The following is a 115,527-nucleotide window of genomic DNA, read 5'->3' as shown; positions in this document are numbered from 1 at the left end:
CCAAAATTAACACCCTTATCCACATTTCTGCCACCTCTAGACTCAATTTCTCCAATGTCCACCTCACTGGTCTCCCATCCTTTACTCTCCGTAGTCCAGTTGGTCCAAAATGTAGCTGCCAGTGTCTTGTCCCACACTAAATCGTGCTCACCCACCACCCGTCCTCTCTGACCTACACTGGTTCCTGCTCCCTCAATGTATTAACACACCTTCAGATCCCTCCATGGTTCTGCTCTGGCCCTATCTCTGCAACCTCCTCCACCCTTACATCCTCTTCCACACCTTTGGGTTTCTGGTCTTTTAAGCTCCTTTCACCCCACAATTGGCGGCAGAACCTTTAGCTGCCTTGGAACTCGCTTCCTAAACCCCTTCTGCATCGCCACTTCTCTCTCCACCTTTAAAGAAGCATCTTTTAGATGAAGCTTTTGCTCAACCCGCCTAATCGCTCCCTCTGTGGCTTGGTAGTTCATTTCTTTACCAATTGCTAAACGTATTGACACACTGCTGGGGAAACCCCTGTAAAAAACTGTAGCAGTCCTGGTGACACTTGAACTATTTTCCAAAAGATGGCATCAGGGATAACAGCATTATCAACGTAGAAAATATTTTATCTGTTTATAGGATGAGAAATAAAGTGTTAGTAAGCTAACAAATACAAAAAAAATGCAGAAATCCATCACGGACAGATAGACAACATTTGATGATCTTCCAGCCCCATCCCTAGGATCCCAGTTTCAAAACCTACGCTTTAGAAAAATCATTGCCTGCAGCAGAAAAAGCGGAGTTGAGGACGAAGGGTTGTTACACAACAGATTTGTAACCATAGCAGCAGCACGTTTCGACTGCAGTTATTTGCATATTGTATCCAGCAGCATTATTCTGTCCTGGCCTTTCTTCACCTGAAGGAGCAGGTCGCCGAGATTCAGAGAGCTGCCCTGCTTTCACTTATTGTGGTCTGATTGATATTTTGTTGGCGAGTTGGCTGGTCTCAGCTGGGGCAGTGCTAAGGACCTTTCAGTTGGCCTCAGCACCCTTAGGTCAGAGGTGGGAAAATCGAGCAGAGTTCCCGCTCCTGACAGCTTATCCGTCGATCCCCATTGGTAACGCTTATTTGTGGACTGAAGCCAAGAAATCACTATCAGTGACCTTATTATACTGGGATACAGTATATGAGTAATTTGAGACATGAGGTAAGTGTAGCATGCTTGGGAGGAATAGGTGACTGTGGTTCCCAAAGTCCTCCACTGTGGCTCATCAGGGCCAAGGCATATTGAGCAGAGTGGAGGGTGCTTTACTCTGCCTCTGCTATGCCTGAACCTGGGAGTGCTTGATGCTGATACTGGGTTCTTGCAAAGGGAAGAGTTCCATTCTCTAGTGTTAACATCCCTCACCTCAATAAGCATTAAAAAAAGGTAAAATTTAGGTACCAGGAGCCTTATGTAACGTATACCAGTGTCCAACTAAACATATGTCACCAACTAAGTCAAAATCTTGATTAGTGCCATGACAAACATTTACCAACACATCACTGCACCTTGTGTATGCCTGCCCCTTGCCCAGCGCTACGCAAAATGACATGGCCTCAGTACATGGCTTTGTACACCAGGACTGTTGGTGATCCCCTTACCCGGTACACCCAGCCTCTACCCATGAACTTTAGCAGGGACCAGAGCAAACAACAGCCCTACCTTGACCTCTCCATTATCCATGGTGTCAAAGTTGGCCATCTCTGGCTTTCCTCTGCTGCATTGCCTGGTCTGGTAGTCAACCCCAAATGGTTAAGAATTGAATCCCTTTGATTGCATCTTAGGTGGTAACTAACCAGTCTGAAATTGCAGCAAACACTTGAGCGTTCTAGAGTCTGTTTCTTTTTTCTAACCAGGTGGCCCTACTGCTTAGATCTTTACTATGGCTGCTCAGGGGAAGGCAGTGAAAAACTCTGATGCATGTGGTCTACCCACTTTGTCATAATTTGAGTTCAATTAGCTTGGCTGGTAGCTGCCTATGCCAATTTATTTGTTTGATGGCCTGAGTGTAAGTTCCCAAGTTTTAATTTTACCGGGCAACTCCCTGCCACCAGGTCATAACCTGAAAAGCAAGTTTAAAGGTTGTCTACACCTTAAAGCAATCACCCAATAGCACTCAAGCTGTTAGGCCTACCTACAGCTCTAGTTCCAGTGGCATTCTTGTGCTTACCCAGGTTTGACTGCCACAGTGCAGTGCCCCACTTTCATTTGCAGGTGGCAAAGTGTAATAGTGTGTAAAACTGAGCAGCATTATCTTGTCCCACAATCATTTGTCATCTCAGTGGTCTGGATTTCAGAAGTCCACCACCACCTCTCAAAGCACTGAACTGACTCTGGTATGTTATGGTGTCACCAGTCTGGCACCTACTTACAAATCAAGTTATGAAATCTACACCTGTAGAATTTGTATATTCAATATAAAATGAACTCACAGGGATGCATCCTATTTACCCAAGACCAGAGAGGTTAGCAGAGCTATGCATACTGCTCAAGTTTAAGAGTACTATTAAGCTTTCAGTTAGAACAACCTACTCAATAGGGACTTGGCTTGCAGGGTTATCTGCAGCAAAGAGTAATCTCAGTCTCTAATTAGGTACATCCTTCCAGGTTCCATTAGGGAGCCAGGCTGACTGGTCCATGGGTTTGCCTGGAGTATTAGGGAACCAGAGTTAGTTAAGAGCCACCTTGGTTCTGAACTTCACAGAACATAAGAAATAGGAGGAGTAGTAGGCCACATGGTCCCTCGAACCTGCTCCGCCATTCAACCAGATCATGGCTGATCTTCGACCTCAACTCCACTTTCCTTCCCGATCCCCATATCCCTTGATTGCCCTAGAATCCAAAAATCTGTCTATCAGCCTTGAAAAGATTCAACAACTCAGCGCCCAAAGCCCTCTGAAGTAGAGTGTTCCAAAGAGTCACAACCCTTTGAGTGAAGAAATTCCTCTTCATCTCAATCTTATATGGCTGACCCCTTATCCTGCAACTATGCCCTTTAGTTCTGGACTGTCCAGCCATGGGAAACAACCTCTCAGCATCTACCCTGTCAAGCCCTCTCAATCTTATGTTTCAATTGGATCAATTTAGATTCTTCTAAACTCGAGAGTATAGGCCCATTCTACTCAACTTTTCCTCAGGACAACCCTCATCCCAGGAATTAATCTAGTGAACCTTTGCTGCACCGCCTCTAAGGCAAGTTTATCCTTCCTTAGGAAAGGAGACCAAAACTGTACTCAGTACTCCAGGTGAGGTCTCACCAAAGCCCTGTACAATTGTAAGACTTCCTTACTTTTGTACTCCAACCCCCTTGCAATAAAGCCTACATTCCATTTGCTTTCCTAATTGCTTGCTAACTTTGTTTCTTGTACGAGGACACCCAAGTCTCTCTAAACACCAACATTTAATAGTGTCTCACCATTTAAAAATATTCTGTTTTTCTATTTTTCGTATCAAAGTGAATAACCTCACATTTCCCCACATTATACTCCATCTGCCACCTTCTTGCCCCACCCATAACCTGTCTATATCCCTTTGCAGACTGTCCTCCTCACAGCTTACTTTCCCACCTAGCTTTGTATCGTCAGCAAACTTGGATACATTACACTTGGTCCCTTCATCTAAGTCATTAATGTAGATTGTAAATAACTGAGGCCCAAGCACTGATCCTTGCAGCACTCTAGTTACAGCCTGCTAGCCTGAAAATGACCCATTTATCCCTTCTGTTTTCTGACATTAACCAATCCTCTATGCTAATATGTTACCCCCAACCCCATATCTTGTGTAACAACCTTATGTGGCACTTTATCAAATGCCTTTTGAAATCCAAATAACTACATCCACTGGTTCCCTTTTATCTACCCTGCTAGTTACATTCTCAATAAAACTAATAGGGAAATCATGTTTGACAAACCTTTCATAAAACCATGTTAACTCTGCCTAATCATATGATTTAAGTGCCCTGTTACCACTTAATGGATTCCAGCATTTTCCTGACAACTGATGTCAGGCTAACTGACCTGTAGTTCCCTGTGTTCTCTCCCTCTTTTCTTGAATAGCAGGGTCATATTTGTTACCTTCCAATCTGCTGGGACTGTTCTAGAATCAAGGGAATTTTGGAAGATCACAACCAATGCATCCACTATTTCTGCAGCCACCTCTTTTAGAACCTTAGGATGTAGGCCATCAGGTCCAGGGGATATCAGCTTTTAGTCCCATTAGTTTTGCCAGTACTTTTTCCCCTCACTGAGGAACTTAAGTAATTAGTATCAGTACTCATTAGACCCTTGGTTCCCTATTATTTCTGGTATGTTTTGTGTCTTCTGTGAAGACAGATACAAAATATTTGTTTAACACATCTGCCATTTCCTGATTCCCATTATAGAAACAGAAGATAGGAGCAGGGGTAGGCCACTCGGCCCTTTGTGCCTGCTCTGCCATTCTATGATCATGGCTGATCCTCTATTTCAATACTATATTCCTGCTTTCTCCTTATGCCCCTTGATGCCTTGTGTCTAGAAATCTATCTATCTCCTTCTTAAATATGTTCAGTGACTTGGCATCCACAGCCTTCTGTGGTAGAGAATTCCACAGGTTCACTGCCCTCAGTGAAGACATTTCTCATCTCAGTCCTAAATATCCTACCCCATATCCTGAGACTGTGACCTTGTTCTAGGACGCCCCCCCGCCCCCCCCCAAGCCAGGGGAAACATCCTCCCTGCATCCAGTCTGTCTAGCCCGGTCAGAATTTTATACATTTCAATGAGATCCCTCACATTCTTCTAAACTCTAGTGGATACAGGCCTATTTGACCCAACCTCTCCATACAACAGTCCTGCCATCCCAGGAATCAGTCTGGTGAACCTTTGCTGCACTCTATGGCAAGTATATTCTTAGATAAGGAGACCAAAACTGCACACAATACTCCAGGTGTGGTCTCAAGGCCCTGTATAACTGCAGTAAGACATCCTTGCTCCTGTATCAAATCCTCTTGCAATGAAAGCCAACATACCGTTTGCCTTCCTAACTGCACCTGCATGGTTGCTTTCAGTGACTGGTGTACAAGGACCCCAGGTCCCTTTGTACATCAACATTTCCCACTAGCACCATTTAAATACTCTGCCTCTGTTTTTCCTTCCAAAGTGGATAACTTGACATTTATCCTCATTATACTGCATCTGTGTATTTGCCCACTCACTCAACTTGTCTAAATCACCTTGAAGCCTCTTCACAATCCCACCTAGTTTTGGGTAATCAGAAAACTTGAAAATATTACATTTGGTTCCCTCATCCAAATCATTGATATATATTGTGAATAGCTGGGGCCCCCAAGCACTGATGCCTGCAATACCCCACTAGTCACTGCCTGCCACCCTGAAAAAGACCCATTTATTCCTACTGTTTCCTGTCTTAACCAATTTTCAAACTATACCAGCATATTATCCCAATGCTTTAATTTTGCACACTAACCTCTTGTGGGACTTTATCAAAGGCCTTCTGAAAATCCAAATACACAGCCACTGGTTCTCCCAGATCTATTCTACCAGTTACATCCTCAAAAGAAAAACTCCAGTAGGTTTGTCAGATACAATTTCATAATCCCATGTTGACTTTGTCTAATCCCATTGATATTTTCCCTAAGTGTTCTGTTCTCACATCCTTTATAATAGACTCTAGCATTTTCCCTACTACTGATGTTAGGGAACTACAAACTGGTTAGTTTTTTTTTTTAAAGTTACATTTGCCACCCTCCAATCTGCAGGAACTGTTCCATAAATCTATAGAATTTTATGGCTACCTTTGTAGCCTGGGGTGCAGATTATCAGGCCCTGGGGATTTATCAGCTTTCAGTCCTATTAATTTCTCCAGCACTTTTAAAACTAATATCCTTCTCACTCGACCCTTGGTTCCCTAGCATTTCTGGAAAGTTATTATGTCCTCTTCCATGAGGACAGAACCAAAGTATTTGTTTAATTGCTCTGCCATTTCCTTGTTTGCAATTATAAATTCTCCTGCTTTTGACTGTAAGGGACCTATGTTTGTCTTTACTACTTTACATTGTTGTAGCTTTTACAGTCTGCTTTATGTTTCTTGCAAGTTTACTCACTATTCCACCCCCCCCCCCCACTCCATCTCAGTCCATTTTTGCTGAATTCTTAACTACTCCCAATCAGGCTTGCTACTTTATGACTCTTTGGATTGAGTATCTTTAATTTCTCCTGTCTCAGCTCTAAGTGACCCAAGTTCACTTTTGTTACTCTTACACTTGCAGAAGCTCTTACAATCTGTTTCTATTTCTTGCTAGTTCACTCATTCTATTTTCTCTATCAATTTTTTAAAATCATTATCCTTTGCTGATTTTCAAAACTCTCCCATGCCTCAGGCTTACTACTCTTGGCAACATTATAAGCCTCAATCTAATACTATCCTTAACTTCTAGCAGGCATGTCCTTCCAGATAGACTATGTCCACTACTGGTGACATTGCATACCCAAGAACAGGAGCAAGACAGCCTCAAATCTGCTGATATTCAGTTTATTAGCACTTGGTGGAGGAATAAGATACCAATATTTGTACTGACTCAATGGACAGGAGTGATTGAATAATGGCAGGGCAATTAGTGAATCCATTCACTTACCCACAGAAGGAGATTGGTGTGCTGCCTATAGACTAGACCCCAATCAGAGCAGAGTAATTAGGTGCAAAGATAGTTCAGCTCTTTCAACCCAAGTTTTATTCTGGCACAGTAAAAAACATTTTACAGGAGTATGACTGGACCTGGTTACTTGGAGCACAGATGCTTGAACAAATACTGACAATTCAACCTCCTACTGTGCAGCAATCTCTACATAGGTGCCTTCATAACAAAAATACAACATTTAGTCTTAATTCAGTGCTCAGTACTACTGTTGGACCAAGAGCCTACGACTGTTTTTCAAAGAACTTTTTGCTGTTGTGCACATCAGGCTTGATGGTGTCATGGCCAGGCTTCCAGCCAGCAGGGCAAACTAGAGATGACAAAAAAAAGGAAATGTTAATTTTGTACTATACTTTGCAAAATGACCCCTTTCATATAAAAGCCTGTTAATGCTGAAGTAAAATAGACTGGACATTCCACTGGCCCACCAGCCATGGTCCCTTTAACCCCAACAGCTGGCCTAATGTCCACTTTTGTCAATCCTCCTGTGCTCCCCACCCCTAAAGAATGTTCTTGCTGATTTTACTTCAAGGAAGTAAGCCAAAATATCATGACCACAAGGACAAGATGCTCTAGGGAAGAGACTTCCACATTTTGACTTAAACACAAGAATCCAGCCTCTGAGCAATCAGAAAGGTGTGCCATTGTAGAGGAAGGACTAAACTAGCTGGCCAGTGACTATACTCCTGCAAGTAGAATGTATTTAAAGTCAACTATTGGAGCAGCTAGCACAAGCATTTAGAAAATGCAAGAATGGTCATTTCATTCAGCCACTGGAGATGGAGCTTCTTTAAGTCAATTGGTTAATAAACTGCACAAGATACATCACCTTCTCCATGTTTGTCAGTGAACTGGAAGGCCTGCACCAGCCTTAGAGTCTCATCCACAGAACGGCCAACTGGAAGGTCATTGATTGTAATCTGACGCAGGATTCCTTTATCATCAATAATAAAGAGCCCTCTGAATAAGAGAAAGAAATCAGTTTATAGAAAGGTTATTTACCCCAAACCTCAACCTGAAAAACTCAGCCTAAAATCCAGTTCCATTTTGTCCAAGTCATAACTTGAAGTGCAGAATCCAGCCACTGGTCACTGATATAATCTCTAATCTGTAGACTCATTGACATGCAACAGATCCCAATAGCTAGGAGGTTCTTCCCTTTAAGTCTGCAGCAAGTTGGAATATTTCAGGCTGAACACAAGACCAACTCCACACTGTTCCTTTGATATTTAGAAAGTTTCTACCAGTACCTCACTGGAATCAAGTGCTGTCTAGACAACCCAATTATGGAAAGATATGGTTTTTCTGCTAGATAGTCTGCATATCAAGGGGACATAAAATTTAGTGCACCCATTACACTTCACTAAAATCCTAATACCATTAGGCTTAAGTCAGCAACCTTCAGCTCAAGACCAGGAATGATCAAGTAGCCCTGACTGCATGCCAGCTTGCTCAGAGCACCAATTGAGGAAAGTCAAAAAGGACTGTCAAACACTTCAGACCCCACCTTATGTTAGGTGGTAACTTCCATTTTTACTGACCTGTAAGCAATCCCTTCATCCTCCTTTAGAATACCATAGTCTTTGGAGATAGACTGAGTCAGGTCAGCAACCAGTGGGACTTTCATATGGCCAAGACCACCCTGTTTACGAGGGGTGTTGATCCTGAAAACACAGGAACATTAGTTGAAGTCTATATAGCTTTTAAAAAATGCAATAGAAAAAAGCTTGTAAATTTAAAGGGAATTTGAATATATCCTCCTTATTCCCTAAACAAGCAAACTCACTGATGCATTGGTATGAAAAGCCATTGTCCACAAGTCAACACCCAACTTCTACTTCAAATTTTAGAAGTCAATGATTTATGCTCATCTAGAAGCTAATATACCATTAACTATTTTGGAACCTACAGGACTGGTTTATAGGTGTGTAAGTAATTGGACAAAGCATTATTACAGCTAGATGGAAGTTTGGTGACAGTAGCTTTTAATGTACACATGTCATTTTTCACTATTTATTGGAATGGAGCAATTAATCTCACTTCCCTGCTCAAATCAAAATAGGTCACACTAACCAAATCATTAACAGGTTAACAAAATCATTCCTTCATGAATAGTTGCATTTAACCTGCCCCAGGGAACTAGCTTAGTGTGAATAAAGGCTCCACTGCTGAATCATTCTGGGTTAATAATTCAGTTCCATAAAATTGGAGCTCCCCAATGTCTCAGTGCAAAGATTTGGAGAAAGGAACTTAATAAAACTGTTGTGAACAGCCAATCAATTTTATTATACTAGATAACTAGCCCAGAAGTTTGAGCTGCAAGAGTACAGAATTTGAAAACTATGGGGCAGGAAAGAAGATTTGAGTTAATAATTATGTAGTATAATCTTAACACCTTGAAACACCAAGGAGCAGCATTTCTAAATAGGTCATGATGCCAATAGCTAAAATCAAAGGGAAGTTTGGTCTAAAAGATTCCTAAGCTCTTGCTTCCACTTTACAAATATAGGAATTTTTACCAGGCCAAGTGGCTGAAGTGAGAATCTGTGGAGGCACCAATTACTTCACAGTTGATCTTGTGAAACTCATCAGCTCGGTCACTGAATGCAATGATCTCAGTTGGGCAGACGAAGGTGAAATCCAGGGGGTAGAAGAAGAACACAATATATTTTCCTAGCATTGAAAACAGAAAACAGCTGGTATCAAGACATTATGAAATGCACATTTACCCAATCCACTTAAGCTGACTGGAGCTTTGGTTGTCATCTAATGACAAAGAAAACAAGATAAATGGGTGCTACTTTCATTCTATGTATATAGAGATAATTTGGAACACAGCATCAAACTTAAAGGTGATTATTTGGCAAGCAATGAAAAGAACTGTAGAAAATTTAGACACAGTTTGGATGAACATGAATAGAGATACCAAAGGCCTCAAATACATTGTTCTGAAAGCAGAAGTGCAGTTAGATAAAGCTATAAAAAGGCCAATAGCAATTTGGGTTTTATAAATAGGGACAGAGTACAAAGAGCAAAGATAACTTGTTAGGCTGCAGATAGAAGTTTTGGACACTTGACAAGGGACATTAAAGCAATACAGAGCATGCAATGTAGATTACCAGGGATCAAGTTACATCAAAACTAGAGCACAGAAACAGGTTATTTGGCCCAAGCTGTCATTTATACTCTACACAAGCCTCCTCTGTCTAACTATATCAGCATATCCTTCCTCCTGTGCTTATCTAGCTTCCCCTTAATACATTTGCCTCAACTACTCCTTGTGGAAGCAAGTGCCACATTCTTACCACTCTCTGCATAGAGAGGTTTCTCCTGGATTTATTAGTGACTATCTTGTATTTATGACCCCCCCCCCCCCTCAGGCCAACATTCTCTACATCTACCCTATTATCTTAAAAGACCTCCATCAGGTCACCCCTCAGCCTTCTCTTTTCTAGGAGAGCCCCACCCTGTTCAGCCTTTCCTGATAAGTATATCCTCAGGTCTGATAAATGGTCCTACTTGGAACATTGATGCCATAGTTTTCTTTCAAGGTGGCAACTGACCATTCTGCATTGTATTCTCTTCACTATCCCCACCCTTTACTTTTAAAGGGAGAAGCAAGCTTTGCAAGTTATGCAAACCATGTTATTGCAACAGATATTAACAGGTACTGTTGCCAAATTTAAAATCAGAAGCTGCTGAGACTAAAGCAGACTTTTTGCTTTAACTATTGAGTTTTTTTGCTTGGATTCCAACACTAGGACAAAGTCCTGTTCAGGTTCACTGAGATTGCTGCAATTCAGCACACTATGAATGTAGCAAAAACCTCCTTGAAATCAACAGAAGCAAATAGTGGAATTTTTTGAAAAGTGCTCTAGGAAGTTCAGCATCTCAACTGCCCCTTTACCTTTGTAACTGGACAGAGTCAGGTCCTTGAAATCTCCATTGGGCATCACAGCCTTTGCTGTGAAATCAGGTGCAGGGTGACCAATTTTAGCATTTCCAGCTGCCATCTTGAACAGTTACTGTATGGGAAGAGACACAAGAGACTCAAGGCAAATTCAAGACAACATTTGAGCCAAGAAAATGGACTGTAGTTAGAAGGTCTGAGGCATCACTTGAAAACTGCCTGTGCACCACTTTACATTCCTACCTACAATAGCAGGACACAATGCATTCCAAATTTTTAGATAAACTGTTCACAGTAATCCAGGCCCTTCTGCCAAGGCTCACATCCTGTTATACTGCAAGAGCTAAGCTCTGAAATACCATAATCCATCTTAGAAAGAAAAACCATGTGTCACATGGAAGATATTGAAAATAAATTTTACACTTGCTCTACAAAAGTTTTCCCCTCTCAAGGCATTCCCATCACCTGGTGTATCAAAGCACAAAAAGAAAGTCCCCAGTTGAATTTCCAGTCTGTGGAGAATCAAGTGATCTCAGGAATTGGAACAGCATTGGCTTCATCTATTGAAGAGTCAGGGAAATACTGCCAGGATTTCCAATCTATTACTATGCAGTGACCCTCACTGAAAGGGCATTCATTGACCCAGTTGTAACACCTGCAATCTGGGATCATACTTGCACAAGGCACCAGGCACCACAGGGCTGCCAGCATCTGAATTTACCCAGGAAGAGGCAGAAGTTGGGATACATAAATCAAGCCTCAAATTGGGTGGGTTTATGTAGAACATTTGGACACAGTCAGCTGAACTAATCTGTTTTGTACATCAGTTTGGCCCTTGTGAATGTCAGATTGACAGCACAGAACTGTCCTGTTAACCATGGAGGATACACATAATAGTTGAAGTGAAAATAAAACATGGAGGACTAAAGCTTCCTCACCACTGGTCCAGTTTATTTTTATTGGGTAGAAAAAAAGCTACCAAGAACAGAAGTAGATTTTTTTTAAAAACCCTTGGTATTGGAATCATTTTGGGCAACAATGATAACCTGACTAATGTAAAATCAGCAACTTCCACATTATTGCAACAAAGTGATTAATTTCCACTGAAGGCCTAATTTTTCCCAGAGGACCTACAGGTAAAGTCTTTCAAGTGGCCAAGTTGGTATCAAGCCCAACCCTTACTGGATGCAAGCATCCAACAAGTTCTGGCTAAGTGCAGCTGGGATGCCCATCCTCAGATCATAGGCATTTGCCATCTAGCTCAGACAAAAAAAAGGAAATCAGTATTACTAAACCTAGCAGCAGAAAATAGATCAGCCAGCCATTTAATCTGATTTGGGGGGTGGGGGAAAGAAAGTGACTCTTCCAAAGTTTCCTATTAACTACACAAGAAACACTCAATTTTCCTTCAGCTGTCTAACTAGAATTATTGGTATGCAAAGTGGCTTCTGCAAGTCAGTTCTATTCATTCAACAGATTAGAGCCAGATTCAAAATCCCAGACAATGGACACCAAGCTCATTTATTCATATAGGCTAGATATTGATTTTAGATACACAAGATCCCTGAAGAGAGTTTACTTTTGTTATATTTTAAAGCAATCCATTTTTTAAAAAAAGACATCCACTGTTCATTAGGATGCAAAGGAGTCTTGCTCCTAAAGTGAACAGTTTAAAGTAGATTCATCTCACTTCAATTAATGGCACCAATCTGGCAATTCATAGCAAGCAAAATTATTGTACAGCTTCAATTTTTCTAAAAAATTGTACAGCAAGTAATGCTCATAATTATAGATAGCAGTTCAATGGCACAAGTAGATACATTCTGAAAAGTTTAGAGATAGTGCAAAAGTCATGTTGAGTAAATAGAGTATGCATGGTCCCTCAACTCAGACTATTGCAATGGCGTTTAAACAAATATAGAGGCCAACATAATCAAGCGCCAAGATACCATTTGGGTGATGGAACTAACTCAGTAAGTTAGGGAAACATTCTTGGACCTGCTCTTCAGTTTATGAGATCTTCCATCACCACCCCGCCCAAGCAGCAGAAATGCCTCTTCCCCCACCCCCAAATTAGAAACTCAATTATTCGGTAATAATTAAAGCTAAATGTTGCAGTAGGGCTGCTTTTAGATCCATCTAGTCCCGCGAGTGATACTTTGATTTGATACTGATTAAATCGATTGATACATTTCGCAACACAGCATTGCGTTAGTTACTTGTAATGAAATGAGGATGTAATCAGCAAGGTTGCAAAACCTACTGTCTCTTGTAGCTATTCCCGTATCATTAAGACCCCAATCGCTCACACATTTAGTAAGTTTCTTTTTTTTAAAAAAATAAAAATAACCATCATCAAGTTCGCCAAGCATAGTTGCAAAAAAATAAAACAGTTTTATTGTGTCTTTAACAAAGAGGATTTGCGTCACGCGCGGCGCCCTTTGTACTACACGGAGCTGCAGCAAAGGAAGAGGCCATTCAGCCCATCCTCAATCAGATAGCGAGCCCAGCCCAACCACAAGAGTTACCAGGATTCCTTCCTTACTTTGCAAATACATGTCTACAAAAAAAAACTACAGACTTTTTTTCAAAAAAAGTAATTTTAAAGATAAACAATCGCGCAAATGCAACTACACACAATCAGAAAACACCAAACGTTTACTGCAACTTTTCAAATAAAGATGTGGTCCTTTGCACCACTTACATCGATCCGCACTGCGAGTCCACTAAGTTGCCCTGAACCTGCTCCTGGTGCCAGTGGCCTCTTCCACCTCACGTTCTCTTTTTTGTAATGAACGAAACCTCGCGATGTTTAGGTATCCAGGACGGCTGGGCTCCAATGTGACTCAGCAAAAAATTCAGCCCCCAGCACTTAAAGGGACAGGCACCGTGAAGCGTCAGCATGACTATAGAGCTTCAAGATCAATTAATCATGGTACAAGCATAACTAGTAACGTCCTCCTTGCGAGAGGGACAGGGTTCTCTTTGGGTCAGGATGACTCCAAGATGATGGGGAGTTTGGAATTGAGACCATCCTCGAGTAGACTAGGCAGCTTCACAATACTCCACGGTACTGCAGACAGCTGAACAGCCAAACTGGTTCATTAATGGGACCTGAAGAGGTTGGAGACCTGTTATGAGGTTGGGATTCTGCCCACTCCGGATAACCCTGTAAACCTACCCCCTAATAGCTAGTGTGATCTTAGCTGAATGAACAATAGGGAGCTTACTGGTGAATAGAGTGATTTTAAATGATTAAAACTTCAATAGTACTCTTATGCATACTTGGGGGGGGTCCTCAGCCTTGGCCTTTGCAAACCTGGGGCAAGCAAACCAGCACTGAGAAATGAACACTTTCCTGGGTTTAGATAAGTGGGCTGTGCCCCTATCAGAAGTGAGTGTGGATTTCACCGTAGTCTGGCTTGCAGATTCTCAAACATGACAAGTTTCACATCAGGCATTAGAAAAAAAATAGAACAGCTGAAGTCTTTTTTTAATATGGAGTTGAATTATGCAACAAGAGGCTCAATTCTTGGTCTATGCTGAACTAGCAGATCTTAGCTAGAGCAGTGGCCTCCCTTAGGTAGGGAAAATAATCTGCCAGGATTTCTGTTCATGATTATCACACCATTGCAGTGTGTGTGTGGGGGTGGGTGGTGTGTGTTGTGTGTATGCTGGATAAGGATATATTCATATTTGGCCAAGAGTCATACCTCGCCCACCATGGTCGAATAGCATGCTAACACTCTGTCTAGATAAAACATGAATAACATCAAGAAGGCCTTGAGCAAGGTACCAGAGTGATACTGTTATCTGTGGAACTGGGCCCTTGCATAACTCACTGCTAGAAGTGTATAAGTAGTGTGCCCCCTACTCTCCTCCTTTAAGACCCTTCTCAAACCCAACTCTTTGACTGAGGTTTTGGTGACCCCCCTCCTAATTTTTGGTTCAGCGTCTGCTCTTTTCCTTATGGCTCTGTGAAGTGCCTTGGGGCGTTTTGTTAAAGGTGCTATATAAATGCAAGTTGCTGTTCTATATAGGAAACTTGCCAGCGTCTGATTATCTGGAATCAACTAAACAGAGGAACGTTACAGACTCTACTGCCAATAATTTAGGCATTTTGACTAAAATATTGATATTGTTTGCTGGTACAGTGTTTTTTCTGCAAATAAAAATGGTCTCATTAGCATGGTGCTAAGAAATGTGGGAATATGTTTGTAACAATCAAAGGAGGGGTGCCCAAATTGATGCTTGTAAACAATTGTACTGCAGTGCTGTGGGTCTGTACTCACCAGGAACTGGATTGAGACAGTTTCACACTCAGTTCACCTTGGGGCCCTTACAGCCACCAGGCCAGTGTCTGGGCTGGATCTGAACCCAGATCTCATAGGTGGAAGGCCAGCATCTAATCCACTTCATCACTCAATCTCATTCCTCCCACCCCCCACCCTCTCCCATAGTCCCTTAGGCAAGTTTTGGTGGTTTTTGTCAGCAGTTTGGGTGATGACGATAATTTTGTGATTGTATCATCTGATTTGTAACATCTGAGCTATTGTAACACGCCATGTGAGCAGCTTTGATATTAACCATTAGTTATCTGCATTTCAGAGGTGAGTAGGATGCCTTGAATATATTACAGGACCAGAAAAGTACCTGCAAAAATCTCCTGTAGCTGCTCTAAAACCACATTACAGACCAGATGTACTATATTATAGAGACATCGAGTTACATCAAAACTACAGAAACAGGCCATTCAACCCAACTGGTCCATGCCGGCGTTTATGCTCCACACGAGCCTCCTCCCTCCCTACTTCATCTAACCCTATCAGCATATCCATCTAATCCTTTCTCCCTCATGTGTTTATCTAGCTTCCTCTTAAATGTATCTATGCTATTTTCCTCAACTACTCCTAGTGGTGGCCCGTTCCGCTATCTCACCACTCTTTGGGTAAAGAAGTTTCTCCTGAATTCCCTATTGGATTTATTAGTGACTATCTTATAATTATGACCTCTAGTTTTGGTCTCCCCCACAAGTGGAAATATTTTCTCTACATCTACCCTATTAAACCCTTTCATTATCTTAAGGACCTCGATCAGGCCACCCCTCAGCCTTCTCTTTTCTAGAGAAAAGAGCTCCAGCCTGTTCACCCTTTCCTGATAAGGCTATCCTCTCAGTTCTGGTATCATCCTTGGGAATCTTTTTTGCACCCTCTCCAATGCCTCTATATCTTTTCTTTAGTGTGGAGAGCAGAACTGTGCACAGTACTCCCAGTGTGGTCTAACTAAGGTTCTGTATAAGTTTAACATAACTTCTCTGTTTTTCAATTCTATCTCTCGCAGAAATGAATGCCAGTGATTGATTTGCCTTTTTTATGGCCATATTAATCTGCGTCATTACTTTTAGTGATTTCTGTATCTGTATCCGTAGATCTCTTTTCTCCTCTATCCCATTCAGACTCTTATTATTCAAGCAGTATGTGACCTCCTTATTCTTCCCACCAAAATGCACCACCTCACACTTATCTATATTGAAATTCATTTGCCAATTACACGCCCATTCTGCAAGTTTATTAATGTCTTCTTGCATTTTGACGCATTCCTCCTTTGTATTAACTACACCCCACAATTTGGTGTCGTCCGCAAATTTTGAAATTGTACTTCCAATTCCCAAATCCAAATTGTTAATATAATTTTGTAAATGTTTAAACACATCTTGTTTGAAGGTGCTGTTTCAGTTAAACCTAACCTATGAAACCTCATGCAGTGTCCCATAGATAAGAGCAACGCTACACACTTGGCATGTTATGATAAGGAACTACAGTTATAGGAGTTCACCCTAGGGTGTGCTTGTGCAAGCCTCTATCTTCAGCCTTTAATATTTCACCATCAATGCTTCTTGTGAAAGTAAAGAGCCGGAAAATAACTGTTCTTTTGTGTGCACATTAGTTTCTCTTTCTATTGATTTGTTTTTCGTTTAAAAGGGCACTGTCTTCACGAAAAAAAATCTATTTGGCAAACTGCTTTTTGTTTGGGGGGAGGGAGAAAGTCACCGTGTGTGCAATTTCTGTTCCACGTAGGTGATGGGACTAGGTGCTTTAACTGTGACTTGTCACGGCTTTTTACGCAAGTCAAAGAGTTTAAATAAGGGGTTTGCCAAGTTCTGTTTCCATAAAGACGATGGGGTAAGTGCCTTGGGATGTTTCACTATGTTAAAGACGTTATATAAATGTTGTTGTAGAATTTTGTCTAGGACGGTAGTGTAAAAACGGGCGGTATTGCATCAGCCGCCTATTATACGCCTGGCCCGATATTCAATTCCATTTGACTTCAGTGGAATTGAATATTGTGAAGGGAGGATAACTGGTGGCCATTGTGATACCACTCATTATGCACTACCACCCCAGACAAATTTCTACCCCAACATCCTTTAAAAAGTGTGGGGGGGTGCAGGGAAGATACTAAGGTAAATTCATTGATGTCATTCTCCCAGTGAATAAACATCCGACCATGGCTTCGGTCTATTTTGAGTTGAGCCAATTAAGTGGCACTGAGGTTTGCCCAATGCCTCCAGTGCAAAATATCACGACAAGTTTTGACTAATACTAAAAGCCCAATCAAACTAAAATGTTTGCAATTGCAATGTTTGATCTGGTTTTGTTCATGGATGATACAGATGTGTCCAGCTGTGCCCACTGATCGTGAAAGGCTTCATGTGTACCAGTGTCTATCATATGATCTCTTTCCAGGGTCACCGAGCACGCACAAGGCCTTGGAAGACTGGCAGGCAGCGGCATAAAAATGGCATTAATGGCGTCTGCACCAGATGTCTTGTTGGAGTTTAGAGAGCCAACAACCTGCCAGAAATAAAACCATACATTGGTTATACTGGCAAAACAGAATGATATAAAGGGAAGGAGGTTTGTTTTGCTGAGATCATCATAATTAGAGTTGGCAGAAACAAAAAGGTCGGCTTTCATTTTAGGAGAGCCAGTAGATAAACCATCAGGATGGAAAGGGGGGGGGGAAACAGTTTCACCAAAGTGTTGAGCAATGACTTTGGTAAAAGGCCAGAAGGTGTGGCTGCTGGAATGATTGAAAGCCAGCGCTAAAAGCAGGCTTACAAGGGCGGATAAAGTTGACAAGGATGCTTCAGAGTGTTAGGCAGGAATTTAGTGAGACAGCAGAATGAAATGCATGGTTGAAACAATAGGCAGATTGAGTGGAAGGGGAAGAGTGAGGTCTGGAAACTTTCATTGCCAGCTGTAATATCAGTTACTCCATTGGCTCAGAGGAGTAACAGCAGCAGGTGGACCAGGAGATAGCAGCAAAGAATTTTGGAAGACCATCCCAGTTGCTGATTTAAAATGTTCAACAAAACAGGTCTCAAAAGGTGAACAGATTCTGCCTTGTCACCTTCCCAAAACAGGACTGTCAAGGATCTTGATGTCTGTTTATTCTTAGGGAATGCAGATAAACAAGGGTGGGTGTATATAATAAATTGAGCAAGACTTTAAAGCACCATCACCTTAACGCCTCAGGCTTCTCACATTAAGGGAACTCGGGACATGAATCAGATTAGAGTGCGCAACATTGTACTAAAAAACCCAGAGGCATAATTCTTGAAGAGAGAGGGTGCCTGGAACCAGACCATGATTTGAAAGCATAATGGAACCCACCCTGCAATCCCAGATAAGGATATTGGTATCAGCCCTAGCTCAGTGGTCCTACTCTTGACTCTGTTTCAGATGGTTGTAGGTTGGAGCCCCAATCAAGAGACTTGAGCACGTAATCTAGGCTAACACTTCAGTGCAGTTCTCAGGGACTGCTGCACTGTCGGTGGTGCTTTCTTTCGGTTGAGACATTAAACTAAGGCACCACCTGCCCTCTCAGGTGGACATTAAAGATCCCATGGCCCTATCTTTACCCATCAACCAATACCACTAAAACAGACTATCTGGTCATTTATCTCATTGCTGTTTTTGGATCTTGCTGAGTGCAAATTGGCTGCAGTGTTTCCCTACAACAGTACACAACAGTGACTACACTTCAAAATTACCCCGTTGGCTGCGAAGCACTTTGGGATGCCCTGGGGTCCATGAAGGTTCTATATGAATGCAAATTCTTTCTTTCTTCTTTCGTGTTCACCAATGCCTTCTAGAATAGGGCTGAGTGGTGAACAGATAAAAACCCGCCCAGCCTCTGCAGAGTTCGTCATTATACAGATAGGCCCCCTGAAGAAAATACCAGTTTTCTACTTGTGGAAGTAGGGTAAAATCTTTTGCCATTTAATTAGAGTTGAGGCTTCTCACATTAAGGGAACTCGGGACATGAATCAGATTAGAGTGCGCAACATTGTACCAAAAAACCCAGAGGCATAATTCTTAAACACCCCAGCCCTTTGTAATCAACTCAGTTGGATATTGTCAGCAGGCCATTTTACCCGTGAAGGGTGTGAGTGAACAGAAAAGTCGAGGCTGATCCTGCCCTGACCCAATGTATAGATTGCATTTTCCAGCAGAACAAAGGGACAGGAGTAGGCCATTCAGCCCCTCAAGCCTGTTCTGCCATGGCTAGTCAGAGGTTATGGATATGGATCGGGAGCAGGAACCTTGGCTGATATTTTTCCCCCTTCCCTGGCAAAGGGGCATGGAGACTGACTACAATGTCCCAGCTAACTCAGCATAGACTGGACATCAAATCTATGCTCTTTCTCACCTGTATGGCTCAGTTTCACACAAAATGGTGCATATAGCTGCTGAATGTTCAAGGTGTTCATTGTATCCATATGATTTATATAAATTAGTGTTAATTGTATTCAGGTGGTGCGTATCAATTGGGGATTCTCTTGTATCCATTTATATGAGAGCTTATCCAGGGTGTGGGTGGGTGTAATGTGGATCTCAGTGAATAGAGGCTTGGAAGCAACTGAAGACCAGGCTCTTGTATTCTATCCTTCACCACCGGGCTATCAGCTTATAACACAAGGAGCCAAATCATCTTCATCTTGCCAAACTAATTATATATTGATCATGATTTCTTCCAAATAAATATTGTTATTGTCTTTGGTCCCTGCCAAAAACTCTATTCCCTAGCCACCAACTCCATCCCTCTCCCTAGCCACTGTCTGAGGTTGAACCAGACTGTTTGCAACCTCGGCATGTTATTTCACCCAGACCTGAGCCTCTGACCCATATCCTTTCCATCACCTAGACCACCTACGTCCACCTCCATAACATCACCCGTCTTCTGCCCCTGCCTCAGCCAATCTACCACTGAAACCATCATCCAAACCTTTATTACCTCCAGACTCGACTATTACAATGCTCTCCTGGCCGGCTTCCCACTTTCCACACTCCATAAACTTGAGATTATCCAAAACTTTGCTGCCCGTATCCTAACTCACACCAGGTCCCATTCACCCATCACCCCTATGCTCGCTGACCTACATTGGCTCCCGGTCCGGGAACGCCGTGATTTTAAAATTCTCATCCTTGTGTTCAAATCCCTCCATGGCCTCACCCCTCCCTATCTCTGTGACCTCTTCCGGCCCGACAACCCTTCGAGATCTGTGCGCTCCTCCAATTCTGGCCTCTTGCGCTTCCCTGATTTCCATCGCTCCACCATTGGCGGCCGTGCCTTCAGCTGCCTAGGCCCTAAGCTCTGGAATTCCCTTCCTAAACCTCTCCACCTCTCCCTCCTCCTTTAAGATGCTCCTTAAAACCTACCTCTTTGAGCAAACTTTTGTTCACCTATCCTAATATTTCCTTCTTTGGCTCGGTGTCAATTTTTGACTGAATACGCTCCTTGGGACATTTTACTATGGTAAAGGTGCTATACAAATGCAAATTGTTGTTATTAATTGCCAATAAATTGGTAATTAAATAGGTCTCAAGATGGCTGAAGCGCAAAATGAAAATGTCACACTGCTGCAATAATGGGGTGGCTTTTCTGAGGTTAGGGCTGATACACATTGTTGGGACAGAATAAAAGCTTTACTCTGCATCGAACAGTGCTGTACTTGACCTGAGAACCCTTGATGCTGTCACTTGGTGCCTAAAAAGCGAAAGTGTTTCATTCCCCAGCACATTCCTCACTTGAGCATAAAAATTAACCAACATTTTTCAGAATTGCACAAGTACAAGAGTACAAGTTCTCTCCTTTAGCTTGGCTCAGTTTGTAGCATTCCCGCCTCTGACTCAGAAGGCTGTAGGCAGGTTGCACTTATAGTCTTGAAGACATAATCTAGGCTGACACTTCAGTGCAGTACTGATGTTAAAATGAGGCCCCATCTGTTTGTTCCAATGGTTCAGGTGGATGTTAAAGATCCCATAGCATGATTCAAAGAAGAGCAGGGAGTTCCCCAGTGTCCTGGCTAACATTTCTCTGTGTGCAAAGTGATGCCAACATAATGGTAACTGCACTTCAAAGCAATTCGTTGTAGGTGAAGTGCTGTGAGATATTTTTGAGAGATGCAATACGGCATTATAGAAAAATGCAATAACTTTCTATGGAGGACATTAAAACAGACCTGAAGATGCAACGTATACACCAGATTTTACAGCACTCTGAAAGCTGCAAAAGGCACTCAGTCCTCTGAAGGTCAACAAGGACAGACAGCTGATTCTGACAGTCCCAGACTTTTGAGAGCCATTACATGTTCGTAGAGGCAGGTGTGGGTGATGGGGCAGAATATTCTAGCTAGCTGTGCGGGCGCGCTGAGCAAGTTTCTCAATGCTGTAACCTTGACAACCCTGCTGAGGACTGCAGCTCACCATCCAGGCAGCAACCCAAATGATGGAGGGCATTTTGTCGGTGGTGTTGTTGAAGGAGGTAGTGCCAGCAGTGGCTGTACAGGAGCTACGGGCAGAATCCTCACTGGAGAACATCAGTTGTGGCAAACTTTTAAGAGACATCAGGTACTAAAAATCAAGGAGAAAATGGACAAATAGCATAAAGCTACTTATTACAGAGGCCTGCTGACAGTGCGAACGACTAATTTAAAGAGAAAGTAAAGTTTAGGCGTTTGTTCGAAGCACTGCCTAAATATCATTGTAAAGTGCCAGTCGATCCCCAGTGACATTGCTCACGGTTATGATGTTTAGCTGCTTACCTGGCCTGCCCTTTAAAGCTACTGCTCAAGTATTCCCTACGGGGAATAAATCGGAAGGTAATTGTAAATGCTTGTAAATTCCACAGCAGATTTACGTGGCAGCATAAAAGAGGTGTTTAAAATTAGGAAATGGATGGAATATGGTAGATAGAATCAGACTGTTTTCACAGTTGAGGGGTCTAGAATGAGGGGCCATGGATACAAGATTAAATGAAAGGGATTTAGAACAAAGGGCAGGAAAAACCTCTTTAGAGAGTTCAGGCTCCAGATTAAAACATTTTTAAAAATAAAAAAAGATTGTTTTGCATCTGCAACAAAATACAACACTTTGAAATACATTGGATGCATGCCAGATGCAAGTCACATTTTACATAGTCCCAATTATGCATTTATCCCCCCCAGGGATCAGACTGCTGCAGAATGACTCCCAAGCCAGCCCAAAGTTAAAATGAATGGAGTTGCTTTGGGACAAAGGCAACTTCTCTCCGTCAGAGACATTAGCGGAGTCAGCCTGCAGGGAAGGAGACCAAAACTGCAGTGCTCCATTGAGCTAGAAATTTGCTATGTCATAGCGAGCTCCACCCGAGCCTTTTCCCACGAGAATCGGGTGGGAGAAGGCTAACGTGGATGGTTTTGACAGAGTAAATAAGGAGGAACTGTTTCCAGTGGCAGAGGGCTCGGTAACCAGAGGACACAGGTTTAAGGCGATCAGAAAAAGAGCCAGAGGTGACACAAGGAAATATTTTTTTACACAGTGAGTTGTAATGATCTGGAATGCGCTGCCTGAAAGGGTGGTGGAAGCAGATTCAATTGTAACTTTCAAAAGGGAATTGGATAAATACGTAAAAGGAAAAAATATTATGGGGCTACGGGGAAAGAGAAGGGGAATGGGTAGCTCGTTCAAAGAGCCAGCACAGGCATGATAGGCCGAATGGCGTCCTGCTATGCTGTACCTACTATGATACTATGATAAACTCCAGTATGGACCAGGTGGGCCGAATGGCCTATTTCTGTGCTGTAAATTCTATATATTTTTTTTAGTAAATTGGAGATTTAAGCCAATCTGCAAAACTATTTTTCCACTGGCTTTATTTATTTCTGTTTCACAATTGAACCATAGAAGTTTACAGCACAGAAACAATTCTCTAAATTGTCTAAAAAGTGACAGATGTAATTTGATGTTAATAAGTGTGAGGTGTTGCATTTTGGTGAAACAAAATAAGAGTAGTATTTAAACTCTGAATGGAAGTAGACTCAGTGCTGTAGAAGAGAAGAGGGTTTTGGGGATACAGGTTTGTAGGACATTCAAGGCAGCACCTCAGGTTGATAAGGTTGTAAAAAAGGTAATGGAATTCTTGGTTGTATCACAAGAGATGTAATATAAAAGCCAAGAGGTAACAATGAGCCTATATACATCCTTAATAAGATCTCAGTTAGAGTCCGGCACGAACTCGACGGGCCGAATGGCCTCCTTTTGTGCTGTAACCATTCTACGATTCTAGAGTACAGGGTGCAGTACTGAGCACCGTACTGAGTATTATTGAGAGCCTGTTATGTATTTGACAGGGCCTCAGTTTAACATCTCATCCAAAAGACTGCACCTCCAACAGTGCAGCACTCCCTCAGTACTGCACTGAAGTATCAGCCTAGATTATGTCCTCAAGACTCAAGATCTTCTGACATCAGAGGCAAGAGTGCAACCCACTGAGCCAAGGCTGAAACTTTCATTATAACTATTTCTTAAAATGGCAGGTAACACCGGAGGACCAGATATGCTGGAATTGGTGTTGGAATTGCAATTGTGCTCAACATCACATTGTTGAATTCTTCTGGTTTATCTTTCAGGCAGCTTATCTTGATGAGCAGTTTATTTGATGCAATTCTCAGATAATGGCCCTTTTCACAGTTGAGATCAGCGGTGCCACATGCAAGCAATGCAATGCACTTTCTCTAATCTATCACCGTGTCACATGTTGATAAACACAGTTGAAAGGCTGCGTTAAAGATTCCCCAAAACCAGTGTTGCCCCGTTAAATGTGCAGTCTTTGGTCAAATTAAAGAGCAGTTTGACGATGAATCCCCAGTTGATGGCGCTCTACGATCTCAAATTTAAAAAATAATATAGGCCCTGAATTTCCTCGGACCGATTGCCGCTGTAACTTCATTGGAATTGCAGTGAAAACCCCATTTACCCTGTTTACTCACATAAACGGGGTTTCCGCCGCAATTCCGATGAAGTTACAGTGGCGCAGTTGCGGAAAGTCCGGGGAAATTGAAGGCCATAAGTGTCTTACCACATTGAAAAGTCTCAAAGCACTTTGCATGATGAATTAATTTTGGAGCGCAGTGACATTATTGTAAGAATATTGGAAATAGGGAAAAATTGACATCTTCTTCTTAAAGCCACTAACCATCATGCTCTGCAGGCTGTGCTGCATATTTTCCTGAGTCCGCGGCTTATTTTGCTGAATTGTAAACTGTTAACCTTTCACTAGTGACTGACCCGTGTCACCCTCCTTGCTAGAAATGGCAGCTATGTAATAAAAGAGGAACAAGGACCCAAAAAAAAGCGGAACATTAATCCAAAGAAAGCAATAAGACCAGGACCATGGCTAGATAGTTAGACAAGGCTACCTTGAAAAGGGTCTTGTGGTTAAGTAAGTAATGTTGAAACAAGCTGACCGTCTGGAATTCTTCCAGAAACAACTTCATCGATCTATAAGGGTCTTGTGAGTGTTGTTCCACATATGGTGAAAATTTCCTGCTAGGGTGGACAAAAAAAACCCAATGTCTTTTGGGCTCAGGGCAGAGGAATCAGCGAAGACCACCAGCAGTCTGAAGACGACACCGCAGTCAGAGGAACGCCTGACTGTCAGAAGACTATCCCACAGTCGAAAAACTCGGAACAACCATGTCGCCAACTTAATTATGACCTCTGCCCAGAGATCAAATGGGGTAATATTATTTCGGCCTTTGTTGTCTAAATATTTGATAACTTTACATGTTTGTTTTGACTATTAATAAATGAGACATTGATTACCAATTGGTGTCACCTCTGAATCTGTTACATTATGTAGGCAAATGTGGCAGCCATTTTGTGCTAGCAACGTCCTACAGCAACAACAACTTGCATTTATATAGCGCCTTTAACATAGTAAAACATCCCAGGAGCGTAATCCGACAAAACATTGACAGAGAGCCAAAGAAGGACAGGTGACCAGAAGCTTGGTCAAAGAGGTAGGTTTTAAGGAGCAACTTAAAAGAGGAGAGATTTAGGGAGGGAACTCCAGAGCTCAGGGCCAAGACAGCTGAAGGCACAGCCACCAATGGTGAGCCGAAGGAAATCGGGGATGCACGAGGCCAGAATTGGAGGAGCGCAGAGATCTCGGAGGGTTGTAGGGCTGGAGGAGGTTACAGAGGTTGGGAGAGGCGAGGCCATTGAACGCAAGCATGAGAATTTTAAATCTGAGGCATTCAGGGACCGGGAGGGAAAGTAGATCAGTGAACACAGGGGTGATGGATGAGCGGGACTTGATGTGGGTTAGAACAGTTAATCAGTTCTCTGGTGGTACTGGTTAAGGAAAATTGTTGGCCAGGTCACTCGGAGAACTTCCTGCTCTTCTTTGAACAGTGTGGAGGCTTTAACATCCACCTGAACAAGCAGACGTGTTGTTTCCATGGTAACTTGTGAGGTAAATGATCTTATTGTAGAGATAAAAATAAATCAAATGCTGGAAATCTGATGTAGAAACGGAAATGCAGAGCAGGTCAATCAGCATTTGAAAGAGAAATCTGGGCTAATATTTCAGGTGGAATAATTCATTAGTACTCTGACGCTCAGTGAGCTCAGTACTATGCTAATACTGGTGAGCTAATTCCTTATAGAATCATAGAATCATAGAACGGTTACAGCACGGAAGAAGGCCATTCGGCCCATCGAGTCCGCGCCAGCTCTATGCAAGAACAATCCAGCTAGTCCCACTCCCCGACCTATCCCTGTAGCCCTGCAAATTTTTTCCCTTCAAGTACTTATCCAATTCCCTTTTGAAGGCCACGATTGAATCTGCCTCCACCACCCCCTCAGGCAGTGCATTCCAAATCACAGCCTCTCGCTGTGTAAAAAAGCTTTTTCTCGTGTCGCCTTTGCTTCTTTTGCCAATCACCTTAAATCTCTGTCCTCTGGTTCTTGACCCCTCCGCCAATGGGAACAGTTTCTCTCTATCTACTCTGTCCAGACTCTTCGTGATTTTAAATCTTGATTAGAACAATGTAAGAGGCCAAGGACAGAGAGGTCAGAGTAGAAGTGGGACGGGGAATTAAAATAGTAAGCGACCGACAGGTCAGGGTCGTGCTTGTGGACTGAGTGGAGGTGTTCAGTGTTTACCCAATCTGCGTTTGGTCCCCCCAATGTAGAGGAGACCGCACTGTCAGCAGCGACTACAGTATATTAAATTGAAAGAAGTACAAGTTATCGCTGTTTCACCTGGAAGGAGTGTTTGGGGCCCTGGACGGCGAGAGGGGAGGAGGTGAACGGGCAGGTGTTGCATCTCCTGCGTTCGCACGGGGAAGTGCCGTGCGGAGGAGAGCGAGTGTTGGGGGTGATGGAAGAGTGGACCAGGGTGTGGCGGAGGGAGCGGTCCCTTCGGAATGCTGAAAGGGGAGGGGAGGAGAAGATTTGTTTGGTGGTGGGATCGCGCTGGAGGTGGCGGAAATGGCGGAGGATGTTACGTTGTATGTGCATGTAGAAATGTACATAAGTAGAAACCCACAGCCATCATCCTGCTCAAAATGTGGAAAACTGGCCATGTGGTCTGAAAACTACAACGCCCAGAAGGCATTGCGTAACTAGCACATGCGCAGCAACGCACACTGGATCCCAGTTGATCACAAACATCAACCTTTAATTTAAAATAAATAAAACCTGTTGTAAAATTTCAGTATGGAACTTATTCTGATCCATGAACTAAAAAAATATATTGTGTTGTCTGGCCTTCAGGGTATGGTCAAAGGTCAGAGGGCAGGTCACGGTTGAGCGCGGGAGAGATTGTCTGGCCGTTGGGCTTCGGTGATTTAAATATTTAAATCCCAGTATTTGTTGAAGGATCGTTTATTTTTTACGTGAATTATATTTTATTTACTTTAAAACACAGTAAATTTATACAGTGAAGCGATGGATCTGAGTGAGTTTGAGAAGGACAATAGCGGCAGCTGCCGGCTGGTGTCGGCCATTCCCGCCGCCTGTCGGAGCGAGGAGTGCAGCCTGGGCATCGACGAGGCGGGCAGGGGGCCTGTGTTGGGTGAGTAACGGCAGGGCCCGGGGAAGCATGCTTAGGGACAGGAGGTATTGGGCCCGAATAAGGCCGTGCTTACAGGGTAATCATTCCAACCCACCCCCCCTGTCCCACCCCTCCCCCTGTCCAAACCCTGCACCCTCTGCCCCCCCCCCCCCCTTCCGGCCCTGCACCCTCTGCCCCCCCCCCCCCCTTTCTGGCCCTGCACCCTCTGCCTCTCCCCCCCCCCCCCCCCTTTTCGGTCCTGCACCCTTCGCCCCCCCCCCTTTTCGGCCCTGCACCCTTCGCCCCCCCCCCTTTTCGGCCCTGCACCCTTCGCCTCCCCCTCCCCCTTTTCGGCCCTGCACCCTTCGCCCCCCCCCCCTTTTCGGCCCTGCACCCTTCGCCCCCCCCCCCCCTTTTCGGCCCTGCACCCTTCGCCCCCCCCCCCCCTTTTCGGCTCTGCACCCTTCGCCCCCCCCCCCCCCCCTTTTTCGGCTCTGCACCCTTCGCCCCCCCCCCCTTTTCGGCTCTGCACCCTTCGCCCCCCCCCCCCCCTTTTCGGCTCTGCACCCTTCGCCCCCCCCCCCCCTTTTCGGCCCTGCACCCTTCGCCCCCCCCCCCTTTTCGGCCCTGCACCCTTCGCCCCCCCCCCCCCCCCCCCCCCCCCTTTTTCGGCTCTGCACCCTTCGCCCCCCCCCCCCCCCCTTTTCGGCCCTGCACCCTTCGCCCCCCCCCCCCCCCCCCCCCCCCCCTTTTCGGCCCTGCACCCTTCGCCCCCCCCCCCTTTTCGGCCCTGCACCCTTCGCCCCCCCCCCCCCTTTTCGGCCCTGCACCCTTCGCCCCCCCCCCTTTTCGGCCCTGCACCCTTCGCCCCCCCCCCCTTTTCGGCCCTGCACCCTTCGCCCCCCCCCCCTTTTCGGCCCTGCACCCTTCGCCCCCCCCCCCCTTTTCGGCCCTGCAACCTTCGCCCCCCCCCCTCCCCCCCTCCCCCCCTCCCCCCCCTCCCCCCCTCCCCCCTCCCCCCCTCCCCCCCTCCCCCCTCCCCCTTTTCGGCCCTGCACCCTTCGCCCCAAACTCTCCACCCATACTGTCCTCACTTTGCTGAATGGACTGTCAGATGTTCCAAAGAGGCTGCAGCCTCCGACTGCCCAGTTCAGCTGTGCCGAGCTCCTTCCTTGTTTATTGAACCTTCTTCCTCTGACATCCTCCTCGCCTCTCCAAAGCCCACTTGTACCATGGAAAAGATCCTGCCCTTCTTAACCATGAATATGAAGTGCCAGCCAAAGGTACTGAACTGTGCACGGTGCTCTATGTGCAACTACAAGTACTATGCAATATAAAGCAAGAAAGAAGTTGCATTTATATAGTGCTTTATTGCATCATCAGAATATTCCAAAGAGCTTCATGTCCAATTAATTACTGTTGTGCAGGCATTTATGCACAGTACAGTAAATGAGATGAATGACCAGTTAATTTGATTTAGCTGGTTTTGATTGAGGGAAAAATTGGCCAGGACATCAGGAGAACTGCTTTTCTTCGAAGGTTACCCCGGGATCTATTACATCTGCCTAAGTAATCTTGATTTAACCTCATCTGAAAGACAATGTAGCACTCACTCAGTGCTGCCCCGAAGTGTTAGTTTAGATTATGTGCCCAAATTGTGGACTGAGGCTTGGACCCTCAGTGTTCTTACTTAGAGATGGGGACACTGAGCCAAACTAACCTGTAATATACCGTAACCCAAAAAAATGTGTGAACTCTCCTGATTCAATAAAACCCTTTTTGTAAATATAAAAGTAACCTGTTGTGATGTTGGTCCCTCCAAAAAAATAAAAATTTAGTCTTGAGTATTCTCAAATAAAATTTGATCAAACCTTATTTCTTTATTTGAAGGAATATTCACTGTTTTGTTCTGGCAGTCAGGATTGAAGACATGTTGTGAAATTATTAGTTGCAGGCTACATCCCTGTGTCATTTGTTTTGCACTAGAAACATAAACATGGTTAAAAGTAGCAAGCTGTGCCTATGAGCTTAAAGGGATAGCTAAGTGGCATTTACTGTATTCTTCTCTGCTCTGATGCTTTTCCTGCATTTATTTTTTTCACAGTCTGGCTGGCTGTGGGAATTCCAGGGATTTCTCATGGAGATGAAGCTATCCCAGCATCCATAGCAACAGTGAAGACCCTCCTTTAAAACTCTACATCCTCTTTGTTTTAATAGAGGGCTTTTGTAATTGCTAGGAATGCTGGGATAGCCCTGCTTCCATTGCATCCTTTTACTTTCTCTTTCTCTCCTACTAGAGAAATTCCAGGATTTACTGGCACAGTGTGTACACTGGATAGATTACAATCTCTTGAATGAGACTCCTGCTGAATGTGGAAAGTTGATAGGCCAGTGTTATGCGATTCATTCACCTAATGGTATCCTGTGTCTATACTTTCCAATTTATCTTAGTTTCTGAACCAACCACAATCCTCCACATATTACTGAATGGCACCCTTTTTTGTTAGACGTACACTTACACATTGTTTACCGTAATGCTGTATTTTGTATGAAACCGACTAAATTAAATGTTAATGGTAACCGTCAGTGGCAGTACGACTAAGAGTACCGGACGCTTGCTGCTCGTGTTTACTAATGTATAATTCACAGTAAGCCTCTAAAGCATAGTTTTAGAATCATTCTCAATCCAGTTTCTAGTGGCACAAAACTTCATGTAATGCAACATGGATTGACACTAAATTAGCAATCTCAGAGAGACTATAGATTAATTAGCTGGGAAATAGAGATGTCTGGTGTTGTAGGGTTGAGGGGTAAGATGTATTGATGGGCAGAGTTTTTTAAAATTCATTTGTGGGATGTGGGTGTCGCTGGCAAGGCCAGCATTTATTGCTCATCCCTAATAGTAGAGGGAGTTTTGCTGTGTAGCTGGATATACATGTCCTGGGAGTGCTTGATGCTGACAATATGTTTCTTTCCCTAGTGCTGATGTGTCTTGCCTTGATTAGGACAAAAAACTCCTTCCCTGCTCCCACCCCTTAAAATAAATAGCATTTTCCAAGAACCGAATGAGGTTTGTCAGCCATACCTTCATCCACTGGGTAAGAGTACAATGTCACTGGAATTTCTTTTTGCAAAGAGGTTTCTGACTTCTAAATAGACATTTGATGCTTTTTGCTTGATGATTTGATTGTTTAAACCTCTTAGCTTTTGTAGAAAATAACTTCAGTTGTACTCAAAATATATTTTACAAAGTCAGCATTTAAGCATGTGAAAAGTCACATGTTTGTTTGATGGAATCCTAATAAGATCCACTCCCATTTTGTTGAATAAGGTTTGGATTAGTGGATAAACTGCATCAAAGTAGATTGGGATGTCTTAAAAAGTGGATTGTACCAAATTTGCTCACAAGAAGATTCTTACCAGGGTTTTACAGTGACTTTTTTCTGTTTATGTACTTGGCACAAAAAATTGTTTTAGTAGAAATTACACTATGCAAGTTGCTACTTCTCATTTCATGATCTTCATGTACTGGCAGGCTGCACAATGAGTTTTATTTTGATGTTAAAGGTTTGTTGGGTCTAATCTCTGTTGTACACGAAAATGGAAGAGACCTTTTAATGGAAGCGTGTGGCATTCAGTAAAAGCACTTTATTATTTAGGACCAATGCCTGATGAATACAATATTTAAAAATACATTGGAAAGTTGCCAAACTAGTTTTTGACCTGTTCAAAATTCATCGAGTAAGTATAGGATTCAGAATGTAGCAGAGAGGAGGAAGCTCTCCAAATTTACCAACTACTGGCAAAAATAGACAGCTAAATTGGCAGCATTACTCAGACCATAAGGACAGCTGACTTTTGGAGTGAATCATTGTGGTAGGAAGCTGATGGTTGCTAACAACATTGAAAAGATTGTTACCGATTTGCGCTCTGCTGATGCAGTGAGAATATTTGTCTTTTTTTGCAGCTAGTAGTTTCTGTACTGCCAAATGAAAATACACAGACAAGAGGCTAGTGATAATTAACACTAGCAATAAAAACATTGGGCCCTTTTTGAAAGTTTCCACTGATTTTTAAACAGAAAGTTCTAATGCCACTGTTGACTGGTGCGTTCACTGAGTTAGGCAGTGCAAGAGAGGGATAAAATGATGAATGCTCTCTGAAGTTGATTGTTTTACTGCAGATGTTCAGGTCCCCCATCATCCAGGCACATTAACTGCTCCAGGTCAATGCTGCAAATGATGTCCTGTATAAGCAAAAAATCAACAAGAAAGATTGTTGAAGAGGGAGGGAAGGTCTAAGGACAGTGCTATTTGTGCTCATCCTTTTTATAGAAGAAAAAGATAGTCTCACTGTAAATTTTTAAAAACTCACTGCATTGCATCAGGATGGTTAGAAATGCCACTGAGCTCTTGATCTCAGTCATGGTATTGTCGGGAGCACCTAACACCAACTATAGCATAGAGTCATTCGTTGGTGTTATTTTAATGTCCGGGCTAACCCATTCATTTTAAACAATTTTACAACACCAAGTTATAGTCCAGCAATTTTATTTTAAATTCACAAGCTTTCGGAGGCTTCCTCCTTCCTCAAGTGAACGTTGTTAGGTGAACGTTCCTTCCTCAGGTGAACGTTGTTAGGTGAACGTTCCTTCCTCAGGTGAACGTTCTAACAACATTCACCTGAGGAAGCCTCCGAAAGCTTGTGAATTTAAAATAAAATTGCTGGACTATAACTTGGTGTTGTAAAATTGTTTACAATTGTCAACCCCAGTCCATCACCGGCATCTCCACACCATTCATTTTAAACAGAATAAAGCTGATTGGAAAATCTAGATTCATGTCTTATGAAGGATTTTCATGGAGTAAATAAGGAGAAACTGTTTCCACTGGCAGGAGGGTGTAGGGGGTGGTGGTGTGTGTCAGCTTCGCCTCTGACTTCTGAGCGGTCCGAATCGCTCCCACTCCCTGGGTTCTAGACCTTGGACTTATTTGGGGGTTGTGACAAAGTGCAGCAGACAACTGGTTTTGGTGCAAGAAATTTTGACCTTTATTCAAGAGAGAAAATACAACACAACAATCTTAACACTCTAATAAAATGGGGAACACTTCGGTACACACGAGGGAAATTACAGTAGAAAGATACCTCACCCCTCCCAATCCCACTGTACTAGCTAAATTGGACTCTAAAGGGCCAGAGATAATGCTCACCAAACAAATCCTTGACAGTAATTCACCCAGAGGTAAGTCAGAAATAGATTGTAGAGTGGAAATTTTGCGGATCTTCGGTTTTCTCCCGAGTTGGTTTTCTTTGGTCGCGGTGGCCCAATATTACCCGGTTGGTTGGTGGTAATATTCGGTTGGTTGTTTCGTAAGGCCCTTGTTGCCACGAGGTGTCCGATGGTCACTGGGGCTGTTGCTCTGGTTCCTTCCTGTGTGTCGGCCTGCTTCTAGAGCTGCTGACCTTCTCTGTAGAATTCCTTTCTGTCGTCCCCTCGCCTTGTTGAATTGTTGTCTCCCGAGCTGTCGAGCTCCTGTTTGAAACTGAACTCTTGAGAAAATGAGCCTTCAATTATACTAATTGAAGCCTCCTTATCTGCGCGCCAAATCTGACCCGGTTTATTGTAAGATTTTGGCTGGCTCGTTAAGATTAACTTGTTTATCAAATGTGTGAAGTGGTTTCAGGATGGTTTCAAGAGTTGTTAAGCTCTTGCTTGATTGAAGTCATTGTGCTCAGGTTTCGAGTTTCCTGACTGGGCCTGAGATTTCTATGGAGTGGGGTGATTTGATTTGTTTTATGCATGTTTTGGATGGGTCCTATAATTTGGGTGGGGACTGCTCTTCCGTGGGTCTATTGTCTGAATGTAAATGTCTGGCAGGGGCTGAGTGAGGTCACACAGTTCCCCAGACAGTTTGATTAACTCCAATACTCAAACCGTCTATTACATGATGTGGAGATGCCGGTGATGGACTGGGGTTGACAATTGTAAACAATTTTACAACACCAAGTTATAGTCCAACAAATTTATTTTAAATTCCACAAGCTTTCGGAGGCTTCCTCCTTCCTCAGGTGAATGGTGTGGAAATGAAATTTTCGAATCCTTCGCATTTGAAAATCACAGAACAACAATTGGGATCAACCTCTGTCTATTACAGAGGTTGATCCCAATTCCTGTTGCAGCCTTTTTTTTTACAAGCCCAAACATGCATTTTTAAAAAAATACCAAATCTTGGTTTTTGACCTTGAATCACCCTCTGTTAGGCCCAATTTTTCATCACCCTGAAATGGTTAGAAAAGAGTCCAAAGGCCTTTTCCTTAGGGTTTTTCTCCGAATTTTGGGGGATCTGTGAATTTTGAGAATCTTACAAGGGTCAGTAACCAGAGGACACAGATTTAAGATAATTGGCAAAAGAACCAGAGGGGAGATGAGATGTTTTTATACAGTGAGTTGTTATGATCTGGAATGCACTGCCTGAAAGGGTGGTGGAAGCAGATTCAATAGTAATTTTTGAAAGGGAATTGGATATATACTTGAAAAGGAAACATTTTCAGGGCTTTGGGGAAAGAGCAGGGGTGTGGGACCAATTGGGTAGCTCTTTCAAAGAGCGGGCATGGGCACAATGGGTCAAATGGCCTCCTGTGCTCTATGATTCGTACCGGGAGGGAGGAAAGTCATTCCCAGTGTGCTGCTGCACATCCAGCCATCGCTTTCAGAGCAATACAGCAAAGGCCTGGCAGTGGGTGGCACACCACACTCTGTGATGTTACATAATGTGGGGGGGGGGGGCTAATTATAGAAACGGTAGGAAATGATTTTAAAAGAGGGAGCTTTACCATTGCCCCACTCAAAAATATTATTTGTTATTAGTAGAAACTCAATGTTTGCAATTCTGTGACGGTTCCGTATGAGAAATATAGTTCCTTTAAAACTTGATGTGGCAATTCGAAGGGTTTAGAATAATTTAACTGCATGTGGTTTGTAGTACAAATGTACCCGAGACAGAGATGAGTACAAGGAAATCTCTGGGTTGAACTGGAGTCAAAATAAACACTGGTCTTCCAGACCAACTACCTTTTAAAACTGGCCGATGCATTCCAGCAACAGCGGGCGCTTACTTTGCTATGCTTCTATAGACGGGTAGCTTCTTAGTAAAGGCTTATTACAAACTGCCTTCCCCAGTGACTGCATACAAGATGGAGTAAGAAATTTAAATATCTTTACTAAAAATTTCTATTGTGTGTGATTCTTAAAACAACAGATCAGTAATAACGTTAAGCTTCCAGTTCTGTCTCGTGTTTCTAGAACCTTGGTTCATTCATGTGCAGAAGTCACTCGAGCTTTACTCTCCCAGATGACAATTGTCATTTGAATTCCTCAGTGCCATGTCATGCACCCCAGTGTAGTCATTCATATGTCCCCTGTCTGTCTTGAACCACACGCACTGACTTCTTCACCTGTGTGCAGTGTCAAGACTGTTGTGCCTAACTCTTGTTGTTTTCCTGTGTTTTCAGGGCCAATGGTGTATGGAACCTGTTTTTGCCCACTTTCTAAGCAACAGCAGCTTGAGGAGCTCAAGGTCGCAGGTATGGAAGTCAAAACATTTTTTTAAAAAGTCAAAATGCTACTGATAATACAGTCAAACTGCCGAATGGTGCCAAAACCCAAATGTGGAAATGACAAACAAGCAATTATTCAGCGATATGAACAGTTAGATCTCTGCTTTATGTCATGGTGCCTTGGTACCAATAATCGAGACTCCACTGCTCACCCCTGGCTCCAGGATGCTGCAGCTCTTTGTAATGGTGCTCCTGATTATTCAAAGAAGTTCTGAAGATGCCTGCAACTAATCTACAGTCTCTATTGTGAACTTTATATCAAATGTATGTGTTCGGTATCAGTGATAAATCGCTGTTTACAGAAATTATTTAGCAACAGCACTGTTCCCTACTATCTTGTCTGCAAAATGTTAAACATGTGCCAGGGATGGAAAAAAAAAGTTTTAAGAGTCACTCACTATTTTGTTTTTAATTTTGCCCCTCTTAAGTTATCCATATCTTCAGGTCCATGTGACCTTCAAGCTTTTCTTACCAAAAAGTGGCGTGAGGGCTGTTTCCAAATGGCTCCTTTAGCGAACTGGCAGGAGGTGCTGGGTACTCCCAGGTGTAACTCTCCATTCTGATCATCTTTCCCTCCCACAGAACAATGTCATAATCTTGCTTGCTCCTTGCTCGTTGTGGTTTAGATTGGGAATGGAGTAGGAATCAAACTCATGGGACCTTTTAACTTTCCCAAATTAATTTTTCGGTCCTAAACTAGAGGAATAAACCGGACCTTTTGAGATAAGGTGAAGTGTCTGTTGGGGTTGTTGTACCTGCTAGGATGCATATATCTGCCTTTGTGTGCTCTTGCTGTGTTAAAATCAAGCTTTGTCACACCATCTCCTACTCTATAATTTATTCTTTCCCAGCACCTCATTTTTCCCTTTCTTATACAATCTTTCAGGCTTTTAAAACCCAGGCTAGATGCCACCTGATCGCAACTTTCTGATTAATCTCATCTTGTCTTTTCAACCTTTGTGGTGTCCTCCACTTTAAGCCTTCATCTTGGTTTCACAGATCTTAAAAAAAAATGAAAGTGGTCACTCCAGTTCCCCTTACCCTCTTGGGAAATGCCTCCCGCAAGTGACCCAGCCAATAGCACAACATTGTGTGGGAATTGCAAGCATGCCCTGTGTTTTCCCAGCGTTTAGCATGCTGATGGTCTATGTGCCACCAAGCTATGTTGTAGTTGGTTTCAATTTTCTTTTGGCCCATACCCCATGACCAGTATATTCTAGCTGTCAGACTTAATGCAGATGTCAGTGGGTTAATTTAATTTAATTTAATTTCCCTTTCTGTTCTCTCTTACAGACTCCAAGACACTAACGGAGAAAGAGAGAGAGAAACTGTTTGCTAAACTAGATGAAGCAAAAGATTTTATTGGCTGGGCCCTGCAGGTCCTTTCACCCAATGTAATCTCAACTAGTATGCAACAAAGGTACTTCTCAGCATAGTAGGCTAATGGAAGAGATACATTCTATTAATTCTATTAATGCTAAAGGGATCAAGGGATATGGGGAAAAAGCGGGAACAGGGTACTGAGTCAGACAATCAGCCATGATTTTGAATGGCGGAGCAGGGCCGAATGGCCTACTCTTGCTCCTATTTTCTATGTTTCTATGTTTTCCATTCATAAGATGAAGGCAGTTGACTTTGTGCAATGGGCTGATGGTGCCAGTTGCCCCTGTAGACTGGTACTGAGGCTATTTTATGAAAGTTCTCCCAAAGCAAAACTTGCCACTGAAGGTACCTTCCACCCCCTCCAGAGTGTGACATTAAATATGTCATGACAGGTTCTCTTGCCAACAGCCTAGAATTATAAATGATTAATTGGGATTCTGCCATAATTCATCTTTTTCAACCATGTGGCAGTTTTGCTACAAGGGTTTGCCTCGCATCTTAAGAGTTGTTGTCCTTCAGCTGGGTTTCAATGGAGCCAGATTCAGATGGCCATTTAATAATCTCCACTTTCCCTTGGTGTGCCTGTATGATCAAGTGTCAATTGATTAGGTGTCAATTACTGATGCATAATCTTAAATCCTAGCTTTCATACCAAGTGGGAGACTAATAAATAATCATCTGAATCTGGCAGCCTCTCTGCAACTCATCAGGAACTTTATGGTACATTAATACTACTGCAGCTGCAATGATGCCAACCACGTTTTTATGGAGCAATGCAAGTGGACAGCATGCCGTGGTATTGTCCACTTGTACTGATCATTAATCAAGGAGAGCAGAGCTCTGTTTACTGGCCTCCAACTACTGGTGACATCTTTAATATTAGAAAAGAGCTGATGGGATTGTTGGTTCTTTTCTGTCATTAGAAGCCTAGCTCAGCAGAAAGCGTGAGCTTTTATAGCTTAAAATGTTGGTTTTGCACTAGTTGCAGTTACACTGCAGCTGGTGCCCAGCAGCAAGTGTGAAAGCACCTCTTTCAAATGGTTTCAGCCCAGATGGAACTGATCTAAGCTGGGCAGAGCCACGCTGTAGGTATGTGTCAACTTGCATAGGTATTATGCAAAAATCACTTCATCTTGGAGTGTATGTGCCCTCTGATTTTCTTATTCTCCTTTTCTCTCTTTGGTGTTTAACAGCTTCCCATAGTTGAGTCTGCGCACTGTTGCTGCATAGGCATCTGTGGGTGCGATTTCATGTCCTAGGTGGCGCAGTGCATTGGAGCTACACATTCTTTTCCTATGCCTAGTTATAATTGAGGCAGTGGAAATCTGTGCAACATTCCCGTGAATTAAAAATCAACACCAGATCAATATCAGCAGTAAATGTGAAAAAAAGGAAATGGAAGTTTATTCACTTTGCAATCTAAAAGGAAAGCAGAGTGCACTTTCAGTATGCAGTACTAACAGCCTGTGTCATTTGAAACTGCCCACTACCTTTTTGAAAGAATCGTTCACCTCTAATTGGGTCCTCTAAAGAGTCCATCAATATGAAAAGTTTCCACAGGTTTCCAATAGGGGTAATCCCATAGAGCACAGTAGCTTAGAGCCATTCAGTTTTTAAAGTTTTGATGGTCATATTGTTTATTTGAAAAAAAAAATTGAAAACTTGCTTTATTTGCTGTGGCAAGATTAATGCAATGGGCATCGTTTGGAAGTTTTCTCTTTCTGCAATTACAAAAGAAGGCAAAATTCTGCCACATGTTGAGCCTGCTCTGAGGTTGAAACTACCAGTTGCTGACCATGTTTACTCTTTCCTTGCTCCCAAAACAGAACCAAATACAACCTGAATGCATTGTCTCACGATGCTGCCATCGGACTCATCCAATACACATTGGACAGTGGTGTCCGAGTGAAAGAGGTGAGTAGCAGAAATGTTTGGCACGTACTCAGCTGAAGGAGTGTTTCTGTTTGTGAGTGCCTGTACAGAACTCTCTTTTCCACCACTAATAATGATCCTACTGGTCCTCTTCTACAATTTTCTCTCCATAAAATGTTAACTCTTGCTGCTCAAATCTCCTATAAATGCTGCCTTCTCTTCAATGAGCTTCAGGTGTAGCCATTCCTCGCGATGCCGTGGTCTTTCTCTGACCTGTTGCTGCTCTTGGGATCGCGATGCTGGATTTACTCATTGGGGAGGTCATTTGTTTAAATACCTGTAAAGTCCAATAAAAAAAAAAGTTACCAGCAGAAAATGAAATTAATTGTCTTGTAAATGACCTGATTTTTGTCTAGTCACTTAGATTTTTTTTCTAAAACTCTAACTGGCAACTGTTGATAAGCCATTGTGATTTACAAGCATTGTACAAGTAGGTTTATTGTTCAGTTTAGTGACTGGCCAATTGAGCTATTGTTTATCCTTGTACATTACTTTAGATAATGCACATATAGTTCTGATGCATCTTGCAGAGTTATTATAACACTCAATGCAAAAACGAAGGCAGATAGAGTACATTCTGCAAATTAATTTAATACTACATACATCGTGAATTTATACAATTATTTTATTCTTCATGTTCGGTATGAGAAAGGCAATACTTTGAGTCCAGGATGCTCAGAAGCCTGGAAGGGTGTGATGTGTTGCATATAAAGAGGAGGGAAAACTTCTTTGAGCCAAGTTTATGGTTAAGTTTGTGAATTTTATGTGATGACATTCATTTTAGGGCTGTATAGTGGGGTGGGAGAATTTTTTTCCTGGAATGAGATTGGGTAGATTTTTTGCTATTTACGTGATTGGGTTGTTTTCTGTAGTGGTTATTTTCTATTTTTGCTCACCAATCAGAAACACACATTTAAACACTTGCATTTACCATTCTAAAGCAACCCAAAGCACTTCAGAGTAAAAATTGGATGCGAAGTAGTAATAAAAGAGTTAGGTGAGGTCACTAAAGACACGGGGATTGAGAAGGTAGTACATTGAGTACAACTTAGATGGCGGACACAAGAAATCTTTAGCAAAGAAAATCCTATTTGCTCACAAGAATGATTAACTATAGTAGATGTCAAAGATAGCGATGACTTGATAACCTGATCATCATTATTACTGTCAAGATAGGTCAGAAGCTATCTGCAGAGTGCTGATGCATCAATGAGGAGTTTTGGGCAGACGCTGTTGACTCATTTCTTGCAATATCCTGTTCTGAAATTGGCTGCTGTGAGCATGTATTTCTGGTGTTGAGGCAATATCTAAGGTTTAAGCTCAATCAGTGTGGCTTTAGTGTTTTTTTTATCTTGGGTTATTACAAAACTGCATTTCGACAAGATTGAGTATGCAGTGATGCTTCAAGTCTCTAAATGGATAAATGCTCACCTCTGTATAAATTTGGCAAAATATCTTGGTGTTTTACCTTGGCAACATTGCTCTTATTTTATTTCAACTGCGAGATTTTTTTTTTAACGTTTGTTTTTTAAAAAAACTTCTTTACCATGTGCACGGTATCTTACGCAAGCCTGACTCAATACAACATTGATTATGGTGGCTGCTCTGAGAACAGTTTGACCAATGTCCATGAGCCGATCAAGTTATTAACCCTCTGGCTTTTTATATTAGAGCCTGGGCTAGTTTCCACTGTCCACTTCTTGCACACACCTGGGTCAGCGTATGTCCCTTGGGCTGTAGTGTGAAGAATTTATCCATCTGTGAACCAATGTGGATGATTAGCCTGGAGAGTTTTCATTAATGGCTGGAATTGGATCATTGTTTTGCCGTGTATGCCAATAATAAATTAACCCCGTTGTTCTTACTTGAAATCCATTAATGTAGCACTCATTTCTGGCTGCTGTGAAATTGTTGTTTAAGTCACTTTCATTCGCTGTAAAGCAATTTAGCTATCCACACAGAGTTTCACATCTGTATTTCCTTACACAATGCATTCCCAATCTTGACTGAGTTGCGTGTTTTCAAAATGTATTTTTTAAGCAACTACTTCTGGAGTTTCAAAGCACAATCACAGTCCCACTAGTAGTTGAATCTTTCTGCCTCGCTGAACTCACACACTAATTCCAAAGTTAGCATTCCTATTAAGTATGTAGACAATAACTAATCTTGATATTTATATTATTGCATTGATAGACAAACCTCTGCTTATCCTTAGGTTTACGTAGACACTGTTGGACCTGCTGAGAAGTACGAGGCAAAGCTGAAGGAGCGTTTCCCGGGGCTGGAGGTCACCGTTAGACCCAAGGCTGATTCCTTGTTCCCAATAGTCAGTGCAGCCAGTATCTGTGCCAAAGTGAGTGCTGGGTGTTAGGAGTGTGTTATATTTTCTCTTCCAGTTGCACACAGACATTCCATACCATTCTACTAACCGTGCAACTCACCATTGGCCTGAGGAGGAGGTGTGCAGTGCGACTCATTCATGTTTCCTGATTGAGGTCAGGGCCTCTGATATGCCTGCTCTCGAGCTGACCACTAGGATCCACTTGACAGCGGCGTGCGTTTGCCTTGCCTACTTAACTGAAATTCCTTTGGTAGCACCTCCTAAACCTGCGACCACCACCACCACCACCTAGAAGGACAGGGGTAGCAGGGGCATGGGACCACCAACACCTCCAAGTTTCCCTTCAAGTCAGGTACTATCCTGGAACTTCCAATCTAACAGCATTGTAGGAAGACCTTCACCATACAGACTGCAGTGGTTCAAGAAGAAGGCCCACCACCTTCTCAAGGGCAACTAGGGATGGGCAGTAAATGCCACGACGCCCATATCCTGAGAATGAATAAAAAAATTTGAAGCCCTGACATCCCAGCTGAAATCAAGAAATCTCCTTGTGGGGCATTTGGGGGGCAACTTGTGCTGTGCATTCAGCATGTTGGTACAACACTATGCTAAGTCTCTGGGCAACCCCATCTTCACACCATCTTAAATTGGTCATTTTTTCCCCCCTCCAAGTAAATTGATTTTTGTATTTCAGCATACTTTTATGTATGAACTCCAGAAAAGTTTTTCTTTTAAGTTTAAAAAAAACCTGTATATATTGTGCACTTATTCCCATGTAGGGCAACTTGGGGAAAAAATATTTTTGGATAATTACAGTAATGCACCCTAATCCAGCTGCTCCCACCTCCCTGTTAGCTGGAGTGGTAAATGCCAGTCAGCCCATTGTGACTCACTTCTTTAAGCAGCCCGGCCAGATTGTGGGCAGCTGTGCTGAACTGGACTTGCCCACGTGCAAAATGGTGCGTGGAATAGGCAGAGTGTTACTTAACTTGAAATTAATATGAAGCTTTTGAAAGAAAAACTAGGTTGTTAATGACAGATCCACTTTTGTTGAACAGTACCTCTTTAAATGAATTGCTTGACTAACAAATTTATAGATATAACAAGTGGAGCTTTCTGCTTTTCATCAGACTGATTAGCAGGTCTGGGTCTGTGCTTGGGAGTTGCAATGATTGACTATTCCAACAAATGGCATTATTCAGGTACTTGAAATGCAACAATCAGTAATAACTGGTCAAACATATCAGTTATATGAACTACTGCAAAATGTGTTCTGATAACCAAACTACACTATATACAAAAGTGCTAATGGTGAGTTAGTTTTAATTTTAAAAATACCCTCTCTCCCTGAAAGCTGATCCCCATAATTAGCTTGGCTTAGGTTTGTAGTGTAACATATTGCACCTTCCTGTTGCATGGAAAAGGCTTGGCTTGAAAACTGTGACCATATGGTGGCAGTAATGAGTCCAACTCTAGGTCCAAATTTAAAAAAAATGTTTAAATTTAATGCTTGATCTTTGCAGTTTATGACACCTAATAAAACTTCTTTTGGGCATTCAATATTTTTCACTCAAACAAATTTGGAAGAGTGAAGTTTAGAGTACTATAATTTCACAAAAGAATTCAATCTGAGTGAGTTTAAAAATATTCATAGAATCATAGAAGTTTACAACATGGAAACAGGCCCTTCGGCCCAACATGTCCATGTCGCCCAGTTTATACCACTAAGCTAGTCCCAATTGCCTGCACTTGGCCCATATCCCTCTATACCCATCTTACCCATGTAACTGTCCAAATGCTTTTTAAAAGACAAAATTGTACCCGCCTCTACTACTGCCTCTGGCAGCTCGTTCCAGACACTCACCACCCTTTGAGTGAAAAAATTGCCCCTCTGGACCCTTTTGTATCTCTTCCCCTCTCACCTTAAATCTATGTCCCCTCGTTATAGACTCCCCTACCTTTGGGAAAAGATTTTGACTATCTACCTTATCTATGCCCCTCATTATTTTATAGACTTGTATAAGATCACCCCTTAACCTCCTACTCTCCAGGGAAAAAAGTCCCAGTCTGTCTAACCTCTCCCTGTAAGTCAAACCATCAAGTCCCGGTAGCATCCTAGTAAATCTTTTCTGCACTCTTTCTAGTTTAATAATATCCTTTCTATAATAGGGTGACCAGAACTGTACACAATATTGAAATATTCAGGAGAGAAATGGAATTTAGACATAATTCATTCACATGACTGAAAAAATGCTGTGGTTTGCTGTTAATTGTCCTTATTAAATGGTGCAAACATTCTTGTTATATTTTTGATTGTAATAAACTGCAGTCATGAAGGAGTTGATGAGTCAAGATCATCCTGCCCTCTAAATTGTGTCTCCACTTCAGGTTGCAAGAGACCATGCAGTTCAATCATGGAAGTTTGTAGAAGATCTAGGAGACGTAAACCTGGATTATGGTTCAGGATACCCCAATGGTAAGAATAAGCGGAAGGTGGAGGGCCGCTTGGGTTGGTACTGTACAGGGGTAGTGGGAGGTGATTGGTGTCTTGCTAGCAGGAAGATTTAGAAAGTTTGCTCTGGATCTTGCTGGGAGAGAATTTCTTAATTGCTGCCTCTCTGCCAACTTCTTTTCAACATGTTAGAGAGTATACACATTGCTGTCTGCTATGCAAAATGCCATAGACTGCTTGCTTTGTTCTGAAATCAATCTGTTTATGGAGAAGTATTGATAACATGTACAAACGGGTTGAGATCTAGTATCAGAAATTCAGGAAACTATCACTTTAGTTTAATGATTTATTCACCAATGGGAACTTCTTGATTTCCTGTATCTCAGGTTTGAGTCTTGATGGGTTCCAGGCAGCACGCTCCCAGCTCATTAGAAGTAAGAGATTGCATTTATATGGCACTGTATCATGTCCGCAGGCTGCCCAAAGCACCTTGCAAATAATGATTTACTTTTAAAGTGCAGTCATTGTTGTCATGTAGGCAAACATGGCAATGCACAGCAAGTTCCCGCAAACACCAAATGAATCGATGACCAGAAAATTTGTTTTTGGTGGTGTTGGTGAAGGGAGAAATGTTGGCCCAAACACTGGTAGAGTCCCAACTCTTGTATGAATAGCACCATGGGATCTTTTGCATCCATTTGAACAGGCAAATGGGTCCTTGGTTTAATGGCTCATCTGAAAGACGGCACCTCCAACGATGCAACATTCCTTCAGTATTGCACTGAAGTGTCAGCCGAGATTGTGTTCACACCCATAGTGGGACATGAGCCCACAACCTTCTGACTCAGAGATGAGTGTTGCCAGTTGAGCCAAGCTGACACTTCTTGTACCAGTGTACTGCAGCTTCTGTGCAGCTGGCTCATAGAGACCTTATGGTGGGTAGATAAAACCTCGGGTACAAGTTTATGTTAGTGGTCCAAGTTTAGTATTAAGGCAGTTAGCCTAGTGTGTGTTAGATTTTTGCCTGAGGTGGTGTAGATAAAATATTCTAAATTAAGCTATATTGGCTTGTTACTGTTGTCTACTTTTCATTTTTCATGTAAACTTAATTTGTAGTCTATATCCTGAGTCTCACAGGAGACTAGGAGAGCACAAGAGGGCTTTTTTCAGTTCCAGAACGCAAGGGTCTTGTTCACCGCTGGATAGTATACATTGTCAGATATCGTGTTTATAAAGTCATACTCCAGTTCTTCATGAACGTTGACTAGCTTATAGGTGTTGTCTTTGGTGCTGAGCATGAGAGAAATTTTGAGTAGAGTGCACATTGAATTAAAAGTATTGCTCTGTTAATGAGGGAGGCATACATCACTTTTTGCTTTATTGCTCTTTTTCCCTGTGTCTACAACTATGTGTGTCTATTGCTCAACCTTGAGTCATATTGAAAAGCTGTACAGCATATTGCAGTGGCGCCACAGAGTAATGGGATTTGGGCTTGTGTCCGGAATTCTCCAACACATCAGAATTGATGATCTTAGCCTTAAGCTATGGGAAGAAATTGAATAAAGTGGAAAATGGGATCTTTTGCTTTTAAAAATCCCTTGAATTTCAAATATTGATGCAAAGAGAAGTTCCACCTAGGATTTACTACCCCCTATTCAAAGTTTACAGGATTTTCAGAAAGCTTAAATGATCGTCTTTAAACTGCAGTTTAAGAACAAAGGATTAATTTATTCAAATCCAACATGCAGCAACTGTCGTGAGTTTAATTGCTGGGTTTTCTTGATGTAAACTATCTGGAAATTTGATCTTGTGGTTTACAAAATTAGTTCTGTTGATGGTTACCTTATAAAATGTTCCTCTCCACCCCCCCACCTCCCAGGGTATGCAACTGTCCAAATAACGTGATGGGCCATCTGACAAATTTAAACATTAAACTTGGGGCAAATGGAGTAAGGCCAGCGTCAGAAACAGATGCTGCATCGATCAATAATGGGGATTTACATCGGAGAGCTCTAGTGAGGACTTGCTGTGTTTTTGAGAGTGGTATTGAGGAATTAATTGTTTTTTTATATTTTTTTTTCTTACAGACCCTAAAACAAAGGACTGGCTGGAGAACAATGTAGACCCTGTTTTTGGGTATCCACAGTTTGTACGCTTCAGTTGGAGCACAGCCCAGACTATTCTCGATAGCAGGGCGGTACCTGTGCACTGGTATGTAATTAATGACATGATTAGCTAGCCCACAGGTTACAGAGCTCCATTTAAGAAGGGAGTCTTGCCATTAGTAATCCCTTCTTAACGTAGTAAATCTTATCGTTGGTGACATTTTTTAAAATAAGTCTTGCTGTTGGTAACCCTTATTAGAAGTTTACTTTTGCCAGTTTTCTCCCCTTTTCCTGTCACCTCAATGTGCTACCTGTTGTTGGAGCATACGTCCATAGGTGGCCATTCTTAATGTGCGAGCCTAGACAATGTTGGAAGATTTTTCACCTGTCAGGCATTATCCCCACCGTATCCAATTCTGTTCTCACCTGGTGTACACGGGTATGTACTTTCCAGCAGGGGATCGCTGGATAGCCTTTCTGAGGGGGATTCTTAGCTTTCCTCTTTAGCCCAGGACCACTGAGGCCAAATGTAGCACATTAGAGTTGTGTACTGATTGTCGGTGTGCTAGAAGCAAAGATAATGAATATTACTAATTTTTGGTCAATTTTCTTCAATTTGCCTTTCCTTTCTTCGTGTCTTGTAAATGCTGACTTCTGCTGGAGAATAGTTCTACAGGCACTGTCCATTCTTCAGCACCTCATCCAAGTGACCATTTGTAATGTTAGACATTAAGTTTCAGCATTTCAGTTTGAAAAGCATCACAGCCGAGCCCAATCCTGTTCTCACCTGATGTCCACACCCATACCTTCTAGTAAGGGTCACTCAGTGGAAATCAGGAGAGTGAACCCTGGCTGATTTCCCTCCTTCCTCTCTAGCCCAGAAGTGACCAGGCAATTGTGGTATGCCAGATATTGCTCTGGCTGGTATCGAACAGACCAGGGATCAAATGTGGGACCTTCTTGTCTTTGTTTCAGTTCCACAGGATTGCATTTGCCTATTCTTGCTCTGTGCTATGCTGTGCAGTGATTCCAGAATTTCAGCAGATGGCTCTGTTGCTCTGGGTGATCAGGAACTGTGCAGTTGAGCAGTGTGGTACATAACGATCAATATGATAGCAAATACAGCCAATAAAATGGTATAGATAAATCTTCATAGGAGAGATAGTGTGGAATTTATAAGTTGTAGAACTGCTATTTTTTTCATGAATTTTAGAAAGTAAAAGAAATACTTGCCTTTGTATAGCAGCTTATCGCATCATTGAAACACCCCATAAGTGTTTCATACAAAGAATTGCTTTTGGAGTAGTGATTCATGTGTAGGTAAGAATGCTATCTGCATCAGCAACGTCCCACAAACTGCAATGAGATGCATGAGCACTATTTTATGGTTGTATATATTTAAGGGAGTAATGTTGGCTACACTGATGTAAACTCCCTGCTGTCCTTAAAGTACTGCCATGGGATCTTTAATGTCCATCTGACCAGGCAGTTGGAACCTCGATTGAGCTCACTTGACGGAAGGCAATTCAGATAATACAGCGCTGTGCTGCACTGCACTGCACTGGAATGATGGCCTAGATTATGTGCTCAAGTCCTGGTGTTGAAGTGATTTGACAACCAAATTAAAGAAGCTATTTCTGTAGCTCAGTCATACATTTCCAGTTGTTATGAACCACATGCAGCTGAATGCTGGAGTTCCAAATACACCATTTTATTCACCGTTAAAGGAGCACGGTTGTCATTGTTGCTGCTTTTGTGTAATGCATTCTGGGGAGGATGACATCACTGCCATTGCCTTCTGTCGGTGCAGCTGTGCAAAAACAAACAGCTGGAATTTTCTGGAATTATATTGTTTGAATTGTAATGCATTTGACTAATGATGTCACACAATAAAGGGAGAAGAAAGGGTAGGAGAGGAAGGAATGTATCAAGTTGAGTTTCTCAACAAAACGTGATGGGAAAAAACACTAGAGAGGGGATTTCATTTGTGGGTAATATGTTGAAATCTATACATTGAAGCTATTTTTTTTTAAATGGGCTTGAGCTCCCTCGAACTGTCCAGAAACAGGAGTTAGTGTGAGAAATCTGTGATGACCAGTGTCTTCCTGCTGCTCACAATTTCCACCTTGCCCTGCATTAAATGAAACCCTCCAGCTGATGGGATTACTAAGTAATTCGCATTGATTTTATTTATTTTTTGTGTCCCCTTTCCCAGCTCCTAACAGGTGGTTTGTTTTGCCTGGCGGGAGTGAAGAATCAGAAGAGAAAGCTGCTGTCACTGTCCATATTTTTAACATTCACTGCGGTTCTTCTCATTGCTCGTTTGTGGTGTGAAAAGAAATTGAAGCCTTGTTTAGTTTGACCCATTTGAGAAATGCAGTAACTTTTCTGTATCAAAATGAAACCCGGTAATCCTCCCCCAACTGTAGCAGGCAGCTGTTTCTTAAATGATTGTAGAGTTTATCCTCCCTTGCCCTGCCCGAAGTTTATTACAAATGTTGATCATTCTGTGTAAGGAACCAGGTCAACCCTAACCACCTCGGCTCTAGTGGGGGGGTTTATCCTCATAACTGTAACTGCTGAGAAATAGTCTATTTGGCCAATCAAGTCTCTGCCACTACTTTTCTCGACATGACCTATTAGTTTAATCCCACTCTCCTTGCTCTCCATATACTCTTTCTTTTTTTCAACAATAATCTAATACCCTTTTAAAATTATTTATGGACTCTGCTTCAGTAATGGTTTGTGGCAGAAAAGTGTAAAGGAATTTTTCTAACCTCCCATTTATTTCTTATCTTCTCTATGTACACTCTTGTTACTGTCTTGCTGACAGTGGGAATCATTGATTATTTACCACATCATAACCCATCATCATCTTGAAGACCTTGCAGGTCACCTCTAACCTTCTCGCCTCTAGTGGTGGGGATGGGGCGGGGGGGAAAGCCCCATCTTCTCAACTTTATCTTCATAACTGTAACTACTGATTCCTGGTAACAGTCTGGTGAATCTATGTTGCAACTTTTCCATTGCTTTTATATCTTATAAATGGGGTGCCCAAAAGTGTGCACAGTACTCCCAACTGCAGCCTAAGACTTGCATATTAACTGCTTGTATTCTAAAGACCTATGTGCATGCGTAGCAAGTTTCCCCCTATTCCTGTACACCCTTAGAATCTTGCCATTTAAGATGCATTTCCTTTCCCTGCATTCAAAATGTGTCGTTACACTTTTCTGCACTAAATTGCATCTTATCAGCACGTGCTGCTAGCTTGTATATGTACTTGTATATGAAACACTCATGTCATCAGCATATTTCACCATTGTTCCTTCAATTCCTAGGTAGAGATTGTTTATGTATCTTTGCATATTTGGAATGTTTTCCAATGTGAGGTCCCCCAGCAAATATTGACGCACTCCTGTGGATCCCTGTTCTAAATTTTAAAAAACAATGTCAAATGCTCAAAAGAAAAGAGTTATTATTGTAGAAAGCATTTTAATTAGTATACAACAGCAGTAATAACATGCGAGTAAGTCAACATATACAGAAGTCTGATGACCTTGGTTATCGGTTTGAAAATCTACATTGTATATAAATTTAATAATGCAGATTCTGAGTTGTGCAATATTGGGCTTTTTAAAAATGACTAACTACCTACCTACAATGTTGATGATTACATTTAAAATTCTACATCTACTTGTTACCATCAAACAGTGGAAAAAAATCTTAAGATGGAATAGGGTTGAATTTTTGAATTGAATGTGAGGATGGTGGAACATAAGGGCAGAGGAACCAGCTCCAGTACTTAGGGCTGACTGCAGCAGGATTAAAATTCATCAACTACTTCACAGAACATGTACCCACCTAAATTATGCATTTGTTTTTTGAATCTTAATCCAAATTTGGTATCAGCCGTGGCTATGGTAGCACTCTCATATCTGAGTTAGAAGGTCATGGGTTCAAGCACCACTCATGAGAATTGAACATGTAATCATGCTGACACTTAAGTGCACTGCTGAGGGAGTACTTTCAGATGAGGTGCTAAACCAAGTCCTCTTTTTGCCCTCTGAGGCATGGACGTAAAAGACCCTGTGGCACTATTCGAAGTGGAATTCTCTCACTGTCCTGACCAATATTTATCTGTCATCCAAAATCACTGAAACAGATTATCTAGTCATTAATCTCATTGCTGTTTGTGGGATCTTGCTGTGCGCAAATTGGTTACCACATTTCACAACATTACAACAGTGACAGCACTTCAAAAGTACTTCATTGGCAATGAAGCTCTTTGGGATTTCTTGAGGTCATGAAAGGTGCTATTATGAATGCAAATATTGACAGCCCCAATAAAGTATTAGGACATGAGTTTGTGGATGGAAAATGCGAAAGATTGCAGACAGTGACTTAAAATCTATGTCCTGTTTCTTGAAAACTAGGGCTCCGCAACTGTCCCTCCGTGTTATGCTCATATCTATTTTGGAGTTCCTTTAAACACAATATAGTACATACTCCAACAATGGAGATGCATTGTTAGGGCAATTCGGAAAAGGGTGAAATTCAAAGGTGGTTCAGACGCAATTCAAAACTTTGGATCTGCAAACAAAAATACTGAAGCAAATAACCTGGACACAAGTGCACAATGTACTGCGACTTCTCTAAATTCTCCCTCGTTTGCCAAATAGAGCAGTGATACCGGCCAGATGGTGATGCAGGAATGAACATTATTATTTGCCCTCTTCCTGTTTCAATTATGAAAAGACCCCAGGTACACACTATTTCCACTTATGAAATACAAGGTGTCCTTCCTTTGCTAGCCATGCATTACCCTCTATATTGTTATTGATTTCGCTACACTCCATCTCTCATTTTTCTGTTTGATTGGTGCTGGGTGTTGCATCGTCCTTTTCAACTCTGCAGTCCAGCAGATTTTTTCCCCCTTTGGTTTAGAAGATTATGCTGGATGCTTTGTTGTGAGTGATTGTGAAAGACAGGTTGCTGTTGGCCCAGTACTGAGCGGCATCAATTGTTAAGATATGGACAAATCCAAAATATAATCAACAAGAGATTGTTTTCATTTCTAAAAAGTCTACGTGGCATAATTCTATTAACAGACACCTGAAAATATTCTCAGAAATTATTCCCTCTCCCCAATTTCTCCCTTTTGTATCTGTAGGTGCAAATACCTGCTGGCCTATCATTCCACTGGCAGGCCTTCAGCATCCTGCACATAAGGTCAAGATGAGGGGTGTTAGTGCTGAGGAATGGAGCTCTTCCTGTTTCAGGCATCTGTTGTCAGCCTCAAGCAGCCCCAGGTCAGAATTAGCACAGCCAGACGCAGAGTAAATCTGCCTCAACAATATGCCTCCGCCCCAGTGTCTGATGAGCACCCCCTTACTTTTCTAGCGTGACATGTTTTCCATTTCACACACTATCCTGTGGCCGCTGTGTCAGATTGCAAGTTAATGCTGGATTAGGGACAGTTTTGTGCTATAGGCCCATGCCATCTGGGAACTGGATTAAGATTGCCCAAACTCATTTCACACAGGGCACTTGCAGACAGAGGAAATTTTTATCCCGTTATCATCCTGTGCCTGATTTGAAAGGCCAGCGTTTAACTTACCGTGCCACGTGAGTGTCGGTTGGGCCTGATCCTGCCCGCATCTAACATTGAAACTTTCCAATATCACGATCAGAAGCGAGAACTCCGAATTCTTCTTTCAATTCTCTAGCCTGGGATGCTGATGCCATTTGTAGTCGCAACTACTGTGCTTTCTGAAATACATCTTTTTAACTTGCTTTATTTTCATAGGGATGATGATGAGGATGAGGATGGCAACAAAAAGGACATGCCTTCAGTGTTGTCCTACTTTCAAAGGAAGACTGAAGACCCAAAAGTTCAGCCACACCGTTTCTTCACCGAGCGGAAGCTTGTCTCTCTCGTGAACCTATGAGTATTAAATATTTTTTTCCCCTGTACAGAGAAAATGCAAAAAAGTGTATGAAATACAATTGCTGTACAGAAGGGGAGAAAATAAAATGCCTTAAAATTGGTGGAGAGAGATATTTCAGCTTTTCCAAAATGCAGTGCGTTGGGTGAGGTGGATCAGGCAATGAGCAGCGGTACGCTCAATGCATGTAGGATGTCATATTAACCCTGCATTAGATGTTTAATGCAGATGTTGCACCCTAAACCATTCGCCAAGGATCTACTCCTTGCCAATAGTAGTTTAGGCTGAGCTGCTCACCATGTAGTGCGTTGCAACTTATTTGACTAGATTACTGGGTGTGTGGTTTCGCATTATCACAGAACCTGTTGTTGAACTTTATTTGTTTTTTAAAAAAAGATTCAGCCTCTCTCGAAGCCGCCCTATGTGATCCCCAAGGAGACTGACTGAAAACTTGCTCCTTGGTCTTGGCCAATGCTCCAGTACCTGGGAGGCAGGGTTTGGCTGGGAATAAACTCTCTTTTGTTCAACCCACACCCCCTCCTCTTCCCTCTGGGGAGGTGGCTGGCCACCTTCATTTAATAAAACGACTGAGATCGGGAAATCCCTGTGTAGGGTATCTTGAACTTGTCCCTAATCCCTGTTACTCCATGTTGCACTGCTTCAGAGCTGGGAGCTCATCATTTGTATACAGAGCCCAGGGCTTGTGAAAAGAATTTACTGCTGAACTTCTGTGAGAATTTGGAAATTATACCAATAAAATATTATCTTTTGGAACCTACAGGCTGCCTTTGGGAAATATCTTTGCCCTAAACTCCCATTATCTCGGGCGTTGGTAAATTGAGTAGGACAGTGAGCAGACGCCACAAGATTTTAGTTTATTAGTTGCTGTCCTGTCACAGTGCTGACAGTTTTATCCTGGAGAAATTAGAATTTGTAAGTGACAATTTATAACACAACCTGAGATGTGTTGGTTGAGTGAAATTTGAGCCCTGAAGAAGGGTCTTTTATAGCAACCTCTTGACATGGAATAAATCACTCAGAATAACAGGTCATCCCAGTCAAACTAACAAAATCAGATTTCTCCCCCTGTTAATACAGTATTGTTAACCATGTATGTAAATAGAGAAAGCATCTTTACCGTCAACCAGTGCATGATTAATGATTTATGGTCCTCTGTGTACATGTATAATATTTCAGTGTTGGTTAACTGTATAGTGCAGCAGCAGCATCTATATTTTAGGCCTGGCAGGAAGGACACTGTCAAGGTTGAAAAGTAGCTGAGAATATGTGATAAATCAAATAGCAGTGATCATTCTCTCAGTACTGTTCTGAAGTGTCAGCCTAAATTAAGTTCTGGAGTGGAGTTTGAACCCACAGCCTTCTGCCTCAGAGACTGGTACAAACTGCGGCAAGCTGACACTGAGGTTGCAGATCCTGCGGCTGAAATGGTGAATGGGTGATCTGCTCGCAGACTGCCGTCACTGCCCTTCTGAGCCATGTGACAGTGGCCTGGGGTCAGTCTTTCCTGCTGATTACGATCGATTTTTTTTTTTCTTCCCATTGCCCTGTGGGGAGGTGCTCGGGCCACATTCAACAGTTGATCACAGGGTATACAGGATCTTGTGGCTGCAGTACACCTCAACTCCGTGCTGTTCAATGGTATGTTTAAACACACTGGGGGTAAATTTAACTTTGGGCGACAGTGTAAAATGGACGACATTGAATTGGCCGCCCATTGCGCACCTCTTCTGATTTTCGTCTCCATTGACTTCAATATAGTGGAAAATCGGGCGGAGTGTAGAATGGGTGCCTCGTTCAATATTGCCCATCGTCCAAAGTTAAAATTACCTCAACTGTGTTTAAACAAAAATTTGGAGACTTGAGGGTAAAAATTATGAAACTCACCTCCATTGTTGTAGCAAGTAAGCAGAGGACACACCAGGCCCAGTAAAGAGCTTTGTAAATATAATTAATGTAATGAATTTATAAAAAGTTCCTGGAACACTGTTTTTACCCCAGAGTTTCCATCTCTTTTTAAAAAAAAATCCAGTCAAATGCAAATGAATCTCTAATCAGTCACTGCATCCTTATTCCATGCATTCTCCATTTAATTATTAAATGTTCCGTGAGTGCATTCCTTTTGTTTGACTACTTCAGTAATCGCAAGGCCCCATGGGTCGCTGGGGCATTTCTTTTCCCTGTTAACAATTACAGTTAATGGATGTCACTGTCGGCTAGCAGATGGTTCTTCGATCAGCTTCTGAAACTTCAGACAGGTACGTTGAACCTAATAAAAACGGTCCAGCTGTGGGTGACTGCGCTCTCGCAGCGTTGCGCACTGATGTGTTAATGTTACACTGAGTGCTCCTCCATTTGTTCGGGTGACATTTTCCAGCCAATGCACAGGTCAGTTCCTCTGCTGCTGACTAAAGAATACTGGCCTTTATGTTTTGTCACTTCAGCAGCATCCCTGTTTCCCTGCAGAACTGGATCAGATTTGGCCCAGATGAAATCTCTTCACAGTCCAGAACTTCACTGTGCTCCCTAAACTATCTACCTCAGTGGCTGATTTTAAAGAGAGGCTAAAAGGGTTAAATTATGAGGACAGGTTGCATAGACTAGGCTTGTATGGCCTTGAGGAGTATAGAAGATTAAGGGGTGATCTAATTGAGGTGTTTAAGAAGATTAAAGGATTTGATAGGGTAGATAGAGAGAAACTATTTCCTCTGGTGGGGGGAGTCCAGAACAAGGGGGCATAGCCCTAAAATTAGAGCTAGGCCGTTCAGGGGTGATGTCAGGAAGCATTTCTTCACACAAAGGGTAGTGGAAATCTGGAACTCTCTCCCCAAAATGCTGTTGAGGCTGGGGATTCAACTGAAAATGTTGCAGGGGCATTCTGTAAACACCATGTATTGTTCTATATGTATAAATGCGTAGGCTTCAAGGAGATCCTGAACATTTACCTGAGGAAGGAGGAAGTCTCCGAAAGCTTGTGAATTTAAAATAAAATTGCTGGACTATAACTTGGTGTTGTAAAATTGTTTACAATTGAAAATTTAAAAACTGAGATTGATAGATTTTTGTTAGGCAGAGGTATTAAGGGATACTGAACCAAGGCAGGAACATGGAGTTAAGATGCAGATCAGCCATGATCTAATTGAATGGCGGAACAGGCTCGAGGGGCTGAATGGCCTACTGTTCCTATGAGAGTGTCTCATCTCACCTCAAAAGTCAGGTTTGTATTTTCTTTTTCTTTTGTGAATTTTGTGTTCATTGAGTTGAGGGGCCATTAGTGATAGGGAATGGAGCATTTTCCATTTCAAACCCCTCCAAGCCAGGTACAGCATGGTTAGATGCAGATTAAATCTCCCACTGCAGCTCAATAATCTGCTTAAACCCCAGGTTTAGAAGAGCACCTCCTTACTGCATCAGTTTGCCATTTCCCACCCTGAGGCATCTGCCTCTAATTCAGTGCTACGTTGGCTGTCACTCAGTTTCGTGCTGTGGGTCCATGCGTGCTAGGAATGGATTAAGATGGCCCAAACTCATTTAATTGGATTAGGATTGTTCAATCCAATAACATGAGGGAGTTCAATTAACATGCGCAGTTAATACTGAATCATCCCCGTGTCTGTGCCCGTTATTGATTAATTCAGCTCCCTCAGTAACTGCTTAAAGACCGTTCCCATCAGATTTCAGCAACGCTTACTGTTTAAAGGAAATATTTTAAAAATGGAATGAAAGAAAAAGATGTCCATAATTTTTTTGTAGCTAATTTTTTTTTAAGGGGGTCTTCTTGATGGTAAGGCACCCCTTTTTAACAATTCAACTATGCTTGATAATTCTGGATTTTCACTGTGTATCCAATGCATTTTCAATAAACTGAAGGTCACAAGTCTTGGGGAGAAACGTGGATTGAGTCAGTGGGCATGATTACAAGTAATAGCGTCAAGAGCTTCAGAAGAGCACCACAAATGGGGAGAGTGGAATTTGTGACTTAGGAATATAGGAACAGGAGTAGGCCATTCAGCCCCACGAGCCTGCTCTGCCATTTGATAAGATCATGACTGATCTGTGATCTAACTCCATGTACCTGCCTTTGGCCCATATCCCTTAGTACCTTTGGTTGCCAAAAAGCTATCTATCTCAGATTTAAATTTAGCAATTGAGCTAGCATCAATTGCCGTTTGCGGAAGAGAGTTCCAAACTTCTACCACCCTTTGTGTGTAGAAATGTTTTCTAATCTCACTCCTGAAAGGTCTGGCTCTAATTTTTAGACTGTGCCCCCTACTCCTAAAATCCCCAACCAGCGGAAATAGTTTCTCTCTATCCAAGAAGGCCAACGGAATGTTGGCTTTTATTGCTAGGGGGATAGAATATAAAAACAGGGAGGTATTGCTGCAGTTATATAAGGTATTGGTGAGACCGCACCTGGAATACTGCATACAGTTTTGGTGCCCATACTTAAGAAAAGACGTACTTGCTCTCGAGGCAGTACAAAGAAGGTTCACTCAGTTAATCCCGGGGATGAGGGGGCGGACATATGAGAAGAGGTTGAGTAGATTGGGACTCTACTCATTGGAGTTCAGAAGAATGAGAGGCGATCTTATTGAAACATAAGATTGTGAAGGGGCTTGATCGGGTGGATGCGGTAAGAATGTTCCCAAGGATGGGTGAAACTAGAACTAGGGGGCATAATCTTAGAATAAGGGGCTGCTCTTTCAAAACTGAGATGAAGAGAAACTTCTTCACTCAGTTGGTAGTAGGTCTGTGGAATTTGCTGCCCCAGGAAGCTGTGGAAGCTACATCATTAAATAAATTTAAAACAGAAATAGACAGTTTCCTAGAAGTAAAGGGAATTAGGGGTTACGGGGAGCGGGCAGGAAATTGGACATGAATTTAGATTTGAGGTTAGGATCAGATCAGCCATGATCTTATTGAATGGCGGAGCAGGCTCGAGGGGCCAATTGGCCTACTCCTGCTCCTATTTCTTATGTTCTTATGTTCACCCTATCTGTTCCCCTTAATATCTTATAACTTAAGTGTGATCCCAGTAAATTTATCAGCATTTGAATAATGGAAAGAGATATAGCCAGTATAAGTGTATAAAACAGTCACCATATATAATGGGTTAACTGGCACAGCCCTAAAGGTAACCCTTTTAACTGAAGTTTTTCTTGTTTGCCATTTTTAACTTCCATTGCCACCAATTTGACTTTTATTTAGCTTAAATGCTTCGGGTTCTGTGAAGTGAAGGTGAAGTGTTCTTCGATTTATTAACAACAATAGGTCATGTTGGAACACCTCTGTTTAGACTTTAATGTAAATACTTTTTATTACCTTTCTAAGGTATGAATGTAGCTCTGACAAAGTTTGTTACTTGGCTTCTAGAGTTCGTACAAGAAGTGGACAATTGCAAGAGCCTAAATTGGAATAGGAACTATTTTCTGTTGTAGCAGTGCACTTTAAATACAACACTTTTGAAGATTTGAAGTTTTTTTTAAAATTGCACTTTTTTGATGTGTTAAATGTGAAATATATATTACAACAGTGACTTTGCTGTTGGAGTGGTGCAATGAGACCTCTTGTGACAATGGGCTGTTGAGAGCTGACTTTCACTAGCCCAGGTGGGTTGTTGAGATTTAGACAGGAAATGCCACAGTTTAAGTCACACTGTAAGCAGGAGGCACAAGGACTTTACATCCTCAGAGGTTTGTGGGAGACGGCATGCCCTCTTATTACACCTATACATTTGGATAAGAGCTGATTCCCTTAGTTTCCAAAGTATATATAAGATGACAGTCTGCCGTTTGTACAAGAGACTACCATGTCCAAGGGTTTAAAGGAGAGAAAAATAATTTGAAAAAGTGCGCAGCAAATATCTTCTGGGGTATGATTTGTGTTTTCCCTCCTTGCATTCCCAATGGCTGCATATAGCCTATTGTGTTAAATCTGTTGTGCAGTTTTAACACTGGCATAGTGTATTAGGCAAACCTTAACAGTAAAATGTACAATTTTTGTGACAGTTGTGAGGAACATTAAGATATTTGCGTTGGAATCCTAGAACATAAATAAAACTTAATGTCATTAAGGTTTTATCACCGTGTTTCCCATTTTATTAGTAAATCTCACAGTTCTGTAGAATTGCACAGTATCAGTAGTACAGGGACAGATAACCTGGTTAATAAAAATATAGAAAGAGCAGAGACAAGAAAGCGCACTATCCATTTATACAAGGACATTATTTCTTACTGTTCCTGTTTACAGCACACTCTGCACAGGCAACAAACCCACAGCAGATGTTTACAACCTGGCGCAGAAAGGTAAGTAGACTTTATAACAAACATATACGAGACATTACAGCAGGAACTGTGCCTAAAATACAAAAGAGGCTGCAATAAAATCTATTTCATTTTTAATTTTAAATGCACTTGACCGGGGGTGGGGGAAGCAGTGACTTGTCACGAATGTACTGCTGATTGTGCGAGAGGAGTATGCCAATAAGAATCTAGTCCGAAGCAAGCAGTATCAACGTAAGAACATTTTCCGCCTGTTGGCATGAGACACAAGTTGCTGTAGTTTTCAGTTGGAGGGCAAAATGTTTACGGAAAATTGAAATGTCATATGTTTATTGCATGGAAAAGGGGTGATCATAGTGCCAGGTTAAGAATAGGACCATTCTTTCTCCCACCCATCGGAGCTGCAATTGACTTTAGCCAAAAATCCCACCTCTCCTTGGGACTTAGCGGTTTAGACTGTTCTGTAAAACTAGAGTTGGCACCATACCAACACCATCACAGAGCAGGAGATGGGGGAGTAATGCTTTTTATTGTGTCTAGCCAGGCTTGGATAAGTTATCTGTAGGTATATGGTAAGCAATCTTCAGAAAATGAATAAAGGTTAATCCTCTGCAAGATCAATTCAACTCTTTGATAGGACAACATTCTATTGATTAGCAGCCTATTTCTGTTCAGTGTTAAATGTCTTGGTGTCAATTCAGTATTGTTGCATTTTAAATGGAATTTTTTTTTAAGAGTCGAAGTTTCTGAGCACTCTCGTTCTGCAGCAAGTTGCTAATTAAATTACTGCATCAGTAGGGTCTCTGGCTGGGAGTCGAGCAGTAGCAAAGCGAACACATCTGTTTCACTAATAGGCTAGTAGAGGCGTTGAAGAAGTCTGCAAGCTGACTTTATGTCATTGTAGCACAAATCAAGGGAGATCCCTAGCCAATATTTCCCCTCCAGTAAATGAGAATTTATTGTAGGATTACCAAATAAATTGAAGTGTAATAGCACAACAAAATTAAGTACAAAGCTGAAGTTTACAATTAAATAGTGAAGGAAAAATAGTTTAAGTGGACTACTTTTTTTAACATAATTTTAGAAGCTTTTAATACCCATTTCATTCTGTGCTTTTAAACGAACATGGGGAAACAGTCATTTTTTTCTTTTACTTGGAGGGACCAAAAAGTGAACCAGCACATAAATATTGGTCTGGCCATCAAAGGTTGCATTTGCACACATTCTACCAGCTCAATCTATCAATGCCATTTGGAGGACATGTGCCCTTATTAAATATTTAATGCTTAATTCACCAGTCACCCAACTGCAGTTATTACATCCTCAGATATCAATGGAGACACCTTGTGATATCAAGTCATACGAACTGGTATGCCAGCAATAATGCGCCATTTGTCATTGGCCCCTCCGCTATAAAATTGTATTGATTGTTACAATTAAAGCGTACTTTCATTGCAATGGGCTTGGGTCAGGGATGGGCAATAGCCACATACAAGGTGCATCGAGAGTATTTTAGTTTTAAAATGGGCCTGTACTAATTTGATTGGTTTGGCAGTTGAGGTGATATAATTGGCCACAGCAGCCCTGGGCTAAAGAGAGGGTGGAAAATCAGCTAGGATTTCCATTCCTGACCTCTAGACTGTTTTCGACCTCCTGCTCCCCCCAATCAAATAGACTGCCAACACTCATGGTCAAAGTTTGTGTATGAACAATGGTCACTTGAGAGAGAGTTTTAGAGAGTGACTGGTATCCACTGAACTGTACTCTGGCACGAGTTGGTGCCTTCAGGAGAGGAGGGGATCAAAGGTGGTGATGTCATTTATTAATAAAAATATTACCAATGACTGCCACACTCACCCATTATTTGAAATCTCTGTTTATATTACATAACTGTATTCAGCTCAGGCCAATTGATACCTGTGCCTTTGTGAATTTGTTGTACAATGTGTAGCATTATACACCAGTCCTGTATCGATTATATGCTCAGCTTTGCTGTTCATCCCCATGAGCACTGCAGTGATATTTGGACACCCATGTAAATTCTGAAAATTACCACCAGATTACATTTTTAAGAATATAGTGTCTAATGTAGTTATTGCATCCTTTTAATTCTATTATGCAATGACCATTTGAAGTTTACAGAAAAATCAATTTGATCATTTTGTATATTTTGGAAGCAATAAAGGTCACTAACTGTAAAATCTAGCGTGTAAATCACATCTTCATGTATGTGTTTATGTTCTTTAAATATAGGGTGCAACTTATTCTTTCCCCAACAGAAATAGGCTCTGTGACCTATACAAAGTGTGATTTGCAATCCAAGTTTTATGGCAATAGTTAAAAATGCCTAATATGAATTCTCCTGCTTCCTTATGGCAGGAGCTAGAATCAGAGTAAGTAAATTCCACAGGGTTTACACTGGAACTTTCAATGGAAACCATTGCAGAATTGTACCATCTGAAATTTTTGCAGCTGCAGGTGGGTTTTGAGAATTGTCCCAAAGCATCCAGTGTTTAATAGAGGTCCTGATCGAAGTTAAGCAGCTTTGCTGGGAAACTCTGTGAGTTGCTTGCATGTTGCCAGATGAATTTTCTGTTTTAATTTTATCTATTTTATATTTTATTCTGAGTCTGCTATTTTCATCAGAGGAATGATTTCAGAGGAGATGTGATTCAGGCTTTTAAAATGAGGTGAGGCATGGACGTGAGCAGGTTATTTAACTTAGACTTAATGGACAACAGAGATCAGAGGAATTCTCCCCAACACCCAAAAAAGAATGGTAGCTATTTGGAATAGAACCTGCTTTACTAAGTCCCTTAGACAGCTGCTGATTTGGTTCTTGCAGGATTGAAAGTTAAGATTCGGGATAGATGTTAAAAAATACTCCACCAAAAATAATGGTCCCAGAAACACACAAGTCATGAATGTAGAAGGTTGTTGTACGATTGGGTAAATATCCTGGAGGGGCTTTTACTTCAGGGGCTAGGGAGAATTTTCAGAATGTTTATCTGCTTGCCAGTTTTACCTGTACCAAGTCACCTCTCTCAGATTAAATCGTATGCCTGTTGAGGAAAATTGCACACAGTCTGTGGAGGGAACTGACTCAAAGGGGGAAAATCAGAACCTGAGAATTGTTTTAGGAATGGGGAAATGCCCATTAGGCCTGTCCTTTTTTAATGGGATAACCTCGCTATTTGTCTCTTACAATTGCTTTCTTTAAAGGGTCCATTATCACTTCTGTATTTTTGTGTTAGTTACATTTTAGTTGATGATCAATATGCATTAGGAGGTAGGTGGAGATAACTCAAAACTACTGGGTTAAAAAATATCTAACTTGGTATTGGAGGAGTCTAATGGCAACCAAGGTACAACATTTGACCACCAGATATTTCAGTTTAGTGACCCAAATATAATGGTATTGCATCACCTTTCTCCCCCCTTAAATCAGCAACTCGGTTATTATGTTATAACTTTTGACTCCGGTTGGAATCCTTATTCTAAACTGGCTGGATTGTGAGAGGGAAAGCTGACCAAGAAAAGGTGGGGTAGGGAGGGTGGGGGGGGGGGGGGGAAGAGAGAGAGGAACAGGAGATATTTTTCCTTCCCTGAACTCTCATCTATGGCTCCTTGGTAAATGGTGGGCTTGTATCAGGAGGAGGTTTGATGGTGCTTGTGGCGATGTGGATGGGTTGCATGTCAGAATGGAGAATAGTTGAGGTGGGGTGGGGGTGAGCGTTAACTCTGTAGCTTTTATCAGCGTGATCGTAGCGAGGGGGTTTTGTTAACGAGAGCAGCAACTATGCAAAAAAAAAAGACAGTGCCTGTGGATTAACTATTCGGTTGATTGGAACCCACTTCCACTGCCATCAATGTCTTCCACAAAGAGTGAGCGCTTGCGGATGGAGAGCCTAAGCTTGTTCACAGTGCTGCGTTTCTCTCTGCATGGGAGTTCGCCGTTACTGCCGGCCTTGGTGCTGTCCTCCTGCATCAGGTTTTTAATCACCTGCTCGTCGTTCTGGTCCATGTTCAGGCAGTTGCAGGATCTGACCTTGAAAGTATCTCCCCACAAACTCTCGCACATGTCCTTTCCATCCTTGTACATCTTGGGGAAGACAGGAGAGAAAAAGAGAGAGCTGTTAACCCACCAGCGTCAGCCCACTTAAAGGACAATTCACCTGAGGCTGTGTTCTTTTCTAATTTCTGTTCTTTAGTGTGCATTGTCGTATATCATTATCAGTAGTGGCATCTAAACGTTTTCTTTGTGGGACACTCGGTTGCGTATCATGGGAATCCGCAGGCCGCATATAAAAGAACAGCAGTGGGTTGGAACCAGGTCTTTGATGTATATCTAGTGCTCTGAAGGATCAGGGCACACCAAGGGGTGGTAGTACCCTAACACTATCACTCCACCTGCCACCCTTAGGATTTCTTACCCCTCTCGCATCCTTTTGATGCTTTGGGACTCTCCTCCTGCGCTCCCCCAGCTCAAAGCGGCACTCTTTCTCTGTCCCAAATCCAGTTTCACGCTGCACACCGTGGCTGGGAATTCATATTACGAGTATTCCCACCCGCAGTGCTGTTCTGTCACTTGAAGCGGCAGAGAAGTGGAACCAGCGACAGTGCTGAGTGGGAGAGCAGCATGAAGCTTAATCCAGGGGAATGGGAGGAGGCAGCGTTAGGGGGGATGGATCTGGACTGTGGGCTGGAGTTTGGACACCCCAGTATACAGTATCCAAAGTCTAATGTGAAAGCAATTCAGCCTTACAATGTGGATTGGCTTGTGGACGACCTTGATGATTGACTAAGGGAGTGGTGGCAGTATTAGGGTACACTGACTTTTGGGCAAGCAAAGCAGCCAGGGTTTCAATTCCTGACCACTATCATGATCCCTGTTGGACAATGCGCATGTGGACAACTGTGTGAGGACCAGATGTGGTGTGGCTCAGTTGTGATGGGTTCCGTTGGTCAAATAGCCTGCTGCTACTCCCGATCTAGGATGAAGGATGGCCTCTTGAGTAAGGTACTAAGGGGCAGCTGGTACCTGCAGAAGCTGTACCCCAACACGAGTCAATGCCTTTGGGGGAAGGAGAAAACGGGAGGGGGGGAAAAGGAGAAACGATATTGGAACAGCAAGGCCTTTATGGCTGGCAGTTTATAGCTGAGACATCCTGTCCAACACATCACAACAGAGAGTTCATCTTTCTGACAACTCCTCAGCACTAGCAGCAACGTTCCAGTAAATTTCCAGCTGGCTGCAGAATTCTCCCCGAGGCCCAGCATCCTTCAAAAGACAAAGCTTATCAATGCGACATAACTCACAGACATCTGCGACTCTTTGTCATGCATACAATAATCTTTCAGCAAAATGGTCACACAATTATCAGTCAGCTGGAACCAGGGCTGAGATGAATCTCTAGTGCTATGAAGGAACAGAGCACTTAGGAAGTGGGATTGGCCCAGCCACACAACAAAGAGCGCTGAAGTAATGAAGCTCCATACCCCATTGTGAATGCTATGCTGATAACCCACATCCAGTTATCTCCAATCTCATATTTCAAGGAGACATTAACGAGCATATAACTCACTCAGCGACTTTAATCAGGTGTCAGCTGTGGCTCCGTGTTAGCACCCTTGCTAGGTCATCAGAGTCAGAAGGTTGTGGGTTCAAGTCCCACTCCAGAGACTTGAGCATAAAACCTAGGCTGACACTCCCAGTGCAGTACTGAGGGAGTGCTGCACTATCCGAGGTGCAGTCTTTCGGAAGAGACGTTAAACCAAGGCCCCATTCAGGTGCGTGTAAAAGATCCCATGGTACTATTTCAAAGAAGAGCAGGGGAGTTCTCCCTGGTGTCCTGGCCAATATTTATCCCTCAACCAACATCACTAAAACAGATTACCTGGTCATTGCTGTTTGTGGGACCTTGCTGTGCGCAAATTGGCTGCTATGTTTCCCTACACTACAACAGTGACTACATTTCAACAGTACTTAATTGGCTGTAAAGCACTTTGGGACAACCTGAGGTCGTGAAAGGCGCTATATAAATGCAAGTTTTTTTTCTTTCTTTTCTAAACAAATGAGTAGTTGAGTTGTGACGACCGGGACTGTTTCGGGATCCATCCTTGATGCGGGTCATGTTAGCTGATCTAAGTTGGGGCAGCATTACCGGTGTCACAACTGGCCTCGGTGGTCCTAAGTTGGAGAGGAAAATCAGCCAGGGTTCCCACTCCTGGGGCAGAATTTTAACAGTGAAAAATGGGTGGGTTGGGGAGCGGGGGTGGCATTGAAAATCGCAAAAATTTCAGACCCGCCTCCAACCCGCTCATTTCTGGTTTTCACGGGGGTGGTCACATACTTTTCAAGGAGGCTGCAGGCTTCCATTTTTTCAGGTTTTGCAATTTCAACCCGGGATTTCTGGGCCTTCTCCTTCACACCATGTGAGAGGAGGTGAGAAGGCCTGAAACTGCAGGTAATGATGCCTTTCTGGCACAGCTTGTGGGCCCGAAGGAGCAGGAGTGCTTCCCCCAGGCCCAACAAGCCTAACTGCAGCGAGCCCCCAACGATCGCAGCCCCCCTGCTCCAATCTCACTCCCAACGATCGCGGCTCCTCTGATCTCCGACCTCCCACCCAACGATTGCGGATCCCCGTGATGACCCCTGACCCTCCCTAACGATCACGAACTGCCGCGATGACCCCCGACCGCTCCCCAGTGATCGCAGACCCCCCCCCCCTCAATGACCCCCTATCCCGACCCCCGATGCTGACACCACCCCCCCCCCCCCACCACCGGTCACTGACCCCCGATCCCTCCCTCCATGACTGACGACCCCCGTGACCCCATGCCCATTGGCGCGCCCATGACCTGTGCCCACCCATGCCCCCCTGTTTCCCCTCCTCCCCCATACCATCAACGACTTAACTGAAGACTTACCTTTTCATGTCCTCTCCTGCCTGACTGAGGCCAGCCTGTCAATCAGGCCGGCCAGTCAGACAGCAAACCGACAAGAGAAAATAAAAGACGTCCTTACGCCAAAATCGTAAGGACGTCTGGGGAAACCCCCATCCGGGCTCCAGGTCAAAATCATGTCCCGATCACTATCCAGAGAGTCCTACTGGAAATGCAGGTTGAATGGATGGCAGGGTGAGTCAGGATGATCCTTGTGGTCACTGTCAAGGGTCACAGGTGCACAATGAACATTTGAGTGAGTTACTGGGGGTGCCAGTGTCCACGGAACCATACTGCAGTGAGATGTCAATGTGGATAGAGAGAAACTATTTCCGCTGGTTGGAGATTCTAGGAGTAGGGGGACAGTCTTAAAAAGTAGAGCCAGACCTTTCAGGAGTGAGATTAGAAAACATTTCTACACACAAAGGGTGGTAGAAGTTTGGAACTCTCTTCCGCAAACGGCAATTGATGCTAGCTCAATTGCTAAATTTAAATGTGAGATAGATAGCTTTTTGGCAACCAAAGGTATTAAGGGATATGGGCCAAAGGCAGGTATATGGAGTTAGATCACAGATCAGCCATGATCTTATCAAATGGCGGAGCAGACACGAGGGGCTGAATGGCCTACTCCTGTTCCTATGTGCCTGTGTTCAGGAGAGGAAGGATTGAGAAACAAGTAGCAAGGAGGGAAAATATAGGTTCATAAGGTTTTAACTTGTAATGCACTAACTATATGGTCATGTGTTTTTTTTACAATGAGCTTTTATATATAATAAGCTTATTACTGAAGACATATACAGTATACCCCTTCAGTAAATAGTGTCATATGAATGTTTGCTACTTTATTAATACTAACACATCGTTACTTCTCTGTGCCTCCTTCTAAGCCCCATTACACTGTCCAAAACTGCACTGAAATCAAGATTCGTTGCTTTGTCTCCCATTGTAACTCATTCTTTCCCAGGACCTCAAAACTGTCAAACTACTTTTAGTCTTCCTTTCTTCTTACAAACCTCAGGGTTTAAAACTCAAGCTTAATGTCACCCAGTCACTAATCTTGTTTATTCTCCTGCGCTGCAAATCCTGATCCCTACTTTTCTCAATTTAAAAAAAAAATAATTTGAAAGCTCTGTCTGACTCCTTTATTCGATTTGACCTTCATCCGGAACCCTACATTTTAAGGTTTTTGATGGTTTAGTTCTCAACCATTCCTTCCCTTTCCTCTTCTTGGATAATAAAATAATTAATATTTGTCATAGGAACATAGCGGGCTGGAAGGGACCCTTGCAATCTGGCAGAGCGGGCCCAAAGTTTGAAAAATACCTCACACTATTTTCTCTGATATGCTGAATCACTTTTGGATTTTCCCTTCAGTGTTATCTAAATCAGCTGATTTGTGATGCATTCATTCAAATGCAGCTAACTCACGACCCAAAAGTTAAAATTACACCAACCCTGTATGTTCTTGCTTCAATATAAGTGGTTACAGGTACCAGAAACCTGCTATTATGGTATTGCCGTTTTCGCATCTTTGTTCCCATTCCCAAAACCCAGACAGCAGCGTGTGGCCTATTTTTTTTGAATGTTGATCTTTCCAGCTCAATTGTATCAATGCTCACAGTTACTCAGTGTTGATAATATGGAGGAAACCTATTATTCCAACCTTGTAGGTTTGCTTTTTTTCCCTGAGTATCCATTACATCAAGCTCTTTTCTTTCCTCCAGTCTCAGCCTTTTGGCAGCAAACCAACTATTAAAAGGAAGAAAGAACTTGCATCTTTCATGTCCTCTGCATGCCCCAAACAATTTTATAACCAATGAATTATTTTTGAGGTATATATCGTCGTGTAAGCTGATTTGTGCACAAACACTAATTGACCAGTTAATCTGATCTTGGTGGTGGTGCTTGAGGGAGAAATGTTTGCCAGGACACCGGGAGAACTTCCCCGCTCTTCTGTGAATCGTTCCAGGAGGATCTTTTGTGCCCCCCCCCTGAACAGGTAGACAGGGCCACGGTTTAACGCCTCATCTAACAGGCAGCACCTCCAACAAGGCAGCACTCCCCGCAGTACCGCGGTTAATTTTCACCCGAGATCATGCGCTCAAGTCCAGGAATGGGGCTTGAACCCAAGACCTTCCAACTCAGAGGTGAGAGTGCTACCAAATGGGCCAAGCAGACGGGAGAGGAAAGGAAAGTATTCCACAATGTGGCACTTGTATCATGGAATAACGGATGAACTTAAGCCCATTTCCTAAAGGATTTGTCTACAATCGGGACAGTAGCTGCCACGTGGGCTTGTGCGTTTGCTGAATTATCAAGAAGTCTGAGCCTATTAAGTGATTCAGATGACTCTGTCGCCCTCGTTCTGTCTCTTATGTCGGGTATACTTACTGTATTTAAAAGCCAGCTCCACCAATATCAAATAATAACAGCAGACAGGCGAATAGGTGCTGCCTCGCAACCACAGAAATGCTTTGGCAGTCTACTAATCGTTCAAAAATCATTTTATGCTTAAAAAAAAAAGTGAATTATCCAATAATTTGAATTAAGCAGTGTAAATAACAGCAAAATGGGAATTTAATGCTAAAAATAATTAGAACGGTCAGATAATTTGAATTAACAGCAGATTATAATTACCTCCTAATCTAAGGTAAACCTCCTGCTTCAACAGTCTCCCTCCCCGCTTCAACAACTCTGAGGTTTTTGTAGTGATTGTAATCCCGAGAAGATTGAACTTCTCAACCGATGTTTGAGACTCGTCGCCATTTTCACTCTTCAAAAACTGCTGTGGGGCTTTCTACCTGTGAAACTCCCCAGCAAAACTGATTAAAATAATATCTTGCCCAGATTATTTTGGTGATGTGCGACGCATCCCCATACATATTCATGAACTATTTGCCTGCGCCAGCAGGGGGCTTCATGTGTCTGTTCCCTCAGTGGAAAATGTGATCTGATGAGCTTTGCAGACACATTTTAAAATCGCATTTTAAGGCTCAAGGGCAGGTGGATGAACAATGCAGACATTATTTTTTTTAAATGCATTTCATTTTCTGCCTGTTAGGTTATTCTGTGCCATGCATTCCTCTCCACCCCTCAAGTCGAGAGTATACTTGTGGGCCACTGGTCATCCAGCTCTTGAATTAACTGATAAAACGCATGAGCGCAGGTGTTTGGGAGCTGACCTTCCGTTCCGATTTTACCAGCGTGCCTCCTTCTTTGGAAACGCCTGGTGCCTCTGCTTAAACACTGGGAACTGGCTGTGTAGGGAATTGTGCTCACTCACTCGTGTCCAATTACTGCCAGGTTCCCGTGCAGCACCAAAATACTCACTGGGCAAGTGTCTTTCAGCTCAGAAAGAAATACTTCTGCCTTATCATGTCTTTTAGAAAGTTTCATACGCAGTGAATTACTTTGAAGTGCATTTACCGTTGTGCAGGCAACTGGGGTGTTTTTGTATACAGCAAGATCCCACAAACAGCAATGAGATGACTGACTTGTTATGTCTGTTTTTTTGGTTGAGGGAGCAATATTGGATAGTACATCAGGTGAACTGCCTGCTCTTGACAATGCAATCTTATATTATACTGGATTGCTAGATGATGTGGTGAAGTCCTGGAGTGGGGCTCGAACCCACAACCTTCATGATTCAGACCCAGTAGTGCCACCAGCTACACCAAGCTCACACGGTGGGATCGGTATTGTATTAATTTGATAATTATTGCAATATCGTAGCTGCTCTCTTGTTGAAGCTGTTGTAGCAGCTCTAGGCATTTCACCGTTCCTACCTTATTGTAAGGAGTACATTCCGAGATGCAGGTGGCACGAATTTGATTTGACCATTTTAAATCCGAATTCCAGTTCCTGGCACAGGTCCGATCATTCTCACATGCTTTGTACCTGTAGAGGGAGAATAGAATCGTCTCAGAAAAGCCATGCCATCAGCAGCTCTCCTATTAAGCTTGTTTAAAAATGAATGAGTTCAACAGTATCACTGTCATACGAGCCATTGACATGGCCTGTGATCTAATGAACCAGCTTTTACAATGACATTTTCATCCGGCAAGTAGCCGTAAAGCCACTTCGCCGGTGGAGGCCCTCTCAGCTCAAGATGCCTCCTTCCCCATCTCTTCTGCAGGCACTGACCCACGTGCCGGTGCAGTTCCACGTGTGCCTGGTATCCTCCCTGCTACTTGCTCAAATGGCTGTTCATCTTGTGTGAAATTGTGTTGGCAAACTATTCGACTGCGGGAAGCATCGCGGGCAAGACTGACTCTATCCTCACCCATTGTGCGAGCACGGGCACAAGCACACGCACACCAGCAGGTGTCTCTAGATAGCAACCGGGAGTAAACCCTGGCTGATTTTGTTTTCCCACCTCCCGGTCATAATACCCCACAACTCCTCCAGCGGAGATCAGCTACCAAAGCAAAATGGGATTGAATCTGGAACTCTTCTGGTCTGTAAGGCTCAGCTCCACATCAGACAGTGCATTTACTAACCCACATGTAATGAGAGTGGCAGTAAGTGGGAGGTAGAGGGGCAGCTCCCTCTGGGAACTGGCTCTCATCCGACTTTTATAGCTGGCACTTCTTGATAAAATAACACTATCACAGGAACAGGTTTTCTGTCAGATTATTTTTTTTTGTTAATGAGGATATCTGAGGAAACAAGAAATTTAGTAGATTCCACCTCACAAAGTTACCTGTTGAAAAATGAGGTCAGTATGGCTAGTACTGATATTCAGTCCGCTGCACTACCAGAGTTAGGGACTACAGTCAGGAAATTAGATCCGTCTCGTCACTCTTCAGAGGCCTCACCAAGTTTATCCAGGGAGTAGCAGAGCCACACAGATCAAGAAAACACCAAGTTAAGACCCTGGTCTGTGTTGACTTAATTGACCTCAATTGGGGGAGCATCGGGACAGTAAGTTTACCTAGGTGTCCCTGGCTTAAGGATGGGAATAACAGAAATTCTTCCCCTTTGCGATCACGATCCAGTGGCCTTGGTAGAAGTGTGCTCATATGGATGTTGGGTGAGCACAGGTTCGGGCTGAAGCAGGAGGCTCCCCTCTATGAAGCAACCTGCTGGCACTCGATGCTTAGCTGGAGGGTGACCAGCACCATGTAGAGGAGGGGATCATTTTTAAAGATCTGCCTGGCCAAATTTAACTTTGTGATATGGGTTGGTAACTGGTTGGGAGGTGGAAGGCAGAAAAATAAGGATAAAGAGATTGTTCTCTGATAGGCGCAACCCCACTTCCTTCGCCCCACCATTGGCGGCCATGCTTTGAGCTGCCTAGGCCCTAAGCTCTGGAATTCCCTCCCTAAACCTCTCCGCCTCTACCTCTCCTCCTTTTAAGATGCTCCTTAAAACCTACATCTTTGACCAAGATTTTGGTCACCTGTCCTCATGTATCTTTATATGGTTTGGTGTCAAATTTTGTCTGATAACAGTCTTGTGAAGCGCCTTGGGATGTTTTACTATGTTAAAGGCGCTATAAAAATGCAAGTTGTTGATTCTTACAGGTGACAGAGATGAAAAGAGTTTATCCCCATCAGTTTGTATTTAATCTGAAAGTGAAAGGACCATATTGTGAGTCGCTGCCCAGTATACTCACTTCTTAACTTTTGAGATGTTCAGTCCCTAAATACCTGCAAGAGTATCAATGTACTTACCACTGGTCACAGAAGCCATGGCAGATGGGTACGTTCAGAAGGTGATTAGGAAGGTTCGGGTTAGCCCAAATTGCAGCATCTGGAGAGCAGCGATAGAAACAGGATAGCTGTCTGAAGAACTGCTCACACCTAGAGAAAAAGGAAATTCATTAATGGATTACAGCAGTGCCTTTCTTCTATCAATAAGACCATGGGTCCTATAATATCCCGTAATTTTTCTTTCTGCCCTTTCACTCTTTGGATCCATGGGCACCAGCAACTCTCTGGTACTTTACCAAAATGGCAATCTTCCACGTGCGCCTAGACAGTTAGTGTCGATGGCCTATTCAGCCATAGAATGCATTTACAGCAGGAGCCACTGGACAACGATGAAGTGTAAAAATTCCTGGCTGATTTCTCTCTTCCACAGCTCAGGCCCTGTGGTTATTTGTAGTTTCTGCCCTGACTAAGGTTAGCCAGCTTAACACAGACAGAGGTTAGTGCATCAGCACTTCATTACATTGTACTCCACTCTACCCTGTGTCAGGACAGTACAGGGACGGAAGTCACTGAGCAGGCAAAAACAGATATAAGAAAGTAAGAACTTATACAGTGCCTTTCACAACCTCAGGACATCACAAAACACTTTACATCCAATGAAGTACTTTTGAAGTGTAGTCACTGCTGTAATTATAGGAAACAAGGCAGCCAATTTGCACACAGCAAGCTCCCACGAACAGCATTGACTTAAATGACCAGATCATCTGTTTTTAGGTGAGGGATAAATGTTGACCAGGAGACCAGGAGAACTCCCCTGCTCTTTTTCATATAGTGCCGTGGGACCTTTTACATCCACCTGGGAGGGCAGACAGGGCCTCAGTTTAACATCTCATCTGAAAGACAACACCTCCAACAGTGCAGCACTCCCTCAGTACTGCACTGGGAGTGTCAGACTAGATTATGTGCTCAAGTCTCTGGAGTCGGGCCTGAACCCACAACCTTCTGACTCAGAGGCGAGAGTGCTGATACTGAGCTATGGCTGACATTTAATAATATAATTGGTTGAATCCACACAGACAGTTTGATATTTCTTGGAGCTCTCTTCCAGTTTAATTTGCATTTCATTTAAACTTCTGTGATGTACCTTAATTCCAATTTCTGTAAAACCATTAAGTATATTAAAAATTGATTAACCTCTAGCTGTTCCCATGTGATGGAGATAGGCCCTAGGAACTCAGTGAGACTGTTTTATAGCTTATCATCCACTGTTGGAGCTGAATTACTGACTCCTGGTCAATGACGCTCGTTCTGAGCATACTAATGGAGGCAATACAGAATCAAAAAGTCTGAGATGTGTGATAAGTTTTTTCCCATTTGTGAGCTTGTCCATAACTTTTTTTTAAAAAAAAAGTAAAAATCCTTTTAAATATTCTCAAACTCATTATGACAAAGTGTGAAAGCTTCCCCAAGGGCTCAGTTGTTAAAAAAAACAACAACTTGCATTTATATAGCGCCTTTAACGTCCCAAGGCACTTCACAGGAGCGATTATCAAAGAAAATTTGACTCCGAGCCACATAAGGACAGGTGATCTAAAGTTTGGTCAAAGAGGTAGGTTTTAAGGAGCATCTTGAAGGATGAGAGGGAGGTAGAGAGGTGGAGAGGTTTAGGGAGGGCCCAGGCAGCTGAAGGCACGGCCGCCAGTGGTGGAGTGATTAAACTCAGGGATGCGCAAGAGGCCAGAATTGGAGGAGCGCAGAGATCTCAGAGGGTTGTAGGGCTGGAAGAGGTAACAGAGATAGAGAGGGGTGAAGCCATGGAGGGATTTGAAAACAAGGATGAATACAAGCATTGTCCAGTGCGGTACAGACTCGGATAGAGCCAGGTTCAATCCCCTCTGTGCTGAATTGGCTGAATCCAGGCAAGTTACCATTGGCCCCTACACTACTCAGGATTCTTGTTTCTGATCACTGCCAGAAAATGCACATGTGAATGTTAGGTGTAGACAGACTGGCTTGGCTCTGAGTTTCCCCTTCACAGTTGAATACTCTCCCAAATCTTTATACCAGCTTGCATGTGAAGAATGGCCATTTGGGTGAGGTACCAGAGGCTACAGGCACCTGTGAACATGCACCGTAACAAGAATGTGTTTTCAGGAGCAGAACGGGGAAAGAGACATTATAGCTTTAAGAGTAAGCTACTGCAAGAATCACTCTTTCCCCCATCATGAACAGGAGGAGGCCATTCAGCCCCTCGAGTCTGTTCCGCCATTCAATTAGATCATGGCTGATCTGAATCTTAACTCCATCTACCCGCCTTGGTTCTGTAACCCATAATACCCTTGCCTAACAAAGATCTACCAATCTCAGTTTGGAATTTTTCAATTGACCCCCAGCCTCAACAGCTTTCTGGGGGAGAGAGTTCCAGATTTCCACTACCCTTTGTGTGAAGAAGTGCTTCCTGACATCACCCCTGAATGGCCTAGCTCTAATTTTAAGGTTATGCCCCCTTGTTCTGGACTCCCCCCACCAGAGGAAATGGATCCTCTCTAACAACCCTATCAAATCCTTTAATCATCTTAATCACCTCAGTTAGATCACCCCTTAATCTATACTCAGGGGAATACAAGCCTAGTCTGTGCAACCTGTCCTCATAATTTAACCCTTTTAGCCCCGGTGTCAACTGGTGAATCTGCGCTGCACCCTCTCCAAGGTTGAATTGAAATACAAAATTCTTGGATGGTGTCACTTCACCTCTGGGATCAGGAGTCAAATCCAATCCAAACTGATGGGACAGAAGTCTTCTCTGCCATGCTGGCTGTAAGGGTCCTACATGAAATGAGTTGGGGTATTTTCAGTTCAGTTGTTACTGGTCATATGCCCATAGCACCAAAATATGGCCCTTTATTCGGCATGGTTCACTAATTGGCAAGCTCAAGCATAGAGACCAGAGGATGGCTGAGAAAATGTCACACTGGTGCAATATGTGGCATCTTGGTGCATTGTCAGGACAGAGCAGAGGGAGCTTTACTCTGTGCCTAATCATACCATACTTGACCTGGTGCTGATGCTGACAGGGAGTGCCTGAAATGGAAAAGAACAAACTTGGATTTATATAGCACTTTCACAATCTCAGGACGTCCCAAAGCACTTTACAGCCAATTGAATACTTTTTGAAGTGTAGTCACTGCTGTAATGTAGAAAACACAGCAGCCAATATGCGCACAGCAAGATCCCACAAACAGCAGCGTGATAATGACCAGATAATTTGTTTTATTGATGTTGGTTGCAGCGCTCCCTCAGTACTGCACTGGGAGTGTCAGCCTAGATTATGGGCTCAAGTCCCTGGAGTGAGACTTAAACCCACAACCTTCTGACTCAGAGACGAGAGTGCTACCCACTGAGCTAGAGCTCAGGTTTCCATTCCCCAGTAGAAATCCTCGCCTTGATTAACGCAAAGAAAAACCCACTGAATTCACCTCAGGCAATTTACTGAAAAATAATTTCAAGTGAATTTTTTTTATGTTGTACTAACTTTGTACTTAAGAGTCCACATTGGTTCCAGTACTTAGTCTCTGGTGAGATATTAATCTTCTTTGCGTCCGCTTTGCAGCAAGCATCTGTAATTCAAACAAAAAGACCATGTCATTTCCAGGAGCTTAAAATTCCCAAAGAATCATTCAGACTTAAATAACTAAAATTACCCAGGATTGATTCATTGGTCACAATGGCAATTAGTAATACAGGCACTGCAATTGATTTTAGCCCCTTCCTAATTTAGTACATACTATATTTTCTTTATCCTCTTCTACCTCTAGTGCCTGTAGAACAAGCAACCTTAAACTTGGAACACATTTAAACATTTGGGACCGCTGCTCTGATGTAGCAACAGCGGAGCAGGACTGAAATTAGCCCACAAAGTCAGGCCATCCTGATTAAATTGGGACAGTTGAGAGGTATGCTACCAGGGTATAGGTGAGACGTAAAACTCACACCCTGTCCAACCTAATAAGACCACTCACTTTTGCACCAGCGTGACATTTTTCCATTTCCCACACCAGCTATCATTTCTTTCAACTAGCGCCAACCGAAGGGTGGTTTTTTGCACTATGGCGCCATGCCAACTAAGAGCTGGGTCGAGACTGCCCAAGCTTAGTGCGCATCCTGGCAACGGAGAAGGGGGACTTTCAACCCACCCCTCTGGGCTGGATTCAAACATAGTTTCCAGGGATGATGGTCGGGTGACATCCTCATTTCTGAACACTGACTCACATTTGGTAACATGTCTCACTCTCTTGAAACTTCCCTCAGGTTGGAAGTTCTGCATCTCGTTCCCTTATATCTAAGATTTTAAGCGGTGGATATTACACCCTCTAGAGCTGAGGTTTGACATTTTGCTCAATGCTCTCACCACTGCAGGTCTTCTCTGACATCAGCGTATGATACCTAAGACATCGCTAATGATCCCTGGAAGTTTTTTCCAGTAATAATCCACTCAGATCTCACAACACTGCTCTTCAAGCACACACTTAATTTGCCTTGAATTTTACTCATGTAACACTGCTCCAGCTGTCTTCTCATTTTCAGTACAGTGTCTTCTCTCACATTATTTTTAATTACAGTATTGTCTGGTTTCAAATAATAAAATGTCAGCACCTTCCTCTTCAGATTTTTTTTTTTGCTGCTGTCTCCCACCAGTTGCACAATTGTGCAAAAACAAAAACCTTCGGAATGTTTGATAACCAAGCTTTGCAGAGAATATTTCAGAATGCCTCTTCCTCCTCCACATTGCTTTAAGTTTTATGGAGGGTTTAGATCCTTAATTATCCTTATTGAAGTGATAGAGTGGAGAACAGAACACTCTGCTTCCACCTTTTGCACCCAGTGTTAGGATTAAGCTCTCCCAATCAAAGAACAGCACGGTTAGATTCAGAGTCAAGCTTGCTGTACTCTGCTCTAACAGTGGACCTCACCCTGGTATCAGAGTGACCTTCGTGTGGACCAGTGTGACATTAATGCTCTATTTAAGGCACTTGGCATCAAGATCCCTTCTAAAAATTCAGTTGCAAAGAATTCTGATGGATTTTAATATTATTTTGCCAACTCGTGTTGATATATTTTCCTCACACACGGCTGACTCCCTGATCTGTACTGAGGTAGCTGCTCTTAGCTGGGGTTGGAGGGTGTGAGTGGGGAGGGGGAGATGGAAATCAGCCACTACTGTCCTTTTAACTTTCCTGGTAAAGCACTCATTGGGTAAGGAGAGCAGTGAGCTTGACAGCGATGCCCTTCATAGTTGAATAGCTTGCCGACGCGCTCTGTTAGCTTCACATATGAGAAATGGCCACTTGGACGGGGACGAGCGGGGGGGTGGGAGGGAGGGGGGGGGGGCAAAAAAAAGACGTGAGACACCCTGGAGGAAAGGACAGGCAAACAACTGAGCAATAAAGTGACTGAAGCACGGAACCATTCGAAGATTGGGTTATCCTAATATGCCTTGCTAACGGAGGAAGGCTGCCATGTTATCTACTTATTACGGAAGTGGCCTTTTAGACACTCCATCTATGTACTTTTCAAAGACCTAAATACGTGAGGTCTTGACTTTATCATTCCTCTTGTATAACGGCATAGGTACCATCATTTGCTCTCCTTTATCTTTACACGCGGTAACTTGGTACCAAAGCGAGTTCATGTCCGCAGGGAGCTGGCTGAGTCAAAATTAACTTCACCACCTTTGGGCACAAGGAGACTTTCATCACGTATACAGGACGCACACAAGCCCAGGTCCCAGAGGTGCAACACCGCCGTTCAAATACATTGTCCTTGCTCGAGTCCTATTTTTGTATTGTCTTTCCTTTAACTTTTTTGGGGAGGGGGGGTGCAGTAAAAATAAATGCTCCTTCCCTTTTCTGTTATTGCATGCAGGAGGGAGATGGAGATCAGCCAGTCAAAGATGCGACAGGTCAGTTTTTGCAGAGGCTTCAGAAAAATAGCCGAGCGACCTACATAGAGAGCCTGTCATGTGCACCGCTTTGATTAACCCAGAGGGGCTTTCACTGGGCTTTAGCGAAATTGTAAATTAAATCTGTTTTGACAGGCCGTGCAAGGCAGAGAGGTGCCCTGGGTGGTAAACAGGAATCTCGGTTGTTCTGCCCAGTGACAACACAAGTCGCCCAGATCTCAGAATATTTTTTTATTGTCTGATCCACATAATGAAGTGTCTCATCTTATGTTGCTGGGGATCAGGTTAACTCTTTGGAGCGGTGAGTCGCTTGCGAGCGCACCCAGAGAAAAGGTTTCTAGACTTCCACAGTTTTTAAATGAAATGCTGCCAAGGAAGATCCCAACACTTTTCTCGGGTTAGTGAGGCTTCCAAGGTCTGGTCAAGTCCCTGTGTGTAACCCAATATGATTTTTAAAGAACGTTTTTTCTGAGAGGATTTGCTAGTTAATTAAATTGATAGACTGAGGCTCTCCTCTTTCGCTTCCCAGCCGGTGATTTCCGTTCATTGTAATGGGCCGAAACTCGTTGAGGTGTTTAAGATGATTAAGGGATTTGATAGGGTAGACAGAGCGAAACTATTTCCTCTGTTGGGGGAGTCCAGGGTAAGGGGGCAGAACCTTAAAATTTGAGCCAGGCCGTTCATGGGGTGATGTCAGAAAACACCTCTTCACACAAAGGGGAGTGGAAATCTGGACCTCTTCCCAAAAAGCTATTGAGGCTGGGGGTCAATTGAAAATTTCTAAACTGAGATTGATAGATTTTTGTTTTGATTTTAGGCAAGAGTATTAAGGATTATGGAGTTAAGATACAAATCAGCCATGATCTAATTGAATGGCGGAACAAGCTCGAGGGGCTGAATGGCCTACTCCTGTTCCTACGTAACTCGAAAGGCGGAAAATCTGGGCCCCACTGCTTTTCAGTACAGCAATGGGGGCAATTAATACAGCAATTACTAAACAACATAAAATCCGATGTGAACAGTCATTTAATTTTTCTTCCGGGTTTATTGATGTTTACAATTAAACTAGGCTTCTCAATTAAAAAAAATACACCCACGGCTGAGTGGTTGTGTAAGGCCCCTGGTGTGTAATTGGTCTCCGGGAGGTGCCCGACAGCACCCAGGGATGAGACTTTTTCAAGTACTTTGCCTCCCTCCCTAACAAGGAGCATGCAGCTTCTGCTCAACTTCACCCCTACCTGGCACCAATTCAATATTGGAGCATCCCAGGCTACCCAGTTACTATCCTCTTCCATCGCCCACAGACATGCACTTTATAGAATCATAGAACGGTTACAGCACGGAAGGAGGCCATTCAGTCCATCGAGTCTGCGCCGGCTCTATGCAAGAGCAATCCAGCTGGTCCCACTCCCCCGTCCTATCCCCGTAGCGCTGCACATTTTTTCATTTCAAGTACTTATCCAATTTCCTTTTGAAGGCCATGATTGAATCTGCCTCCATCACCCTCCTCGGGCAGTGCATTCCAGATCATAACCATTCGCTGTGTAAAAAAGTTTTTCCTCACGTCACCTTTGGTTCTTTTGCCAATCACCTTAAATCTATGCCCGCTGGTTCTTTACCCTTCCGCCAATGGGATCAGTTTCTCCCTATCTACTCTGTCTAGACCCTTCATGATTTGGAATACCTCTATCAAATCTCCTCTCAACCTTCTCTGTTCCAAGGATAACAATCCCAATTTCTCCAGTCTATCCATGTAATTTAAGTCCCTCATCCCTGGAATCATTCTAGTAAATCTCCTCTACACCCTCTCAAAAGCCTTCACATCCTTCCTAAAGTGCGGTGCCCACAGCTGGACACAATACTCCAGTTGTGGCCGAACCGGTGTTTTATAAAGGTTCATCGTGACTTCCTTGCTTTTGTACTCTATGCCTTTATTTATAAAGCCCAGGATCCCATATGCTTTTTTAACCGCTTTCTCTACCTGCCCTGCCACCTTCAACGATTTGTGCACATATACCCCCAGATCCCTCTGTTCCTCTACCCCTTTTAGAATTGTGCCCTTTCCAGCGAGAAGGGAGGGGGGGGTCACTGGAGGGTGATTATGAGGCTGAATCCCTCCCTAACGCAGTGACTCTGAGGTCAATTGTAGCCATTCCTAAACGCTGCCCCACTGAGAGCAGCGATTGTAAACTCATTGAGATTGATAAGAGTTACAACTATTGGACGGAACTGAGTAACTCCCAACCCCCAAACATCTCAGTGAAACTCAACAGTTCTCCCAATCTAAATGTGTTTCGTCTGACAGATGCCAAAATCTCCTGCTCTGACCTTAAAAATGTGGCAATGGCACAAAAAGTTTAGCACTGCTCCTTTGCCAGCTTACACTGGCTGCATATTAAGCAGCACAAACTATCCAGCTATGCTTTTCAAAGCTATCTTGAACTGGATTCCTTGTAAAGTTCTTTTCTTTATTTGTAATTTTTCTCAGCACGTGTCCATACATTGTTTTCATGGTGACACTGCCCTGTGCAATTTCTGACCACCAGCTGTGGTAAGTAGTAACAAGTGCATTTTTTCCTCCTTCCAACTTTTTCCCCTTCTCTCCTGAAGGAACTGGCAATCCTCTGCGGTATTATTCTGCTGGGACTGGCAATCCTCTGCCACTGTACGCCTGTGGCCACTTCATGTGTGAGCCTAGACGGTGAGTGTTAGCAGGCCATTCAAGCTTGGAGGGCATCGCAACCGAACCGGACCCCGTCACACACATGCAAATGGGGGTTTATCACTGGATAACAATCAGGTGCATGGCTGATATTTCTCCCCCTCCTTAGCCCAGACCAACTGTCACCCAGCTGAGATCAACAAACAAGTATAAATTGGAGATCCAAGCTTCCTTCGCCCCACCATTGGCGGCCGATCCTTCAGCTGCCTAGGCACTAAGCTCTGGAATTCCCTCCCCAAACCTCTCAGCTTCTCTACCTCTCCCTCCTCGCTCCTTAAAACTTACCTCTTTACCTGTCCTAAAATGCCTTTATGTTGGCTCGGTGTCACATTTTGTCTGGTAACGCTCCTGTGAAGCGCCTTGAGACATTTTAGTATGTTAAAAGGCGCTATAGAAATGCAAGTTGTTGTTTTGTTGTATGGATCAGTCCACTCACTAATGAGTCAGTTCCGCCAGGAATTATCAGGGTAGATGTGGCAATTGGATGTCCTATTGTGATTGGCACTGTCTCCATATCTGGTGAAGTTCTGGTCAGATTATCATAACATTAAGTTTTTTTGTTACAGTGGAGTGGGCTGTCGTGGGTCTCTCACTATTACAGGGAGTGCAGTCAGTGTGTCAGTCTGTTGCTGGCAGTAGCCAATAATGGGTGCCAGGTATTTGGACGATTTCTCTCAGTTCAGCCTCGGTGAGTTTTATTTTCCCAGATTGGGCTGTAAAATCCTCTCTACATTCAGTTCTCAAGCATTTCATTGGGTAGGCTTCCCCTCCAGACAAGGTCAGCCTGCACACAGCTTACGCTACAAACTGATATGATTTGGGTTCATGCCTACGATTCTCAGCAGAGTAAGCTCACAGCTTAAGCTGCGCCGTTGCACAGAGATACCGCAGGAAGGGCACTGGCTGCCTTCATATGTACCATAACAGCTGGACATAGCGTAGTCCTGCCAAAGCCTGGGACCAAGTGTATCCTGCTGTCAGTGGAGCATGCAGTGTTTGTGGGGACCAAGGAAAGGGGAAAAGAAGCAACAAAATACAATTTTTTATCAAAGAAAGACTTGCATTTATATACATTTCATGACCTCAGGATGTCCCAAAGCTGTTTACATCCAATGTAGTCCTTTAGAAGTGTAGAACTGTTGTAATGTAGGAAACGCGGCAGCCAATTTGCGCACAGCAAGGTCCCACAAACAACAATGAGATAAATGACCAGATCGTCTGTTTTTTTAGGTGTTGGTTGAGGGATAAATATAGGCCAATATACTGGGAGAGCTCCCCTGATCATCGAATATTACCATGGGATCTTTTACGCCACTTGAGAGAGCAGACGGAGCCTCGGTTTAATGTCTCATGTGTAAGACGGTACCTCCGACAGTGCAGCACTCCCTCAGTACTGCACTGGGAGTGTCAGCCTGGATTTTGTCTTCAAGTCACTGGAGTGGGACTTGAACCCACAACCTTCTTGACTATAGAGGTGAGAGTGGGTAGAGAGCGTCTTAATAGTGAAGCATAAGGCATCACAAATGTATGGGACAGGCTAGGTGGACCAGCTGGACATTTCCTGTCCGGTGTTTTCATATTTATATGACCCATGCACCTATTGGCCTTGGTGTCCAACAATGACATCGATTACAATCACTGACACAGGAAGATGGACAACCCTACAAAATATTGCGGTGAAATTTTACCAGTGGCTTCAATATTTGTCACCAAAAACTGTTTAACCTTGCAAGCAGCAGGTAGAAATTTTTCTTTTGTTGCGTTTGTTTCTCAGATCGGCCCCTGAATCTCTACACCACTAATCGCTCGGCTTAAACCTTTCGCCTGCTAATCCCCGTTTAAAGGGATTCAAGCACATAACCTCAGAACAGCATTTCCTTGTTTGCATGAATTACATGACAGTAAATCCCATTCTCCTGAGACTGGAGGATTTAATACTCGCTGTTATTCTGCATCATTCCTGTTTTACCAGGCTTCTCTCCTTCTCTCCTCTAGATTGATTGTTAGCAGACTACTTGACCGTTGGAGTCAGGGCATCACAGCCGAAGCAAACCCTATCCTTGCCCAGCATACTCGCGCTCTCCAGGAGGGATCGCTGGATAACAACCAGAAGCAGGAAGCCTGACTGGTTTCCCCCTTGCTCCAAGCCCTCAGCCCCAGTCTAGGGACCTTGAGCCAACTGGTATGCCCCAGCTTAGACCTGCTAACTCAGCATGGACTGAGAATCAAATCTGGCGCTCTCTGGTCTGTGCAGTTTAGTGCTGCACGAAGCAATGCCTTTAAACACCAGAATGCCTGCATTCCTCTCCATACCCACCTTGTCTCAGATGCTCAAATTATGTCAACTAAAAGAAATCCAGAAACATAATGACTCGCGGGACATGCTAGAGAAATTTGCGCTGCAAATCGGCAACACTTTTCTCAAGTAGTTTCACAGTAAAATCAACTACTGACTTTTAAAAACTTTTTTTTTTCACGTCTTTGCTTGATCAGTCCCGTGTGGAATCAAATATTTAAAAAATTAATTCTTGGGATGTGGTCATCACTGGCACGGCCGCCATTTCTTGACCATCCCTAGTGTTAGCTGAGTGGCTGGCAAGGCCGCTTTAGAGGGCAGATAAAACCAACCACATTGGTGTGGGACTGGAGCCACGTATAGGGCAGACCGGGTAAGAATCTCCTTCCCCAAAAGACATTAGTGAACCGTTTGGGTTTTTACGCCAATCCGCCAACTTCATGGCCACTTTTTTAAAAAAAAACTGGTGCCGGTTTTTTTATTTTTAACTGAATTAAAATTGTCAAACTGCCATGGTGGGATTAGAACTCAGAACTCTCGGGATTATTAGTCCAGGCTTCTACATTATAAACCTAGTAACATAACCACCACACTATCATACATGCTATATGCAATCTAGGAAGGACTCAGGTCCAACCCCTGGTCTAGAGTGAGTTAGCTGAGCACAGATAAGGCAGTGAGGGTTTACAATTGGTCTCAACACCTCTAGGTTGGGAAATCAGCCAAGGTTTTTTTTTTATTTGTTCATGGGATGTGGGCGTCGCTGGCGAGGCCGGCATTTATTGCCCATCCCTAATTGCCCTCGAGAAGGTGGTGGTGAGCCGCCTTCTTGAATCGCTGCAGTCCGTGTGGTGAAGGTTCTCCCACGGTGCTGTTAGGAAGGGAGTTCCAGGATTTTGACCCAACGACGATGAAGGAACAGCGATATATTTCCAAGTCGGGATGGTGTGTGACTTGAAGGGGAACGTGCAGGTGTTGTTGTTCCCATGTGCCTGCTGCTCTTGTCCTTCTAGGTGGTAGAGGTCGCGGGTTTGGGAAGAGCTGTCGAAGAAGCCTTGGCGAGTTGCTGCGGTTGGTACACACTGCAGCCACAGTGCGCCGGTGGTGAACGGAGTGAATGTTTAGGGTGGTGGATGGGTGCCAATCAAGCGGGCTGCTCTGTCCTGGATGGTGTCGACCTTCTTCAGTGTTGTTGGAGCTGCACACATCCAGGCAAGTGGAGAGTATTCCATCACACTCCTGACTTGTGCCTTGTAGATGGTAGAAAGGCTTTGGGGAGTCAGGAGATGAGTCACTTGCCGCAGAATACCCAGCCTCTGACCTGCTCTCGTAGCCACAGTATTTATATGGCTGGTCCAGTTAAGTTTCTGGTCAATGGTGACCTCCAGGATGTTGATGGTGGGGGATTCGGCGATGGTAATGCCGTTGAATGTCAAGGGGAGGTGGTTAGACATTCTCTTGTTGGAGATGGTCATTGCCTGGCACTTGTCTGGCGCGAATGTTGCTTGCCACTTATGAGCCCAAGCCTGGATGTTGTCCAGGTCTTGCTGCATGCGGGCTTCGACTGCTTCATTATTTGAGGGGTTGTGAATGGAACTGAACACTGTGCAATCATCAGCGAACATCCCCATTTCTGACCTTATGATGGAGGGAAGGTCATTGATGAAGCAGCTGAAGATGGTTGGGCCTAGGACACTGCCCTGAGGAACTCCTGCAGCAATGTCCTGGGGCTGAGATGATTGGCCTCCAACAACCACTACCATCTTCCTTTGTGCTAGGTATGACTCCAGCCACTGGAAAGTTTTCCCCCTGATTCCCATTGACTTCAATTTTACTAGGGCTCCTTGGTGCCACACTCGGTCAAATGCTGCCTTGATGTCAAGGGCAGTCACTCTCACCTCACCTCTGGTTCCTGCTCCTCAATACTATCCATTGACTCCTGATGAAAATGCTTTTGTGTAGCTATTGGGTGAGGAGAAGATTGGTTGTGACTGAGATAACCCCCTTGGTCTAATATTCTAGCAGGAGTCATGACTTTTCATTTTACCTCAACATGTTCTGTTTCTTTCTTTCTAATCTGTGTGTCAGCTGTAGCTCAGTAGGTAGCATTCTTACCTCTTAGTTGAAGGCGTATGGGTTCAAGACTTGAGCACAAAAATCTAAGCTAACAGTGTAGTACTGAGGGAGGTGCTTACTTTTGGATGAGATGTTAAACTGAGGCCTTGTCTGCCCTCTCAGGTGGACATAAAAGATCCCATAGCACTAGTTGGAATAACAGCAGGGGTGTTCTAGCCAATATTTATCCCTCAACCAATATCATTGAAAATCAGATTATCTGGTCATTATCACATTGCTGTTTGTGGGACCTTGCTGTGAGCAAATTGGCTGCTGCGTTTCCTACATTAAGACAGTGACTACACTTCAAAAGTACTTTATTGGCTGTAAAGCAGTTTGGGACATCCTGAGGTCGTGCTAGGCGCAATATAAAAGCAGGAAGAGGACCACACAGAGTGGATCAGAAATAGATTAGACGTATAGCTCTGATGACAAGTATTCACTGGAAACATTAAGCTGACTTTTCTCTAGAGACTCAGGCAGGCTGGCTGAGTATTTCCAGCATGCTCAGCTTTTATTTTATTTATTAGGCATTATTGCAACTCAAATCCTCTACCCCCAGCTCTAAAAAAAAGAGTTCACTTGTCTTGCAAGTGAGATAAATACGTGAAAAGGACGAAAGCAAGAATATCCTTAAACACAGGTCGTCTGTAAATAATCCATATCTATCAAAGAATTTCAGATTTCCAACTCAATCAATCAAACTGTCCTGATGAGGTCATAAATTAAGCACGTTAAGCTTGAATGGTTCCTCTACATCAGCATGATATGGCCATTGATTTTGCTGCTTTAAATGCACTGTCAGCGGTTTGTTATTCTTTCTATCATATAGTGCATAGCTTAACAACAAAATAGTTTTTTTAAACCATTAAGTAATCAGCGCATGAAATATGGTGGAGGGTAGGTGAGAGTTTAAAGGGGATAGGTGAGATTTGGAGGTACGTCGAAAGGTAAAGAGAGGGTAAAGTTGATGTAAAACTTGCAGGTATGTGGAGGGGTAGGTGAGAGAATCAAGGTGATCCATGTAAGACTTGGGGAGTTGGTAACGGGAGCTCATCAATTTAATAGAGGTGTTCAAAATCATGAAGGGTTTTGATAGAGATAGGGAGAAACTGTTTCCACTGGCAGGGGGGTCGATGACTACACTTCAAAAAGTACTTCATTGGCTGCAAAGCGCTTTGGGACGTCCTGAGGTCGTGAAAGGCACTATATAAATGCAAGTTCTTTTCTTTCTAACTGTGATTTCATCAGGTGGCTCCCAAACGAGAAAGAAAGCAGCTTACGCAAGTTAATGGGCTCAGCCTGTTTGACCTTTTGCAACACTTCAGCGACCGGCCGCACTCCCCAACATTCGATTCTTCCAGGAGAAGACAAGGTCATCGGAAAGCAAAAGATTTATATAAATAGTCACTTAATTCCAGTTATTTAACACCATGTCTGCCAAGTAATTCTCTGATTATACCCTTCTGTAATTCATGTGATGCGATTATTCTGTGGTAATGACGTCAACGTAGCTTCCTAAATATCAAACCTGCACGATGCAGTCCTTGCACGCAAATATAGATTCCCTTTCCAACCAAGAGCGTGAGTGCACACCTCCGGACTTGCTCTGTCTCAATAATGCTCTCCGTATTTCCTTTGCAGGTGTTTGCCGTCCAGTTTTTCACTCATCCCCACTGCCTCCACCATAGATAGTGTGGGTAGGATTGGGATTCACAGGCAAAACGTGTCAGTGCAAACACTTTAGCACATAATCTAGACTGACACTCCCAGGGCAGCACCGAGGGTGGTTTTTTTTCATTCGTTCATGGGATGTGGGCGTCGCTGGCGAGGCCGGCATTTATGGCCCATCCCTAATTGCCCTCGAGAAGGTGGTGGTGAGCCGCCTTCTTGAACCGCTGCAGTCCGTGTGGTGAAGGTTCTCCCACAGTGCTGTTAGGAAGGGAGTTCCAGGATTTTGACCCAGCGACGATGAAGGAACGGCGATATATTTCCAAGTCGGGATGGTGTGTGACTTGGAGGGGAACGTGCAGGTGGTGTTGTTCCCATGCGCCTGCTGCTCTTGTCCTTCTAGGTGGTAGAGGTCGCGGATTTGGGAGGAGCTGTCGAAGAAGCCTTGGCGAGTTGCTGCAGTGCACCCTGTGGATGGTACACACTGCAGCCACAGTGCGCCGGTGGTGAAGGGAGTGAATGTTTAGGGTGGTGGATGGGGTGCCAATCAAGCGGGCTGCTTTGTCCTGGATGGTGTCGACCTTGAGTGTTGTTGGAGCTGCACTCATCCAAGCAAGTGGAGAGTATTCCATCACACTCCTGACTTGTACCTTGTTGATGGTGGAAAGGCTTTGGGGAGTCAGGAGGTGAGACACTCGCCGCAGAATACCCAGCCTCTGACCTGCTCTCGTAGCCGCAGTATTTATATGGCTGGTCCAGTTAAGTTTCTGGTCAATGGTGACCCCCAGGATGTTGATGGTGGGAGATTTGGCGATAGTAATGCCGTTGAATGTCAAGGGGAGGTGGTTAGACTCTCTCTTGTTGGAGATGGTCATTGCCTGGCACTTATCTGGCGCGAATGTTACTTGCCGCTTATGAGCCCAAGCCTGGATGTTGTCCAGGTCTTGCTGCATGTGCGCTCGGACTGCTTCATTATTTGAGGGGTTGCGAATGGAACTGAACACTGTGCAATCATCAGCGAACATCCCCATTTCTGACCTTATGATGGAGGGAAGGTCATTGATGAAGCAGCTGAAGATGGTTGGGCCTAGGACACTGCCCTGAAGAACTCCTGCAGCAATGCCCTGGGGCTGAGATGATTGGCCTCCAACAACCACTACCATCTTCTTTTGTGCTAGGTATGACTCCAGCCACTGGAGAGTTTTCCCCCTGATTCCCATTGACTTCAATTTTACTAGGGCTCCTTGGTGCCACACTCGGTCAAATGCTGCCTTAATGTCAAGGGCAGTCATTCTCACCTCATCTCCGGAATTCAGCTCTTTTGTCCATTTTTGGACCAAGGCTGTAATGAGGTCTGGAGCCGAATGGTCCTGGCGGAACCCAAACTGAGCATCAGTGAGCAGGTTATTGGTGAGTCAGTGCCGCTTGATAGCACTGTCGACGACACCTTCCATCACTTTGCTGATGATTGAGAGTAGACTGATGGGGCGGTAATTGGCCGGATTGGATTTGTCCTGCTTTTTGTGGACAGGACATACCTGGGCAATTTTCCACATTGTCGGGTAGATGCCAGTGTTGTAGCAGTACTGGAACAGCTTGGCTAGAGGCGCAGCTAGTTCTGGAGCACAATCCTTCAGCACTACAGCTGGGATGTTGTCGGGGCCCATAGCACTACAGCTGGGATGTTGTCGGGGCCCATAGCCTTTGCTGTATCCAGTGCACTCAGCCGTTTCTTGATATCACGAGGAGTGAATCAAATTGGCTGAAGACTGGCTTCTGTGATGGTGGGGATATTGGGAGGAGGCCGAGATGGATCATCCACTCGGCACTTCTGGCTGAAGATGGTTGCAAACGCTTCAGCCTTGTCTTTTGCACTCATGTGCTGGACTCCGCCATTATTGAGGATGGGGATGTTTGCAGAGCCTGCTCCTCCCGTTAATTGTTTAATTGTCCACCACCATTCACGACTGGATGTGACAGGACTGCAGAGCTTTGATCTGATCCATTGGTTGTGGAATCGCTTAGCTCTGTCTATAGCATGTTGCTTCCACTGTTTAGCATGCATGTAGTCCTGAGTTGTAGCTTCACCAGGTTGGCACCTCATTTTTAGGTACGCCTGGTGCTGCTCCTGGCATGCTCTTCTACACTCCTCGTTGAACCAGGGTTGATCCCCTGGCTTGTTGGTTATGGTAGAGTGAGGAATATGCCGGGCCATGAGGTTACAGATTGTGCTGGAATACAATTCTGCTGCTGCTGATGGCCCACAGTGCCTCATGGATGCCCAGTTTTGTGCTGCTAGATCTGTTCTGAATCTATCCCATTTAGCACGGTGGTAGTGCCACACAACACGTTGGATGGTGTCCTCAGTGCGAAGACGGGACTTCATCTCCACGAGGACTGTGCAGTGGTCACTTCCACCAATACTGTCATGGACAGATGCATTTGCGACAGGTGGATTGGTGAAGACGAGGTCAAATAAGTTTTTCCCTCGTGTTGATTTGCTCACCAGCTGCCGCAGGCCCAGTCTAGCAGCTATGTCCTTCAGGACTCGGCCAGCTCGGTCAGTAGTGGTGCTACCGAGCCACTCTTGGTGATGGACATTGAAGTCCCCCACCCAGAGTACATTTTGTGCCCTTGCTACCCTCAGTGCTTCCTCCAAGTGGTGCTCAACATGGACGAGGACTGATTCATCAGCTGAGGGAGGACGGTAGGTGGTAATCAGCAGGAGGTTTCCTTGCCCATGTTTGACCTGATGCCATGAGATTTCATGGGGTCCAGAGTCAATGTTGAGGACTCCCAGGGCCACTCCCTCCTGACTGTATATCACTGTACCGCCACCTCTGGTGGGTCTGTCCTGCCGGTGGGACAGGACATACCCAGGGATGGTGATGGAAGAGTCTGGGACATTGGCTGAAATCTATGATTCTGTGAGTATGGCTATGTCAGGCTGTTGCTTGACTAATCTGTGGGACAGCTCTCCCAATTTTGGCACAAGTCCCCAGAAGTTAGTGAGGTGAGAAGGATTTTGCAGGGTCGACTGGGCTTGGTTTGCCATTGTTGTATCCGGTGCCCAGTGGTCCGATGCCGGGTGGTCTGTCTGGTTTTATTCTTATTATGACTTTTCGTAGCGAGATTTTACAACTGAGTGGCTTGCTAGGCCAGTTCAGAGGGCAATTAAGAATCAACCACATTGCTGTGGGTCTGGAGTCACCTATAGGCCAGACCGGGTAAGGACGGCAGGTTTCCTTCCCTAAAGAGCATTAGTGAACCAGATGGGTTTTTACGACTATCCGGTAGTTTCATGGCCACCATTACTGATACTAGTATTTTAATTCCAGATTTTTTATTTAATTAATTGAATTTAAATTCCCCAGCTGTCGTGGCGGGATTTGAACTCATGACTCCGGATTATTAGTCCAGGCCTCTGGATTACTAGTCCAGTAACATAACCACTATGCTACCGTACCCGTGTACTGCACTGTCGGAGGTGCCGTCTTTCGGATGAGACGTTAAACCGAGGCCCCGTCTCCCCTCTCAAGAGGGCGCATAAAAGATCCCGTGGCACTATTCGAAGAAGAGTGGGGGAGTTCTCCCTGGTGTCCTGGCCAATATTTATCCCTCAACCAACACCTAAAAAAAACAGATGATCTGATCATTTATTTCATTGCTGTTTTGTGGGACCTGGCTGTGTGCAAATTGGCTGTTGCGTTTCCTACATTACAACAGTGCCTACACTTCTAAAGGACTTTATTGTATGTAAAGCACTTTGGGATATCCTGAGGTTGGGGAAGGCGCTATATAAATGAAAGTTCTTTCTTTACCCACCCAGATCCATGTAATCTTCTTTAACACATTTCTCACACCAGAGGAATGTATCAATGACAATTCTGTTGGTGGGGTGGCGTGAAACTGAGCCATACAGACCCGGTAAGCATCCAGTATTCGGTCCCTTCTCTGTGCCGAGTTAACCGATCTCAGCTGGGGCGGGGACAGAGCAATACAATTTGCCGCAGAAAGAGAAAAAAGAACCAGGCTTCCCACTCTTGATCATTACCCACTGATTCTTGCTGGAAAGTCTGTGTTGTATTTGTGTGCATGTTCAATCAGTACAGGATTTAGGCTCAGCTGTGAGTCGAACAGTCTACCGATACTAACTGGGTTTCAGTGTGAGATACTGGAGGGTGGTCAGTGCCAATGGGAGAATCTTCAGCATGACGGGTGATAGAAAAATATGGAAAACAATTTTTTTTTAAAAACTGGGAAACTCTTGTATCTGTTACTTTGATTCCTGGAGTGCCCATTGTACATATGCAGAAAATTAGACCTTGCAATTTTGAAATTCCCAACATTACTCAATTTACCAGGCAATAGGAGCATCCTACAGGACTCTACCTGACTGCATTCTCATTATTTATCGACCAATGCTGGAATTTTGCTTTAAACTAGTAGGAATTTGAATGTCCAAAAAGCTATTAACAGCTGAAGAATTACTCAACCTTTGAAAGTTTGCTGATGGCAATTGATTGATTTCAAGGGCACATGTGCTGACCTTTGATGCAGCTTGGGATCTGAATGGGCATCAGTCAGCATTATGTGAAGCAGCCACTGCTGTACCTGACTGCGGAGGAGAAACGCCATGTAATCTAGAGCAAACACTGGTGCACTCAGCACTTTGCTAGATTGAGCTTACAGTGTATAGTTCTGGCCTTGATAAGTGAAGTGTGGAAAATAGGCAAATTGTTTCGCCATCATCCATGAGGTGTTAGTAATTGGCGTACAAATCACAACTGGACAGACAGGATTAAGTCTCCTCTGTCTAATGGTTTTGGGACTCAGAATTGAAGTTGGACAAATTCCAATGGATGGAAATTGATGGCACAAAAGTACTCACTAACTGGGCATTTTCAATTAAACAGGACAATACCCAAGCCGCTTCCCTTCCTGATCCACCTCCCCCGAACGATGTTGGAAGGGGACAATATATAGCTTGAGTTCATTCCGCTCACGTTATTCTGATGAGGTAAGTTCTACTTGTCCTGGTGAGTACCCTTTAACTTAGCCAACTCACACTTTTGCTGGATTTCTGATGCATCCATTTGCCAACATTTAGAAGTATGTGCATTGCTTTCGAGAGGGCAAATGGCACAATGGTGGGAACGGGCTGTCGTGAACCTGGCGTATTTGGCCAGGCGAGCAGTGTAGAGGCCTTTCTGAACTCTATCTATCACATGTTTTGTGAGTGCCATTGGAGCATTGGAAATTTAAGCTCTGGGAGGACACAATGTGAAAGGGCCATGGAGAAGCTGCATGTACAATTCTATCAAATCATAGTTGGCAACAGTCAACAGATGTTTACGGTTTAAAAAAAAGAAATAACCTGCATTTATATAGCGCCTTTCACAACCTCAGGTCATCCCAAAGCGCTTTACAGCCAATGAAATACTTTTGAAGTGTGGTCACAGTTGTAATGTAGGAAACGCGGCAGCCAATTTGCGCACAGCAACATCCCACAAACAGCAATGTGATAATGACCGGATAATCTGTTTTAGTGATGTTGACTGAGGGATAAATATTGGGCCAGGACACCGGGGAGAACTCCCCTGCTCTTCTTTGAAATGTGCCATGGGATCTTTTACGTCCACCTGAGAGGGCAGACGGGGCCTCGGTTTAACATCTCTTCTGAACAATCCTCACCTCTTTGATTCACTGAAGGGTTTGCTATAACAATAAGGTTCTCTTCAGTAAACAAAATGAGAGCATATGCAAACGTTATCATTCGAAAGAAATAATCCAATTGTTGCTGAATCCTTGGACATAAAGCCAGTTCTAGACAGAAGGGTTTAACTCTCCACGTCCTCGTTGCTCATAGTATTAAGATTAATGTCTTAGGAGAAGTAATCAACATTGATAATGCGCCAGTGAAGGCAGATGGTTTCCTGGTGTTAATAACAAGCACTGTGTACTCCTCTGCTGTTTGAGAAGGCGCCATGAGGGTGACCGTTTTCAAACACGCTTCTCACGCACAGCTATTGCTCATCACTGACTGTGTCCTTCAGACGCGGTCATATGTTCAGAAGGACAAAACCCAAGCTGATTTCCTTTTCTGATTCCCCCTTCCGCACATCGTTAAGCAACTTCCCTCTACCAATTAAATGGGGACCTGACTACAGCTAAATCGGAGCTTCTGGGAATCATAAACAAAAACTGCACAAGAGCGGGAAACTTTGAACTGCTCAGGAGTTCCAAACAAAGGTGTTCCAAAATCTTGCAAATCAAGCAGTATGTGGAGTCTACTGTGATCAGAGTTTTTCCCCAATATGGCCAAGTTTAATTCTTCCTGAAACAGAATATTACTGCATTTGATATTTAGAGTAGAGGGCTCTCCTCTACTTTGAGAAACTTTTGATCCTCACATTTAAGTTTTAGATGGGTCTTCAGGTTTCTCTTACAATGGTATTGGGAGGTCCATTAAGCCCTTATTGCAGCCATGGCTTTGTTTAATAGTCTTTAGGGGATTGTGCAAATCCATTATCTTGTTCTGCCCCATTTATTGGATCTATGTAAAACGAGGACATACAATTATGAAAGCAGCATTCTCCACTTGGAGACATATGAAGCATTCAACAGATGATTACTTACATCTGTAATAAAGAAAGAACTTGTATTTATATAGCGCTTGTCACACACCCTCAGGACGTCCCAAAGCACTTCAAAGCCAATGAAGTACTTTTGAAGTATTGTCGTTATGTAGGCATTTGTGGCAGCCAATTTGCTTGCAGCAAGGTCCCACAAGACAGCAATGAGATGAATGATCAGTTAATCTATTTTTGGTTGAGGTATAAATGTTGGTTAGGAGAACTCCCCTGCTCTTCTGCGAACGGTGCTAAAGGTCGTGGGTTCAAATTGATGCACGGGGTTGGGACTTTTCTACAAATGGAGGGAGCTTTACTTTATGTACATCCTATACTATACCTGACTGGAGAGTGCTTGATGTCGACACTCATTACCTGGAGCAGACCATTTTTTGACATCGCACCTCCAAATATGTAGTTAGCTTTAGTTAGGCCGCGTTCATGACCCACAGCTCCTTTCACCTCTAGTTCATGGTGCATAGATAACAAGACAATTGCAACGCAATGATTAGCAGAGGGTAACTCGTGTTTGGAAAATATCCCATTACATCTTCTGCTGAAAAATGCACCAACCTCACCTTTCTTGCACCTTGGATGCTTAAACAAATACAATACTGGTCTTAAAGCAACATGTTATTCGGTCAACTCATGCCCCTTCTCAAAAACCATAACATGATACTTCTGGCAGATTTAAAAGGCCGAAGACAGAGTGTCTGTGGTATTTCAATATTCATCTGCAGGAATGCAGTATATATTATATCTTAATCCCACCCCGTGTCTCTGCAGTAGGTCTTTAAGATTATGAAAGGATTTGATAGGCTAGACATAGATAAAATGTTACCACTTGTGGGGAAGTCCAAAATTAGGGCCCATAAATATAAGATAGTCACTAATAAATCCAATACGGAATTCAGGAGAAACTTCTTTACCCAGAGAGTGGTTAGAATGTGGAACTCGCTACCACAAGAAGTAGTTGAGGCGAATAGCATAGATACATTCAAAGGAAAGCTAGATAAACACATGAGGGAGAAAGGAATAGAAGGGAATGACGATAGGATTAAATGAAGTGGGATGGGAGGAGGCTCATATGGAGCATAATCACCGGCATTGACCTGTTGGGCTGAATGGCCTGTTTTTGTGCTGTACATTCTATGTAATTCTATGTAGTATGCAAACACTTACTCTTCGAATATAATGGACAGTCTTGAAGTTCTGGTTCAGGGCTTGGGGCAGTTTTCTGGCTCCCAATTGCCTGGCAGGTTGCTTCCAGGTGTCTAACAGTCCCACACAACAAAACGACAGCAGCCAACAGCATTTTGGCACTCATGTTGAACCTGAAAGAAATGGAAGGAAAGTTAGAAATAATTGAAAACAGACTCTTTGAACATCATTCACTCGTACAAAGCATCCGATAGGGAAGGACACCAGGTGGGAATGTAAATGGGGGAGTGTGGGCCGGGAGACCAGTAGGTATAATGCCACTCTCCTGAAATTGGGGCTACAAAGCAAAAGGGCCCATTGTGTGTTCTGACACTCCCCACCGGACCAGAAATTATCAAGTGTTGCCAATCCAACAGATTATAGAACAGGAGGAAGTTTGTTCCCTGCACATCATCATGTGATGGATTAGTTGTTTGGTTCACTGCTGTAAGCAACTGCAACACTATTTTTGAAATCAACCTAACTTAAACAACATAACAGCTTTCAGCTCCAGGAAAAGGCCATTTGATAAAAAGAAAGAAGACTTGCATTTATATAGCACCTTTCACAACCTCAGGATGTTCCAAAGCACTTTACAGCCAATGAAGTACTTTTGAAGTGTAGTCACTGTTGTAATGTAGGAAACGCGGCAGCCAATTTACACACAGCAAGATTCCACAAACAGCAATGTGATAAATGACCAGATAATCTGTTCTAGTGATGTTGGTTGAGGGATAAATATTGGCCCAGGACATCAGGGGAGAATTCTTCTATCGAATAGTGCCATGGGATCTTTTACATCCACCTGAGAGGGCAGATAGGACCTCAGTTTAACATTTCATCTGAAAGAACACCTCTGACAGTACTGCACTGAAGTGTTAACCTAGATTATGTGCTCAAATCTCTGGAGTGGGTCTTGAACCCATGACCTTCTGACTTAGAGACAAGAGTGCTACCCACTGAGTCAAGGCAGACACTTTAAGCACACGTTTCCCTTTTTTTGATCTGGTCAGCAAATTTTGTGCCTAAGGCCAAAGTTGCACAAGCAGCAATGAATAAATAGTCAATGAGCTGATCCTGCAAGACTGTAGGCAGCCTGCTCACTATGCTGTTGGACAGCTATGCATCAGCAGCTAGGCAAACAGCCTCAACGTAACCTGGAGCAAAGGAAGTCGTCCCTAAAGTGACATGCTGTTCCGTTAAACAAAGAATACATGGTGCTTATGGCATAGAAAAGGTTTCATTAACCAATCACAAAAGGTGTTTGCAATACTAATTGTCATTAAATCCTCTCTGAGAGAGCGGCGAGTCATAAAATCATAGAATGATACAGCACAGAATGAGACCATTCGGCCCATCGTGCCTATGCCAGCTCCTTGAAAGAGCTATCCGATTAGTCCCACTCCCTTGCTCTTTCTCCATAGCCCTGCAAATTTTTCCCCTTCAAGTGTTTATCTGATTCCCTTTGCAAAGTTACTACTGAATCAGCTTCCACCGCCCTTTCAGGCAGTGCATTCCAGATCATAACAACTCAATGCATAAAAATGTTTTTCCTCATGTCACCTCTGTTTCTTTTGCCAATTACCTTAAATCTGCATCCTCTGGTTACCGACCCTTTTGCCACTGGAAACAGTTTCTCCTTATTTATTCTTATCAAAACCCTTCATGATTTTGAACACTTCTATCAAATCTACCCTTAACCTGCTCTGCTCTAAGGAGAACAACCCCAAACCTCAGAGTGAACCTCTGTAGCTGTCAGGCATGTCAACTCTCTTTTACTCTTTAAAATGCACTTAATGGTTAGACACTGGCCTTTCATTTTGGAGACCTGAGTCCAAATTCAGATATGAGTTTAGGCAGTTTCGGTCCAATTCCAAGACCACAGCACAAAAAACGTTCACTATTTGCCTATTCAGTCATCCAAATTGGTGGGAAATGGAAAAATGTCACACTGGTGCAGGAGAGGGCGCACTTCTGAAATTGGGACAGAAAGAGGGAGCTTCATTCTGTATCTAACCATGTTATATCTGACCTTGGAGTGATTGATGCTGACACTGGATGTGTGACATGCAATGTGCTCCATTCCCCAGTACTAAATCTCACCCTGATAATTACAAAATTCATCACAACACATTTAGTGTGAGACCATTTCTATATTGATGGGCCCAAGATGAATTCTTTTTAATATGATTAATTCATAAATGATTTGGGTTTAAGCACAATTGGAAATTTAAGAACAATTGGAAATTTTAAATCGTTTGGAATGCCAGACATTGCATGACTACTGCAAGCTCACCCTGCTCTATCGGAGTTTTGTGTTGTAATGTAATCTGTTGTATGGAAGATAATGGATGCTTCCTTGCAAATTATAAGGCAGTAACCCAATTGAGAGGTTCGACTGATGTCACGAATTGCAAGAGCAAAGATTCATCATCGGGTCCCAAGGATTGGATTATGGCCTTAACTCTCTGTAACATCACCTGTCTCCACACCGCCTCAGCTCATCTACTGCTGAAACTCTCATCCATGCCTTTGTTACCTTCAGACTCGACTATTCCAATGCTCTCCTGACCGGCCTCCCATCTTGCACCCTCTGTAAACTTGAGCTCATCCAAAACTCTGCTGCCCGTATCCAAACTCGCACCAAATCCCTTTGACACATCACCCCTGCGCTCAGTGACCTACTCTGGTCTGGCAATGCCTCAATTTTAAAATTCTCATCCATGTTTTCAAAATCCCTCCATGGCCTCGTCCCTCCCTATCTCTGTAACCTCCTCCAGCCCTACAACCCTCCAAGATCTCTGCGCTCTTCCAATTCTGGCCTCTTGCGCATCCTCAATTTTCATCGCTCCACCATTGGCGGCCGTGCCTTCGTCTGCCTAGGCCCTAAGCTCTGGAATTCCCTCCCTAAACCTCTCCGCCTTTCTACCTCGCTCTTCTCCTTCAAGAAGCGCCTTAAAACCTACCTCTTTGACCAAGCTTTTCATCACCTGCCTTAATATCTCCTTCTGTGGCTCGGTGTCAAATTTTGATTGATAAAGCTCCTGTGAAGCGCCTTGGGATATTTTACTACGTTAAAGGCGCTATATTAATGCAACATAGAGCAGCTCATTCATCCAGGTGCTATTGGGCTCCAGATACCAACTCTAGCCGCACTTGTCTGACAGCCTGATCCCTAATTTTAACAAGTGAAAAAATGGTTCCATCTATAATTATGACCAGGCCAGATTTCCAAGCCTGGGCTTCAGGTTATCTGAACCTCAGTGTTTCAAAACTTGCTTCTACCTCCTAAATGGATAGTTGAATTCCCAGAAATTAAAAAGAAAGGGAGAAAAAGATTAGGAAAGATAAAATATTCCTTAGGCAGGAAAAAGTAGAATTAGGAACATAGGAACAGGAGGAGGCCATTCAGCCCCTCGAGACTGTTCCGCCATTCAATTAGATCATGGTCGATCTGTATCTTAACTCTATCTACCCGCCTTGGTTCCATAACCCTCAATACCCATGCCTAACAAAAATCTATCAATTTCAGTCTGGAAATTTTCAATTGACCCCCCAGCCTCAACAGCTTTTTGTGGGGGAAGAAAGTTCCAGATTTCCTCTAGCCTTTGTGTGAAGAACTGGTTCCTGGCATCACCCCCAAATACCTGAATTAGAATCCAATTAAAATTATGATGGGGAAGACGGAGGATGTGCCCACTCTGTTAAGTTGGTGGCCTCTATCTTTTTTTACATAGAACATACAGCACAGAAACAGCCCATTCTGCCCAACTGGTCTATGCCAGTGTTTTTATGTTCCACACAAGCCTTCTCTCACCTTACCTCATCTCACCCTATCAGCATATCCTTCTATTCCTTTCTCCCTCATGTGGTTTATCTAGCTTCCACTTAAATGCATCTCTGCTGTTCGCCTCAACTACTCCCTGTGGTAGCGAGATCCACATTCTCACCACTCTCTGAGTAAAGTTTCTCCTGAATTCCCTATTGGATTTATTGGTGATTATCTTATATTTATGACCCCTGGTTTTAGACTCCCTCACGAGTGGAAACATCTTCTGAGTTAGAAGGTTGTGGTTTAAAGCCCGTACCAGGGCAGTAACTGACGGAGTGTTACAATGCATCCTTCAGATGGGACATTACAGCAAGATCCCTTCTCCATATCCAGATAGTTCAGAGGTTTGGCGTTATTTCAAGAAAAGTAAGGAACTCTCCCTGTGATCCCATCAACACTCCTCGCTCATAACAGTACTACCGGAAAAACAGACTAATTGGTCAATCCTTCCAGTGCTGTTTGTGCAGTGTTGCTGTATCTGCCTACATAACAACAATTGCTGCTCTCTAAAGGTAATTCACTACGTAAGGCATGAATACTTTTTAGTATTTATTTTAATACTTCTGGGTTAGTAGCGCAGTAATAAAATTGTTGTTTGAGTATTGCTACAAAATTACATTATTTCAGCATTGCAGTGCATGAGTTGAAACCAAATAAAACCATTCGCCCTCGGGAGATAGAGTCTTCCCTGAATCTGCTGACAGCCTGAGTTACATTAACCGAATCACATCTGTTAAGTGCCTAGATTATAAGGCTGAATTTTTCTAAAAATAATTTTTCTTACTGTCATGGGGCAATGCTTCTGTCTGTGATGTAGGACCTGAAGGATTATCTATCTTCTGATATGATGTGAAAGTTATTTTGAACCAATAAATTACAGTGAATTTAGTACTTTGTATAATATAAAGAGAAAGAAAAGAACTTGCATTTATATAGCGCCTTTCACGACCTCAGGACGTCCCAAAGCACTTTACGGCCAATGAAGTACTTTTGAATTGTAGTCACTGTTGTAATGTAGGGAACGTAGCAGCCAATTCACGCACAGCAAGGTCCCACAAACAGCAATGTGATAATGACCAAATAATCTGTCTTAGTGATGTTGGTTGAGGGATAAAGATTGGCCAGGACACCGGGGAGAACTCCACTGGTCTTCTTTGAAATAGTGACATGGGATCTTTAACATCCACCTGAGAGGGGAGACAGGGCCTCGGTTTAATGTCTCATCCAAAAGACGGCACCTCCGACAGTGCAGCACTCCCTCAGTACTTCACCGGAGCGTCAGCCTAGATTTTGTGCTCAAGTCTCTGGAATGGGACTTGAACCCACAACCTTCTGGCACAAAGGCCAGAGTGTTACTAATTCAGCCAAGCCTGTACAAAGCTGTGAAACACCAGGTCCCGAGCAGGCATCTTGTTACATGTAAGCGTCAATGTGGGTACTCACTTCCGCAGAAACAGACCGATGCCCAGCACATCCCAGCAGCATCTGTTGCTACGCCGCGTGACTGGCATTCAAAAGGCCCCGAAAGATACCATAACACACGACAAATCACAGAGCGGCACTCCCCATATAGAGTGACGCATGTACGCAGTGTACACGACTCCTGGTTACACTTTCAACAGCTCTGCTTCTTTTCCCCCTTTTGCAAACCTTATTTCGGTCAGAGCCGGTTTTATATTCTGCGAGTTTACAATACAGCATAAGTGACTTGTTTAAAATAAAAACACTGCTACTCCCTTTCTTTCTCTACAAGCAACAAAACTTCACAACTTATGTCCCGCCCCAAAACAAAATTAAATTGTCTGAGGACTAAATGATTAAGTATGCCCTGAAGATGGGACTGATGGATAGGGCAAGCGGTTTGTTACGTTAAGTGATGTATTATCACTCCAATCTTCTCAGAAAGTTAAATTATCGCTGCCTCCAGGATATTTTTTTTAGTCCAAAATTGCGATATCAAGATGGCAAATTGTTGTATGGAGGGTCGGTAACCAGAGGACACAGATTTCAGATAATTGGCAAAAGAACTAGAGGCGAGATGAGGAGAATTTTGTTTTTTACGCAGCAAGTTGTTATGATCTGGAATGCACTGCCTGAAAGGGCGGTGGAAGCAGATTTAATAGTAACTTTCAAAAGGCAACTGGATAAATTCTTGAACAGGAAAAATTTGAAGGACTATGGGGAAACAGCAGGGGATTGGGACTGATTGGATAGCTCTTTCAAAGAGCTGCCACCAGCATGATGGGCCAAATGGCCTCCTACTGTAAGATTCTATGACGTGTAGAAATTGGCCAGACTGCACTGTAACAAATCACTTGCTTTACTGACAAAATAGGGGCAATTTTAACCTAACCCACCCATCGGGAAACTGATGGGATTGGTTGCAACGCTGGTTTTACATTCTGCCTGATTTTATTCTCCATTGAAGTCAATGGACGGGGTGTGGAACTGGCATTCCAACCGATCCCATGGGATTCCTGCCCAGCGAGTTAGGTTAAAAGTATCCCCAATAACTTAATTATCAATTGGATCAACTGGATGTCTGGATTCTTTCCTAGGCATCACAAGTATAAGACTGTTCACCATACCTCCTGCCCCTACTGTTACATTACACAGAAGGGTGGTTGTTTTGGGGAGGGAGTTTTTTTTATAATCTCGTTGTTCTGGAGCAGTCGAGAACCATTTCTGATTTAAGACAATTGGAAAAGTGTGTGTGAGGGGTGGGGGTAAGATGTGAAATCCATCTCTCTGCTATTTTAATGGAGCTGTTAAAATAAGCGGGTTGATGCCTCTTATAAACAGTGGATCAAATAATTTCATGCCACTGCACTGATTGTGAGATTACTCTGTGTAAAAGAGTGTACAGTTTAGGAAGGGCGGTGAAATACTCTCTTGGTACAAATTGAAAAAAAAAATAGACTGTTCAGGCTGGAAATCTGAAATTAAAAAAATGCTGGAAATGCACAACAGGTTAATCAGCATCTGTAAAGAGACGAAGAAGGGTTAAGGTTTTTGGGTTGACTCTCTGGTACAGAACAAAACCTTAACATTTTCTCCTGCTTCCTGATACCGAGGGACCGGCTAGGCAGTTGCAGTATTTTCCGTCTTCACTTAAAAGTGTTGGCTTGATGGTCAGAGTACAAGGTAAATCATGAGCAAGGACATTTATCACACTACAGCGGTCACACGGCACCTAGTTTACTAGTGGAGGTTAAACTTTAAACACGCTTCACTAGTCCAGCCAGTTACAGTGATGGAACTGAAGGTCATTAATCATTTTGTCTCAGGAGTACAAAATAAACAGTCCGGGAGTCCAACGTCTTATTTATCATTTCAATAATACGAGAGGCGCCGCTGTCTTTTCTCTCTCATCCCTCTTCCAGAAGTAACTTCCCCCTCCCCAAAGCACTCTACCCCCTCGGTCCCAGCCTGAGAGGGGACTCTGTGTTTTCAGGTATATTAACTCAAGCGTGTTCAATTTAGACCTTAAAGGGGAGCAGCCAAAAACCTTCCAGAAACACTTTTGTCCTGTTTCTCTCACGAGGTATGAACCCAGGTACAGTTTTAGAAAACTTTCGCTAAAATAATTGAAACAAACGTTATTTGCAGATTTCTTAGGGAGTTTGCAGTTTAACAATACAGCTGCAAGACAGTTTAACAATAAAGACTCATGGTAAATTTTTAAAATGCACTAAATAATAAGTGCCAAAATGCATTTTAATTTGGGAGAGAATTATCTCATTGCACAGGTGAGATTCTGATCCAGTTTTAAATTTTTTTTGCCCATTGTAACCGATTGGCAGCTGCACTTTTATCTTTTACCCACCGAAACTAAGATTCGGTTCAACCGGTGTCTCCCAGCCCCGAGAATATTGTAATCTCATTCACCCAAATCTAATCCTTTCTCTTTTAATATTCGCCCAACTCAAACCGGATTAACCGAGAGGGCTCCTCGAACCTCAGTCTCCTCCGAATGAACTACCCCCCATTTGCTCGGTTAACTTCACGTAATTCAGGATCCCCCCCACTCCTCTCCCTTCTTACTTCGATAAGAGAAAAATAAAATAAATGTGAGTGGTATTTTTTGTTGTTGTTAGTGGTGGGATGGATGGAAAGCAAGCGTCCCATTACCGCTCACCGATTACAACACGATGCAATTTGGCCAAGGTTGGATAGTTTGACGCATTTTACATTCCATGTCATTGCAAAAAAATGTGGAGCAGCCAAAAGCGTTTGTTTGTACATAAACTTTCTTCATTGGGGGGTCCAGGGGAATTGACTGCAATCCCAGTAACCATTTTAATATTCGATTAGTCTCTGCACAAATCGCTTAGATCCAAAAAAAAAATTGCAAGCCAAAGATTTCATTCAAATAAATGTTTAAGTATTACAACCGTGTATAGCCTGCAAAAAAAGTAAAACATTATTTTCATATCGGTGATGGGATGAGATTTAACCCCACAAATTATCTAATTTAACCCTCCCAAAAAAATCCTGCATTATTACTCTCAATGATCACTCTCAATAAATACTGTCCTTAAATGTTGTTCGATTCTAACATTCCCCCATGGTACCTGTGATACAGCCGCTCTCCCACTGCTGGATCTCTTGTCTGGTTTGGTTAGGACACTGGCGATCCCTTTGCTCTCGGTCCCTGGCTGCCTCTGGGCTCTCCTGTTGTGTCTAAGTCAGGTTGAAGTCTGGTACCGTTGTGCCTGTCAGTTCGCGGAAGCCCAGTCTCTAGTAGGCTCTCTCGCCAGCATCTCTCGCCACCTGTCCCACCTCCAACGCCTGGCTCTACAACCACAGCAGTGCATCAGGGCTGAGGGAGGAGCAGAGTTCTTAAGGTGGCGGAGGGGGGGACAGTCTGATCAAGCCACCCCCTAATAGAGTTTTCCGAAAATTGGCACGTTGACAGAATGAGGTATCTGAAATCAAATGAGCTCACAAAAATCAAAGGTTACCAGGCGGGATGAGCTCACAATTCAATTTGATATGTGAATAATCCTGAACACCTTTGATTGGAATAGTTTTGATACAAATCGAACACTAACCCATTCCAGGCTGTCTGTTTTATTAAAAAAAATCTGTATCTTGCCTGAGATAAGTAGAAAAAATATACATAAATTAGTCTCTTTATGGAGTGGCATGGAGCAACACAGCGAAGGGGGAAAGTTAATGGGGGCGGGGGCCGCTCTCTTGATCACCACCCTGCTAGACAGCATGCTTGTGGGGTTGTCAAGTAAAGACAAGCTGAGGCTCAGCTCTGACCTCCATGGCCAAGTAGCTAGCTCATGGACACTCGCTATCCGGGCTCACAAAATGAAGACGAGCCACTTGGGTGAGGCACAGGAGGTCAGGAGGCTCTTGTGGAGTCGCACCCCAGCCTGAGTCACGGCCTGTTTTCAAATCCCTCCATTGCCTCGCCCCCTCCCTATCTCTCCAGACCTCCTCCAGCCCTACAATCCTCCGAGATCTCTGCGCTCCTCCAATTCTGGCCTCTTGCGCATCCCCGATTTTCATCGCTCCACCATTGGCGGCCGTGCCTAGGCCCTGAGCTTTGGACTTCCCTCCCTAAACATCTGCGCCTCTCCACCTCTCTCATTTAAGACGCTCTTTAAAACCTATCTCTTTGACCAAACTTTTGGTCACCTGTCCTATTATCTCTCTATGTGGCTCAATTTTGTTTGATAATCGCTCCTGTGAAGTGCCTTGGGATATTTTACTATGTTAAAGGCGCTATATAAATGCAAGTTGTTGTTGTTGTTTGTGGTGTCTCGGGGCTGGTTGGCTGCAGAGTGACCATCAGGTCAGCAGGTTCTCTGTTGTCTGCAATGAAGCTACTCCGCGAGGCTCCTTACCAACGCCTTCTACTGGAGCACCTATCAGGAAGCGAGACCCTACTGGAGGGTCTGCAATTCAACACCATTACTGACATTAACAAAAGTCAATCAAATATCCAGTAAGAATATATTTTTTCTCTATGGAGCACTTTGAACAAAATGTACTAAGTCTGCATCTTTCTTCCCCTTTAGTTGGCTTACTCATTGTTATGGCTGCTGCTGCATAATGTGTATAAAGTATTCGTCCTTTTATTGAACAAAATGGAGTTTTTTTAATATGGGCACCCTCACTCCTGTATGTGATTGGAGTTCTGATGAAAGGTCATCGACCTGAAACATTAACTCTCCACAGATGCTGCCCGACCAGCAGAGTGTTTCCAGCATTTACTCCGATATGTGTTACTCCTTATGATACAGCCAATAAAACGTGAAATATTAAATCAGAAATTTGAATACAATAACGAGCCAGCAGCAACAATTGGGGAGAAAGAAAGCCCATGGACATCATAAGATTGAAACCAAGGTGATACATTACCACATAACTCAAACTGATGGTGTAAATCTGAGATATATAGATTTTTATTTCCGTTTCATATAAAACCTGATAGCACTGCAGTGGGAATCACGTGATTCCATTTAATTTTAGACCAAACTTTCCCCTCTCGTTCATCTAAAGCTCTAAGTACATCATTCTACACGCTCCCAGTGTCTTCCCTGTGTTAAAATCAAGGACCATTGCACCCATCTCCTGCTCAACTCATTCTTCAGACCTCAAAACTCCTCCCTCAGTCTTCCCTTCCTCCCTGCTTCTTCAATTACACTGTCTTCTCTCCCACTCTTTACAGCCTTGCTGCTGTCCTGCACTACAGGCCTTAGTTCTTAATAATAACAACAAACTTGAGTCATGCCATAAAATCTTAGAATTTACAGCAGTGAAAGAGGCCATTCGGCCCATCATGCCTGTGCGAGTGCTAGCTGTTCAATTAGAGCTGTCTACTCTAATCCCACTTCCCCATATCCTTTAATATTCTCCCTTTTCCAGTACTTATCCAATTCTTTTTAAAACAATACTATAGTGCTTGCCTCAATAGCTCTTTGTGGTAAAGCATTCCATGTTTTAATAACTCTTAGCGTGAAAAGATTTCCTCTAATTTCCACCTTCATTCTTCTAATGATAATCCTGAGTCTATGCCCCCTTGTTGCTGACTCACTAACAAACAGCAACAATCTTTCCCTATTTACCCTCTCAAAACCTTTCATCAATTTGAAAACCGCTCTTTGATTTTCCCCTTAACCTGCTGGAATACATGCCTGTGTGTGTGTGTATGGGCTGGCGCGGGTGTTGGGCGAGAACAGAATCAGGCTAGTCGTGATTGCCTCTACGGTCAAATAACTCACTGGTCCTCAATGTCTATCCTCATAAAGGAGAAACTGACTCCTGGGTGTACCAGAGGGCTGCTGGTGTCTGTGGAGCTGTAGCCCAGTAAGGGTCAACACCTTCAGGGAAGGACAAAAAAAAAGGGGGGGAAATATGTGATCAACCAGTTTAACTGAGTCAAAGAGTTAGGAACAGTGGGCACTTGGAGCCCAAGTTTTACTTCTCCAGTTGTAAAGATCATCCAATTGAGGTGTGTACTTGGTAACAGTGGAACCATCTAAAAATAAAATAACGCATTTGCTTTATTAAGTGTAACCTGATAGACGGTTGGCAGGAAGTTATAAGGCAGTAAATCAATTGAACAGTTCTGATCAACATCAGCAAAACCGGGGGATTTAATTACTGTCTACCAGCCATTTGCTATTCTTGTTCTCGTTGCTATTCTTTCAAATAATCAGTCAGTTGACATAACCGGGTTGGCATAAGACCTCACCGTGGTTCTTTCTGAGCCCCCAAAGCTTGTCTGCTCGTTGCCCCTCTTCCATCTAGGCCTTCCCACTGTCTCAGCTTTGACCATCCACCTGGCCCTTTTCACACTTGGAACCCATCACATCGCCTTCCACCATACAGCTCATCTTCCCTAACCCATCACGTGGTGCGCAGACCACTCCTCATGAACTAGGTGTTGGCCACTTCCGCCGTACGTTGTGCGGACACGCACGTCTTAAATGTGCTATCAGAGGACGCACGCTTCAGCGAGGGAGGAAGTGAAAACGAGAGGGATTCACTCTGCTCTCGTGTGCCTTTGAACAACAGTATGTGAGAGTCTTCCGAGCACATTGTGTGACACCACTTTCCACTGACGAGTGGTGTGAGGCAATATGAAGGAGCTCAACACAAGGAGGGATAATTAAAAAAGAAAAATTGAGCCCAGTGACCAATGCTGAGGGCATCTGGGTGGTAATCGGTTACAGACTGTCCTTTCACCTCAAGAACCTCAGCTTGAATTGAGATAGATGCGCTGAGAGTTTCCTCTGCCTGTTGTAAGTGTCCTATGTGAAATGAACTCTTAATCAAGTCTCAGGCACAGCTCTAAACGACCCTTCAATTCAGCACTAAATTGGCAATCTCACTCAAAAGAGTTATCACGATTGCTGATGCGGGAAATAGTGGGTCTGGAAGGGTCATAAGAAATGTCACATGTTTTATAATTTATATATTCCCAGATAAGCTAGCAGATAGGATGCTGTCTCTCTTTTAAAAGCGAAGTAAACGGAAACTGCTAATTAATGATTCCGCCTGTGCATTCCTCTAGTCCTTCATAATGCTATATTGATTGGTGTCTCTCCATTGGGAATTGTTAAAAAATTACCTTCTTCAGTAAAATTAGCTCACATGCACAAGAACAATAGCCCAGCACACCGCAACTCCCTGTCACCCATTTAACAAAGGATCCAACATTTATTGCAGTAGGAAACTACCTTCCATGCAGGTGGATTCTTTTCCCACTGATGTTCTCCCTTAGGTCTCAGCCGTGGCTCAATTGATAGCACTCTCGCCTCTTGAGTTAGAAGGCCGTGGGTTGATAAGCCCCACTCCAAGGACTTGAGCACAAAGTCTATGCTGACACTCCAGGGCAGTACTGAGGGAGTGCTGCACTGTCAGAAGTGCTGTCCTTTGGATGAGATGTTAAACCAAGTGGACATAAAAGATCCCACTATTTTTCAAAGAGCAGGGGAGTTCTCCCTGGTGCCCTGGCCAATATTTATCCCTCAATCACCGTCACTAAAACAGATTATCTGGTCATTATCTTATTGCAGTTTGTGGGACCTTGCTGTGTGTAAATTGGCTGCCAAATTTCCTACATTACAACAGTGACTGCACTTCAAAAGTACTTCATTGGCTGTAAAGCTTTGGAACATCCTGGTAGTGAAAGGCGCTATATAAATGCATGGTCCTTTTTTCTTTCCTATCCTTCGATTCACACTTGGGACCCATTCTATATAGGTGCTGGCAGCTTTTTCCATAGCTCATTGGAGTAGTCATTTTTCATGTGTGTGTTTAGACATTGAGTATTTGCATGTTGGTGGGCATCACAGCCAAGCCTAATCCTAACCATGCCTGATGTCCCGGACACAGACTTTCCACCAGGGATGATTGGATATCAATTAGGATTGGGAATTCTGGCTTAAGGTTTGCACCTTCCATGGCCCAGGGACATAGGTCAGTTGTAGTGTTGATATCAGCTGTCTCAGCACTGTGCCATGTTGATTCTGGGCCCCTCCTGGACCTCAGAACCACCCCATGCAGTGCATTTACCCACTGAGCTACCGTTCAGGACATTTTTTAAATGCGTTCCTCTTGCCTATTTTCTCCCCTCCACTCCTGTACCGTACTCAACTGGCCATTATTCATATCTAAGCACAGATAGTGTCAAAAGCTATTCAACCATGCAAGGCATTGCAACACACAGGATCATCTTTTCACTCAGTGGCCACAACAGGATTTGCTAGTTAATGATCAAGGACGGGAACTCTAAGTGACTTCTCCCTCCACAGCCCAGGTGTGTTGAGACCATATACAGCACCCTTAGCGCTGCCTCGGCTGAGCTAAGCATGAACCAAAGCTTGGCCTTTCTTGGTTATCTACCGAGGGGGGTCTATTTGAGGGCATGTGAAGAGGCAGTTTTGTGTTGCAAAAGTATCTCGCGAGATAAAAACCCGTACGGTCGAAATCGGGGGTCAGTTGATGCCAGGCACGCCACCATGTTTGATCAAAAATGTTCTTGCCCATGAAGCTAGTTTGGGATTGATTATGTTGGAGAGACTCGGTGGCGGGGTTAGGGGAACAACTTGTGAATCCTCTGTATGGCTGACTAAAGAGTGACACATGGTATCCATGGAGATGTCGTAAGAGATCATCGCGTATGTGGCTAGGTGGAGGAAGAAGCAGAATACTTACAAAATGAAGCTGTAAAGGATTCAACTTGAACATCAGATGCAACATTGGGCAGGACGGTCACAGCACTCTCTGTTTCCAAGGAAAACACGGTGTCATCAGAAAAATAAAAGAGATACACAGCGCATTAAAGCTCCCATTGTTTTTCAACGGGAATCAGGTTAACCTTGCAGATTAAATTGGAAACTTTTATTTATGAAAAAAACAAATATGACAACTTTTTTCTCTCTAATGGTTCCTTACTGCTTCTCGTAGATACAATGTTTTAAAAATGATTAGATTATTTCCCTCGGCTTCATGCCGGCCAGAGTTGTTTGACCTTTATAGTTCGCACTGTTTCTGTCAGTTTGCTTTTCCATCTCATCTTTGCCTGTGGTACAGTGTGTGCAGGGGATGGTGCACTTTACTGTTTCATAGTGTCTCTCCCAGCACGGTTGTGTAATCAGCAAGTCAAAGCATTATAGAAGAATTCGTCTGGCGGAATGGATGGTGCATTCACTCTCACCTCTGAGGCATGGTCCATTCCGGTGGGATGAAAGTCTCCTTTCTCTGGTAAGGTCCCAAGACAAAGTAAAATAAGTTTGGGCAATCTCATAATATAAAAACATTTTTGAAACTGGAAAAAGGTCATTAACTCCAATAAGCGTGTTCTTTCTGAGACAGAGGGTCGGAGGGGAATTTCCCAGATTTTTATCTCCCAAATCTGTTTTTTCGCCTCTCCCAGGAGATCACATGGTTTCGGGTGGGGTAGAGAGTGTAGATATCGGACTAATTTGGACAACTCTTTCAAAGAGCCGACACAGGCACGATGGGCCGAATGGCCTCCTTCTGTGCTGTAAGATTCTATGATTGTGACACACAAGGTATCATGATCGTGTGGGACAGGCTGGATGGACCAGAGGGTCTTTTCCTGTCCGTCATTGTTCGTATGTTCATAGATCTCACCTACACACCTTCTTGTCATAATCCACAAATCCTTCCTCTGTCCACAGATGCATCCAATGGCCTGTTGAACCTATTCATACTCTTCATTGCAATAGTCTTCTAGAGTAAATCGTTCTGCAACTCATTATCTTATTGGTGAAAAGCTCTACCTGGCTTCTTACTCCCAACTTCCATTTAACTTCTGTCCCTTGGTATTTCATGTCTTCCATAGAAATTACAACATGGATTCAAGGCGTTTGGCCCAACCAGTCTGTGTTGGTGTTTATCTTCCACATGAGCAGTAGTCCTAATCCCGTGTTCCCACTCTGCTCCCCTATCCCTTTATTCTCCTTTCCTTCAACCACCTATGGTTAAATGGTCTCTGCTTCAGTCACTACCTCTGGCAGTGTATTCTGCAGCCGCATAACCCTGTGCCATAGTGAACTCTTTGTCTGGTTAAACCTTGTCAGTTCCCTCGATCATCTTGAAAACTTCAACCAGGTCATCTCGAAGTCTTCTCTTTTACAAAGGAAGGAAGGACAACTTCCTTAATCCTTTCTTTATATTTATAGAATGTGGAACTTGCCACCACATGGAGTAGTTGAGGCGAATAGCATAGGTGCATTTAAGGGGAAGCTTGATAAGTACATGAGGGAGAAAGGAATAGAAGGATATGCTGATAGTGTTGAATGAAGTAAGGTGGGAGGAGGCACATGTGGAGCATAAGCACCGGTATAGACCATTTGGGCCGAATGGCCTGTTTCTGTAATGTAAATTCTATGTAATTTAAATTTCTGTTGTTGGGGAAATCATCTTGGCTGTTTACCAATGGGTCTCATCGACCAGTTTCCTATTGGGTTTAGGTCCAAATCTTCGCGTGAAGGAAGCAAGAATGGCTGATACGGGAAATAAAAATGCCACACTAGTGCAATAACAGGCTTCGGAGATTGGTGCTAGTGAATGTTGCTGAGGTAGAATAGACAAGCTTTTCCCCGCATACGTGTGGGAGTGCTTGATGATGGGGCTGGGCACTGAAGGGCGCAAAGTGTTCCATTCCAAGCATTGTCGCTGCTCACCTTAATGAGTAGAAGATTCACCACTGAATCTTAAAGTAAGAATCAAGAGGTTAATGACTTTAAAGGGGCAATGCCGCCATGAGAAAATGTCTCCCAAGTCTTTTTTTTCTGGGGAGGAGCATATTTTATCCTGATAATACCAATCGCAAGCTTCGTGCAATTTGTGTTTAGCAAAGACAGTGCTCCTTTAAGAACAAAACGCTCTAGTGCTCCCCACAGTCATCAACCAGGCATCACTTTTCACAGAGGTTTGAGTCCGTTAAAGCCCAGGATTTGTCAAAGTGATGGGTTCACAACAGCCTTGTCATGTCATAAAAGAAAGAAGGATTTATATCGTGCCTTTCACGACCTCAGGACATCCCAAAGTGCTTTAAAGCCAATGAAGCACTTTTGAAGTCACTTTGTAATGTAGGAAACGCGGCAACCAATTTGCGCACAGCAAGGTCCCACAAACAGCAATGAGATAATGACCAGATCACCTGTTTTAGTGTGGTTGGATGAGGGATAAATATTGATGAGGACACCGGGGAAAACTCCCGTGCTCGTCTTCAAAATAGTACCATGGGATCTTTTACATCCACCTCAGAGGGCAGATGGGGCCTTGATTTAAACATCTCCTCCGAAAGACAGCACTTCCGACCATGCAGCACTCCCTCAGTACTGCACTGGAGTGTCAGGCTGGATTTTGTGCTCAGATCTCTGGAGTGGGACAGAGGTTTAATTTGTGACCTTCCTCATATTAAATTGATGTCAAATCCATGCAGATTCCATGCTGGCACTGCATCATGTCTTCTCATTCAAGTTCTTCTTGCCTTTCCAAGACTCCCATGTGCCAAAGGAAATATATAAACAAGACCCCTAGAAATCAAGGCCAGTGAATGGCATCACCTGACAACACCAGTTTTACTCTTCCATTCCGCCATTTCACATCCGCGTACTTTGTAACTTTCCCTCTGTGGGCAGCTTCCAGCCTCTTGGTCCTACAGGACAGCGAGTTCTCGAATAAGCATCTTAATCTGGGTCCTGCTCCACAGCCCACTGGCCTGACGGAGAATTTTAACCAAACACTTTCACTGAGATCATCATTTTCGCACAATGGAGAGTGGAGAATTTACTTTAAAAGAACATTAAATGGAATTTGCTGAATACAAAAAAAAATATTGATTTTCTTGTCTACTATTTTTTGTTAGCAAGAGAGCGATTCAAGGGGAGGAAGGGAGTAGTTTAATGCTCCATGTGAAATTTTATATATAAATAATCTTTTTTTTAACAGTATGTTGTAGGGAATGGGGCAATACTTTTTGTGCACATGGAGTTGTATAGAGCCTACAGCACAGAAACAGGCCATTCGGCCCAACTGGTCTATGCCGGTGTTTATGCTCCACACAAGCCTCCTCCTACCCCTCTTCATCTAACCCTATCAGCATATCCTTCTATTCCTTTCTCCCTCTTGTACTAATCTAGCTTCCCCTTAGATGCATCTATGTTGTTTGCCTCAACCACTCCACGTGGCAGCGAGTTCCACATTCTAAGCACTCGCTGGGGAATGAAGTTTCTCCTTAATTTGCTATTGGATTTATTAGTCAAAGAGGAGAGTTGGGTTAATTCTAAGCTACAGTTCTAGGCAACACACCAGAGCGGTCGGGATTGATTGGCCCAATGATTCTTTACAGCCTCCTTCCGAGAAAAATACTGGGCTCTGTGCTCAGCACCTCCCCACAAAAAGCACAGTTGGGATCAGGAGTATGGTGAACTGCTTGCACCAGTCCCTCTGCTGCCTCTCAGTAACACAAGACACGGGAGCGTCTTGCTCCCGAGCTATCAGGATTCTTCACGAACAGGGCAGGAGCCGTGTCCTTGACCGTCCACGAGGCAGAAAGATAGACTGAACAGGCTCTGTGAACCATGGTCCCTGATACGCACGATGCCAAGCATGTGACGTTACACTGTGTGAGCCTTTGTGTAGTGACCTTCAACGGGCTGTGTGACTGACTGTCGAATATGTTCCGTGAAATGGGATGTGGTGTCCATTGTGTTGCTGGTTGTGTTTCGCAAAAAGAAATCAATAGAAATTTAAATGAATGATGAAAATTTATGGTCAGTGTTTTCCAGATTGTGTAGTTAACCCCGTCACTGTGATACAGTTAGAGGAGCACTGGCTACGTTCCCACTTGCAGAAGCCATAACAACTCAAAGACATAACATGTTTGACTAGGTTTTGAAGAACTCCTTGCAACCCAGCCTCATTTTATCTATGTGTATATATTTATATGAAATAATCGAGGATACTCGATGTCAACAGGACGACAGAGTGTTTACCATGGTGGGTGAAGCTGCCCTCACATAAAACACAATGAATTCACAAGGAACATTTTTTGGGCCAACCATACCAGTACTTATAGAATCATACAGCACAGAAGGAGGTCATTCGGCCCATCGTGTCTGTGCCGGCTCTTTGAAAGAGCTATCCAATTAGTCCTGCACCCCTTCTCTTTCCCCGTAGCCCTGCAAATTTTATCCTTTTCAAGTATTTATCCAATTCCCTTTTGAAAGTTACTATTGAATCTGCTTCCATCACCCTTTCAAGCAACACATTCCAGATCTAAACAACTCACTGTGTAAAAAAGATTCTCCTCATCTCCTCTCTGATTCTTTATCTTACATCTGTGTCCCCTGGTTACTGAGCCACCCGCCACTGGAAACAGTTTCTCCTTATTTACTCCATCAAAACCCCTCATAATTTTGAACGTCTCTATTAACCGTCTCTACTCTATGGAGAACAATCCCAGCATCTCTAATCTCTCCACATAATTTCCCTCCCCGTAACCCTGTATCAATCCCGAACTAATCCTACTGCCCCGCTCTCTCCCCACAGCCCTGTATCAATCCCAAACTAATCCTACTGCCCCGCTCTCTCCCCATCACCCTGTATCAATCCCAAACTAATTCTACTGCCCCGCTCGCTCCCCATAACCTGTATCAATCCCAAACTAATCCCACTGCCCCGCTCTCTCCCCATCACCCTGTATCAATCCCAATCTAAACTCATTGCTCCGCTCTCTCTCCCCATCACCCTGTATCTTTTTCGGCTTCACTCTTTTATCCACTTTTCCCTTAAATGATGCAATGTTCTCTCCCTCGACTACTCCCTGTGCCAAAGCACTTCACCCTCCAACAACTACAGTCTGATATTACTCCTAGATACTTGGAGCCATTAAAGCACAATTTTGAAATAACAGAAAACATCTCCATAGCAAGTACATAATATTCAAGACTGTTATCAGTGATTAATTGTAACAAGATAGATTAAACTTAGCTCTCAGCTGGACCTAAAAGATCCCATGGCACTATTTGAAGAAGGGCAGGGGAGTTCTGCCCAGTCTCCTGGCCAATATTTATCCCTCGACCAATATCAGTAAAACAGATAACATGGTTATTGCTGTTTGTGGGATCTAGTTGTGCGCAAAATGGCTGCCGTGTTTCCTACCCTTCTTTCCTCCCCTCTCCCTTCCATCCCTTCTCTCCCTTCCCTTGCTCCTTGCACGCTAGGGGAATCAAGAGATATGGGGATAGGGCGGGAAAGTGGAGTGGAGGTCAAAGATCAGCCATGAGCTTACTGAATGGCAGAGCAGGCTCGAGGGGCCGCACGGCCTACTCCAGCTCCTATTTCTTATGTTCTTCCTCCATCCCTGATAAAGATTGACCCCTTGGGCATACCAGCAAGTTCGCTTGCATTCGAATAAGACACAACACCTTCAGGAGTGGAAGGGAGAAACTGGAAGCAAAAAAAAATTAAAATTATACCCAATTCATTTTTGTGTATGAGAATCTAAATGGTCCGATATGTTGTACTTCTGTCATCTTTAACTATGATATAAGCTAAGAGGCTGCGGGCTGCTTTAGGTAGAGAATTTATTTTTGCAATAATGATGGTGATTACTGGAGACATTTCTCTTCACAGTAACACTTTGAGCTGGTGGCAAACACAAGTCCCCTATCAGTGTTCAAGCCTGACCTTGGATCCTGCTGCTTATATTAAGGTGTAAACAATTTTACAACACCAAGTTATAGTCCAGCAATTTTATTTTAAATTCACAAGCTTTCGGAGGCTACCTCCTTCCTCAGGTGAACGATGTGGAAAGGAGGTAACCTGAGGAAGGAGGTAGCCTCCGAAAGCTTGTGAATTTAAAATAAAATTGCTGGACTATAACTTGGTGTTGTAAAATTGTTTACAATTGTCAACCCCAGTCCATCACCGGCATCTCCACATCATATATTAAGGTGGTGATTGGCTTCATCGACCAGCCTCAATCCACATCGCGTTGAGAAACTTGAATCCTGACCTTTAGGCGACAGAGAGAGACTTTCAGCTGGCAGCTGAGAAACTTTGTACGAGATATTTGGAGACTTTCGCCCTGAAATTCCTACTATTAAAAAAAAAATGATGCAGACACACTTGTGTTGCCCGAATATGATGATGGTGGAAGTGGGGCCCACGATGGCTGTTTCATAGGAACATAGAACAGGAGTAGGCCATTCAGCCCCTCTAATTTAAGTTTCTTCGCTATCCGAAACGTCCCAGTTACATTTTGAATGTCAACATTTCTCCAAATGTAGGTGGAAACTGCTAAGTTGGCCGACTGGTAAATGTTTTGGCTTTATCTTTGACCACGATGGGCTGTGCACTCCCCACCCAACCCCCCCCCGCACCCCCGACGGAGCGACAAGAGGCTGCTCTGATTTACCTGTCGCCCGCAGAGCAAACACCCAGGAAGCCCCATAAATGACGGAAATGCCTCTTTTATGTTAATGACACCGTCCCCAAGATTTGGGTGGTGGGGTGGGGACTGAGTGGTGGGCCGACCTCCTGCTAGTCCCACTTCTAGCAGCACAGAACCTTGTGGGCCTGGATCGCATTTGTATGAAATCGCTCCACGTCAAACTTGCCATTGATTATTTAACGGCTTCTGTTGATTACCTATGGCGTGCTATGGCAGAATGCAACCTCGCTCGTGTTTAGTATTGTCAGCTATGGCTCAGTTGGGCGCACTCTCGCCTCTTGGATCTAGAAGGTTGTGGGTTCAAATCCCCACTCCAGAGACTTGAGCACAAAAAAAAATCTAGGCTGACACTCCCAGTGCCAGTACTGAGGGAGTGCTGCACTGTTGGAGGTGCTGTCTTGTGGATGAGATGTTAAACCAAGGCCCTGTCCGCCCTTTCAGGTGGATGTTTAAAAAAAGGGTCACCGGATAGCGGTCAGGAGCAGAAACCCTGGCTGAATTTTGTTCTTCCTATCCGAGGGATATTGGAAAATCCACAAGGCAGGGTTGCTCTTTGCCCATTGTGGAGTGCACACACTCTCTCCTTAGGGATGCACCCTACTAACTTAAGTCAGAGGGGGTAAGATTCATCTTGGGGGTAATGCAAAACCGGGGATAGCGAGTCGACAGCCCAATGGGAAAAAAACGGATGGAGCATAAAACGGGCTGCCGATTGGCCATCGCCTGTTTCACCCCCCGAGGGTCTAGTTGCAGCTTGTCATCAGCCACGGCTTACGGGACCTCCCAGAAAGTGATAACGAAAGCAGTTCCGCAATATGTGAAAGGTCGGCGATGCCTGAACCTGCCTTGTTTACGTTGCAGAGCACCAAGTCCAACACTGAAGCAACTGTGCGTGCAGTCTCAGGCTGCCGACATTCCCCGATGATTGGGGTGGGAGTGGAGCCTGACCAGGCTGTCAGTGTAAAAGCTGTGTTACCGCCCTGCATGAGCAAACTGAGAGCTCAGCCCAACACCCCATTATGTTTACTGCGGGTAGTGCTTTATATCCAAGGCTCCTTGGAAGGTTAACCTGGTGCAGTCAAGTCTGGGAGCCTCTCTGAAAGTATATTGGGGGCCTTTAGAATCATAGAATCATGGAATGATATGGCTCAGAAGGAGGCCATTCTGCCATCGTGCCTATGCCGGCTCTTTGGAAGAGCTATCCAATTAGTCCACTCCCCTGCTCTTTCCCCACAGCCCTGCAAATTTTTCCCCTTCAAGTATTTATCCAATTCCCTTTTGAAAGTTATCATTGAATCTGCTTCCACCGCCCTTTCAGGCAGCGCATTCCAGATCATAACAACTTGCTGTGTAAAAAAAATTCTTCTCATCTCCCCTCTGCCAATTTCCTTAAATCTGTGTCCTCTGGTTATCGACCCTCCTGCCACTGTAAACAGTTTCTCCTTACTCACTCCATCAAAACCCTTCCATGATTTTGAAAACCTCTGTCAAATCTCCCCTTAACCTTCTCTGCTCTAAGGAAAGAGTGAGGTTTATAGGGTTGAGTCTATTTTAGTTGGACCAATAAGGGTAGAAAACAATGTCACCAGGACAGAAAGTGCCACCTCAATTGCCCCCTCAATCGGAGGAGGGCACCACTAATGAAATGATCGTACACTAGATGACCAGGCTAAGAGAAGCATGTGGTCCTAAGAGGAGATTGTAAGGAACAGAAAGCAGTGTAGGAGCTATTGGAATTATTGGCACGCAGGAAGGCAGTGCTTCTTGTGAGGGGGGGGATAACCTGGTTGCCACAAAGTGTTACTCGCTTATCAACGGGCCTGACTTGTCAGGAATTTTCTGTTACCGACCTTTCATTGAATGGAAGGTTTGACGGAATGTTAAAGTGCTGGATACAGTTACTTTTGTCGTCCTTTGGGAGATTACAGATGTAGCAGAAGGTTTTATTTTTTTTTTGAAGGAACGTGGTCGTGTGTCATTTGGGCTGGGAGTGTGATAGCGCGTGTAATCTGGGCAGTGAAATATCCAATTCATCTTGACAGCAACCTGACGATGGAGTGTCACAACTCACTGCCCCATTGCCGCCGCCATTTTGCTGGGGCCCTCCGAGAGGTCACCTGAAGAGGGCACCCAGCTGATTAAAATATTTAAATCGGTGGCACGGGGGGGGGTCCCACGACGTCACTAGGATCCCGATGCCATTTTTGGGCAGAAGTGGGCAGAGCGTGTGCCAGAATCAGCTGGCGGCTGGACCTCTAAGGGGTGTTCGTCCTGGCCTCGCAAACCCAGCCTGGGCTGCTCCTCACCCCCACCACCCCCTCCTCCGCCAAGGGACCTACCATCCTGCGGCACGGAGGCCGGCTGGGCTGCCTGATATTGCCGCAGCCCGGAGCTACACGAGCTGCCCTGGGGCGCTCGGCCTCTGGCCTGATGCAAATGAGGCCTGGTCCT

The 115,527-nt window shown here is 43.6% G+C and overlaps 3 protein-coding genes across 7 annotated transcripts; 1 reads left to right on the top strand and 2 right to left on the bottom strand.

Moving 5' to 3' along the window:
* Positions 1 to 6,738: 6,738 nt before the first annotated feature.
* prdx2 (peroxiredoxin 2) lies at positions 6,739 to 13,437 on the bottom strand. The gene is made up of 6 exons (XM_067973036.1): positions 13,335 to 13,437; positions 10,628 to 10,745; positions 9,240 to 9,393; positions 8,262 to 8,384; positions 7,550 to 7,680; positions 6,739 to 7,030 (listed from the first exon to the last, which is right to left on the bottom strand). Exons 2-6 carry the CDS (start codon positions 10,731 to 10,733, stop codon positions 6,945 to 6,947), a joined length of 600 nt encoding a protein of 199 aa, XP_067829137.1. The 5' UTR covers positions 10,734 to 10,745; positions 13,335 to 13,437; the 3' UTR covers positions 6,739 to 6,944.
* Positions 13,438 to 22,395: 8,958 nt separating this feature from the next.
* rnaseh2a (ribonuclease H2, subunit A) lies at positions 22,396 to 51,569 on the top strand. 5 transcript variants are annotated; one of them, XM_067973033.1, is made up of 8 exons: positions 22,396 to 22,466; positions 34,529 to 34,600; positions 35,927 to 36,053; positions 37,843 to 37,930; positions 40,164 to 40,301; positions 42,678 to 42,765; positions 44,829 to 44,952; positions 50,653 to 51,569. In XM_067973033.1, the coding sequence occupies exons 2-8, from the start codon at positions 34,534 to 34,536 to the stop codon at positions 50,792 to 50,794; spliced, it is 774 nt and encodes a 257-aa protein (XP_067829134.1). In that variant the 5' UTR covers positions 22,396 to 22,466; positions 34,529 to 34,533; the 3' UTR covers positions 50,795 to 51,569. The 5 variants fall into 5 exon arrangements, with proteins under 5 accessions (XP_067829134.1, XP_067829132.1, XP_067829133.1 ...); XM_067973031.1 differs by lacking the exon at positions 22,396 to 22,466 and adding an exon at positions 26,759 to 27,037; XM_067973032.1 differs by lacking the exon at positions 22,396 to 22,466 and adding an exon at positions 26,759 to 27,037 and having other exon boundaries at positions 44,829 to 44,953; positions 50,657 to 51,569.
* Positions 51,570 to 56,878: 5,309 nt separating this feature from the next.
* Positions 56,879 to 100,912, bottom strand: rtbdn (retbindin). The gene is made up of 6 exons (XM_067973030.1): positions 100,691 to 100,912; positions 92,267 to 92,418; positions 73,222 to 73,306; positions 69,711 to 69,839; positions 67,821 to 67,932; positions 56,879 to 61,192 (listed from the first exon to the last, which is right to left on the bottom strand). The coding sequence occupies exons 2-6, from the start codon at positions 92,409 to 92,411 to the stop codon at positions 60,923 to 60,925; spliced, it is 741 nt and encodes a 246-aa protein (XP_067829131.1). The 5' UTR covers positions 92,412 to 92,418; positions 100,691 to 100,912; the 3' UTR covers positions 56,879 to 60,922.
* Positions 100,913 to 115,527: the final 14,615 nt, after the last annotated feature.

The sequence above is a fragment of the Heptranchias perlo genome, chromosome 37, assembly GCF_035084215.1.
Source record: "Heptranchias perlo isolate sHepPer1 chromosome 37, sHepPer1.hap1, whole genome shotgun sequence".
Taxonomy (NCBI): Eukaryota; Metazoa; Chordata; class Chondrichthyes; order Hexanchiformes; family Hexanchidae; genus Heptranchias; species Heptranchias perlo.
Note: the sequence above shows the minus strand (reverse complement) of the source record. Positions and strands in the feature narration are given on the sequence as shown.

What these genes read in the sequence shown, in the direction of transcription:
- prdx2 (XM_067973036.1), bottom strand. Translation starts at nt 10,733, where the DNA reads ATGGCAGCTGGAAATGCTAAAATTGGTCACCCTGCACCTGATTTCACA. An exon ending in GACTCTGTCCAGTTACAAAG is followed by an intron (nt 9,394 to 10,627) that starts GTAAAGGGGCAG and finishes TTTCAATGCTAG; the next exon opens with GAAAATATATTGTGTTCTTC. An exon ending in CACTGACAAACATGGAGAAG is followed by an intron (nt 7,031 to 7,549) that starts GTGATGTATCTT and finishes TGTCATCTCTAG; the next exon opens with TTTGCCCTGCTGGCTGGAAG.
- rnaseh2a (XM_067973031.1), top strand. Translation starts at nt 26,911, where the DNA reads ATGGATCTGAGTGAGTTTGAGAAGGACAATAGCGGCAGCTGCCGGCTG. An exon ending in TCAACTAGTATGCAACAAAG is followed by an intron (nt 36,054 to 37,842) that starts GTACTTCTCAGC and finishes CTCCCAAAACAG; the next exon opens with AACCAAATACAACCTGAATG. An exon ending in TGGTTCAGGATACCCCAATG is followed by an intron (nt 42,766 to 44,828) that starts GTAAGAATAAGC and finishes TTTTTCTTACAG; the next exon opens with ACCCTAAAACAAAGGACTGG.
- rtbdn (XM_067973030.1), bottom strand. Translation starts at nt 92,411, where the DNA reads ATGAGTGCCAAAATGCTGTTGGCTGCTGTCGTTTTGTTGTGTGGGACT. An exon ending in CTGTCCATTATATTCGAAGA is followed by an intron (nt 73,307 to 92,266) that starts GTAAGTGTTTGC and finishes TTTGAATTACAG; the next exon opens with ATGCTTGCTGCAAAGCGGAC. An exon ending in CATGGCTTCTGTGACCAGTG is followed by an intron (nt 67,933 to 69,710) that starts GTAAGTACATTG and finishes CTCCCTCTACAG; the next exon opens with GTACAAAGCATGTGAGAATG.